The sequence below is a fragment of the Onychomys torridus genome, chromosome 13, assembly GCF_903995425.1.
Source record: "Onychomys torridus chromosome 13, mOncTor1.1, whole genome shotgun sequence".
In the NCBI taxonomy this organism is placed as follows: Eukaryota; Metazoa; Chordata; class Mammalia; order Rodentia; family Cricetidae; genus Onychomys; species Onychomys torridus.
In genome coordinates this window covers 65,493,581-65,606,212 of record NC_050455.1, presented here as the reverse complement: position 1 = coordinate 65,606,212, position 112,632 = coordinate 65,493,581, and the positions used below count along the sequence as shown (strand labels likewise).

At 46.0% G+C, this 112,632-nt stretch overlaps 1 protein-coding gene across 5 annotated transcripts; it reads right to left on the bottom strand.

Annotated features, from left to right (window-relative positions):
* Positions 1-8,153: 8,153 nt before the first annotated feature.
* St8sia5 (ST8 alpha-N-acetyl-neuraminide alpha-2,8-sialyltransferase 5) lies at positions 8,154-77,244 on the bottom strand. 5 transcript variants are annotated; one of them, XM_036204590.1, is made up of 8 exons: positions 77,111-77,244; positions 55,180-55,287; positions 37,465-37,557; positions 24,580-24,666; positions 20,442-20,589; positions 17,723-17,835; positions 13,209-13,301; positions 8,154-9,407 (listed from the first exon to the last, which is right to left on the bottom strand). In XM_036204590.1, the coding sequence occupies exons 1-8, from the start codon at positions 77,239-77,241 to the stop codon at positions 8,939-8,941; spliced, it is 1,242 nt and encodes a 413-aa protein (XP_036060483.1). In that variant the 5' UTR covers positions 77,242-77,244; the 3' UTR covers positions 8,154-8,938. The 5 variants fall into 5 exon arrangements, with proteins under 5 accessions (XP_036060483.1, XP_036060484.1, XP_036060485.1 ...); XM_036204591.1 differs by having other exon boundaries at positions 20,442-20,586; XM_036204592.1 differs by lacking the exon at positions 37,465-37,557.
* Between the last annotated feature and the right edge of the window lie 35,388 nt (positions 77,245-112,632).

The following is a 112,632-nucleotide window of genomic DNA, read 5'->3' as shown; positions in this document are numbered from 1 at the left end:
TGGCAGGAGCCACACAACCTTCCCCCAGGGTCCTAAACTCTCTCCCCAGCCAGGTGCAGAATTACAGTCTCCTACTGAAGCTACTATGAGAGCTCTCCATGGTACTGCCTGCAGGGGCCCTGCAGGGCTCAGAGCTCCTTTATAACACCCTCCGAATTCCAAAAGCGTTAAGGAGTCTGGCCCATCGCTCAGAAAATATTTGTTGAATGAACGACATAACAAACAGCATGCATTTCATAAATGATATTAAACAAATAAATGAAATACGACCACCTCCATCCACCCCTAGGGCATTCACATATTCATTTATTCAAAGGTTTTATAGAAATCCTGTATTACCATTTGAACACTTGTTCTTCTTCAGCTGGAGGGCTATTTTGGTAGTCCGTGGAATCTTTAGGAAGTGAGGTCTAGCTGTCAGAAGTATGTCACTGGAAGTGGACCTGATATTCAGCACCTGGCTCCACCACAGGAGCCTGTTGCCATGGCCTGGGCTACTCCTCAATGCATAATGCTGATAATTCACTCTCTGCTAGAATGGGCTGAAAGCCTCTGAACCTGTGAGCTAACATGACTCTCCCCCTTTCAAAACTGTTTCTGTTGGCTGTTGTGGTAACTAACACACCCTCTTGTTTGTTTGTTTGTTCATTTTTCTTTATTAAGAAATTTTCTACTCACTCCACATACTATCCACAGATACTCCCTCCTCCCTCATCCCATCCCCCAGCCCTCTCTCCCAAGCCACCCTGCATCCCCACATCCCCCAAATCAAAGTCTCCCATGGGGAGTCAGCAGAGCCCAGCACACTGAGCCTAGGCAGGTCCAAGCCCCTTCCCACTGCACCAAGGCACACACTCTCTTCTTATAGAAGAGCAAATGTACTTGCCTTCCTTCAGTGTATTAAAAGACATTGCCTAGGTCTCAGTGGGGACCTTGTTGGGAGGCAGATTGATCCAAGGCTTTCTCAGAGGCCCTGGTGAGAGGACAAAGGGAGTGTTCATTCTGTGTCCTTGCTCAGGAGTGGACTGGGGCAAGGTCTAGCCTGGAGGCTGGAGCAAGGGCCTCGAAAGAGTTAAGATTCAGTTTCTGGGAACCCAGCTTTCCTCACTAAAGGGCTGAGGTTATCAATCCCAAGGCAGCTGTGTCTGAGGTATCCCATGTTCTCTTTGCCAACATTGTCAGATTTAGCTCTCTGCTGATCTTGGCCCGTTCTACCCTTGCAACAGTAAATAAGGTGTTGTACTTCTTAATAAGCTTGCTTGGCATAAGACGTCAGCTTATGCAAGATCTCCCAGGCCCAGCTATCTGTCTTCTTCATTTCTCATCTCCAGTCTCACCTTTGACACCTCATCACTGGGGACCTACATTCCTCAGAGAGCATCCTTTGGGTCTATAATGCTTGGAGTGTTTAACATTTTACAAGTGTCATAAAGAAACACTTAAATGTCTGTTGCCAACAGCTGTCACCAACTTCGCCAGAGAGAGAATAGGGTCTTCCTACTTGGAAGGTGGAAGCTGGCAAGTGATTTGTGACTCATGCTCAGCAAAGACCAGGCTTAAGCAGCTGCACAGAGGAAATGGTAGCAATGTGTTCTCCTGTTGACCATGAGCTAGGGAGATGAAGAGCTAGAGAAGGATGGGTGAGAAAGGTAAGGAGTGCCCGTGTGGGAAGGTCACCCAATGGCTGCACAGTCAGCATAGGAGACTGCCCATGTGGAAGTGATTTCCGTCCCTCCCCCATTATCTCTCACCCGGGAGCCCCTGGTATGATGCAACCATCAGATACCATGGAAAGGACTATGTCCAACGCGGGATAATCAACACCTATAAAACAGCTGGAATCTGAAGACAGAGGAACATGAAACATATGAGCCCTTGGAAGCTTTCACAGGGAAAGCATCCATTCCCAGGGCCAATCTGAGGGATGGAGGCCATCCTACCTACATCTCACCAGGCAAGCAGACCCTGGCTTATATGAATCCCAGACACATCTTTATGTAGTTCTTTTGGAGATGCATTCAAGAAACTGGTGCTGAAAGTAGTTTTGTTTTCATTATTTTATGAAGGTAGCCAGTGTTCCAAGAGCTCTGACTGATACAGCCTCCAACCTTGACGGTGGGACTTGTCTTAAAGAATGGCAGAGCTGTAAGTTTGGTCCTATAGCAGGGACTTGAGGTTGCCCTTGATAAAACACCACCTCTCCACTTGGACCTGCAGATGCCCCAGTGTGTAATTGAAAGCAGGGAGAGAGCTTGGCATCTCTGCCTTTCCTTTATGTCTGTCTCCTTTGGATCAGATTCCTGCTCAGCTCTAGGTAGCCATGTTCACCACTTAAGGAGCACCTGTCAATAGCCATAGCAACAGTTAGCCCTCTATCTGACCTAGCTCATGCCCGTTTAGGACTGAAGGCATCAATACAAGTATGATAAAGAAGTTGCTACCAACTTTTAAAACATCTTGTTCCAGATCCCTGGAATGGCACCTGAAAGTTCCCATTAATTGCCCTAAATCTGTGGTCTCCTTGGATTTCAGGGACAGTGACCCTGCTCAGAAATCAGCAGGAGCATGAGATGGCTAGCTTTGGGGAGGCTGGCGGGAGCTGCCACTGGGACCCACAGACTCCTCTGCATGGCCACAGCTTGAGGGCTGGCAGTGCTGGACCCATGTCCGTTCCGTCTACACTCCTGTTTCATTCAGGCCTGTGGCCTTCATGACTGTCCTCGTGGTCAGCTGCTTCCTCTCTTCCCACTGAGAACAGCCACTCAGGCAGTGGTTCTAGTGTTCCGGACTTGCTCTTTGGACTGGAATGAACACCACAGCAGCTTCTACACAGATGCTGGACAAGGGTAAAGGCCAGGCCTGGATCAGACACCAGATCATCAGGATTTCCCCCCAGCAAGTAGAAGAACACCATAGGAGCTAAAAAAAAAAGGCCACTGGCCACCTCCACCTGCTCCAGTGCCTTCTGCCTTGGGAAAGTGTAGGTATCCAACAGGAATCTTTCATCACCAATGACCTGGGATTTGTCCTAGGTCCTTCCCAGGGTATAGGCAGGGTCAATGAGAAAATAGATGGTGATATATGTAGAAAATGAAAAGGTTCAGCTGTGGAGAAGAGCAGTCTTATGCTTAAGTCCAGAAAATAACCCAGTATCTGGGGTGTGGCTTAGTGGGAGAAGGTTTACCTAGCATGCATGAGGTCCTGGGTTCGGTCTGTTGCACAAGAAAGAGAAGGTGGGGGAAAAAGGAGAAATCAACAAAGACCAAGAGTCACCAAGCTGGGTTCCAGGTGATGCACCGTTGGCTGAATGACAAGAAAGCCATGAGCAGAGTAGATGTCTCAGCAAGAGAATGTGCTGGCCCCACTCACAGGCATGGGGCAATGTCTCTTTGAGGTTGGACAAAGAGGAAGGAACGTGTTCTCTCTCTCTCTCTCTCTCTCTCTCTCTCTCTCTCTCTCTCTCTCTCTCTCTCTCTCTTCCTGAAAAGGGGTGGGGGAAGTAGCAAGAGGAAATATCAAGTCAGAGGAAAAATCCAAACAGGGGAGTTCGCTTATCTCAGAAAATGAAAACTTCACATACAGGAATTTCAAGAAACCTAAGGAGCGATGTCCTTAAGCACCAAGATTTCTACATATTGAGTCTCTGGGGATGAAAAAAACCTGAAGTACGATGCCTCTTTGCTTTATTAAAGATGGTGGGTGAGCACTGCTTGGAGGTTTTCCTGTCTCCTTATGTTTACATCTGGGATGGAGGGACTTACCCTTGGACTTATTACAACACACCTAATTGCCCCTTCACCAGGAGGCTTCATGTCACCTGATGACTTCTGAGTCTTGTACATTTGGTCTTTGCTGGTAGACTGTTAGCTGCTACTTCTTCCTTTACCCAGAACCTGCTACCATCCTTAATCTATTAGAAACCAGACCCGTGCTTACGAGAGCCGAATGTAAGATTAAAGCAGAGGTCATGCATGACTTGCCTTCTGCAAAATGGGCTTTGAGATGTGATTTACAGCATCTATTTCTATGGCTCAAAACTCATTCTTCATCCATCACCCCAATCCTTGGCTACTAAGGGCCAAGGGACCATTCTGGGAAGTAGTCAGGGCAAGTGAGGTAAGTGTCAATGAAATAGCAACCATTCCCTCCATTAGTGAGATTTCAGGATCTCCAGGGCTTTGTGAACTTTGTGGCTGAGTGTGGATTTCTATGTTACCATGGGAACACCATCACAGGGAGCAACAGGGTCCCATCTGATCAGAATGAGCAGTTGAGGCAAATCTCAGTTCTACCAAACTGGTTCCAACTCAGGCCTTTTCCAAACGCAGAGGAAACAGATGAGTATAAGAAGGGGGATGCTGTAGCTTTCATTGTTGAGGCATGACTTCTGGGTACCATCTTCCATGTTTGTTCCAGACAACTAGGGTAAGTGGGCAGAAGCATGGGCTTGAATCAGAAGGCCAGGTCCTCATCCAGGTGGACTTGCTGTGTGGCCCAGACTAGACTCAAACTCCTGGTCATCCTGCCTCTGATTCCTGAGTGCTGCAATTACAGGTCCCAGGATCACAAGCACCCAGTCATGGATGTTCTTAACACTACTCTGAGACTTTGCATCAGTGCCAGGGGCACAAAGATGAGCTTGGTTCCAAGCTTTCCCCTGGAGAAAACACAAACCATCCACTGGGGGACTGGGGACACTTAGTTGTGTGCTCTGAGGATATCCTTATGGAAGTCAGTGCTAGTTGCCACGGAAGCAAGAGTGTGTGTCCTACTCCACACAGGGGATGTAGCAGGACTCACAACCTGACATCATTTACGGACGTGAGCAGATAAGAACCAGCAGCAATGGGTCTCACAAAAAGTACTTTGAGATGCCAGTTCTCAGAATACACAAGGATCTCTCAAAAGGGCCTGAGTTATGACAGTGGCAGAGGCAAGTACAGGAAGGGAGTGAACTCAAGGGATATTTGTGCTGAAATATCTTTTTACTGGGAACCAGTAAAAAGCGTGAAGAAGGAAGATGTCTGAGCAGAGAGAACCCGGGTTCTCTGTCTGTGCTGATACTGTACCAAGGATTGCACAATACCATGTCACTTAATCCTGGAAACACCAATGACCTGAAGATCTTGTCTCTTTTAGATGATGAATCAGAGCCTCTAGGGGCTTCAGGGACTCCCCAAGATCACAAATCTACTAAACGGTGGAAGAGACTCTGAGTCCAGACTTTTCTACCTACATCAGTAGAGAACGGACAGGCTGACAGGTCTGTCTGAAATGCCATGCAAAGGCAGATGCTCAGAAGGCCCCAATGGACATGCTTCTGATGCTCCTGGGGAGGGCTCGCCTGTAGGCGAGGACAGAAAGGATTGGTGGCTCGCAGGAGATGCAGTTTCAGCAGGAGTGCTCCTGTTAAGAAAGCCCTGAGGAAGGGTCACAGAGGATGAGAGACGGAGAACCTGCAGAGAGACGAGAGGCTGGGCCACATCAGGAGGAAGCAGAGCAGGAAAGAACATGAGGACCTGGAGCCAAGCTTGTCAAATATTACATGGCTGTCAGGCAGGATGAGACCGAAGGCAGAGCACCTTCTTGGGCAATGGCTATGCTGCTAACCTTCAGGATTCCATTTGACCTGTCTGTCCTTCCCTCCTTCCCCTCCCGCTCCACTCCCTGATAACTGGGAACCTGGTCTTGAGAGCTCTCCACACACTGAACGCCTGTGAGTGTATGAGAAGGGCTTTTTTTCAGCATCAGTGCACTCACATAATGGCGAGTACCAGAAGGGCATCTTCAACCACCACGTAACCCCCAGCACAAGGAGCATGCAGTGATACATGGCTGCAGTCGGTAGGATGCAGCCTCTGCTTACTTCTCAGACTCAGCGATATCTAGGGTTGGTTGTTCCATGCTTCTCCGAGACTGGGCAGAGATGCGGTAGCAGCAGCATCAGAAGGTTCCAGAAGCCAGCCTGACCTTGAGCCTCCTCCCTTTCTGCCTGCCTAAGCACTGAGTCACCTACTTGCTGCTGCTGCTGCTGCTGCTGCTGCTGCTGCTGCTGCCACCTTTCAAGTCTGGAAATGCATTCCAGCACAGAGGAAGAAATGGTAGCTGCTTGGTCCATGGGGAATTGATGTCCTTAATTTAACTGGTAGTCTGCACTGTGTGATGAATGGGGCAGAGAGGTCCCAGAATCAACGTCGTCCGGGACTCTTTGGGATAAATGTTACACATACTGACTACCGCGGAAAGCATGTGGTCTGAAAGTCAGGAGACTGGGTGAGTCTCAGGTGAGCCTCTAGCTGGTCACATGCCCTGGGGCAAGTCACTCATGTTATCACTTAACATGGACCATCTTCAGGTGTCTCTCCTTGCTCTAAAATGTAGAGATGGCCTTAGTTCTCCTCCAGGGCAACAGTGCACCAGGCAGCAAAACTGTCACAGAGGTCAGGGCTGGAGAGAGGCTCCCGAGAGCGGAGGCTGGCTGCCTCCTGGGCCCCTGGTTTGGAGTGCAGTCTGCAGAGCTCTGCAGAGCCCTCTCCTGGAGGCTCGGCCATGAGCAGGTCCCTGAGTCACTAAGCCTCAGCCTTCACCTGTACCATTCTAGACTCTTTACCTGAATGGTCTTGTAGTGATGATGGGGAAAGTGGTCGGGTGTAGAGCTACCAGAGGAGAGCACCACGACACAGCAATTTTAATAGTAAATACTATTTATAGCTTAGATCCACACATCATGGATGTCCCTCAGCAGTCACTGTAGAGACCCTACAAGTCCTTTCTAAGCCTCTACTTGAAGAGGTAAGGAAGCTGACCCTCTGAAGGACAGGAGGAATTCATAGGCAGAAGGACGTCCTAACCCCCTCATACATGGGCATGAGATGGATCTGGGTGTGCCACCCACAGCTCCTGTGAGGGCTCTAGCTAGGGTAGGTTCTAAGCACCATCAATTAGGGAGACCCTGCTGTCTGGCCAGACTGTTGCCCACCTGCAGTACACCTATTCCCCAGGCTTTGTCCCTGGCAGACACTCAGTCTGACCACTGAAGTCTCTTCTTTACTCTAGGTCTGTCTCCTTAAGTGGGACAGAAGGTCTTGGAAACCTTCTAGCTCTGACATTCCATGGTTTTAAGAACTGGACTCAGTTAGGTGTGGACTTTTGCTATAAACCTCAGTTAACTTGTATCATTCTCAGAACTTCTTCCTTGGCAGAAACAGCCAGAAAAGTCATAAGCACACCTGCCCTTGTGTGGTGGCTCCTGGTTTACCAGTGTGTGCTGCCCCATGTACTTCTTCAGCTGCTCCATGACCTCACATCCCTGCAGACTAAGGTTTGGGGTCTCCGGGGGGGGGGGGAGCTGGAAGTCAGTTGGAACTTAGCATCCAGACAGCTGGGTGTGGAATGAGCTCCAGGCACCTGCAGGCCAGAGCCCAGAGGAAGCAGGCTCAGAAAATAGTAAGATGAGGGAGTTCCAGCTGGCCAGAAGCCTCAGGGCCAGCTCTCTCCTCAGCTGGGCCTGTTCTGGTACCTACAAAGTGAGGTCAGGTGGAGGGCCTGCGTGGGGGTTTCTCATAGCTGCTCCTCTGAGTGGCATGCCAGGCTGAAGTGCAGATGTGGTCTGTCTTCTCCTCTGCAGAAGATAGGGATGACACCTCTGTCAGGGAGTCATCCCCAACCCAAACACAGACCAGACCAACAACAGGCTTTCTCGAAATGTCTAAAGGGAGGGAATAAAGGAAGGAGGAGAGAGGAAGAAGATGGAGAGGGAAAAAGACAAAGGAAGGGCATTCGGGCTAAAGTCTTCCCCACACAATCCACAGTTCCACAAGGCAATCCACCAACAGTGACCATGCTCACCATCACACTTTGGATGGAAATACAGAGGAGGAAGCAACTGGAAGGAATTTCAGATGTGGATGGCGTAAGGACCTGTCAGCCTAGGCACAGCTGGGTTCCTTAACCCCAGGCTTGATGAATCCCTGTGTCTGAAGACAGCAGGCATGCGCCCCGTGTGTACCACCTTCACAATCGAAACAGCAGGGATATTGTGTCAAAGCCCCAGCCAGCTGCCATCCACCAAGCTCACGTGACAAGGAGCTTTCCAGCTGACGATTTCCTATTCAGGAACACAGTTTAACAAGATTCTGCAGTATTCAGGGACATAAAGAGGAACAGATCTTTATAAATAACTCCTGATTAAAATGGAGCTGAAAATAGGGAGACAGAACAGGAAGCAAATTGCTAAGCACTTATTGAGTCGATAACATCGGCTTGGAGATCTTAGTGCAAATGGCTGGTCTGGTTTATTTCCTTCTTGTCAAAAGGTTAAATGCTGGAACCTAGAGGCACCAAGGCTGTGTGTGTCCAAGGACTCTTTAAAGGGGACATGGCTCTCAGCTACTAGAGTCCTAGGGTGATGCTAACACAGACCTGGATTAGATATCCCTGAAGTCTTTTGAGCCCAGCCAGATAGACCAGGACACTTGGCCACTTTTAGTTCCCTAGAAGGGTTAGCCTCCGAGCCCTGAGATTCTAGATGGTGATTCATGGCTGAGTCCTTGGTATGAAACGTGGGCAGCCAAATGTCTGAATGAGACCTGGACTGTGCTCTCTCCTGCTAAGTGGATGTCTCACCTGCTGGTCTGGTCTATTCTCAGCAAGGCCTGACTTTGCTGCAAGCCAGCCACCACAGTTCATGTTCTCTGGGAAGTTGAAACTGAGTGGAAATGTGCTTATGAGGCCCCTGACCTTGGAGAGTGGCTCAGCAGCTAAATGGAGACACGGGATGGAGCCTCAGGACAGAGCTGACTTTGCATGGGTTCTGTCCCTGACTCCCTCCCCAGGCCCCAAACACAAACCCTAAATCCTTCGGGAGCAACAATGGCAGGGCCGGGGAACCCCGAAGGGAAGCTGATGGGAGCTGAGATGCCCGTCATGGGCCTGTTTGTCAGCCATAATTGCAGGTGCCTGTGTGCACATGGAGGATGCCCCGGCTGTGCAGGTGAAGGAAGGTGAAGATCTCAGAGGGCATGGCGTGGAAGCCGGGCTTGGGCTTGACGTTGTCGTAGTAGTGGTGCATGATGTGGAAGCCGGAGGGGTTCATGGGGAAGGCCCAGAAGCCGAACAGATGCACCTCCTCACAGAGCTCCAGGGCGGCGGTGACCAGGATGAGGCCGGTGCTGATGCGCTTTGCACGCACACCCAGGCTGAGCCAGTAGCGAGACATGCTTGACAGATACTGCGGGTGGAAGAAGTAGACCTGCTGCTGTGACCCGAAGTCATCCAGCAGGTACTTGACCCGGAAGGACACGAGGGTGTTGCGAACATTGTAGAACGCGGGCAGCAGCACTGAGGCATTCTTGTACATCTGCAGCACTCTGAAAAAGGGCCGCCGCCATTTCTCCAGCTTGTGGAACCTGCAGAGTAGCAGAGTGAGCAGCAGCAAGCCCTGTGCATCCTCACAGCCCAGACTCCCCACTTCATCCCCCCCCCCCCCCCCTCACCTCACCCGAACACCCTCCTCCCTCACACCTCACCTCCCACCTTTCACCCTCTTCCCCTCCGGGCTCACAGGGCTGCCTAGCATCCCCTCTTCTGCCTCCCTTTCCTACCTTTACATATTTATTGTTTGTTTATTCATGGAGAGGGCACATGCCACAGAGCCTGCGTGTGGAGGTCAGAGGACAACCTGCCAGAATTGGTTCTCTCTTTCCATCATGTGGGCCCTTTGTACACTGTGAAGATGTATCACTCAGATTGGTTTAATAAAAAACTGAATGGCCAATAGCTCAGCAGGATTTCCAGGCACAGAGGATGCTGGGAAGAGGAAGGGCAGAGTCATGAGGAGGTACAGAGGAAGCATGACATGTAGGAGATGAGGTAACAAGCCATGAGTCCCAGGGCAGTGCATAGATTAATAGAAATGGGTTAATTTAAGTTATAAGAGCTAATTAAAAACAAGCCTAAGCTATTAGCCCAGCTTCGTAATTAATAATAAGTCTCTCTGTCATGATTTAGGAGCTAGCTGTCAGGACAGAGAAAAATTCACTACAAATGCTGCCTAACATGGGGCACATATTTCTGCATAAGACCTAAGAAAGCTTAAAAAAGGTTCCAAACACTCAAAAACAGAGCCAAACATGGCTTTGTAGTCCTGTAGTCTCTCACATGGGCCATGGTATAGAGATGCATCTTCCAGCTGCTGCCTACAGGTTCCAGCTGCCAGGGCACCATGTGTGGTGGTTTAAGTTTAGCTCATGCAGACAGAAAAGGTTACAGATATGCAGTAAAGCAGATCCAGACAGGAAAAATCCTCTAAACAAGTTACAGGGTGTTTAAAAATGTGAGTAGGCTTAAAAAAGAAAAGGAAATGGGTATAGACAGTCATAGAAAAAAAAGCTTATAAATAAGATAAAGTCTTTTAAAAAGATAACATAAAATGGACAGCCATGTAAAGATGAAAAATATACAGAGTCTGGATCCTGTATGGTGTTGTACTGACTTTAAAATTTTTGATTGCCAATGGGAAAACAACAGCTGCTGAGAGACACTGGCTTATAAAAACTACTAAATTAAACAAACATTTTTAAAATGTCTTAACTTCAAAAAAATATGTTTTTTGAAGTAAAAAAAAATATGTTAAGTTGGGGAAGAGGTTATGCTTTTGTTTCCACAGACAATGAAAGGCTATAGATCCATTCAAGGTTGATAGAGATCAGGTTTGAAAATCCTGGCTACAGACATAAAGAAATAAACCTAGAAAAACTACAAGACAGGTGGCGTATATTTTACCTGTTCGAACATAAAACAAAAAATCATCTTTGGCTGGCTTGTGTACAACACACAGTCCATACTTGTGTTAATGCAGATACGTGTGTTACCTTTTAAAGTTTATGTGTTTTCAGAGCAAGGGGACCAGGCACCTATGACAGCAGGTGGCCCTTTGATCCAGCCTCTCAGAGCGCCTCTGTTGCAGTTTCCTCAGAGTTCTGCATGCAGAACAGCTTCAAGGCTGCTGGCTGAGATGGTCCAGCCTCACAGACTCTTCTAGCCAGAACTGCAGATAAGCCTTACACTTTGTCTTTGCACAGAGAGTGGACAAAAATGGTATAACTACTTTTCCCACAATTTGACCATTATCTCAATTTTCTCAGGTTCCCTAAAGATGCTTTCATCCACAGACATCAGGAAGTAATCTAGAGAACACAACACCCATATTCCCAAGAGATGGGGTAGGTGGCTTTTGGTTATTCCATGGGTTATAGATGTTTATTGTTTAGGGGCAGCAGTTACCTCAACTGCTGACAGTATGCTGTCCAAACTGGGCAAGCAGGACACACACACAAAGGCGATTGTCAAACTTTGCCAAGACAAGGTAGGTTAGTCCTTCAAAATTCCTGCTTCACAGAAAAGTCTGTCAGATATTCTAAGCCTGTAGGCTAAAGATGTATGCCCCAATGTTACAGAGGAACTTTGGGTTCAGGCAGTCAGTGACCTTTGCCATTTTGGAAGTAGCTTGCACTGCACTTCCTGTTTACTCAGGTAATATATCCTTCTGGGGTCTTTGATGGATTGAAGACTAGATAGTTATAATTTTCCTTCATTATGATAGAAGATTAATTAGGTGCCAAATTTTAGACTCCATCAAGAGAGGATAAATAATGGAGTACTTTCTCTAAATTTGCCAAATACAAATGGACTGGACATTGTAAATGTAATTCTTACTTGATAAATGTTCTTATTGTATATGGTTTCATTTGTTAAAACTAATACTTTTCCCTTCCTATTTAGAAACACCTGATAATTGCTCTTATTGTATATAGTTTTATTATGTTAGAGTTAAAACCCGTCCTTTTTATTTAGACAAAAGGGGGAAATGTTGTGGAATAATCTTTTTGTACACTGTGAAGAAGTGTCACTCTGCTTGGTTTAATAAAAAGCTAAATGGCCAATGGCAAGGCAGCATTTCCAGGTACAGAGGATGCTAGGAAGAAGAAAGGCAGAGTCATGAGGAGACATGGAGGAAGCATGACATGTAGAAGATGAGTTAACAAGCCATGAGCCTCAGGGCAACACATAGATTAATAGAAATTTAAGTTATAAGAGCTGGCTAAAAACAAGCCTAAGCTATCGGCCAAGCTTTCATAATTAATAATAAGTCTTTGTATAGTGATTCAGGAACTGGCTGGTGGGACAGAGAAAGACCTGCTACAGGCCCTGGAGATTGAACTCAGGTTGTCAAAATGAGCACCAAGAGCGTTTACCCTCTGAGGCATCTCACAGCTCCCAGGAGTATGGCTTTTCTTGAATGGCTTTTCTTGAATGGCTTTTCTTGAAGATGTTTTTTGTTTTTTTGTTTTTTTTTTTTAAATGGGCATAAGAAAGGAGATGACATGGGCTGAAAAACTAGTGTGGGGCTATGGGGAGACAGCAATGTTCAACTTAAAGGACCAAGGCAGACAGGGAAGGCACAGAGGCTGTGGAGCCTCACATTACTTCCCTGCTGTTTCCCCTAAGATTGGGAGTGACCATCTGACCCAGCTTTCTGGACTGGCTAGGCCTCTCCTTGATATCTTGACTTCTGCCTGCATGTCCTTTCCAGTGACCATCCATCCCTCTGCAGCAATCTCTGCTCTCTGAAGGCTCCTGGCTATTGGCATCTGATGTAATTTAGCAACCCTTCCCCTGCTCTCATCCCTCTTTCCCACACTTTAGCCAGGCTGACTATGTGCAGCATTGGGGTTTCAACCCACTAGCTCCTGCAGACCTCTCAAGCAGACCCACAGAGGGCAGCCAAGTGAGAACTGAGATCTTTGCATGATCATACCCCCATACCTGGATATGGCCTGCCCCCAGCCCACCTGAAGTGTCCCTGACCACCCGAAGTAACAGCTGCTCAGACCTGCACTGCCCAAAAGAAACATGATGCAGACCCCGCGAATGGAATTAACAAGAAATCAGGGAAGTTATTAAAAATAATTTTCATATTTTATTTAACCAAATATAAAAATACTATCATTTTAGCATGTGATTAATGTAGAAATCAATAAGATGTGTTAAGCCCCTTTGTATGTATTAAATCTTTGATGCCCAATGAATGCCTCATGTAGATAGTTGGCACGTCTCAATCAGGACAAACCATTTTCCCAGTGCCCAATGGTTGTAGGTGACTAGTGGCCACCAAAAAAGAACACAGGTCTAGAAAAAGGACCACTGACCTGTCAATGATGATGCTGGGGTTCACAGTGACTACATCTGTCTTCTCCCCCACATCTATGGTATACTGCCCTGAGATGGGGGGCAGGTTGCACCTGCAGAGAGATAGCCTCACATAGTTAGGTGTTCAGTTATCTTCAGGTGGCTGGGAGTGGGGGAGGAAAGGATATGGTTACAGGTCAGAGAGAGGCTGAGGCCACCAGCTGGGCAGGACATCTATGGCCGGTTAAAGCAAAGGTCCTTCTGCCCTTTATCAGAAACAGAACAGCAAAAAACCTCCAAACCTTGGTCTCACTGAAGTTACAACCATAGAAATGTTGAAACTATCACCAAAAACATGTCCTTGAAAGCTGTGGTCATCTCTGCATCTCTGGAATGGTATGGCATTGAGCAGGGAGATATAAGAGCATCCCCAGCTCCCCTTGTCTGGGGGACTCAGGGCTTCTCTGAGGAAGCAATGCTTGAGCTAAGGGCAAAAATTAGCAAGTCAGCTGGCAGAAGGACCAAATACCTGTACAACATTCAGAGACACCCCAACACCCTTTGGAAGTACAACACTGAGGTACAAAGTTGCACAAGTGTGTGCAGTGTGAACTGTAGAAAGCCCCTGAGGTAGGAATGTGAGGTCGCCAAGGCAACAACACCCTAACCTCCAAAACTGGGTAACATGCACCTTAATTGGCAGAAGGGGCACTATAGCTGAGAACACACTGAGGATCCTGAAATGAGAAGGCAATTCTGGATTGTCCAGGTGGGTCTAGGGAAATCACAAGAGCCATTACAAAGAGAATGTGATATTACAAGAAAGGTGTTTTAGTCTGCTAGTCAGGGTTCTCTAGAGGAACATATTAGATAGATAGATTAGATGGATGGATGGATGGATGGATGGATGGATGGATGGATGGATAGACAGGTAAGTAGGTAGGTAGGTAGGTAGGTAGATGGATGGTTGGATAGACCTAAGAAAGAGCCCAAGAAACACTGTGGCAACTTCTTCATGTAACCATGTTTCTTGGGGTCTTCCCAAATTAGCATAAATTCAGAACCAGTATCCCATAGACCCTAGACCCTAGAAAAATCGAATTGTTTCCTTTATCCTTTGTAAAAGGCCATAGATGCCTCTGGGGAAGGACAGGAGAAAGGCTGACATAAAACTCTTAGATATTTAATGAAGGTCTTTCCTCAGGGGAACCTGGCCTTCCTTCATTCAAGAGCTTCTGAGTCCGCAAACGGGCTTACATCTGGAGACTGGCTCACATCTGGAGACTGGTTTAGGGGCCTAGACTGCCTTTTGCCATCAATGTAGCCTTTCTTTCATTTGTTTGAGAATATTTCCACTTATACAGATCAAATGGAAATGCAGTAGGCTTCTTATCTATTTCATGTACGGAAACACCATGCATGGTTGATTAGCCAGTACCAAAGGCCCGTATGAGTCATTTCACCATAAAAAATCACCGCTATGGGCTAGGCCATTATGGACATTGTTTTGTGTGCGCTGCCTGTAGAGATAACTAGGATCACCTTGCTTTTAGGGATTCAGTGCTGCCAGCTGCCCCTGCTACTTTGCAGCCCAGTCGGACCCACTGCATTAATGCAGCCAGCTGAGCAGCAGCATCTGCAACCCTAAGGTCTGACACAAGGAAAAGGGCCGCAACAAAGTTCTTCAAATGAGCTGCTGCCTCTCTCACCAGTTTGCCTCTCACAGGATTAGTGGGGGACATGTCTTCTGGGCCTTCCCATTGTGGAGGATGTGGTTTTACACAGCATACTCACTGTAGTATTCCAATTTCTCTGAGCCTTACAAACCCTTCATCAACACTAAACCAAGGTATACCAGGTATCTCCAACTCCTTTTCAGTAGACCATCTTTTGACAAATGCGTCAACCAACCATTCAAACAAACTTTTCACACCCCCTTTTTTTTTTTTACTATGCCAATTTCCATGTTAAACCTAGAATCTTCATTCACTGGGCCCATGTCAATAAACTCAGCCTGACTCAGTTTTATGTTCCTTCCACCATTATCCCACACCCTTAAAATTCATTTCCACGCATTTCCCAGACGTCTGCTTGAATGAATTAGCAAACTCATTAAGTTCTTCAGTAGTATGGACCACACTTTCTATCTCTCTTCTAGGCCTGCTTAGCCTTAAGTCTGGTTATAGGTCTAAAGGCAACTTTTGGTGGGCCTGAGGGGCATCAGTATGATCTTGCCTGGCATCTCCTTCAGAGAATGTCACTGCCAGTGTAGCAGACCATGGAGGGTTAATTTCCTCAGTCAAAGGTGGAAAAGGCAATATAATATTTCAGGGGATAGAGGTAGGAACACATCTTCTGCCGAGGTGGAGAGACTCCTTCCTCAGTTGAGATTAAACCCTTGAGAATCTGAGGGTTCAAAGTTCTCAGTTTCAGGAAGATTCTCTCACACATTTACGTCCCAAGTCCCAGGACCCCATTCTTTATCAATTAATGTCATTCCTTTAACCACTGACACCTTCAGAAGAGGGGACTTGAGTTTTCACTGTTATGTACCCAACCTTATGGTGAGGGCTTCAGATTGATTTTCCACAACTTGAGCTCTGCAGCTGCTAGAGAGAAGATTCTCTACTAGAAACCTTTAGACTATGTATGTGCATCCAGACCCTGTCAATTTCATTAGCATCGTTGTTGTCCTTCCCATATTCTGAGGTGCTACAAGTTGGTTAATTTTATCACAGAGCTCATTCTTTTCCTTTGTCAGTTCATCCAGAGGTGCTGGGGCAACCATGCAGCAGCATCCTTGTCCTTTTTTTCCAAAAAATTATCAAAAATTTTACATGCAGAGTCACTAAATCTGTTGTCTCTCACAATTGGTGAATCAGAATAATCAAATACATGTCTCCTTAAATTTATAAAATAAACTTTTTTTAAAAGTTTTTTTTTAAAGTTCACACCATGGGCTTTTAGTACTCCCCAAGCTTCCAGAAGAGGCTTCAGTAACTGTGGGTGTTGGCCATATTCTAGATACTTAAAATTTTCATCCTTGGATTGCTCTAGAACCACTTCTGGTACCAAAATCTGTATTAGTCAGGTTCATATACATATTTATGAGAGTCACATATAAGTTTATGGAATTTATTAGAATGGCTTACAGACTGTGGTCCAGTTAGTCCAACAATGGCTGTCTACCAAAGGAAGGTCCAAGAACCCAGTAGTTGTTCAGTCCATGAGGCTGATGTCTCAGCTGCTCTTCAGTCTACACCAGAATCCTCAAGAAGTAGGCTCTAATGCCAGTGGAGGAGTGGACTTTCCAGCAGACAAGGAGAGCAAGCTTCCTTCTTCCATGTCCTTTAAAAGCTGCCAGCAGAAGGTGTGGCCCAGACTGAAGGTGGATCTTCCCGTCTCAAAAGATCCTTATGAAAAGTGGGTCTTCCTGCTTCAAATAACTTCATTTAAAAAAAAAATTCTCACAGGTGCTCAGTTGTTTGGGTTTTAGTTAGTTCCAGATGAAGTCAAGTTGACAACCAAGAATAGATATCCCAAAAGGAGAGAGGAAGCATGTAAAGTGGGTATGGTGGCACATGATGGCAATCCTAGCATGCAGGAGGCTGGGCAACAAGATGGCAGTTTGAAGCCAGCCTGGGCTACTCAGTGAGTACTCGTTTCAAAAACAGGAAGCAAGAGAGGGAGGAAGGAAAGATGGGGTGGGGCCAGCAATAGAACCAGAGAGAGAGAGAGAGAGCCACATCTCAACCCCAGAGCGGAAGACTGTAAACCCTGTCTGTTTCGAGCCACTGGCTTCCTGGTGATTTGTCATAGTAGCAGGAAGAAGTTCCTACAGACCCAAATAAGGCAAACTGAACAATAGAGTGTCTATGGTTCCAGTCCCCATAAGACAGACGACCTAGCTGACAGGTGTCAAATGTCCCCTGAGAGTGACACCAGGTTCTTTAGGAGCCTGGTGAAGGGTGTAGGTGAGGGCATCCAGGGAGAGGGTGGTGGAAGAGCAGCCAGTGCTCTTACCTGGTGAGCCGTCTCTCCAGCCCTGGGAGCTTTCATTTTCAATTCATTCTCCCTGCCTGGGCCAACGAGGAGAGGAGGGATCCCCACATGAAAAGAGGGCCATGCCCCACAAGGAAGGAGGAATGCAAAGACCCCTCTCTGGCCCATTTAGAGCCTGGGTGAAGTCACAGGTGTTCCTCTTCCCACCAGGGCTTGCAGCGGGGCCAACCCATGTAGGGAGTGGGGGCTTTGGGTTCACTGTCAGCTCTACAGGGATGTTAGTTGTAGGGTCTCCCATCCAGAACGCCATTAGCCTTTTACATACCCCACCCTCCATTTTGGAAAGTGGAAACTAGGACCCCAGAGTCCAACAACCTGTTTAAAGGAATAGGGCTAGAGGCATAAGAGGTCCCTGCATCATGAAGGTGTGCTTACGGTGGCAGCAGAGCACAGGGATGGGGACAATGTGGAGGAAGGGCTCAGAGAGGAGGGCCATGGAGGCAGCAGATGCACCTCCAGGCAGCTCCCTTACCGGAAGACAAAGTCGGCACTGTTGATCTCCTTCCCGCAGCCGCTGTTCTTCAAGATGCCTCCGTTGCCCACCACAGCACACTTCTTAAATTGAGATCGGTAGTAGGGCATTTCCTAGAGAGGTACATGCATGGTGTCACAGCCCGCGCCACCCCACCTTCACCTGAGGCTTCACCTCTGCCCCCCAAATATCCCCCTCTATGAGCTCTACCCAATGAGGCAGCCTTGACCTGAATGTGAGAGAAGAGGAAACCCAATGTACAGATGAGAAGGGGGAAGAAGAGACTTGCTGTATTAGGTGACTCCTTCCATTTCTGACACCAAGGAGTCTGCAGGCCTGCTTTGCCCCCAGCACCCACCAGCCAACCAATTGCTGAGGGTCCCACACTGTACCAGGTATTAGGCTCAATCAAAGTAGCTGTCACGGCCCTCTGCGACCCTATGGGGGGACAGGTCCAGGGTGCCAGGACAGGGAGAGTACTTTGGTCTCAAAGGCAATAGGGGGAGAAACAGAATGAGCCACTGTAATCCTAGGAAAAGTCATTGGGGGTTTCTTGTGTTAACCACAAGTGTGTCCTAAGCATGCAAATCAAGAACTATTTGGAAACAGCCATTTCTAGGCTCCATCTAATAGCCACAGAATCAGAATCTCTGGATGAGCAAAAGGCTGGAATGCTGACCCTCTCTCTAAAGCCCCAGAGACACCGCTATGCTAAGGAAAGCTGCTGTGTGCCATGACTCAGGGGCTAGAAAACCATGGCCATGGGCCACATCTGCTCTACCACCTTTTTTTGTATGGCCAGTAAGCTGAGACTAACATTTATAGTTTTAAGTGGTCTGAAGCCACTCAAATAAGACGTGTGAGTTGTGAACATTACACAAACTTTCTGATGTCTGCGCCACTGAGACAAAGCCTCCTTCTTTAGTTTACTCATGACCATGGCCATTTTCATGAGGGGACCATGATGGCAAGTGGTGGTGGTGGTGGTGACAATGCTGTTACTATCTGGTCCTTCCCAGAGAAAGGTGCGGAGAGACCCTGCTGTGTCTCCTGACCTCAGCAATTCATGCCCTGGCTCTCCAAGGACTCCTAGGCCGGCCCCGGCTATGTCACATGCCACTGTGACCAGCTTAAGATGAAAGCTTATTTGCTGTCCACCTCAAAAGCTCACTCAGTGAAGGTGGTTCAACACTAGCACTATGCTATACCTTTGGCTCATTCCCTGAGCCCAAATCTTGCCAGATCACTCTGGTATCAGCAATGGGACATACATAGAGATTCTGGTTTTATCTTGTTAGCACCTCCCCTGACCCGCTAAAACATGCAGGGCATCCTGTAGCTCACCTTCCAGAACATAGCCATGAACACACTCTTGCCACCTGCCTCTCTGCCAAAGCCATACCACCCCAACGCCATAGGACCATCCAAACCAGCCAAAAGCACAATTTCTTTATCTTTTTCCCCAAGAGTCCAGAACCTGGAGCTGTGCCAGCTGTCAGCTCAGTGATCTGAATGGGTCATGGATATGGACCCCCGCCCTCACTCTGTAGCCCATGGGCAGATGAGCCCACTGAAATAGTAGTGGCTACAACTAACCATGTTCTAACTGGAACTGAGTCCCACAGCACAGAAGAGAATTTGCATCTGATACCACTACCTGGTCAAAAGCTCATAGCTGGGGAGGTCTTAAGGCCCAGTGAGGAATCTGCAGCTGTTGACATACTAAATGGACATGATGTGCCCATCAAATAGCCATCTAAGAATTGCATGTGTCCCTAAGTATCACTGCCAGCTTTGTTCAGAAAAGTTTGCAGTGGGCAGTATATGTCATCATAGATATTAATAACTAGACAAAGTGCCAAGAATAAGTGATCATTTATGGCCAACCATAAGTGGGACATCCAGATCACCTTCTCCAAATCCCAGGGAACATTGTGGAAAGGAGGAAGGGCACTGTGGAAGAGAGCCATAGGACAGGGTGGAGTCTGGCAGAATGCCGTCTTCTGGGCATCTGGTCAAGGCTTAATAGTGGCACTCTTGAATTCACAGTAGCTGTGATTACCACATGAGACTAGACCAGTCAACATGATGTTATGGAATGGGGATGGACTTATGAGCTCCAGCCCTCCCTGAGGATCTACAGGTAGTTAATGGTTGCTGGGGAGGGAGAGACATTTTCTTCAGCAATGTGCTCATGGGAAAATTGCCCATGCTCCTGTATGCAACCCCAATAAAGCCCATTGAATTACTGAAGAAAAAAGGATGAGAGGAGAATAATTGGGAAGGGAGGAGCATGGGAAGGGAACAGGAGAAGGTGGTGGTGGAAATGGCAGGAATATGACCAAAATACATCGTAGCCATGTATGAAAATGGCATAATAAAACCAATCATTATGTATGACCAATAAATGCTAAGAAAAGGCGTTCTTGCACAGCGACCCCAAGGTTATCTGAGGTGGCTGACATTCAGGCCTGGCTCTGTCCTGGGCCTGGGCCTGCCTTCTGGTGCTCGCATGCTTCCTGTGTGTTTTTTTCTTGTGCCTGACTCAGGATCAAGCTACAGTTCATCCCTCTTCTAGATAGCTGTGAAATGTCCTCAGCACGAATTTTACAATTTTAATTAGGCAGAATTTTAACCTCTTTTTGCCACAAATTATACACCCACAGCTAGTTGGCATTGACCACCAGCTCCTTCCCAGACCACCATGTTGGGGGCGCACCTTGGGAAACATTTGGAAGATCTCCTGATTGATGTGATAGAAGCCACTGGACTCCACTTCATACCTGAGATTCGTCTCAATGGGAGTGTTCTTCTGGGTGGTGAAGAGAAAGCCAGGGGCGTTGCAGCACCTGGACAAGGTGGACCTGCTGGGCATGAAGACAGGTGACACTTGGTTGGCAGAGCTTGGGGGGGGGGGGAGCTTGCTTTCCATCCCGTTCCCATACTCACTTCCTCCCCACCCCCTCAGCACCCTCCTGCACCTGGGCCTCTCTGTCTCTCTAGGACCCAGGTTAGCTGCCTATGGGAAGGCTCTGGCTGCCATGATGGCTCTTGTCTTTGAAGACTCTGGCACAGACGAATCACATGCTAATCACCTGCAGTTAGTTGTCGCTGCAGCTGCAGCAGCAGCCTGCCTCACTGCCAAGACAGTTACATCATCACCTGTCACAGGTGCCTTTCTACCACCAGCTATGCAACATGTGCATCCCTTAAAAGTATCCACCAGGCACAACTCGATCTCTTGTCTCTCTTCTTCCTCGTCTCTTCCCTGTTCTCTCTCTGTCTGCCTGTCTGCCTCTCTCATGTCCCCACTCCAAACCAGCCTTTCACTCTCTCCCTCCCACCTCCCCCAATCTACCTTTTGCACTAACTCCGTTGTGCATGGCATGTTTACTTAGTGGCATACCTTGGCAGGGCCCACTGAAAGGTACCCACTTCACCTTTCTTTCTTCTTCTTTTTTTTTTTTTTATCATTACACCTGCCTTCTCAGGCTGGGAGGAAAGCCGGATACCAGGTCCTACACCTCTCTAAACCTCATAGCACTCAGCACAGGCTTGTTCAAAACCACCCTGTGACAGTCACGCCAGCCAGGCCTTGACCAATGCCCACTCAGTGACAGCAAGACTCCCCCTCAGAGTTCACTGCTCTGGGACATGCTCTTCAGCCCCTCCTGTCCACTCATCCATCAACCTGAAGCCAGAGCTCTTCAGAGTCTCAGCCCCCATGGCCAACACTCAACAAAGATCTCCCCTTATCACACAAAACCAAGGCCTGTATGGTCACCCAAAGTGTCACATCCAGACAGTCAGAAGCTGGCTTAGAGAAAAGGCAGGGCCAGAATGGGGACACTGGGTTGGTACCAGATGCCTTCCTCAGAAAGTGGAACATGGCTCCTGAAAAATGTTTCAGGAATTCAGCATAGAAAGAAAGGGAGGGAGGGAGGGAGGGAGGGAGGGAGGGAGGGAGGGAGGGAGGGAAGGAAACACTCAGAAACTCTCAAAGCTGAGCTGAAGACAACAGATTTTAAATAAAATAAATTATAAAATAAAAAGCCTGAGGGAAATGGGACTGTTGGAGCAACCTGTTTTTCTCTCTTCTTCAGGACTTTCTAAGAATGCTCTTGAAAGGGTTAACTCTTGGCCAACCTTGTCCATGCCTGGAAACTTAATGAAAGTTATGGCCGTGGGCACAGACCACTGCCTCCTTGAGTTACACTGGAGTACATACAGCTCCAAGCTCAGTCCCCTGCAGTGTCCAGGGAGCCCTGGGAGAATGGACCTCCCCCACAGAGCCCTGTGATGACCCCCCACAAAGCCCTGTAATCACGCACCCACGCACACCATCTTCCCTCACACACACACCCCAAGCAGGCCTAGGAGGTCTGGAGTACACACAGCTCCAGGCCCAATGCCCCCTGGGTCCAGGTGGCTCTTATAATGATCACTGGCAGGTCAGGAGGATGTCTGGAGTGTTCTCAGGAGCTCTGGAGTGGAAATATGAGTTGGCACTTAGCATCCAGAGGCCTGGACTCTTTTTCTCTCTGGCCTGAAGCTGTGGGCCCCAAGCAGGTGTCTTTCGATTCTAGGCCTCAGTTTCTTCATGTATAAAATGCAGGGGTGGCCCTTCTGTTTCTGACCCTCTATAATTCTGTGACTCCAGCTTGTCCAAGCCAAAAGGTTAAATGTAAAGGTTAAATGACCTTTTTTATGATTTCACATCTTGCTGAGAAATCTGCTGGGAAACCAGCTGGCTGCTAGTCATGGAGTAGTCTTTCTGTGGAGAATTGGATTTTAGAATGTGACTAAGGCTTCTGAGGAGCCACGGGTCAGCGTAACAAACCATCATCTGGATCCTTCAACTTTGTAAATGCAGAAACAGTCTTGTCTGCCAACTAGAGGACATCCTCATATGAAGCAAGCTGGCACGTGGCTAGTGTGTGAATCAGATGGCAAGTTTGCAGACAGCAGGATGGAGGACAGCTCTCCTGCACCTAGAATGCCAGCACCTCACTCCTGCACTGCACCAGGTTCCCACCAACTTGGATGGAGGAGCATTCCATTTTCCAGAAGTTTGAAGTGAGAGCAAACAGAGGCAACTGATGGTCCTGAGGGCTTTCTGTTTGGAACACAAAAGGTCTGATGACACCTTCTTTCCCCACACCTAAGTCCACTCCACATCCTTAACCCAAGGGTCTATGCTCCGCACAGCCTCATCCCACAGGGCTCTCTGCTCCCCACAGGGCTCTCTGCTCCCCACAGGGCTCTCTGCTCCCAATAGCCTCTCCCCCATAGCCTCACCTCACAGAGCTGGCTCACAAACAGAGCTCTGCATTTCTATTGATACATCTTGTCCTGTCATGCTAGCATTGTTTTAGATGGGAGTCCCCAGTATGAGACCTCTGTCCCAAGTCAGCCTGACCCACATCCTTGCACACCTCACTGGCTCATTCTGTCCATGCTATTAATCAGCATCTACGTGTTCAAACCTCCCTGCCCTGGGGACATCTAGAGGGAAGAGCATGAAGGCATACTTCGGGGGTAGATCCTGGGTCTGTTTGGCATGCTCTGACCCTTTGCCAGGCCCACTAGAACTTTCAGGGCAGGTGGATCTCCTCAAACCAGGGCTAGAATTCTGCAGCTTCTTTGAGGCTTCTGGTACCTGCTCACTGGGGCTCATGATATCAAATAGTTCTATTTCTAAAAGCATGCTGCTTTATACTCCTATCCCTACACACCTGTAATCTCGGCACTCGGCACTGGGGCAGGATCAGGGGGTTTGAAGCCATGTAGGCTGCACAATTAGACCCTGTCCAGACAGAGAAAGAGAGGAAGGTAAGCGGAGAGGGGAGGAGAAGAAGAGGAGGGAGTTGGGAGAAGAACCAAGCAAACTTCCTGGCCTGGAATCACCACAGACGGAAGAAAGCCTTGATAAAGAAAATACAAATGTTTGGTGACACCCACTCTCGACAGCCTCCTTTACAGGGCTCCTTCACATCAGTAGCTTCTCAGGACATTGCAACTTGAACCTGAGTGGCTGGAACCCAGTGTAGACACCAGTCGCCAGAACCACATCAGTTTCCTAGTGTAAGGTCTACCTGCCCTGGAATGATACCTCAGGTTGGCAGCAGGCTAGCAATGGAGAAAACTCCAAAGCTCATCATTAACGAACAAGCAGTTTTGCGTGTCTCTTGTCTGTTTGGCTCCCGTGGGAGCCTGGAAATACAGCTACTGCCTCTTCTGGAGCTTACTATCTGTTCATTGCAGTCAGAGAGCAATTTAAAAAATCAGCAGCCAGCTGGGCGGTGGTGGTGCACGCCTGTAATCCCAGCAGCTCGGGAGGCAGAGCCAGGTGGATCTCTGTGAGTTCGAGGCCAGCCTGGGCTACCAAGTGACTTCTAGGAAAGGCGCAAAGCTACACAGGGAAACCCTGTCTTGAAAAACCAAAAAAGAAAAAAAAAATCAACAGCCAGGCTCAGACATCAGGCAGAAGCATGATGAACATGGGGCTCCTGTCCTAGGTAGAGCCGCTGTCCTAGGATGGGAAGGTGAGGGCAGTGAGTCTGCAAGGGCTATGGAGAGATCTTAAGTGAGTACCTCACTTCTAGGAGCCTTAGTGTACACCAGCCTGAGCTAGATGTGATAGGCCCAACCTTGTAAGGCCACGCATGGCAAGGACCACAGCAAAGCATGAGGGCCGTTGGCTGGGCGGGTGCTGGCCTTGCTCATATTCCTAAGGCCCTTGGGGCCAGCTCCAGGTGGATGCCCCCTGAGAACCAGGTGTTACAGATGATGGCTATTTGAAGAGGTGGCGGAGGGGACCCACGCCATGAGGTAGGCAGGCTGACGACAATGCATACTTGAACAGGTTGGCTTCAGCGGTGTCCATTGCCCACTTGCATATCTGGAGGCTCTTCCACCTGTCCATCAGTTCAGACTGCTTCACCCTGTGGGAGGGAGCAGTGGGCGGAGATGAGAAGGTCAGGTCACACCATTTGTTTCCAGAGGCCCTCCCCTCCCTCACCCCTGTACGCCATATCAGCGGCTGGCCGGTAGGGTAGGCTGCTCTCCTTATCCTTGATGTGAGGTTCATTCCCGAGGGAAGCGCAGAAACGCAAGAGCTGCCCTTCATGTGCAAACTGTGCAGAGGCAGCCATCCCTCAGCCAGCCACTGCCCCCTACCTTAATCTTGCCTGGATTAGGCATCAGACCTGAGCCTTAGAGCCAGCCCCAGTTATTCAAGATGGCTGATCCTAAGCCTACCTCCCGAAGACTTCACCCAGCCTTGCCCCTCACTCTTGCCTCTGGTGGGCCTGGAACTCCACCCTACCCCACCTGGTGTGGCCCCACACGGGTGGTGTGTTTCCTGTTTCTAGGACTCTCCCGTGTCCAGCTCTGGCAATGAACACCTCTAACCCCAACGCTCAGGAGACAGGGGCAGGAAGACTATGCATTCAAAGCCAGCAGGAGCTACACAGTGAGTTTGAGGCCAGCCTCAGCAAACGGGACCCTGTAACAACAACAAAAACAAAAACCCCACACTCCCACACACACTCACTAAAAACCTACACTTAGTCACTCCACATCTTAACCACTCTCACCTCAAGCAAGTAGACCTTTCCTATGTGCTTCCCCACAAGAGCAGCACCATCTTCCTAGAAACTACAGTCTATAAGTGAAACAAGACCACTTCTTCCAAATCGGACATCTGCCCAAACCATGCAGTGCGCAGAGCACAGGCTCATGACCGTAGCACCCCCTTTTCAAGTGTAGGTCAGGAGGAGAAGAGAGACAAGCCTCTCTGAACACCTCCAGGTCTTACGATGCTGGCTGTTCCCAAGCACCCTCAGGAAAGGGAACAACGTCGAAATTGAGGTGATTCTCCCTTGCACTGAAATCCACGAGAGAATTAGTATGTAAATCATAAATTTATTAGTACACATTTATAATAGTACATTCTGATAAAGTTTTGGTACTGGCAAATGTAGATACTTGATAAATGTGGTTGGTTTGTTGAATGAATGAATGAATAAATAAACAAAATCAAAACCAAAAATGATGGAACTGAGTGTTGTGGTTACACATGCTTGCTACCTCAGCACTTGGAAGGCTACTATAAGGGGACTTCAGGTTTGAGGCAAAGCAAGATCCTGTCTCAAAAAGACTAAAAAGGAAATCCTATGGAACCTGAGGGCTGCTTCTGTGGAGAAATGTTCTGTGTTGGGGTGGGGGGGTGCACGCATGCATGCGCACGTGCAAGCATCAGAGGATAACCTGGGCATTATTCCATCATTCCTCGGGTGCTATATATCTTTTGTGTGTGCATATGAGACAGGGTGTCTCCTTGACCTAGAACTCATTGATTAGGCTAACGTAGCTGCCAGCAAGCTCCAGGGATATTCTGTCTCTGCCTCTGTGGCATTGGGATTGCAAATGTGTGCCACCAAATCTGCTTTAGATGCTAGTGCTTGCAAGGCAGGCACTTTGTTGACAAGCCATTCCTCAACCCGGACATCAGGTCTTAGAGCATCAAGTTTTATAATATTCTGTCCCAGACTCCCTTGAGACAGCATCTAGAAGTTGCCAGGTACTACCTTAAATCTGCAATCACCTTGGATTCCAGAAATAGCAGAGTCTTGGAAGTGAATCTCCTTAGGAGGGGAACTGGGGCTGTCCCCCTAAACAGTATCAGTCATCTGAAAGACACCAGGCCGCTCCCACAATCCATGACAAGCAGGGCCAGAACTGAGGTAATGATCAGACTGCTTAATCATCCAAACCTCTCAACTGACCTCAGCTCTTCCTCTGTTTAAACCCATGTGAGAGCTCCAAAGATATGCTGAGATGCTGATGCCTTCCATTTCCCCAGTACAATTAACCTGGGCCATATTTATTAAACTTCCTTCCTGTCTTTCCAATATTACTTTGTTGGATTTTTAGAGGAAATGGTTGGACCCAATCTGTTGAGAGCCCCTCCCATAAGTCAGGACCACGTCCTGGGATGTCAGTACCACTCGAATGCATGTGCTGGTTAGTTTCTGTCAAGTTGACACAAGTTAGGGTCATCTGGGAGGAGGGAACCTCAACTGAGAAAACCCCTCCGTCAGACTGACATGTAGGCAAGTCTGCGAGGTATTTTCTTCATTGGTGACTGAGGTGGGAGGGCCCAGCTCACTGTGGGTGGTGCCGCTCCGGGGCAAGTAGTACTGGATGGTATCAGAAAGTGGGCTGAGCAAGACAAGGAGAGCAAGCAGGTAAGCAGCACTCCTCCATGGCCTCTGCATCAGCTCCTGCCTCCAGGTTCCTGCTTGAGTTCCTGCCTTGCTTTCCCACAATGGCGAACCATTACCTGGAACTGTAAGATGAAGTAAACCCTCTCCTCCCCACGCTGCTTCTGTCCGGTCTTTCTCACAGCAATCGGCAATAAAGTGGGTTGATGCGCCAACACCAACCGTCACCACCTCCTTTCCCACCTCTCCATTTTAGACAGGGTCTAACCTCGAAGGCCATGCACTGCTCCAAGCCCTCCATCCCACCCACGTGCTTCCGTGTCTCTACCACCTTCCATTCCTCTTAGTTTTTTCTTCCCATTGCAGCCAAGATGGTCCCTGTTCCCAGGCTGTGCCACTAGGGACAAGTCACTCCGAGTTCCTGTGTCTGCACGTGTGGAGTGACCTATCCCAGCCCTTGTCACCTCCTAAGAGATTCTCATTACTATAATCAGGTGATCACAGTTCCTCACAGTGTTAGCTGTGGGGCGTTTACCCACCAACCCCACAGCTCCCAGAGCTTTCTTGACTGAGAGCAGCAGGAAATATTAGAGAGAAGGATTTAGAGTGTGGAGATAAACAGATAGAAAATACAGGACAGCCTCAGAGGGCCTGGAACCTATTCCAACAGGGCCCAACTGTCTCTGCTCTAAGGTATTTATAGAAATGCCAAGTGGTGGAGCAAAAGACCTCCTCCCCCAGCACAGCCCAGTGCAGACCATTTCAGACACCTGTACTCAGGCCTGTGGTCCAATCATCCTCTATGCAGACCTGCTGGGTAAAGCCACGAGGAACCCGAAAACAGGCTCCCACAGTTAGCCCTTTGTGAATGGGGCACCCAAAGCAGACTAAACAAGAGGAAATATGTACAAGGGGACCTGCTTCCCAAAGTGTGTCCTGTGGAACTCTAGCACAGCTTAAAAATGTTTTTAAACCCAGATATATTTATGGCCAAATGTATTTGGAGAAGCTGTGTTAAAGTCTAACACTTTCTTTTACTCTGAGACGTCTCGGCTCATCTAATATGTTCTCCAATATTGTTTCTTTTCAAGACAGGAATATAGTACACAGAGACACTGGACCATGGGAGCCTTATTTCTGCTGAAATCCCATAGGCACTGGGGACACAGGACAGAGTGTAGATTGCCTGTCCTCTGGCACAGGCATGGCCACGACTTCTCTTTCCTAGGGTAAGCAATGTGCCTCTGCTCAGTGTCCTGGCTGGGGGCCTTTAGTTACCCACAGGTCCAGGGCTCTTAGGGGGTCCCTTAAGGAGGTTGCTCCAGCCCCACCATGGGTGGGAAGTGACTAGCCCCCAGGAGCAGAGGGTTCACCTCTTCCTTTAACCGGAACTAGTAATATTTGTCCCCAAACATGGCCAACCACTCACTGCCTACAAGGAGGACACATGGCAGATGGAGGAAGGGTAAGTACAGGACAAATAAATGATGGAATCCAAGGAATTTGGTCTGAGGTGAAGATCAGACACTTCCTAACCACAGGATGCAGAGTCAGGTTTTAACTTTCTGAGCCTCGGTTTTTTGTTTTTTTGTTTGTTTGTTTTTTTGTTTGTTTGTTTGTTTGTTTGTTTTGGTTTGGTTTGGTGTTTTTTTTTTTTTTTTTTTGGTCCATGAAATGGGCTTCATAGATTTTTTTAAAATAATTTATTTTTATTTTAGATGTATGAGTGTTTTGCCTACATATATGTTTATGCACTACATGCTGGCCTGGCCAGAAAAGGGCGTTGGAATTCTTGGAACTGGAGTTAAGGACCATTGTAAGCCTCCATGTGGATGCTGGTAACTAAACCCAGGTCCTCTCTGCAAGAGCAGCCAGTGCTCTTAACCATCTCTCCAGCCCCTTGTAGACTGTAAAAGTTATTAACTAAGATAACACAATCACAAACTGGGCAGGGGCATGGCACACAGGAACTGGGCATAGGTTGTTGTTATTGTTGAACCAATTTGACTAGATTCCCCCCTAGCCCCTGTACTTTTTGTAAAGCCTACACTCTCTCTTATTATATCCTTGACCTTTCTCCCTATATGATAAATACTACAGGGCAGGAATCAGCCTGAGTTCCTCCCTGACTCTGCACTGAGACGTATAGTAAGTATTGGACAGAATGTGTTGAGTATAGTAACAGACTAATGAGTTCCCTGTCGAGTCTGAGTTCAAATCCACTCTACTTATGGTACACCTCTATATGACCAGACATACAAATACAGCAGCAAGCACAGCATCTCCCTACTTGTGTGGAGATTCCAGAACAACAACAAAGACATGTTGGAAAGAAATATAGACTGCCTTGTATGGAGCAGTAAACATGAAGAGAAGTAGAGCAAAGAACTAGGGAAGTGGCTGCCACATGGTTAGTCAGAGCCTTCTTGAGGAGGGATGCCTTACACAGAATCTTGAAATAATGTAGAGGCACATGACTATCTGGAGAAAGTGTAGCTCAGTCAGAGTGAGTACCAAGGCCCTGAGGCAGGAGCATGCTTGGTAATTAAGGAAAGGAGCCCCCTCCTCCTGCCAAAAGCAAGCCTTTCTTGCAGCTTTCCCAAACCTCCCTGCCCCCTCAGCCCTCAGGACATCAGAGAAAAGGTGCTATCACCCAGCAGCACCCTGGCTCACCCACTGCTCCCCTGCCCTTACCTCCTGCAATTCACAGCCCCCTAGAGCACGACCCACTACTGACTCATACACTTCAGAGAAATGCAGTTCTGTCAACACTCCAGGCCAGGGGCCCAACATTTGACTGTTCTGAGCATCCAGACCTTATTCCGGATGTTTCCTATGTCCTTGTCACATCCTGGACCAAGGTTAGGGCTGGACACCCAGCCTTGAATTCTGGCTCCATCCTCAACTCACAATGTGACCTGAGTAATGACCTGGGTAAGTCATTTAATCTCTCCGGAGACTCAGCTGCTTCATCTGTCAGATGGCTCTTGCACCCTGGGCCCTACCCATCTCAAAGGTTGTTCGGGAGAGCAAATGGAGTCATGTGTATAAAAATGCACTGTAGGTTGCTTTACTGATTCAGAGCCATCTTCACCTTAGAGATGAAGGGCCGACCCAAACTGTCTCTCCTTTCTCTCATGGCCTCACCAACATTCCAGAAAAGAAACAAAACCATTCAAACTTACCAGGATAAATGGAGAGACAGAGAGGGTGTCTCTGTGGAAGAGAATTCTCAACAGGCCCACAGAAAAAAGAGGGGCTGAGTCAAGGACAGGATGACAAGGTCCCTTCCAAAAATTCTAAAACCAGGAGTAGTGGGCAGGGGCATGGCCCTAAAGACGAGAATCAGTTGTAAGTGACCATGAGCCATCAAGGCATGGCTGGAGATCAATGTTAGAGTACAGGCCTAGCCTGCATGAGGTCTCGGGGTAGACCGACCCCCCCTTCTCCTCCCCACCCCCCGCCAGGATTGAAGAGAAAGAAAAACAAAACAAAACAAAAAAAACCATCCAGTCCGATCCACAACTTGCAGCTCCCCCAACCAAATATTTGGTGTCAGACGAAGGGAGCAAAGTAGGGACATCAGACAGTCCTTCCTTCTAAATCCCATAGCGCCCCCAGTTAAAAACAGGAGCACCTGCAGCACCGTCTCCAACATCTTCAGGCACAGAACCCCTACCAGCTTTTAAATGTTTTCAGTGTGAACATGAACATGCAGTCAAGGGTGACTAAACCTGTCAGGCAAAATGGCCACAGAGAAAACTACTGCAAAACAAGACGCCAAAAAGACATCCTTGATGTCCCCAAAGGTATCCAGGACAATGCCACATCCTTGACAGTGAGGCAAGAGTGCAATGAGAACAAAACCCAGGCTCTGGGCAGAGAGCACACTAAAGGGACTGGGAGATGACTTTAAGGAATTTTACCAGGATGGAGAAGCAAAGGGTGAGAAGAGAAATGATGAAATTAAAAGATGCACAGAGCCCCTGTCTCAAAGAGATAGGGCGCGGGGCGGGGGAGCAATTGAAGAAGACATCAGACGTCCATCCCACATGCAGAGAAAGAACTAGAAAGTGAGACTGGGGAGGAGGGAGGGAGGGAGGGAGGGAGAGCTATCATTTAGACAGGGGTGGACCCGAATCTTCCCCTCTCACCCACTGCTTTCTGGGACTTGACTTGAGGACAGGCAGGAGTAAGGAGAAAAATGTGAATCATTGCTGGGTCCTAAACAGAGGTTATTCCAACCTTAAATGGCAGAGGGGATCTTAACAGTCTTGTCTTTTTGTGGTGCAGGGTCTGGAGACACTGTCTATAGTTGATCAAAGAAACAGATCACTTAGGGAACCTGTCCATGGAAGAGCTAGAGCAAAACAGTGTAGCTTGGATTAGTTTGTTTTCTGTCATTAAAACAAAATAGTTGAGGCTGGGTACTTAAAAAGGAAAAGATCTATTTAGTTCATAGTTTCAGACATTGAAAGTTCCAGATCAGATGACCCCATCAGCTTAGCCTCTGAAGAGGGGATCAAACGCTGTCACGGGACAAGGCAGAAAGCTTAAGAGAGTTAAGAGGCAGATTTAATCTTTCATAGCAAAGTAATATTCAGACACACAGGCATATGTATGTGTGGAAACCAGAAGTCAGCTGTCTTCTTCAGTCACACTCCACCTCATTTTTGGGGACAGGGTCTCTCACTGGACCTGGAGCTCACCAATTCAGATAGGCTAGTCAGTTCAAGGAGATATGGGGAGCTTGCTGACCTGCCCCTCCAGCACTGGGGTTACAGGTGCACACCACCACACCTAGCTTTTGTGGGTGCTGGATATGTGAACTAAGCCTTCATGCTTGTGTGGTGTTACCAACTGAGCCATCTCTCCAGCCCTGCAACCTAGTCTTGAGGAAAGTCACTCATTCTGTGAGGCCATCTTCAATCTCTTCTAAGAGTAATGTCCCCAATTATCTAATTGCCTCCCTCTAAGCCTCACTTCTTAAAGATTCACCACCTCAAGTCTCTAGCACATAAACCCTTGGGGGCAAACCACATCCAAACCACAGCACCCTTAAGCTGGGGAAATATGAAGAAGTGTTTGGGCCTGGGGGAAGGAGGTGGCATCCTCACCTACCAAAGTCAAAGCTCCATGAACATGGTTGGGGGGGGAATTATCCCTCCCAACATGCATACATTACTGAGAAGGGTAGTGGTACAACACAGAAGAAACAGCTGAGAATCCAAGGGAATGGTGTAACACAAATTGCTAAACAGTCTCATAAATAGAAAACCCAGGGCCAGATACTGGAGTGAAAGCTGAAAGGTCAGAGAAGCAGAACAGCCAGCCACTAGCTTACCTCTATGAAACCTTCAAACTCAAGAGAGAGACTTCCTACTTAGTCACGCCTTATATACCTTTCTGTGCCCCGCCATCTTACTTACTTCCTAGTCCTAGGATTAAAGGCGTGTGTCACCATGCCTGGCTCTGTTCCCAGTGTGGCCTTGAATTCACAGAGATCCAAATGGATCTCTGCCTCCAGAATGCTAGGATTAAAGGCATGTGCTACCACTGCCTGACTTCTGTGTTTAATATAGTGGCTGGCTTTGTCCTCTGATTCCCAGGCAAGTTTTATTGGGTACACAATATATCACCACAGAATGGAGCTAGAGTGAGAAGGCTGGGTTGGCCCTGGATTTTTAGTACTATAAGCTTTTGTGATTTACCTCATCACAATGATAGTCTCGCGGCCCTCCCTTAGTTCCTCCTTGTCTTTCGGGGCTTATTGCTGCGTTTGCTAACTGTGTTAGCACTCCGTTCTCATCGGCTTTCTCCAGCCACTTGCTCATTGCACAAGTACATGCTGAGTCCACACAGTGTCCGGGATCCCTGAGTTCAGGGCCTGGCTTCACTGAACCTTGACCTGGCAGAACACACAGGCTTTTGAAAACCTTCTGGGCCTGAGCTTTGAGAGGCATGAAGGACTTCCTAGTTCAGAGAGTGGGGCTTTCTGCCAGGTGCCATGGCTCCACGCCACTCTCTCTGTTTGGCCTCATTGCTGGACTCTGCATCAAGTCCAGCTCAGTAGGGTAGGGAAGGAAGCCAGAGAGGCTGGCACAGGACTTCTCAAGCAAAACCCCTATGTGGGTGTGAACATGGCAGCAACCAAAGGCATAACTTTGGAAACAGAGGTGCTCAAATGACTGGAATCAAACATAAATAATTTGAACAAGGATCAAGCAACATGACATTGTCATGGCAATCAGAATGATTCCCTATATTTTAGACACTGTCAGGAAGCAGGGCACTTTCCCTGTGGGGGTTTTCTGGCTGGCTGATTTTTACCATTGATTTGAGAGATTTTTGGATCAAAATTACTCCTACAGGAATCACACATCTCCTTGTGTCCTCAGACAAAATGCCCGCTGACACTCTGTGTGCCTAAAGGGATATGTATGTGTACATCCACCCAGCTGCCTCCACCCACAGATGGGATTTGACCTTTCCCTATTATTTAGGTCAGTCCTGCTGTGATGCAAGTTGTGGGATGAGGCTGGAGCTCAGCAATGTCCAAGGGGGCCCAGATAGCATCAGGACCACCTGGACTTAGAAGCCAGCCTCTGAGCTCTCTGGTATCTCCCATAGAGGACCCACAAACCCTCAGTTTGGGAATTCAGGAAGGGAGGCATTGGACTTGCTCTTCCCTGACACACCACAGACTGACACAATCAATACCCTGTAAATGACTTCTTAGTCTTGTCTTTCCTCCTTGTTATACTTCCACAACTCAAGTCCCCGACAGGACAGCTGTCATGGAAAGGACAGTCTAAGCAAGACTGACTAGCCTGAGACTGCTGGGATTGCTGTTCATACCAGGGTTCCATCCTGAGGAACGAGACAGGCATCTGCAAGACAGAGAACTAATATAACTGTGGAAAGACGAAAACACCACCAAAAAAGAGCCCAAGACCAGCAACAAGTATGGTCACAGGCACAGGGAAATCTGAGATTGATCTTCACATCCCCAAAAATATTTGTCTGTAGGTTCAAAAGCAAAGTGTCTTGGTAATTTCTCATCCAGTATCTAAATATCAGCTTTAACAGGAACTCTCATCGGCTGAATTGTGTCTCCCCAAAATTCATATGTGGAAGTCTTGACCTCAGTGAGACTGTATTTGGAGAAGGGGTCTTTAGAGTCAAAACTAGGTGGGAATGAAGTCACTGGGGTGGGCCCTGGTCCAGTACAACGTGTTCTTGTAAGAAGAGAGTGAGACACAAGACACAGACTGTCACTGTGAAAGGATAACCTTGAGCAAGCCAGGAAGGGAGGCCCTATGACTCCTGTTCTTCATCTTCCTGCCTCCGAAACAAGGAGGAAAAAATTGACTCATCTGGGGCTGACGAGGTGGCCTGGCAGTATAAGTGCTTCCCATTCAAGTGTGAAGAGTGGAGTTCAGATCCCCAGAATTCACTTTAAATGCTGGGTAGGCATGGTGGCCTACCTATACTTCTAGCCTCAGAAGGCTAAGACAGAGGATTCCTACCGCACGCAGGCTAGCAAGACTAGCCATTTCATTGAGTTCTGGATTTGACTGAGAGACCCTTGCCTCAATTAATAAGATGGAAAAGCAATGGAGGATGATTCTTGACATCAGCACCTAGCCTCCAATGCACGTATACACACACACACACACACACACACACACACACACACACACACACGAAAAGAAAAGTAAAGAAAAGAAACTAAATGACTTGATAATGGAATTTTGTGGTGATGGCCTCAGAAAACTGATGTAGGAATCAACAACATCATACAGAAAATTAGGTAGAAGGATGGGAAGTTATGAAGACAGCCAGGTTATGTGCTTCCTCTGCACTTCCTGTCTAGGCCTTGAAGCAATCCATGGAGAAATTTTATCTTTTCTAATTTAAAAGTTAACTGTCTTCCCTTAGAAAACTCTGAGAAACAAGAGTTCTCTAGGATCCCAGTCAAACATGTAAAGGCCTCAAATATTTTAATTCTGAGAAAAGATAAGCAAGGGCCTTCTACTTCTGAATTTAGCTGCCAACTGAGGTTTGGGTAGGCGTTGTCATGTAACTCCTAGGAAGCATTCCAAAACATCTATCAGGCCATACTCCTATGTACTGCCTAAAATCCTGTCCACAGGGTCTCATGGTCCTGAGAAAAAGACATAGGTGCACCATGACTTCTCTGGTGCCACAGCTTCCGTTTTCCCCTCACATGCTGACCCACAAGCTGCTCTAGTCCTGCAGAGCCAGGGTCCAGCAGGGTCCAGCAGGGTCCAGCAGGGTCCTTCCTGTCTCAAGGCCTCATACCAGCTGTTCCATCTGGGATCTTCTTGGTCTAGTTAACAACTATCACCCCACAGACCAGAACTGTCTCCGCCCTTCTTCAGCAAACCCTTGGTTGGCATCACCCACCCTAGGTCAAGTTCCCTGTTACCCTAAGTGTTTGTCTCCTAAGAATTACTCATGTCAGATTCCCCCCCCCAGGCTGTGGACTCCCTGAGAGCTGGCACCACAGTGGTGTGTGCCCAGCCCGGGGCAAAGCAGACAACAGGAGATAGTCTTTATCCATCTCTAGAAAGGACACAGTTATCTGATCACTATGGGGCCATAACCCATATAGATAATCCAGCTGGGCTATCTCAAGGCCTCACTCTTAGGACTTCCAGCAGCTGCATATGGGATCTGCTAGTTTGGATCTTACATGTCTCCTAAAGGCCTATGTGTTGAAGGCTGTTTCTCATGGTGATGCTATTGTGGGATATTTTGGAGGTAAGGCCATGTGGGAGGTCTCAAAGTCATTGGGACTAGCCCTTGAAGGTGCTGGTGGGAACCTGGTCTCTTTCTTCCCCCTCCTGCTCCCCTGGGATGGCAGGTTGCCTCAACACAGCACCAAAATAATGGGCCCACTCACCTCCAAGTTATTACCTCATGCACACTATAGTGGTGGAAAGCTCACTGACACAGAGTCTGTGTGTAACTCAGAAAAACTGCTGTTGCCATAGAAAAAGAAATGGAAGGAAGAGAGTGGAGTGCTGGGGAATAATCCTCTTGTACACTGTAAAGATTTGTCACTCGAATTGGTTTAACAAAATGTGGATAGGCCAGTAGCCAGGCAGGAAATATAGGTGGGTCAAATAAACTAAGAATGCTGGGAAGAGGAAGGGCAGAGTCAGATGTCACCAGCCAGACACAGAGGAAGCAAGATGAGAATGCCATACTGAGAAAAGGTACCAAGCCACGTAGATAAGAATTATGGGTTAATTTAAAAGTAAGAGCTAGTTAATAATAAGCCTGAGCTACTAGCCAAACATTTATAATTAATATTAAGTCTCTGAGTGGTTATTTGGGAATTGGCGGGCAGGAGAGAAACGTCTGGCTATGGTGGAATACTCATACCTACTGAGGGCCAGTGCCACTCCCAACCCCCTAGTTGATGCATGCTATCTATTTTATAAACTATTTCCGCTAGTCGGCAGCAATGCCTAAGAAGTAGGTAATGCTGCCTCCATTTTATAAGTTAGGAAAGGCTCAGAGAAATTAAGTAATTTGCCTGGTAATTAGAGCTGGGCAAGACCCGGAATCAGCTTTCAGTCCCAGGTCTGCATGAACCCAAAGCTTATACTTTCTCCTGGGTTCTGGCTGCTAGCCATGGTCAGAGTCCTTGGAATCATGTCAGGAGGCCATGAGTCCATAGAAGCATCCAACATTACCTCTGTATAAATTTTATTTTGTCCATGTCCAGATATAATCGTTTCTAAATAAACTCAGACCCTGACATTCTATCATCCAGATCCCTCTAGGTAGGTCTGCTGGATTCCTGGGAGTCATAACAAGAGAGAGAAGACTCAAGGGAATATCCAGCTATGAGGCTCAGGCCTTCCTTCCACTGGCTGTAGGAGCACCGTGGGTGATGGGCTGTGGAATGAGATGGAGTAGGGGGTGCCCTTTTGCCATTTCTATAAAGGTGTGTTGAAGGAATCTCCACACAGAGAGGTTGTTATGCACTGATGATCTGGAAGGATACACTGGGCTTTCAGGAATTAGAACTTGATGTCTCTGAGAGAGAGATCACCACATACCATTGGCAAAATTTGGATTTTGTATCACTTAAATAACTGACAAATCAAAACTTTCAAAGAAATTAAAATTGTAAATGACCACATCAAGTGGACAAGGCTTAACCCAACAGTACAAAATCTGAATTTCAGGCCAGGCACTCCTGGGCCTCTTGGATTTCTACTCAACAGGAGCCCTGCAATGATAATTGAGGAGGCTGGTAACTGAGCTGAGGACTTTCACACCCAGTCAGCAGAGGCAACCTTGCAAACCTGGTCATTGTTATAAAACAGCTTCCAGGGCTTTCTAACGCCAGCGAAAGATCTAATTCCCAGGTTATGACTTCTACCTGTGTTTCTTGTTTCCTTTGGTTCTGCTGTCTACCCACCCACCCCACCTCCACATGCCAAGTGTACCCACTCCTAGCCCAGGCACACTCACATGGACAGCACCTTCACCTCCAGGATCTCCTGCCTCAGCTCCAGGCATCTCGTGGAGTTAAATTCTAAAGGCCCCTTGTAAAATTCAAAGTACCTGAGAACCAACAGAGACAAAAATTATACAGAGAAACAGACCAGAGTTTCTAGAACCTGCCAAGGGTCCTTCTGAGAGGAGCGCGTGCCAGTCCAACAAACAAAGCGAACCTCCCCACCCCATCACAGGACCCAGTAGGAGGCTGGCTCTAGGTAGGAGCAACCACACTGCACTGTCAGCATGTGCAGGAACAAAGCCCACTTTAGCCAACATTGAAAGGCAGACACAGGTTTCGTTGCAAGGCTGTGAGGGAGGAGACAGGGGCAGGCTCTGTGCACCCTGACCAGACAGAGCGGGAGATTGGCAGCACCCAGAAGCCAATTGGGAGGCAGGCAGTGAGGTGTCCCATCCTTTCCCGTCCCTTCTGCCTTTTTCTCACCCTTAGGACAATGTCCCACAACACAGCCATGGGCATAGTTGAGACTGCCACAGATCTTTCCGTTGACAAAGCGTTTCCCTTCCCATCTGCTCCCTTAGTGCTCGTGCTCATACTGTGCTGTCTCTGAGACATAGCTGCTCTTGCCCCGTCTGCTTACCAGAACAGCTGGTGTACCCACAGCTCTGGAGTAGGGTGTCACTTTCCTGGGCCAAAGCCGGGTGATCCTTTCCTAACGGGCCTCTCCCACCCCCAAGGTGGTTCTGCAGCTGGGGCATATAGACCCAGGAGTGTGGGATCCCAAGACTGCCTCGGTCATGGATCAAGAAGACTGTAGGGCCTGCACACTAACCGTGGGGTCAGTGGTCTCTAGACAAGTAACCCTCCAGAGCCAGAAGTGGAAGAGGCACCGAGAGCCATCACAGAGCCAGAACCAGTGCTGGGAATGTGGGATCTTGTCTCAGCAGCGGTCATCACACAGGCACCTCACTGCCAAGCCAAGGCTACAGACATGAGGGTGCTGATTTAAAAATCATAAAACACGGGCTGGAGAGTAGAGTGCTTGCCTAACATGCTCAAGGCCACAAAAATAAACAAAAAATGTTCTGTACAATCAATCATCTTCTATTTCCAAAATCAATAGATTCTCTATCTTTATGTCACAAAAGAATTAGGCAGCGTTCCTAAGAACTGGGAATTGAGGATCTATATAATATCACACTCACTCTCCCTCTGTTTCCCTCTTGTTTCTGATCTCCTTTCTCTGTCCCTCTCACTCAGCAAACCCAGTTTCAGAACCTAGGTCAAAGGCCTACATCTTTGGGAGATCTCATTTGGTCCCTACCCCTGGGCTCTACACTCTGTATCTTAATTAGAACAAATAATATTATATTATCATAATCTGCCCCTTGTCTATGGCCCTTCCAAATGGGGAGCATCTCAAATGCAGGGATTATGTCCTTGTTATTTCTCTACCATCTGAACTACAGAAACAGGCATGCTAAAGACTACATTTCCCAGACTCCTTTGAGGCTAAGGCTCTGGAAACAATTTAGGTCCAACCAATCAGAAACACATTCACGAGATCAATTCCAAACTGCTCCTTGAAAATCATGAAAAGGAACATGTGGCAGACAGAGGTGGCATGATTCTCAAAAACCATGGTCATGGCAACAGCTTGTGTGATGGCATTTCACAATGCCATTGCTCAGTGGAGTAGCAGGAATCTTAAAATGTCTTATTAATAAAGTCAAACCTGAGGCCAGTTATTGGGGTGAATGCTGGAAGATCAGAGAAGCAGAACAAGCCACAGCTTCCTCACCTCGCCAGTCCCTCAGCTGATCCTGTTTCCTCAGACTGGAAGCTTCTGTGTCCTCATCCAAATGAATCGCAGCTGAACTGTGCTGCTCAAAGCCTAAAAGCTTAACCAGCCAAATGCTTCTAGTTTCTGGTCCTCACGCCTTATATATCTTTCTGCTTTCTGCCATCACTCACTTCTTGGGATTAAAGGCGTGAGTCACCATGTCTAGCTGTTCCCAATGTGGCCTTGAACTCACAGAGATCCCGAGGGATTTCTGCCTCTGGAATGTTACGATTAAAGGTGTGAGTGCCACCATTTTCTAGCCTCTGTATCTAGTGACTGTTCTGTTCTCTGACCCCAGATAAGTTTATTAGGGTGCACAATACTTTGGGGAACACAATACCACCACAAGCTGCCCTGGTCATAGGGCCTCTCCAAAGCAATAAAACAGTGACTGAGACAGAAATTGGAACCAGGAGTGGGGTATTGCTGTGACAGGCCTGACCATGACGTTTGTTGTAGGAATGTGGAAGATTTGGATGACTGGAGTAGAAAAGCTATTGAACACTTGAAGTGGGGTTTACTGGGCCATCCTTGTAGGAGCATGGATGATGGTGGTGTTGAGAGTGATATAGATTATGATGGTTGGGCTCAAGAGGTTTCAGAGAAGAATATTAGTAAATTTCCTAGAAACTGTTCTTGTGGTATTTTGGAGAAGAATGTGGCTGCTTTCTGCCCGTATCCAAAAATATCTGCCTGAGGTTAAATTGAAGAGTTCGGGATTAGTGGAAGTGGCAAAGTAGATTTCCAGGTAGTCTAGTACTGACTGTGTTGTGTAGTTATTGGTCATCACTCTTCTGCAGGTCTATAATGAAAAGTAGCAAGCCAGCAAGAAGCGCCCCTCCATGGCCTCTGCATCAGCTCCTGCCTCCAGGTTCCTGCCGTGCTTGAGTTCCTGTCCTGACTTCCTTCAGTGATGAACTACAATGTAGAAGTATAAACCAAATAAATCATTTCCTCCCCAATTTGCTTTTGGTCATGGTGTTCTCTATCTATCTATCTATCTATCTATCTATCTATCTATCTATCTCTATCTCTATCTCTTCCTTCCTTTCTTTCTTTTGGTTTTGTTTTATTTTGTTTTTGTTTGCTTTGGTTTTTTTTATGAAACAGGGTTTCTCTGTGTCCTGGAACTCACCCTATTGACCAAGCTGGCCTTGAACTCAGAGATCTGCCTGTCTCTGCCTCCTGAGTGCTGGGATTTAAGGCACCACCACCCAGCACTTGGTGTTTCACCATAGCAATGGTAACCCTAACTAGGACCTGGTATATGCATCTAGGAAAGGGCGTGGAAGAAAGGATCTTTTCATCTCTGCCTGCTTGCCCTTACTCTCACAGGCAGTCCGTTCCTTCACTAGGCTTGGAGCCCACTTCTTCAACATTCTGATGTACACTGAAGAGCAGCTAAGACGTCCAGTCTCATGGACTGAACAATTACTAGATTCTTGGATTGTTCATCGGTAGACAGTCATTGTTGGACTAGTTGGACCACAGCTTGTAAGCCACTCTAAGAAATCCCCTTTTTAATTTTCTGTATATTCATTTTCCACTATACTCATTCTGTATTTCATTGTTCTACTAGATAACCCTGACTAACATAGCCACTTACTCGTTTTTTCTCAAAGATTCTGAGCTGGGAGCACCCTTAAGAAACCCCTTTCTCCTGTAGGTACCTGACTGGCAACCATTCTGTTATCTGCAACTAAGAACAAGGGGTCAGCCTGGGGCCACCAGACAAGCCCATGACCTTGGCTCTGACTCACATAGTTTTCCAGTCACAGTGGAAAGTGAGGTCTGGTGTCTTGCAACAAACAGTCTCATTTGCAACCAGACCCTGCGGGTGTCGACTAAGTCGTTGGAGCCGAGGGTTGAATGAAGTCGCACGCCTAGACTGCCGCTAAGAAAAACTCCAGACACAAATGTTGTCAAGATAATTAAGTCGAGAACAGCAGTTCTCAACCTGTGGGCGATGACTCCTTTGGGGGTCCAGTATCAGATTATCAGATACCCTGCATATCAGATTATTTACATTATGATTCTTAACAGCAGTAAAATTACAGTTATGAGGTAGTAACAAAAATAATTTTATGGTTGGGGGGTCATCACAACATGAAGACCCATATTAAAGGGTGACAGCATTGGGAAGGTTGGAAGCCACTGGTCTAGAGTCTTCAGGGAGCTGGAGACTTGTAGACAGGACTCCTGTGTTTACAAACCACTGGGAAACTTCCCCTTTCTGTCTCTTTTCTCTTCTAGTTTGAACTAAGGCAGCATCTTACATCTGACCAGCCAGCCTCCCCTCTCCTCCACCCACCATCCTTCCTTTTCCACTTTCTCCTGAATCTCCAAAATCACTCACATAGGCAACCAAGCAATTCTAAGTGATCTTGTGCCATGTGTCTAGGGGTTCTTAGGTTGAGAGGTTTTCAGAGCTGGCTCACATCCCTTATTAGCCACTGCTATAATCTGAGTGCTTGTGGCCTTCCAGAATCCATACACTGAAATCCCAAACCCTGAGATGAAGGGATTAGGAGGCAATAGGATCAGATGAGTTGTTTTTTCCACCCTATTTTTATAAGGCAGAGCTCTTGTAAAATTCCTTATAAAACAGAACTGAGAAGACGCTTTGTCCCCTCTAGCATGAGAACATGGGGAGAAGGCATGACTATGAACCAGGAAGCAGATCTTCCTTTGAAATCTGGACTCTCAGTCAAATCTCTAGAAATAAACCTCCATTGTTTATAAGCACCCCAGTCTCTGTATTCTCTTTCAGTAGTGTGAATGAACCAAGATAGCCATTTTAGCCATGTCATTTCCAGCCTTAGCCTCCAGACTATAAAGGCTGAATGCTATGGGAGCCGCAACCGTGACACTGTTGACATTTCCAGGAAAGCATAACACACAGGAAGTGGGAGAAGTGCTTGTCCCCACTGCCCTGCCATTGAAGGGTAAGTGCTGCCAGCAGATGCCACAGGGGGACCCAGGGAGTGTGACACTTGCTTCTCTCCGCTCAGCTGGTTGATAGCAGAGCTGAGTCAGGGATGAATAACGCAGAAGTTTCTCTACCATCTGTTCTAGTGACGCTGCCTTCTGCTGAGCTTACTAAACCTCCTTCCGCCTCCCTATGGCTACAGCCCATGCCAAGTCCTGCCTGGGTGTTAGATGTCCTTGATCACCCTGCCTCAGCTAAGCACTACAGGTATGAAGACTGTGTTGCTGTTGGGCATGGCAGCACACCCCTCTAATCCTAGCATATGGGAGGCAGAGGGAGGCTGATCTCTGTGAGTTCCAGGCCAGCCAGGGCTACAGAGTGAGATCCTATCTCAAAAACCAAAAATAATGTTTCTGAGGCCTTGACCCCTGGGCCCTGCCCACCTATAGGGAGTGTCCCTTTCATGATTCCTATAGACACTGACAGACTAGCCTAGGAGTGCCTCTGCCATGGCACTCAACCAAAACAGCCGTTCTCAGATCCTTCCTCCTCCAGCTTCCACACTCGGTGCTGTCATTCCTTGCCCTAACCTTGACCAGTCCCTATACCATAGAACCTGAAGAAAACATTCAAGCAGGCTAATTCTAAAACTGGATACCCTGTCTTGCCAGTTCCTGCCCTCAGGCCACTTGTCCACACTGCCACCATGTTTCTGCTGCCTCATAACTGGCCTGGAGCTTATTCAGTGTGGTGAGCTGCACTGTGTTTCCAGGAACTAGTGAGTATAAAACCCCTTCCCTCCTGACAGGCATTTGCATATTTATATCTTACCATTTCCAATAAACACAAATCCTAGGTCCCTGAAACACCCTTGGCCAAGTCATCCAAGCTGCTTGCCGACTGTATCTGAAGCCGCAGCTTTGCAGTCAGGAAAAGGAAATCGGCAACTCCTGCTTCTTTCTCCCACCCATGCTGGGCTCTCTTCTTCTCTGGGTGTGCACTTTTCCTGCCTGACCTCTACCAATGACACGTTTGATGACACAGCATTTCAGAGAGCACTGCTACACTGGGAACCCCAAGATTCTGCCTGTGATGGGAAGTCTGAAAGGTGCATCTGGAGGAAGCTGTGCAAACTGGGAGTACTCTGAATCCATGAAAGGGATGCTCACACCCTTTTATGTGTGGGAAGAAGCCCACGTGAGAGTGACAGGTATAACATGCAAGAACACACTGTGACCTGCACTGTGACTGACACTGAGTGCCTAGGGGAGGGATGGCCTGTGATGAGATGTCACTGAGACCTCTCAGAGTCATGGGATGGAGATAACTTTTAAATTGCCTTTTCTATGTTGTTTCCTGCAATGGATTATTTTGCTATTGAAAATTGCTGATGTATGTTCTTTGCTTTTAAGTTACATACCTCCCTATAAATACCTCCAACTTCACGTGTGCGTGGGGAATCTGACCAAAGCGTCCCTCCACCTTCTCAAAGTCCCCAGGCTTTGTAAGCAAGTGAGTCACCGGCTCTTCTTTCCATTCCGGAAACACTATCTCTACTCAGCTCAAAGGAGAGGGACCTGGCACGGCAATTGGCATCTACAGGTATAAATAGCCTAAGAGCCATGTCAGAAGCCTAGCTCCTCTCCAACACCATTTGATTTCCAAAAGTCAGATCCAAAGCTGGCTCCAGGCTGCGTCCATCCTGTCTCTGTCCCTGTGCCCTCAGGGACCTTGTGGGATGTCAGCTCTAACTGCCTGGTCATCAGGTGACAATCTCTGTTATAAGAAGATGACCAAAGGCTGGAGGGTCCTGGTGGCTGGGTGTGGCTTCCCTTCTCTCACCCACAGGAGGGCTCCAGCTTTGCGTGCTGAGGGCCCTCTCAGCAGGTGGGAGCTGGCCAGCTGAGAGTCCACGCGGGGCCACTAATCTGCACCACCCAGCTTTTCCTTATGAGCCCATCCACAAAGGCTCCCTTGATTATTTCCTCCTCAGTCTGTCCAGGGCTGCATCCCCTTCCCAGGGTGTCAGGATGGTCACAAAACTCTAGGCCCAGGTAACCAATGGTTACGTGTGAGATGGGGGCCACAGCATTCTCTTTGTAATCACGCGCCACTCAGCTGCAGATGCGAATGGTATCTAAGAACCCAGAACCCACAGGAGGTTCCCTGTGCCATATAAGAATGCAGTTGGTGGGGGCAGGGGCAGGGGGAAGGGAAGCTGCCATAGATGATCAGTCGGGACCCTTTGCTTCTGCCATGCCTGAGGCATTCTAAGAGAACTGCACTGTGATTCAACCTATTAGAAACACTACTAGTCCGTGTGGCACCTCTGTGCAAACAAAATTAGAAAGCCCTCCAACCCCATTAATTAAGCCACATGCCAGCAACATGGCTCACTGGAGTGATGGTGGGCTGGGTTTCAGCCCCACCTGATTTCCATCCTGCCCAGCTGTGTGAGGCAGCCAGCTCCTAGACCCTTAAACTGTCTTGCTTCATTCTCTTAGCAGGTCAATGAGATGTGCTTGAAATTCAGGCTTCAATCAGTGAGGCCATTTTCCCAAGGTCATCTGGCTGGTCAGAAAAAAAAACAAAAACAAACAAACGAACAAAAAAACCTCAGGCTTCTGGGCACCCAAGGTCTTCATCACTTCAGCACATTCCTTTTCCCAATTCTGACAGTCATGGCTCCCCGGGGGCTTTGTCAGTAAGCAGCCCCCTTCTCTCCCAAAGGCGACAGCCCCTTCAGCAAGATCTGTGCTGTTTCTAGCACAAGAACAGCTGCTGTCTGGAGCCAGCACACACCCCATCAGCAAACGGGCAGGAAGCAGTCGGAAGGATGCAGCTTGATGAGCACCGGGGCTCTAAGTGTCTTCCCGGACAGGTGCAGAGGGACACAGAGCTCCCTACTACCAGCCACCAAACGCCGCAGCTGCCAGGAGGGGTCATTGTAGAGGCCCTCCATGTCTGCTCAGCAATCTTGGACTTAACTTGCTCTCTATGGGACGTGATTTCCCTTTGCCAAGGATCACCAGAGCTAAAAAAAAAAAAAAAAAAAAAAAAAAGGTCTCAAGGCTAAAAAGCAGCAGGCCAGGTGATGTGGCTCTGGTGGTAAGGACTTATAAATCCAACCACCAGGGAGGCTGAAGCAGGAAGATCACAAGTTCAAGGCCAACCTAGGAAACTTAGGAAGATTCTATCTTAAAATTAAAAAAAAAAAAAGATAAAAGTCTGTGAATATAGTTGAGCGATTGAGGATTAGCCAGCCTTACCTGTGCAAAGCCCTAAATTCAACTTCTAATACTGCAAAATAATAAATAGCAAGTTAAGAAGTTAATGAAATAAAAGCTTGCAATTCTAAATGCAGCTCTGGATAGTCCTGTGGTCAGTCTGCCCTACCACACTCTCCCCAAAGTCTGGACTGTCATTTCTGCCATTGGCTGGGATCTGGGTAGGCCAATACCTCCCCAGGAGCAATACCAAATTCAGAGACTTCACCCTCACATGCCCAGCTGCAGGGCCTCAGTCTGGTGGCCAGCACACTCCCTGCAAAGTGACCCTTTCTACACCAGCCCAGGGAACCCAGAAAGCACCCTGGCAAAGTCCAGCTTAGCCCTGAGTGCTCAGCATGCCCACCCAGCACTGGTTGGGGACTCACTGACCCTACTGGGCTTTGGCCACCACCTCTGGTGCTAAGCCCAGAGCTGCACCCCAGTCACCTCCTCCTTCTTCATCTCCCTTCAAATCTCTGCCTCGGTAGTGGTCCCGGTCTCTACCTCAGCATAAGCTGTGATTTGTTCTGCCTGCCTCACTGATGCCCGACTCTGGGTCAGGACTGCTCTTCTCCTTTATGTCTTCCTAGTTACTTCTAGCACAGGTCTACCTGGTCAGCATTCCCAGGCCACCTTCGTGCCATCCCTTCTTTGTACCAACATCCCCTGGGCACACCCCCACCTGCCCTAGACAATGACTTCCACATGATTCCTCATGGCCTGCCTGTGCCCCTCAGTGCTGGGGAGGGCTTTTCTCTTCCATTAACTGGAGGTTTGTTGAGCCTCCATGGTGTGCCAGGCGATCTCACCCCTACCAGTGAGCAGCTAACCAGGCAGAGTCCCCTCCCTCATGGAAAGTCTCAACACAGTGGCAACTAAGGCTGAGTGCTACAAACACAAAGCAGGTTTGAGACTGGAGGGAATCTGAAAAGAGTGGGCCGGTGAAAGCCTCTCCAGACAGGGATACTGTGGGATGTTCTGTATGCTGTAAAAATGTATTGCTAGGATTGATTGATAAACAAAATGCTGATTGGCCAGTAGCCAGGCAGGAAGTATAGGCAGGACAAACAGAGGAGAATGCTGGGAAGAGGAAGGCTGAGGCAGGGAGACACTGCCAGCCGCCGCAATGAGGAGCAGGATGTAAAGTACCAGTAAGTCACGAACCCCATGGCAACTTATAGATTAATAGAAATGGGTTAATTTAAGATAGAAGAACTAGATAGCAAGAAGCCTAAGCCATTAGGCCAAACAGTTTAAATAATATAAGAGTCTGTGTGCTTATTTTATAAGTGGGCTGCGGAACTGCCGGGGCTTGGCGAGACCTGGAGAGAAACTCTCCAGCTACACAGGGAACATGGTGAGGGTGCAGCCCTGGCTAGGCACACGTACAGCCAGCAAGAGCTGGGCCAGCTGCTGGCATAGCAGCAGCCGAGGGACTGGGACAGGGTGGTAGCATCAGAAAGGCTGGGTCATGGGCCACTCTGCTGGACAGAAGCTTGAAAAGCATGTAAGCAGGGACCAACACAATCGGACTTAAACGTTCATGCTGGCTGCCGAGGGGGCTCTGAAAGGAGAAGAGGCTGCCGTGTAAGGAGACAGTGAATGGCACCAAGAGGCTGCAATTGAGGGAGGAGAGGCAAACCCAAGCAGCAGTGCAGAATGTGCTGGTGGTGAAGAGTCAGCACTTGAAAGAGTAAAATCTACAGTAACTGCTGGGCCTTCCTCTTCTCCTAGGAGTTGTGAGCCGTAAAATGACACGGGAGAATGGGTTTGGGTGTGAATGGCAAGGTGAGCGGCCGTGGAATGCTTGCTGTGACCTTCTGCCATCAAAGGGAGCTAACAGGTAAGAGTCAGCCACAGATGTGACACACAGAGCAGAGGACAAACCACATGCTCCAGAATCAAAGGACAAGGAGACTCCATGAGCCCTTAGAGAGAACAGGAATGGGGGACAGGCCTGTGGTTAGTCCTGTTCAGATGGTAGCAGAATGAGAAGAAAGGCGTGTGAGAAAAAAAGAAAACCAGGACATAGAGCCCAGGGACCAAGAGCCTTTCCAGGGCACAAGGAGCAGCTCCACCCAGTGCTAATGGGGTCAAGTAAGAAGAGAAAGTGCCACTGAACTGGCCACTCGGAGGTCACCAGTGACCTTGACAATAGCAGATAACACTTTGTGGGCATGGGTTAAGGCGAGACTGGAGGTGGGTGGTGTTGGCAATGGTGACTATGAAGTCTTGATGAGAAGTGGAACTGGGGGATGTCAAAGACTGGGTTCCAGGGCAGGGGGAAGAAGAAATGAGATGCTTTCCAACACACTGGGGGCAGCTGGAGGACGGATGGATGGACATTGGTGTTCTGTGAAGTGCAGAGAAGCACCCCCAAGATCCAGCTGAGCACCCGGGAAAGGTTTCCACTCAGTGTGAGGAGGTGCTTCCAACAAGGATGCCCTCGGTGGAGGATGGCCTTTGGCCAGTTTTGTGAGCCCATCACTTACTCTCCAAGGACAGTCTTGGTGCCCATCAAATTAGGAGAGTGTGCAGCTTCTAGGTGAGGCTATAACTTTAACTTTCGCCTCCCGATTTTGATGATCAAGTAGACACTGGCTTCCAGGCTCAACCCCAGCCCCCTCTTCTTTTCAGTCTCCACTTTCTTTCTGTCCTCCTGCCTTTGCCAAGTCCTGGTGTGAAGTTCTCAGAGACACTGGAGAGGCAAGAAGTGCAAAACCACGAGGGAGGAGAGAGGGTGGAGGAGGAGGAGGAGGAGGAACACGGTGCCTGGGCGCCGCCTGGTGCAGTGAAGAGCCACTTCAGAAGGAGGAGTTGTTACTGAACCAGTCCTGTTTTGCCTGTACAGAATAAGATGATCACTGACATTATGAGTTGTGTGACAGAGTTTATTCACAAGGTGGCCGTGGGGAAATGTGAAGATGGGGAACAAGTGTCAAGCTGGCCTCCCCAACGGTCGGGTTTGGGGATACCTGTGGGATAAACAGGAGGGTGGTCAGAGGTGAGGGGAGAGGAGAGACGAATCCGCACATGTGTGATCTAGCTTCATGGCCTTTCATAGGACGGATGTCAGGAAACAGTGGTTTTCCCTGATCTCTGGCTTTCTGACACCAAGAAATCACCCACTGGGCACCTGGATGGGCTGCAGTGGAAAGCCGGATTTTGTGTTGACAAAAGCAATTTACAAGACCCACATGTCATGGGCATCCGGTCCAGCAGAGCCAGCGGGAGACTGATGGCATATGCTTGGCTCCACAACCTCCAAAATTCATGAGTTTTGAAGTCAACCAAAAGCCCGTGAAGAAAGAGGATTCACTCAGGCTTTTCTTCCATTTTAAGGAGACACAACCTCTCCAAGATAATGCCCTGGATCAAGGGCGATGCTGGGATCAGACCCTGCCAGGAACATCCATGCACGGGACCTCAGCAATGTGTGCATGAGGCAGAGCAAGCTATGATGACCTTACCTGTGTGAGGCATTTTAACCTTGGAGCCCTTGGCCTGCTTCTGAGCAGGTGACTGACCTCCTTTCTATCAACTGAACAGTTGAATTAATGCCCTAGTTTACAGGAACAGAAATTGAGGCACAAAAAGTTCATGGAAGTGAACTCATGAGTGTAGAAGTCTCATAAGTCTAGGAGACTCTACTGAGATTCAGTTATGGTCCCCAAATCTAGGAGGCTGAAAACCCATAAAGCAATCCCATTGAAGGTGCCACCTGGCATAGCCCCCACTTCTACCAACAGCCTCCTCTGCCTGCAGCCTGATCCTGTCAGGCTGTGGGAGGCCTACATCAGGTACGTGGGAGGACAGGGGGAAGACACCATATTTGCTTTGCTTGTGTGTTTCCCCAGCACCCAGCCAAGCACATGCTGCCAAACCCGGATCTCCAAATTCTTCTCATTTAGATGGAGCCCAAGAGCTCTTTCTCCCTTTTGTGCCCCCTTTGCTCTTCTAAATAAGTGAAAATTCACCAGGAAGGTTCACACAAAGCCAGCCTGCACCTCAAGCTACCTCATGGGGCGGGCACGTCTTACAGCAGGCAGAAGTGAAGGACAGTCGTGGGAGCCAGGCTATCAGGAGGACTGCAGATCAATGTAAGGCCTCCTCACTGCTATGCCTGAAGTTCCACTGAGGAAGCGGGATTATTTGGAAATGCAGACACCCGCCCTCAGGTGCAGATGGAGACAAGCATTTTCCATAAAAATCGGGAAAATGCTAAACTCAGAGGTCGGGGAATGATGGGGGAAAAAAACCTTCTTAATAATGGAGAGGACAGAAGACAAAGCCGGGGGGATGGGGAGGGAGGGAACGAGCCAGAAGAGTATTGTAGCGGAAGCCAGCAACACAGCTTTCCCAAGGAGACATGGAGACAGGCAGCCTACTTAAATCCTTACGACCTTTTTAGTTTGGCCCAACAGTCCAGGGCAGAAATAGACGGTATGGATGGCCATAAGTGGCACTCCCTGTCATGAGTGATCTGCCCACAGTCCTGTTGCGCCTCCCACCAGAGCTGGGGCTCCAGCGTCAGCACTGCCCCTCCACCACTCACCGCCCAGAGGTGACTCAGTCTCCTCACCTGTGACGTGGGATAGGAAGTGTCCAGTGCAAAGGTGTAAGGGTGAGAACTGCTGGCGGTGGTTTACAGAATGTGCTCAGCGAATGCCTGGCATACAACCATACCCTGGTGATGGCAGGCTACAGGCAGGGTCCTCCAGACCCAAGCTGATTCTTACCCACTCAGAAAGTCCCTCTGACTCTCACACTAAGCTCCAGTGCACTTACCATCTGCATCTCACAGTTTAGCGCCTGATTATGCGTTGTCTTGGAACAATTATGGAAGAAGTCACATAATAAAGTATAGAACTGAATTCTGTCAAGTTCCTTCCAGCCATGAAATATGACAGTTCCACTGCCACGCTCCACAGGACTTACTAGACACACATGGCTGATCTCAACCTTGGCTCCTGACCCTCAGTTGGTTCTCTCAGACCTTTGACTTCACCTCTCTTGTCTGGAGACGCCCCTCCATTTTCCAGCCTAGAAGCTACTAAGCCAGGGAGAGCAGGGTCTAGCCACAGGCAGCTTGGTGGTGGCAGTTGGACCAGCTTGGCTTTAGGCCCCAGGTTGTTTTTCTTGGGTCACTTCTCATTTCCTCCTCTGGCCATCTTGTTAGAGTGGGGGGCCAAGGTTGGTGTGGAAGCTGGGAGGCACCAATGAAGTCAAAGTTGTGCCTGGAGCTCAAGGGTCCAGAGGGTCCCAAGATGCTGCATACATGCCAGCCCACATCTCCATGGTGAGAAGCTCTTTAGGATTTGGGGTGTCTGAGAAAGCTCAAAAGCATATACGTGTACTTTCCTGGAAAGTCCATGTGTGCAATGGTAGAAACTGCCTCCAGGGCAGGCGTATCTTACAAAAGGTAGAATTGGGTGGAAGTCAGGTGAGCTGGGCTATCAGAGAGACCAAAGGCAGAGTAGGGAGAACAGAATCGCCAGGCAGACATGTAGAAGAGGGTCCAGCCACAACACTGAGGGAAGCCCTTGTGCCGTAGCTCTAGGCTAGGTCGTCAGCCATGGGTGACAAACAGCTCCTGGAGTGGGGGAGGGGGTTTTCTCCTGCCTTAGCTAACACAGCACCCTATGACTTGGGATATCTTCACCTGAGATAGCATGAGGAAGTGGGTGCAATGTTGCCCAGCCTGTAGACAAAGTGGGCCACCACCAAGGAGACAGCTACCTCCCCAAAGAAGCTGCTAAGCAGGCAGACAGACAGGTCGGACCAGAGGAGTCAAGGCATCCTGCAAAAAAGGCAAGGACTCTGCCTTACCTCCCAGAATTGCCTTATCTGCTGCCAGGAATGGTGGTATTTGGGAGGGTTTCTCAGTCAGTTACCACAGGTATATATAGCCCACCTTCACTGACTCTTCTCTGTTTTTTACACACCCCTCCCCAACTTTCAGTCTCCCCTTTTCTACCCAGGATCCCAGAACCCTCAAGTCACTCATCCATCTCTCTTCTTAAAAGAGAATCTTGGGTAGTTCCAACCTTTCTAAAGAGCATGAGGAGATGGCAAGGGTGAATGCAGAAGCCAGATCTGGAAACAGAGAAACTAGAGTTTCAGTCTCTCTTACCATTAGCCTCTATTTCCCACTCAGCTCAGCCTCTCATGCTGTCCCCATGTATTGAGTCTCTGCTACAGCAGGTGCCTCTGTGTGCTGAGACAGTAAGAGGGCTCCCAACCACTGCCTAGCTGAGGAGACAGAAATGTGAACTCCTACTCTGAACACAGGAACTGTCCTCAAAGACTCTCCTAAACACTCACTTAACATTTGTTGGTTAACAATTACTCCATTCTGTTCATTGAAGCTGTTCCCCTAAGGATGCTTACTGGGCAAAATTTCACAGACTTGACTGGAATTCCATGAAGCTGTACGCCAATGTATATTGTATAACACAGTTTCCAGCTCAGCCCAAGTTCTGATATGTGTGTACCATGTCTGACCATAGCCTCAATGAGCATTATCAGCCAGGATTTTCTTGAAGGTTCTGTTTGGAGTTTTTCAGGCTGGATCCTTCTCTTCATGGTTCCTGCTTGAACAGAGACTAGAAATCATTTGCTGGTGTACTCCTCCTCATCCTCTGGTTATATTTGGTGTCTCCTGACTTCCTTTCCAACCCTGTTAATAATAAAATGCTAACAGGCTGCATCACACTTCCACATACCACACAACTATAAGGAGTAAAATATGGCAAGCACTGAATTATTCAGTAGGTGAATAATACCATGAAGATATTTGATATCCCAGAAACAAAGTTGTTGGCTGGGATGACATATATGACATCTATCCTTGTTAAGTTCTCCCTGGAGACTGCAAATCTGCTGTAGGAGCTGCCCAGCCCATCTTAAAGAAGGCACAAGCTGATCTTTCATCCAGGTGAAAAAAATCTCCGATATGTGGCCTTTTCCGATTATGTTAATCATTCCCCCCACACAAGAGAACCACACACGCTGCATGAAGTCTTTCACACATGGGGCCAGCAGTGATCCAGCTGCTGTGCACAGGCCAGATGTCACAGCTAGCTCCTCCCGATTCCTGCCCTCCTGGTTAGGAGACGTCATTGCTCCAACTGGCACAAAGCAGCGGCTGTGTGATTTAGTTCAAGTCATTTTGTGTCCATACTTGTCACCAGTTTCTATCAGCAAAATCAACACCTGGCACACACACACACACACACACACACACACACACACACACACACACACGTGTGTGTGGTAAGAAACTCAAAAGCAGAACCACTACTATGTGAGCAGAGGCACCTCACCAGCCTCTGGCTGAAGGAAAGTCTGCTAGTAGCCATGTGTGGCTCACAGCTATTCTTGAAAACCAGCTCTCTAGAGAGACAGGCCTTACAAATGGCCTCAGCTTGGCATCGTGTCCTGTATTAAAAGAAAATTCAAGTGGTACGACCGGCTTATGCTTTCTAAATAAACTTTCTTTTAGGAAAAGAAGAAAGTTGAGACTTGAAATTGGAATTGTTCCAGAAAATTCTGGGGTGTGTGGTCAAGGCACTGATTCTGTGAACAAGGGTCCAATGGCAGCGCTCCAAAGGGACCTCGGTTGAGGGGATAATGTTTGCTGGATAAAAAGCCTCTGAATTCCAAAAGGAAACAGACTCTAGCAGTGTCTCCACGCCTGAGGAGTCCCAGATGGTGGGGAAGGGAGGCTCTGATTATAAAGTGGAAGAGAGAAGAATAAAGAAAAGGGAGATGAGAAAAGGGAAGGAGAACGAAATGTGGGCCGAGAAAGGAGACAGGAAACAAGAGAAAGGCAGGTGGCTTCATAGGAGGGGGAGGGGAAGAGGGGAAGAGGGGAGAGGAACAGTACTGAGGACAGGGCAGGAGAAGGTGCTGGTGGTTGGGAAGTATAGGGACAGGTCTCATGCTTTTGTTCACAGCTTTGGCAGAGAAAAGACACGGTGACAGTGTCAGAAACCAAGTGGGCAGGTGTTGTGAGGTAGACAGGGAGGTTTGGGTAGGGTAGCATGGCTACACATCATGGTCAGGCCTCAAGGGTCTGATGCTGTCCTCTTGGGACCACAGGTCTTCCTGTGTAAGCACAGCAGGAGCCATGGGCCCCTGGGATGCCAGAGTATGGTAAGCAGCTAGTCTTTGGTTGTTAAGATGGTATTGTTATGATTCTTTGAGAATTTCATACATGGTGTACAATGTATTTGGCCATATTCACTCTTTGTTCTTCCCAAGTCTTCTTCCTACCCACTGCCATCTCACTCCCCGCCCTTTTAAAATTTATCTCCCACTGGGTCCAAGTAGTGTTGCCATGTATGCATGGGCATGTACCATCCACTGGAAAGTAGTAGACCTGCAGGGACCACACTCTTGAGGAAAACTGACTCTCTCTCTCCTAGGGAAGTCATCGACTGCTAATAGTTACTCCGCTAGAGGTGGGGGCTCATGAGCCTTCTCCTCTCCATGTTGGAATGTTGACTTGCTTGACCATGCCCAGGTTTTTCTTTCCCAGGCAACCACAGCTGCTGTGAGCTCATGTGTACAGCAGTCCCGTAATATCGCAGAGACACTGTTTCATCCTGGTCTTCTCTGACCTCCAACTCTTACAATCCTTCCATCCCTGTCTTCTTTAATGGTCTCTGAGGGGTGAGTGTGTGATACCCCATCTATGGCTAAGTACTCCACAGACACTTCTCTGCACTCTAAAGAGTTGTGAGTTTCTGTATTGACCACCATTCACTGCACAGAGAAGTTCTCCAAAGAGAGCTGAGAGCCACACTGCTCTATGGATATATACCTTGTTAGATTCAATGTTTAGGGTCAAGATTAACTCAAAGAAAGCTCAGGCCTTTTTCTCAGGGAAGAAGATCTAACAGTTAGTTCATACTTAGAAACTGAAAAAAAAAAAAATCTAAGTACCAAACAGCTTAATCAGCCCCTGGAAACTGTTACTTGGCGGGTGCCTGCCATGCACAGCTCCAAATACAGAAAACATCCGGCCTCGTCCATACAATTTCTCCTTGCAAAGAATGTGTTCACTTAAGAATATTCCACTTTTATGCATTCAACAAACATTGTGGCACTCTTCCCATGTAGGCAGAAAGCCCTTAGTTACTGACTTTAGCTTTAAATATTGCAACAGATCAAGAGAAAATGAACAGGAGAAGGTGGAATGAGTGTCCCAGCACTGTGCTGTCTTGAAAGAAGTGACTCTGTCCCAGCCCTGGGAAACCTCTATATCCAGACAGTAAACTTGAAAGCATTAGGGAACCCTTTCCCAATATCCACTCCCTGATGCTGCCACGCCCTCCTCCACATACAAGCAGTTGCCAACTCAAGTCTGAAACCTCTGCTGTGTAGACACAGCTCTGGTTTCCACCTACGATTGGGGCCTGAAGCTCAGAGCTCCCATCCTACCCTACTCAGAAGACAAGACCAGTGTCTCCACAGTCTTGCGGGGAGGTCCTATCCCTCATCTCGCATATCCATTCACCCCTCAAGTAAAGGATACAGGAGGACCTCAAATACAAAGAGCTGTGGAAAAGAAGACCAAGGCACCCCTCCCCTGAGGCAGCTCTAGGGACAGGCAATGGGATAAGTGTCATCCAGGTGGGCCTCCCACTCCCCCACCCCCGCCAGTCACCGGGGTCTGTACCTGGATCTGAAGTCACTGATGCTCTGCTCTGTTGAGCTGTCGCTGTCATTAAAGAGCCCAGTCCAATTGGCCTGCTGGTCGCCCCTCTGCCAACCAAACTGGAAGCCTCTGGCAAGAAAATGAGGCAATCGCTATACACACTTATATGTTAGGTTAGGCCTGTCTAAAAGCTACATTCTGTCATTATAACCATGTGACACAATTCCTTGATTATACACCAGGAGGACAAGATGGTGATAATTCCAACTACAGGGATAATGGTGGCCGGCCTCTGTGTCATCTTTACTCCCCTGCATCCTTCCCTCAATTCCATCTTCTCCAGAGCAAAGCACACAGTTTACAGACAGGAAAACTGAGGCTTACTGAGACTAAAGTCACAGGGCTCTTCCGCCTCCTATCTGTGCCCTCCCTCAACTCCTGTTTCTAGAGACTTAACAACAAGAATTCTATCATCAGTTCTGTGCCAGACATAACTTCAAAGACTTTAATCCACCACACAAGGATCCCACTTCTGGTTGAAGAGGATGGACTTTACACATTTCTATCCACTCCCTCCCAAACCTGAGGATGAGGGCAGCAAAGCAATGAGCAAGAACATGAGCATGGAGAGGAGGAAAGAGAAGGGACCAGAAACCATACTGGAAGACAGCAAGCAGATGGGCAACTGACTCAGGCCAGAGAGAACAGCATCCTGATAGGCTTCATAACTCCAGAAGGATCAGGAATGCAGAGGGCCAGGGCATACAGGTGGGCATGCAAGATGGTACCCAAAGCTGGAAGACTGGGTTGAGTTCATAGAAGGAGCAGTTAAGTACCCTCCCCTACATGTGTGTACACACAAACCCTCACATACCAGGTCCCCTTCCCACATATCCCACAGACAGCAGTAGACCTGCTTCTGGGGAAGCTGACTCATGGAGGGGTACTGTAACCAAAGCTGCCAGTGCCCAAGAGCCTGCCCTGGTGCTCTAGAACCCTGGTGGAGCACTGCCCAATCTGAACCTCTGGTGTGGTGAGGAGTGTGGGTCTCATGAGGGGAAACTGATCAGCTTCAAAAATGGCTAAGAAGAAAAGGGGGTGCCCTCTTAAGTACCTTGGGACAAGCTTCCTCCATCTAGTACTGGGAACACCTGGGGCTGGAGAACCCTTTGTTGTGGGACTGTCCTGTGCTGCAGACGGTGTTGAATGATGTCCCCAAGTCTGTCAGCTGCATTTGGCCACCAACTCTCCTGTTATGATTATCAAAGTATCTCCAGATGTCAAATGGCTCCTGGGAGTAGAATCACCCCTACTGGAATGACTGCTATACAATAATGCATAGAATTTCCAAAACCCTCTAGTAACTGCCTAGCCCTTACATATGAGGAAACTAGTGACCACTTCTGGTGAAGAAAGTTTGAACTTCAAAGTCAGAATAGAGCTAAGAAGGAAGGAAAATGGGAACTCCAGGCAGGGGGAGGAGGAGAGAGATGAAAAGGCTGGGGAAACTAGTTAATAAAAGTATTCATAAGCAGCCTCTTCGCCAAGGAATGAGGGCAGCAGTTTTTGGAGCTGTCCCATTCATACCCCTCCAATTGGCTGATGCCCTCAGTCAATTCTCTGCACTTCTTCTGGTCTCTGTCCCCATATTTCAAATGAATAAACAGTCTAGGATGTCTCTGGAGTCCTTGAGTGAAAGTGTCATGGAAGCAAGCCATCTGCTCTTGTCACCAGTCAGCTGGCTGAGGTCATGTTTGCTCTTCTCAGAATCACAGAGACAAAGAAGAGTGTTTCAGAATTGGGAGGCCTGGCCCATTGAGCCCCAAAGGCTTAGGAGCCTGGGATGACAGATTCAGAGGCTGTAGACTAGAGGCTTGTGGTTCCAGGCTGTAGCAGACAGCGGCTTATGGTTCTCGGTGCTCCAGTTGCTTGCTGATCTGGGCTGTGACTAGCAGCATCTAAGCACATGGCAGTAGCATCTGTTGGGTTAGTAGCAGCTGCAGTAAAAGCACTCAGCACTCACCTAAGCCACAGTCCCCAAGGGTGCTGGAATCCTTGGCCCTCAACAGCACCTGTAAAGCTCTCAAGCCTTGTGCGTCAAGACCCTTGGGCCTTGGAAGTTCTCTGGAATCGTCCAGTGACTGGAACCCAGAGTTTGCTATAAAGCCTTCATAGCCTTCTGCTTGCTTCTCCTTCTTCTCTGTCTCTGAACCTTCCCCATCACTTGATACCCTGGCTCCCTGCAGGAACTGCTCCAACTCACGCTTAAACCTCTTCAGCTGCCTTCTTGCTTCCATCGCTACTGCCAAAGCTGCTGCTGCAACTGCCATTGTTGCCATAGCCACGGCCACTGCCACCTACTCATGTTATCAATTCAGCCTGTCCTACCCAGGACAAAGACTACAAGCAAGCAAGAAAAGACCACTTAGGAGACGTTTTTTATTAGAACTAATAGTGCAACACAAGAAGGCAGAACAGAGAAGACTCCCACACTGACTCAAAGTACAGGGTACAGCCCAGTCATGCATGCTGCCACACTCAGAAGGGGTGAGGCATGCAAGTATAGGATTCTATTTTGCACCAATAATAACACACCTACCAGTTTCCCTCAACCAATTACAATCCTTCCTAAGAACTAGTCACATGTATAAGTACAGCTGGTGTCTGCCAACCCCAAGCTTTGCGCTGAGTCATTGGGGGTATACTATTCCTCATTCTACCCATTGAAGGTAGGACAGGACTCCACAGCTGCAAGCTTGGTCATCTAGAAATCACTGAGGCCTGGAATGACCAGAGTGATGTTTTGCCGGTACTGGCATAGTCTGGAGTTGTTATAACTGGAACAAGTTTTCCTAAACAGCCGCAGCTGCCAGCCATGGTTGAAAGTGTTGCTTGTAGCAGGAGAGGAGTTTCTTCAAAGTGTCCATAAAGTAGTTAAAGCCACCAGGCTGCCATATGACGACCCAGTTGGTCACCTAGAGAAGAGCTTCTGAGCTGACTGCTCCCTGCTCAAGGTAACAGAGCATAAAGGAAGCCATGGAGAACAAGTGTCTTAGTTAAGGTTTCTATTGCTGGGATGAAATATTATGACCAGCAAGGTGGGGGTGGGGGTGGGGAAGGGCTTATTTGGCTTATAGTTCCACATTGTTATCCATTACTGAAGGACATCAGGACAGGAACTCAAACAAGTCAGGAGCCTGGAGGCAGGAGCTAATGTAGAGGCCATGGAGGAGTGTGGCTTACTGGCTTGTTCCTCATGGCTTGCTCAACCTGCTTTCTAATAGAACCCAGGACCACCAACCCACAGATGGCACCAACCCTACCAACCACTAATTAAGAAAATGCCCTGCAGCTGGATTATGGAGGCATTTTCTCAACTGAGGTCCCCTCCTTTCAGATGACTCTAGCTTGTATCAAGTTGACAGAAAACTAGCCTGGACAATTGATCACTTGTCAACTTGACCCACAAACACATCACTGTTAAAGTTATAACCTTTCATTCCTTGTTCATCCCTAAGATCACACATTAAAATCAACATCACAATATAAAAACATTTTACAAACTTCAAAAGTTCCACAGTCTCTACAAATTCAAACACTTTAAACAAATTCAAACACTTTAAAATTCAGTCTATTTAAAAATGCAAAGTCTTTTTTAAAACCTAAAATCTATTTAAAAATTCAGTCCCTCTACTGGGGGCTCCTGTAAAATAAAATTTTAAAAAAATAAGTTAAATACTTTCTTGCTTCAAGAGGGAAGAGCCAGAGCACAGTCACAATCTGAACAAAGTGAAACCAAACTCCAAAAGTAACTAAACGTTCAATGATCTGAGAGTCACTCATGAGCCTCTGGGCTCCTCCAAGGGCCTTGGGTCACGTCTCCAGCTCTGCCCTCTGCAGACACACAGCTTGTTTTCTGGGCTCGGGCTGGCTCCACTCCCAAACAGCTGCTGTTCTTGGTGGTCGTTCCATGGTAGTGGCATCTCCAAAATGCTGGGGTCTTTGCTGCAACTGGGCTGCACTGTTACCAATAGTTTCTCTTGGGTCCTTTTCCTGGGGCCAAGCCTCAACTACCCCTCCAATCATTGGCCTTCAATCGCCACTGAATTTGCATGTGCACCAAAGTCAAACCTCAGCTGCTCTTCGTGGTCCCTTCATGACTTCAAAACCAGCAACACCTGGTGACTCTTATGCCACAATGTTCTGCTGCCAGCATAAGGTACACCTCTGGAACACAGTTTCTGTGTGATGACTCTCAGGAAATACTTCCCAGGGGATTTCACCTCAAGGATGCTGGTCTCTTCCTAATCACCTCTAATTTCTTAGCCCCATCTGACCAACACCAGTTATACCAAAGGTAACGCAAAGGTTTTACTTTGGTGTTTCTGGGTCTCTTGTTTATCATAGTAATTCTTCAGATCCAGCCAACCAGACACCATACAGTCTTCACATAAAAGGCCTGGTAGAGTCTTTGCTTCCATCTGAAACTTCACAAACCAAGGCCTCCATCATCTGCACTGCTCTCAACATTCTTACCTTCCAAGCTCCCATGAAAGCTCTCACCAAGCTTTAAACACTTATTGACTTTTCCTGTCCAAAGTTCCAAAGTTCTTCCATAATCCTCCACAAAACAACATGGCCAGGTCTGTCACAGCAATACCCCTTGATCCTGGTACCAATTTCTGTCTTAGTTAGGGATTCTGTTGCTGTGATGAAACACCTTGACCAAAAGCAAGTTGGGGAGGAGAGAGTTTATTTGGCTTACACTTCCAAACTGTAGTCCCTCACTGAAGGAAGTCAGGACAGGAACTCAAACAGGGAGGAACCTGGAGGCAGGACCTGATACAGAATCCATGGAGGGATGCTGCTTACTGGCTTGCTTCCCCTGGCTATGTTCAGCTTTCTTTCTTGTAGACCCAGGACTGCTTGCCCAGGGATAGCACCACCCACCATGGGCTGGGTCCTCCTGATCAATCACTAATTCAGAAAATGCCTTACATTTGATCTTATAGAGGCATTTTCTCAATTGAGCTTTCCTCCTTTCAGATGACTCTACCTTGTGTCAAGTTGACATAAAACTAGCCAGAACAGCAGGCTAGCAAGCAATGTACCTCCATGGCCTCTGCTTCGGTCCCTGCCTCTGGGTTTCTACTTGAGTTCTTATCCTGACATCTCTTGATGATGGAGTGTGATGTGGAAGTTTAACCCAAATAAACCCTTCCTCCCCCTCTTCCTTTTGGTTATGGTCTTTATTACAGCAGTAAAAAGCTAACTAGGACACTGGTTTACAAGTCGATTTAAATAGTATGGCAAGGAAAGCTTTCCCACAGACTGCTCAAAAGGTCAGCTAACCACACTGTCACCTTCACACCCACAGAAGACAGCCTCTCCCAGTTATACAAAGTCATATAGTCACTAAGTGCAAGGTCCAAGCAGCAGAGGAGGTGCTTGCTATGTTAAATTAAAGGGACAAAAGCAGGCTACCAAAGAGGGTGTGTGTCTCAGGGTTTCTAGTGCTGTGAAGAGAAAGCATGACCATGGCAACTCTTATAAAGGAACCCACTTAATTGGGGCTGGCTTACAACGTCCATTATCATCATGACAGGTGGCATTCAAGCAGATATGGTGATGGAGAAGAGGCTGAGAGGTCTACGTCGTGATCTTCAGGCAACAGGAAGTGAACTGTGTGCCACATTGAACATTGCTTGAGCATAGGAGACCTCAAAGCCTGCCCCCCTCCCCAGTGACACACTTCCTCCAACAAGGCCATATCTACTCCAACAAAGCCATACCTCCTAATAAAGCCACTCCCTGTGGGGGCCATTTTCTTTCAAACTACCACAGTGTGGCATGTCCCACTTTTACAAGGTTTTCAACTACAAAGCTCATTATCTTTGTAAGTGGCACTAAAGTTTGTCCTGTTAGGCTAATAATATTTTTTGATTTATCTAAAAATTTGAATATACTATTTCCAAAGCCAATTGTTACATAATTTAAATTTCATTCCTGAGCTAGGTATAGGAACTGTCTTTACTACTCAATTCAAGCGTCATGAGAAATGTGGGAAAGGTTTACTTAACTGGATAACACAGGTAAGAGAAGTTTCCTTCACTCCTCCTATAAGTAGCAAACATTTCTGAAGCCTCCACTGTGTTCCAGAAAGGCTAGGCACTGGGGTGACTAATGGAGAGCATGTTCTTGTGCTTGGAACACTTATCTTGAAGGTGAGGTGGCAAAACTAATCCATATGAAAATCTCAAAATCAGAAAAATAATACACACAATGACTAAGGTACCACATATGGAAACTCAAGCACTGATAAGTTTATGGTGCCCCTAACTGCCCACAGCTGCTTCTAGATACATGCCTGACAAAATAGTTTGGGTCATGATTTCCCAGTTATGAAATAAGAGACAGATCCACGGAGGCTCAGCTTTCTACTGTTGTGGGAGTTGCTGATGACAAGCACCAGGTTCAGCAAGGACCCCAGTGCATGACCTTCAGACAGAGGATTGAATCCTCTGCTCTCAAAATGAACCCATAGTCATCTGAGGGTAGGGGGAGCCACCTAGGCTTGATGGCTACCAAGGAAACTTCGGGGGAAAGGGAAAAATCACTTCTCAGAGAATTCAAAACAGGAAGAATTGCCCACTAGCATTTAATTGACTCCACTGATACTATCCTTCAAAAACTGTGAGGTGTTATCTTATTTAAAATTTACTAGTGGGTCTGAAAAAACTTATATGCTGCCCCTTTTCTGTTTTGTATACAGCATGGGGTGAACTTTATCCTCTGCCACACTCCCACTGCCATTATGTCCTGCCCAGTAAGCCCCTTAGAAAGGATAGCAAGTATTGGGAGGAGAAGTGGACACAAACCCCCATCCCTAACCCAGAAGCTGTCTCCAATTGATAACCACTTGCAAATGGAAAGAATTGGTTTTCTCCAACAAAGTCTCACTGGGTATACAAATCACTCTGAAGAGCAAGAGCCACACTCAGCAGTAGATGGCCAACACAAAATAAACAATGGCATCTTTGGAGGGTCCTTGTCTCATAGCATTTTGTCAGAGTATTATTTTATTTTTTTTAATTTTTATTTTATACCTTACATTTCCTTTGCATTATATATTTTGGCTTACAGTTTTGTGGCTTAATGGGATTCCTGTATGTGCCAATGTGTCTCTGCATCTATGTTTCTCCTGTGTGTGCCAGTGTGTCTCTGCAGCTATGTGTTTCTCATGTGTGTGTCATGTGTGTGCCAGTGTGTCTCTGCAGCTATGTGTTTCTCATGTGTGTGTCATGTGTGTGCCAGTGTGTCTCTGCAGCTATGTGTTTCTCATGTGTGTGTCATGTGTGTGCCAGTGTGTCTCTGCAGCTATGTGTTTCTTGTTCTTTTTCTTTGGCTTTTTCTTCTGTTTGTTTTTTCCTGCTCTGATTTGTTTCCTTTTTTAAATCTCATTTTATTTTATTGAATTATTATTAGTGAGGTGCCAGTTTGCTCTCTAAGGAGAGACAAAGTGTGGATCAGGATGGGAGGGGAAACATCAGAATATAGTGGATAAAAAAAAATATATTTTCAATAAAGGAAAAATAGGAGAGAGAGAGAGACCCAAAGAGAGTGCTGGGCTTCAGAAGTTTCCAGAAAGCAAAAGGCAGACCAGATGAGAACACTGTGGTTCAGGAAGTCCCCCAAAGGTCTCATTCCACACAAGACCTCCAAGGTCTTCACATGACCTCATGGGTAGAGAGAAGGAACCTCCACAGTGATAAACTTCCTGAGGTTGTGGTGCCTCGAACCTGGGATCTTGGCACTTGGGAGACTGAAGCAGGAAGATGTTGAGTTTGAAATCTTGTCTCAAAGTTAATTAATTAACTAATTCCCACCAGTGGCAAATAAGGTTCAATAATACTTTTAATTAAATAATTTTAAATGATCCATTTTTTCTCAATAAGCCAAGCTTGTGAAATGAAAGATATAACAGTCTCAGTTATTAATCATCAAATATTTAGCATTGTGCATCACAGGTGACCGGGAGCACACTTTTTAGCCATTTATTCTATTTTTGTTACATTATGTCACATATATTCTATCATATCATTCTATACTCATCACAAAGCCATGAGTCTGGGTGCCAAGGTTCAGTAGGAGTCCTGACCCAAGTGCTGAATTCCAGCCAGAGCAGTTGTTCTCAACCTGTGGGTCCTGACCCCTTTGGGGAGTCAAATGATCCTTTCACAGGGGCCAACTAAGACCATCAGAAAACACAGATATTTACATTATGATTCATTAAGACAGCAAAATTATAGTTATGAAGTAGCAACAAAAATAATTTTGTGGGGGTTGGAGATTTAGCTCAGTGGTAGAGTGCTTGCCTAGCAAGCACAAGGCCCTGGGTTCGATCCTCAGCTCCACAATCAATCAATCAATCAATCAATCAATCAATAAAAATTTATGGTTGGAGGTCACCACAACATGAGGAACTGTATTAAAGGTTCGCAGCATTAGGAAGGCTGAAAACCACTGAGCTAGAGGGAGCTGGACACCAAGACAATAAATAACCTGCTGACCAAAGACTGTGCCAGAGGTGAAAGGCATGATGGGAAAAATAACCAATAGAAAGAGGGCACAGGGCTTGGTGTGTGTGTGTGGTGGGGGTGCTCTGTGAGCAGGGACTTCTGGAAATGAACGCTCAGCAAGGATGGGCAGCAAAGACCTGAAGCATATGGGCTGGGAAGCCAGGGGCAGGGTGGCAGCTGGTGAAGACTCGGTTGCTGGAAGTGATGCCACCTGGCTCTGCTCCCTTGAAGCTTTCTCCAGGAAGGTGGCCCAATTTCAGAAAAGTCCCAGAGTTTCTGGGGAATTAATAGTGTAATCAGAAGGCTCCTCTCTATGGCTGTCCTGCCCCCCACTGCTGATGGATGTATGATTTTCTCTCAACACTCCAAGATAACTTTACTAGAAAAACATGGGGCAGGGGTGGGGAGTGGGGGGTACCGTTCATTCTCTCATGGTTTGTCCACCGGGCATGATCGTCGGGCTGGCCCCCAACTCTCCCTACTCTCAGAAAGGGAAGGAGGAGATTGGCTGGCTGGTGGCAGAATAGAGCAGATGAGGGCTCTGAGTGGATAAGGAGCAGCTCCTTGAGTCCCTCCTGGGGAGCAGCTGGGCCAGGAACAGTCTAAAGCCCTGGAGCCTTTTGAAGGGTGTAAGACCCACAGCAAAGAAGACAGAAAAAAGGAGGAATTCCTGGTGTCATCCAGCCAAAGATGGGTTTAGGGGAGGAACACAGAGCAAGCTCCAGGCTGGGCTCTCTGGGCATTGGATTGAGGCTGCCTCCAGGCCCAGCACTGCTATTCTTGACGTTTGGCTGGAATTCAGAACTTCTACTGCACACCCCATCCTCTCCCTGCCCAGCTCCCACAGGACACCTCCAGGTGATGCACACACTTGGGACATCCAATAATGACACATCCTTCCCAACCGATCTTTGTTAACTACCTGCCCAACACTGATTTCAAGGAGGGGCTGCTTACAGGAAGTAACAGTTAGGGTTGGGGAGAAGGAAAAAGAGTACGTGCCAGTCTTGGGTACATTCACAACGCATAAAATGCCCCGTGAGGTTTCATCTCTTGAAGATGCCAAGCTGAAGACCAAGCCCTTACCTAGGAACCCTCTGGGGATCATTCCAGATCCAAATTATAACACTTCCAAATCCAGTCTCTGGAACGTGGCTGTTCTTAGAAGCCACGGTCTCCATCATCTCTCACTGTATGGAGCTGAGTTGGTGTTTAATGAACAATCGTTAGGAAAAGGAGTTTCTGATTTCTTTCGAGTGCATCCAATCACTTGATGCCTAATGGGAATTCCTGTGCTGGGTCCTGAGAAATGAGAGGAAGAAAGCACCTCTTACCCAGGACCTTACAGGCTGTGGGCCTTCACATAGGTTCCTCTATGCGGTAGGTCGGGTCCTCAATGTCCTACAAAGACCCTCCTGTAGAAGGTCACCAGCCTGAGGTGTTATTGAAAGACTGTAGAATCTTTAGGGGTGGGTCTTAGATACTGTTCTGTTGCTGAGAAGAGATACTGTGAGCACAGTAACTCTTACAAAGGAAAGCATGTAACCAGGGGCTTGCTTACAGCTTCAGAAAGTTAGTCCATTGTCATCATGGCAGGAAACATGGTGGCATGCAGGCATGAGGCTGAGATCTACATACTGATCCACAGGGCAACTGGCAGAGAGAGACAGAGACAGAGACAGACTGGGCTTTGACTGAGCTTTTGAAACCTCAAAGACCATCCTCAATGACACATCTTCCAACAAGGCCACGCCTCCTAATCTTTCCTTAACAGTTTACCAACTGAGGACTAAGCATGTAAATATTTGAGCCTATGGGGGCCATTCTCATTCAAAGCTCCACAGGTGGGGTCTGGAGGAAGGAGGTTGGGTAATTGGGAGTGTGCCTTTAAGGGTATACTGAATTCCAACCACTTCTCTCTCTAGTGCTCCCTGGCTATCATGAGGTGAGCATCCTCTCCCCTACCGGCTTCCACCAAGACTTACTATCTCACCATAGGCCAAAGCAACAACATACTCAACCATGCACTGAGCTCCCAAATCTGCAAGTCTCAGGACCGCTGTCCCCATGGCAGCTGAACAGGACATTTACCATCTGTGCACGAGGGTGAAAGAGAGAAGGCTGTGTCTGTTGAACGGGGCTGAAGCATGGGGTAAATAGTGTACCCTCACTTTAAAGTTAGAGCCTGGCACATGGCTCTTCATCAATATTTACAGTAATAAATATCACCTGATGAGCCCTTCTCCTGGTGGGTGTTCAGTAGGATAATCATCAGGGTTAAAAGCTACGTGGGGAAATTTTTCGGTGAGAGGTAAATGAACTTGAATAAAGAGGAGAAGCTAAAACTTTCCCCCAAAAGAACATGGTTCAAAGAGGCCTGGAGAGAGATAGGCAAGAAAGAAGACATGGAATACAGGAGTGCATGGGGGATATCACCACAGCCCTGAAGGACACTGGAGAAAGAACAGAAACTCCAATTCCCCTTTGTTCAGAGCACATAGCAGGGCACAGCACCATGCCAGAGGAAGCCCTCCACTCAGGCTCATGCAAGAAGAGGCCTGATACAGAGGGCAGGCTCTCCACATACTTTGTTCACTGGCTCCTCTCTAGCCCCACTCTCAGCCCTATAGCAGATGCTCACAACCAGCTGGTCTGACCAACCAAGCGGTAAAGCCAACAGCATAGCTCTTGCCCCAGACCACAGTCTGCTCACTCCCCTTTCTCCTTTTTAGGACATCCCACCCCACAAGAGCCACACTCTGGGTAGACAGATCCACCCGCCATGGCCCCAACCTTTTGGGATGCGTCTGTTTCTTTGGGAAACGGAACATCGAGCTTTGTCGCTGAGACAGAATGGGGGGCGGGGGGCCTGGCTCCATAATAAGAGCCTCAAAATACACGCGAAGGCTGGGCCCAGAGGCGGGCTGTCCTTTTCCTTGACCCAGTTTCCTAACCTCAAGTCTCAGGTGTGCACCAGCCACATGGTGCAGCCTAGATTTGTACCCTGGAGGCACCAGAAAAAAAGGAGGCTGGGCCGTATATACGAGTCCTCTACACTTGGCACCATCAGAAGAGATCTCGGGTCTATTCACTATACAGACACAGAAAGCCACAGCACACTACTGGGCATAGCGCTGAGTACAGCCAGCACGCATGTGTGCAAGGAATCCAGGGGACCAAGGAACACTGTGGGCTGAGAATGGAAGGAGTGGGAGGACTTAGGTGGCCAGGCAGCTAGCTGGGAACAGGAGCCTTGGGCACAGCATGAGCTAGGGCAGATGTCTCCTGCATGCGAAAGACGCTTGGCTGAGAACAGAGACACTAGGCTTCAGGCTGACTTCCAGCACAAGCTGACCATCAGGAGGGAGACTTCCATAGGGGTGTATGGGGTGGGCAACAAAGTCATTCAAAGAGTTCAGTTCCCAACAAAACTGTGAATACACTGCCTGGCGGTGCCGTGGTGTGCCTTCCACCCACAGGAATTAAGGCCCCTTCCTCATCTGCAGGGCATACCATCAGCCCTCAGCTCTCAGCACCCCTATCCCACCTTGGAAATGTCTTAGATAAGTCTCCTTCCCCAAGACTGGGTCCTGTTCCAGGGACAGCCCTGAGCCAATAACTGATCCACAGAGCCAAAAGACCTACCCTCTCACTCCAAATCTGGGCAAATGTGAAGCCCCACCCCGTGTTCGGCTGAGGCTGCCTCTGTTTCCCCCTCTTTCTCCTCTTCTTTGGTCTTGACTCCCAAAGCTCTCCTCAGTAGACATCCTGCATGCTGACGTCTGGCACAGAGCCTGCTTTTCAGAGAGCCCAGCTCCATCTGCTGTACCCTTCTACACAGATACTAAGACAACGATGAAAACATCCCTAAGTGTCTTCTTAAGCACATGCAGATGACAAGGAAAGAAGTGAGGGTGAGTCTGAAGACAGAGCTACCCAGGGGACATCAGCCAATTCCAGGAACCCGTGGGACCCACACAAGAGTACCAAAGTGTCCTACCTAAGGTCAAGCTAGAAACTTCTGCCTAAAGTCAAGAACACTACTCAGAAGGCAAGAATGAGATTGGGAGAAGAAGGATATGGGAAACACAACAAGATGGCAGAAATTAATCCTTAGTTGTCAGTAATCACAGCAAATACACATGTGTTAAGCTATCTAAGTAAAAAGCGAAGATTATGAAAATGGACACACCAACTGTGACTGCACCCTGGTTGCAACAGGCATAAAATAAAACATGCAAACGTTGAAGAGAGGTGGCCAGCATCACGAGTACCATCTTCTCCCGACACATTTTGAGCCAATACAATTTTTAAAAGAAATCCAATGAGTTGTATAGACTTTGGGTCTGGCTTATTTTGTGTGTGGTATTTTTATTTATTTGCAAAGGCTTTTTGGCTTTTGGTTTTTGGTTTTGGTTTTGATTTTTTGAGACAGTGTTTCTCACAGCCTTGGCTGTCCTGGAACTCACTCTATAGGCTAGGCTGGCCTTGAACTTAAAGATTCTCCTGCCTCTGCCTCCTGAGCGCTGGGATTAAAGGCATGAACCACCACCTGGCTTTTTTTTTTTTAATTTGCAAAGTTTTATAATAAAATTTATTTGAAGTTTTTTTTTTAAGAAGGTAAAAGAAGCCAGGCATAGTGGCGCACACCTTTAATCTCAGCACTCAGAAGGCAGAGGCAGGTGAACCTCTGTGAGTTCAAGGGCAACCTGCTCTACATAGTGAGTTCCAGGACAACTTAGGCTATTTTGAGACCCTGTCTCAAAAAACAAAAAACAACAACAAAAAAAGGAGGAGGAGGCTAGAGGAGGAGGGTAAAGGGAAGGGGAACAGGAAGAGAAGGGTAGAAAAATAGGAGGAGGAGGAGGGAAAAAGAAAAAATGGGAAATTCCAAACATTTCTAAATGCATAGATACCAGTGGTAGGAGCTATATGTCTTTAAACACATTTTAAAAATCTCATTGTGCCTCAGTTTCCCCATCTACAAAATGAGCATATAGTCGTTGGTATTGCCATCATCCCCCAGCTGAAGAGGTATAGTTGAAGAAGTACTTTCCTACCTTAATGGCTTATATAGATAGTAAGAAAGACTGACTACTAAATAGATAAGTATCCAACATAGGAAGTTAGAAAAGTACATGACAGAACACAACCAACGCATAATCACAAATGAAACAGTAAATGCTCAAGAGAAAATCAACACAGGAAAAATCGCATCATTTACACAGATTAGCAAAACCATATAAAAAGCAGATGGAAAGCTAGCTCAACAGTTGAGAGCGCATCCTATTCTTGCAGAGGACCCATTTCCTAGCACCCACATCAGGCCTGTTACTCTAACTCCGAGGAATCCAAAGCACTCTGCTAGCCTCCTTGGGTGCTGCAATCACATGCACAAACACACACTCATACACATATTTAAAAATAAACCCAAGGATCTGGAGAGATGGTTTAGCTGTTAATTGCACTTACTGCTCTTTCAGAGAACCTAGGTTAAGTCCTCAGCATCCACACAGTGACTCATAATCATCCATAACTCCAATCCAGGGGATCTGACCCCTCTTCTGGCCTGTGGGGGCACTACATGCATGTGGTGCACATGAATACATGAGGCAAAACATTTATACACATAAAATAAAAATAAGTAAGTCAATCCTGGGGCTGGAGAGATGGCTCTGCAGTTAAGAGCACTCGCTGTTCTTCCAGAGGTCCTGAGTTCAATTCTCAGCAACCACACATGGTGGCTCACAACCATCTGTAATTCCAGTCTCAGGGGATCTGACTCGTTTTGGCCTCTGAGGGTACCAGGTACAATATGGTGCACAGACATACATGAAGGCAAAACACCCATACACATAACAATAAATGACTTAATAAAATTTTAAAGTAAATAAAATGGAAAGGATAGTTCATAGAATGAGAGAAATGCCTTGTCAATGTCTTAGTTAGGGTTTCTATTGCTGTGAAGAAACACCATGACCAAAAAGCAAGTTGGAGAGGAAAGGGTTTATTTGACTTACACTTCAGCATTGTTGTTCATCACTGAAGGAAGTCAGAACAGGAACTCAAGCAGGGCAGGATCCTGGAGGCAGGAGCTGTTGCAGAGACCATGGAGGGGTGCTGCTTACTGGCTTGCTTCTCATGGCTTGCTCTGCCTACCTTTGCATAGAACCCAGGACCGACAGCCCAGAAGGTTCACACATGGCCCAGTGTGGAATGGTGCAGCTACTTTGGAAACATCTACAACTCCTCCCATGGTGCACACCAGCTACCCCAGATCAGTAACTCCACTCAGACACAAAGCCTGGAGGAACAAAAACACCACCCCCACAGAAAACCTGCACACCAACTAGACATCACAGCAAACATACAGAAACAGCATCAAGACCTGTAACTTGAAGGATAGATAAGCAGCCCCCCACCCTCACCCCGTCCCCCCGCATCTCACCAGCCTCCAATCCCAGAGGCAGCTCCTTTCTACTCATGAGTGCGGGCATTTGTTCCTCAAGGAGCCCTTTGTGCTCAGCCCACTGTCACTCTGTTCCCTTCTGTTCCATCCAGCTCTGTCACACTGATCAGAGAAGGGACCGTGGTGAGGTCCTAACCCAGGGCCTTGCAAACGCCAGGACCTTTGCACACACCAGCTCTACCACTCAGCTACACCCATAGTCCTAAAGACCAGTATTTTTCTAACTAAAGGTGTACTCCCAATAAAACCAAATTTAATGGATTATTCTCAGATTTAAGAAACAAACAAACAAACAACCCCCCCCCCATTTTTTTTACTATGGTACAATACACAGCCTGGGGCCAGCAAGATGGCTCAGCATATAAGGTTCCCTGTGGCCACACCTGACAGCTGGAGTTTGTTCTCTAGGATCCACACAGTAGAAGGAAAGAATTGACCTCCAACAAGTTGTCCTCTGACCTGCACACTTATGCCATGGCACCTGCACACATACACAGGCAATAAATAAATAAGTGTAAGAAAAATTAAGTAATCTGAACTTGGCCATTTTATTTTTATTTTTATTTTTTTGGTTTTTCAAAACAGGGTTTCTCTGTGTAGCTTTGAGCCTTTCCTGGAACTCACTTGGTAGCCCAAGCTGGCCTTGAACTCACAGAGATTCGCCTGGCTCTGCCTCCCGAGTGCTGGGATTAAAGGCATGCGCCACCAATGCCTGGCTTTTTTTATTTTTATTATTTATTTTTTTTTTTTGGTTTGAACTTGGCCGTTTTACCCAGTTATGAGTGCACAGCCAGGAACAGGAAGCTTATCCATTTTGTTTTTTTCTTCTTCCCCAACAGAATTTTTTTGCCTATTAAGTGATGACTAATATCTCATTCTCCTCAAAGCATTCAGCAACCACCTTTCTACTTCCTGTCTGTGTTTGACAATTCCAAATACCTCATCAAAGTGGAGTCATACAGCACCTGGCTCTTTTGTCTGTCTCGTTTCATTTAGCATAATAGTTTCAAGGTTTATCCATGTTGCAGTCTGTGTTAAAACCTTCTTCTTCTTAAGGCTAAATAATAGTTACTTATATATGGGGAGAGAAAGAGAGAGAATATGACTGTAACCCCAGCTGGCCTGGAACTTTCTGGGATTAAAGGTGTATGTCTCTGCTTCCATTACATATACATTTAATGAAATGGAAAAGTGGGTGTTGGAGATTGATTGGATCCAGGGCCTCATGCTATGCAGGACACCATTACTGTTGAGTTACATCCCTGTCCCTAGAAAGTTCTTCTAGAGACTTTTTTATTATTTTCATTTTATGTGTATGTGTTTGCTTGCGTGTGTGTAAAGTGTACCATGTTTGTGCAATGCCCACAGAGGCCAGGAGGAGATGTTTGATCCTCTGGAACTGGAACTACAGATGGCTGTGAGCCATCATGTTGGTGCTGGGAACTAAACCCTGGTCCTCTGCAAGAGGCTGCTGAGACCATCTCTCCAGCTCCCCTACAAAGTTTTGTTTTAATGAAATTGTGTCAGAGCACATTTCTCACAGTAAATCCAGCTATTCCTTCACAGAATGTTTGCCATCCCCAAGGAGAACATATTTTCTTACTACGCATCACAACCACGGAAGTTGAGAACACACTGACTGGATGGCGAGGGACTCTTAAATCCTCATTGCTAGCCTAGCTCTTCCCCTTGGTCATTTCAGAGCTCCTTTCCAAAGGGTGTCTGGCTTGCTCCAGACAGACTTCCTTTCATGTCCAAGGAAATACAAACTCAAACTCCCAGTTCTCCATTCTCCGACACACTCCTTCTCACACTCACCCCGACTGTGTTCTCCACACTCTGTCTATCTCCCTGCTGGACAACGCAGCTTTGCTCTGCTCTGTGTGGACTGCTCAGTCTCCCTGCTCTTCCTCACCCTTTGCTCATGCTGGGTTTCTGAACCTCCCTCCCACCTCCACCTGGGCCCAAGGATCATTCCTCTTTCTTCAAGACTGCTTCCAGTGTCCTCTTTAAGCCAAATAAACCCTTTCCTGAAGCAGCTCCCTCCTTGCCCCAAGGGTCCCTTGTCCATGACTCCATACAAGCCCTTCTGTGTTCCTCACAGCCCCTGAGTTACTTCCCTTTCTCCACACCCGGGGCCTTGCACACACTATCCTCAGCACTTCCAGTGGTACTCAGTGTACAGCAAGTACTCAGCAAGCACTTGGTGTACAGTAAGTGCTCAGTGTACAGCAACTACTCAGTGTACAGTAAGTACTCCGTGTATAGCAACTACTCAGTGTACAGTAAGTACTCCGTGTATAGCAACTACTCCATGTACAGTAAGTACTCCGTGTACAGCAACTACTCAGTGTACAGTAAGCACTCCGTGTATAGCAACTGCTCCATGTACAGTAAGTACTCAATCTATAGTAAGCACTCAGTGTACAATAAGTACTTAGTGTACAGCAAGTAGTCAGTGTTTAGCAAGTACTTAGGGTACAGAAAGTACTCAGTGTACTGTTGCTGGAGAGCTTTTCTCCAGGTCCCACTGAGCCCTAGCAGTCCGGTAGCCCACTTATAAAATGAACACACAGACGCTTATATTATTTAAATTGCTTGGCCATTAGCTCAGGCCCACCATTGTCTAGCTCTTACTCTTGTATTCAGCCCATTTCTATTAATCTACACTTTGCCAAGTAGCTCGTGGCTTACCTGTACCTTACATCTCGCTTGTCATGGAGGCGGCTGGCAGGTCTCTCTCCGCCTTCATCTTCCACTTCCCAGAATTCTCTTCTCTGCTTGTCCCACCTATACTTCCTGCCTGGCTACTGGTCAATCAGCATTTTATTTTAACCAATCAGAACAACACATTTGACATACTTGAACATCCCACAGCAGTTTCCCTTTTCTTTTTTTCAAAAAGCAAGGTTTTAACTTTTATACAGTAAAATTACAGATAACGAAACTAGCAGTTATAGTTACAACTTTATATATACCTTAGATATAATATATTAAGTATTAGACTCAGGTTCTTTAGGATAGGACACCTTTTGGAATGATCTTTGTAACATGCCACCTACCCACGCTCTAGACTTCCCTGGATTTTAGTATGTGTTTTTTGCTTGATATTGTTTGCATTGATTGTAGTTCCATCTTACCTAGGTCATTATCCCTCATTACTCCTGGACAATATTTGATAACCATTTCTTTATATATAGTCTTGTATTAGTTTAGAACCTTCTTATTTAGACAAAGGGGGGAGATGTAGTGGGTAGCCATTCCAGCCTTGGCCTGGAAGTTCCAACCCCCATTGAGGCTTCGGTAATGGTCACGCCCACAAGGTGGGACTGACAGAGGACGCTGAAGACCCAGGATCAAAAGGAGAGGCTTCTCTTGGTTCCAGGACCCTGGACACTGGAGGGAGACCAAGCAGAGTTCTCCAGAGAACACCGCCGGACTGTGCCATACCTTTCCCAGACCCTGCAACCTATTCCTTCATTTGTAAGTTACCCCACAAAATAAACCTCCCTTTTAACTATGTGGAGTAGCCTTAATAATTTCACCAATAGTGTACAGCAAGTACTCAGTGTACAGTAAGTACTCAGTGTACAGAAAGTACTCAGTATACAGAAAGTACTTGGTGTATAGTAAGTACTCAGTGTTTAGCAAGGACTCAGTATACAGTAAGTACTCAGTATATGGTAAGTCTGAAGCAGACATGGGAAGCAAACACATCACAACTTTGCTCCTTCTGGTCATTTCCTCCCAATCCATGGTATATGTCTTCTGCTCCACAGAGATGGCACTCACGAGGCCATCACACTGCTCCTTTTGTCTCCCACTCAGGTTCGTTCCTAGAATTTTAGTGGCTTATGATGGACCTTGTCAAAAGGTTCCATTGCACATCCCAGGGAAAGACTGAGGGTTCAAAATTAATAAGTAGACAAATAAATAAAACACATCAGCCCACATCACCTACTTCCTTCTGTAGCAACTTCACAGCACTAGACGAGCTTGCCATCCTTCTGCCTCTAACGTGGTCTTCAGGGTCCCCTGAGCTGTGTCCTCCCTCTGGAGTGCCTGTGTCTCTCCTTCTCCAAGCCTCCCCGTACAACACCCAAATAACCTTCCTTTCTGGGCACTTCTATCAAGTTACTGCCCTACTCAAGGACCACATGTGCCCCCCCATGACCTATGACCCAAGCTCAATCTGTCCTCAACCTTCAGAGTGCTTCACTGAAGCCACTAACCACTGCTATCTGACGTGTTCTGATATGCCCGTTACATCATGGGATCCATCTTTTCATTGTGTCCCTACACCTAAGTGTACACCCATGCACGCACACCTACCCCTATCTTCAACCATCTGTTTATTATCCATACTTACTCATGACTTCTTATGACCAAACACAGATGTGACCCGTGCATCCTAAAGCAAACTGTAATCCCCACCTCACAGATTCTGGCCTACTGCAGCTTTCAGAACCACTGACATTTGGGGCTGAGACGTCTTGGTTGTTTGTGGCAGACAACTTGGGCCTTGAGGATTTTTCAGACATCTCCCTTGGCTTCATCCTCAATGACAGGAGCATCTCCTCTGCCCCTGTGACAGCCAAGGAAGGGCCTACTCTAATGTCTGAGGGCAAAACTGACCTGACAGAGACCTACTGGCCTACAGCATCAAGTAGGGCTTGCTATTAGTCCCTCGTGGGGTCTGCTAGAGAGGCGGGGTTCCAGATGACAACCTAGAAGGGAGTTCAATCCAAGGGCCCAGGAATCTGCATCTCAGGGCCTTCTCAGGGAGCTCCATTGCAGGCTTTTGCTGTTTCTGGATAGACACAAACAACACTCCCCTGGAGCCAACTCATAGCAACTATAATGTGTAACGAAATAGGACACATAAGCAAATGAGTCAGTCACGAGACACAGGACCAGGGAAGCCTGATGACAGACCAGAAATGGAGCCAAGTATGACAGTGCAGGTGAGATCAGGTGAGGGAGAGGTGGGAGGGGACAGTGCCATGCCTGGATCCTATGCTGGTGCACATCCTCTCCTCCATCCAGATCTTACCTGCTTTCAAGGCCCATGAGAGCTCCACCTCCCCAGCCAGGCTTCCCCAGCTTCTGCAGCCCATCAGACACTCTCCTCAGCCAGGCACGTCTTATCTCACTTGTGGCCATTTCTTTCCCCAGATAGACTTAATCCCACTGAGCACTGAGACCACACCATTCACTTCTTTATAGCATCCCTTCCTTGGTTCCCTTCAAGGATGGAACATATACCAGTCTTGACTGCTTGGTTGCATTAAGTAGAATTCCTGGAGGGAGGCCTGCAAGATTTTACCTGCTGTCTCTGAGTCTCTGAGAGATGGGGAATGGGAAGCAATCAATACACCTGCTGGGCTCTGGGCAAACAGTCCATCCATCCAAACTCAGGTAGGGTTTGCCAGAACAATTGAGCAATAGTGTGATTGGTACCTACTCTGACCTGATGTCCCTTTGCTGTCCCACTGGAAGCTCTATGGCCCCAACAATTCTGGGTAGTTACCAGCAGGGGGCAGAAACCAAGAGCTGCCCCACTGAGAAGTGGGTGCCAAGATCCAGCAAGGCTGCACAGCAGACAGTTCAGAAACCATCTTAGTGGGCCCAACCAAATCCAGCAAGTCAGGAGACTAGAAATTGTTTTTAAAGACTCCAGTGCCACACAGAGTACGTGAGCCAGTGCCAACTAGCAGAGAAAGTTGTCTGGGGAAGTCTGGAGCAGTGGGTGGCTGGAAATGAATGTATGAGGCAAGGGGCCACATATCCCCCAGTTCTAGGGAGTTACAAGGAAGAACAGCCAGAGTGCTTAGCTCTCCCACTGGGAGCAGATCACTAGCAGCCATGCTCACCCTCCCACTCTTTGGGCAGCCCAGACTGGGAGCATATGTGACCAACACAGACCCCAGGACTGAGAAGAGAACAACAGCGTTTAATTATTGGGGCACTTCTGAGATGGGTTGTGTGTTTGTCTAGACATTTTCATTCCTCTGCACTTGAACGGAAGGCAGTGAGTTAGACAGGCACTAGAATGAGGGAGGGGCTCTTTCCACAAGAGACTTTGGCAGAGGAGCGTCCAGAGCAGAGCTCCCACCTCCAATCTGGCAGGTAGGCGGCAGCAGCTCAGCTCTACCAGGCATCAGAGCCACAGGAACCTGGCATGTCAGTGTATCTTCCACACACTGAGACTGAGACTGTTCCTGAATTTTTGATTGGCATCTTCTGCCCTTTCTCTTCAAGGAGTTTGGCTGTGGATGGAGAAGGGATGAGAGAGCCCAACCTCTGTGGCTGCTCTGTCCTTCCGTGCTAAGGATTCGAAAGAATCCTCTACTTGGGAGGTCATCATCTTGTCTCACAAATCTAGAACTCACTGTCCCTGTGCATGACCACAAAGCAGCCACTACCACCCCACCTAATGCAGGGTTCCTGGGGAGAAAGAAGCCTTTACCTCCAAGGTCCCCTACAAAAATTTATGACTTGACAAAACTATGAAGAAGAAAAAGAAGCCTTTGACCCTCTGGTTGCAGCCAAATGGCCAGGGAAATGTAGGTTTGGGGAACAGAGCAGCTCTGGGCATGCACATGCATTTGTGGTCAGCTTAGCTGCTTGGCATTCCAAGGTGCTGCCCACGTTCACAACAGAACAAAGTTCACACACACACACACACACACACACACACACACACACACACACGTCCCCATAACCCCACCACTACAGGCACAAGGCTGGCGCTGTCCTCTGGCTGGCAGCAGAGATGCCATGAGGCACACCATGGAGGTACTCCGGCCAAGGGCAGACCTCCTGTCACCTGCTCGGGGAACGATACCGCTGGCCTTTTGGCTACCTTTAGGCTGGGTGTATTCTACCCCTCAGACTTTCTTACCTCTTGATGTAGCTCCTGCTATACAGAATCTGCTGCAGCAAGGTCACCAAGGCAAAGGCGCAGATGAAAATGAAGAGCAAAGTTCGGTTCCCCAACAAATCCCGGTTGGCCGAGGGGTCTGCGTAGCGCATCTTGGCGGCCCGGCGCTGCGGACGCACCGTGCGGGGCGGCGTGGCAATCTCGCTCGCTGTGCGGGGCCCCGGGGGGCGTTAGGTGAACTGTCACGGTGTGACCAGGAGGGCAGAGGACTTCGCGGGGTAAAGTTTCCCGCGGGCACAACTGGGGCCGCGGTGGAGAAAGGACAGGGCTAGCCGCGAGGAGATCCGCCGAGCCCCAGGCCTGCCCTCGCGTGCTGCTGTCTCTGGACACCGATGTCCCGCAGCCGCTGATCTGCCCGTGGAGGGGCGACGGCAGGTGCGCGAGCTGGGTCGCCCTCCCGCCGAGGTGACGACCAATAAGGAGCAGGGCCGGCCAGGCGGGGCTGAGACTCTGCGCGGCGCACCGCCCCCTCCGTGCTAGCTGGGGATCCGGGGCACCGGACGCTTGGGGCCGGCCGGGGGACAGCGCATCTGATCCCCCGCGCCCGCAGCCAGGTTGCCCTTCGGTGCTGCGGAGGCGAGGTGGGCGACGCAACCTGAGGACGCGGGGCTGTGGGGAGGAGGAAGGGAGCGGCGGAAAGGGCCGAGTTGGAATCGTGGGGTTCGGAGGAGCGCGGGGACAGGAGCAGACTGCAGAGCCAGCCTCGTCGGGAGATGAGCATTTGCATGCGGCGCGTAGGGCACTGAGTCACCGCCGCGGCCGCGTCCTCGCGCGCTGTTGGAGAATCCGCGGTGAAAGCAGAGCAAGGTCAGCCGGGCAGCCCTTCAAGGACGGCGTGCGCGGCCCCTGCATGCTAATTGCCCGAGGGGCTGTCCCCAGGGCCTCCACTCCGGACTCCTGCTGAGCAGAAAGTCGGGGTCTACCCGCCGCCCCTTGCCCCGCCCGCCAGGGGCCTCTACCCTCTCACCATCTGCAGCTCGCGGCCTTTCGTCAATAACCCTGTTGTCACCCAGACACTGGGACTTTGTCTCATCCTTGGAACTATTCATAGACCGGAGGTCAGCAGCCGGTCACCTTCGGGTACTACGGTTCCCCAAAGCTCTAAGAAGTCACTAGGTCCAACAGTGAGCACTCCGTGCTTCAGTGTAAGCTGGGGAAAATTATTCCAGAGATGCAACGGGAAAGCGGTGGTATCTCAGAAATCCTTACCCCCGAAGAATACCACCCCTAACCGGTTCCAGGCTCGCGACAGCCCTTCCATCCCGACACCGCATAGGCTTGGGAGTCAGTCACGTGCCCGAAGCATCCACTACTCAACTCATTCTGTATGCTAGGGCGCCCTTCCCAGGACCTTCTAAACACTCCCGAGATTCCTGCTTTGCGCTCAAAATTTGACAAAAACTCAAATCGCAGCAAGAAAAAGAATTTTGGGGAGAAATACCCAGACTCCAACTCCTTCAGCCTGTGCATTTAGCAATTTCCTTTTTGACCAGAAAGACCAAGGCATGCACACTAAGCTTCTATGATTAGGGAGCCAGCAATAACTGCAATTTTGTGTTCATTCACAGGACTGAAATATTGAGTATTATCTTTGAAGAATGTGTGTAATTTTCTATTCCCTGCACCTATCTGTGCATAGGCTTTTTAGCCAATTAGTGGGATAATCTAGAAATCTGGAGGGCTCATCATCGTCTGATTAGCATCCAATCCGTTGATGTTTTACACCTCAACCTATAATCGCTCTCACATATGCTAATGAATTTTCACCTTCTATCTTCTATCAGGGTCTACAGTTGAATGGGCCAAGTGCAAGTTACCTAGCCAGGTTTACCTAGCAAGGAGTCCTTGAACTTCAGATTTTCTGTACATGCTGGGAATGGGGGCCTATCAGTGTACCCCAACAACAGCACTCACTGACTTAGTGCTTCTCTCCTGCTTTCTTCAATTCTTGCTGTTTCTTTTCACAGGCTTTTGTTCTGTAGCCCAGACTGGCCTCCAACTTGAGATCATTTTCAATGCTGGGGTTAAGGTGTGTGCCACCATAGTACGCTCAGCTGTCTCCAAACTTTTTAACAGGGGTCTCTGCATACCACTTTCCACTGGGTCCTCCACACCCAAGTTCCAAGCTGACAGAGCAGGGATTTTTCACCTTTTTACTACTGACAGTCAAGCTGGTTACTTTATGCCAACCTCACGAAAGGTTAGAGAGGACAGACATAGAATGGGTCACTTGATGACAATATAAGCTTCCTATTCAGCTCTGGAGGGGAGCTCTAGTCTAGAAATTAGAGTCCACTGTCTGCTTCTAAACTGGTATAGTCAAAGAGCAGAGCAGGGAAGGGAAAGAAGGATTAAAAAGTTAACATTTTTGGCACATGGCTGGTCCTCTGTATGCGTAACCAGGGAGCAATGCATTAAAGAATGCCAGATGGCAGATATGCATCTCTTCGGCACATTACTGGGACCAATAGGGCAGGATGAACAAACAGAGAGTCGGGTTACTTTAGTTCTGGGAAACTAATTCTATTTTCAGATCTGTCACTGTTCAACTATATGGAGGATATATACAAAATAGGGTGGCTAGCCCTCCCTGCAGCCCTGGCACCTTGTTTCCTTTCTCACCCTGCTCATCCTCCCTCCCCATTCTGAGAATTGCCTTTGCATGCAAGCTTCCCTGTAGAAACAAAACAAATCCATTTTACAGCAATGAATCCAAGTGATCCCAAGAACCTTTTCATTGAAGTATAATACATTTACCAAAACAGCATGAACCATCAATGTATAGCTCACTGAATTTTCATAAGCTGTGCACAGTGATGTAACCATAATACAAACCAGAGAAGTCCTCCCCACCCACCAGGATCTCCTAAAGCTCCAATATGGCTACTATGTGCTCAGGTGTTCCAAGGATCAAACTCTAGGCATCAGGCTTCCACAGCCAGTGCTTTTACCCACTAAGTCACGTCACAGAGCCAGCTCTGACTCCTAATGCCAAGTTAATATATTTCCTGTTCATGCAGTTTCTGTAAATGGAATATTGTTTTTATGTCTGGCTTCTGTGGCTCACTGTCAATTGTGAAATCCATCCATGTCATTGTCTACGTATAGGTGTATGTAAGTGCACGTACACCCTCTTGTGCACACACCTTTACCAGTCATTCAGCCAAATGTTAACACAGGTGCCGCTGGGCAGAGGGTTTTCATATGGCATCAGCCTAAAGTCAGCTGGTTTGAGATCAGTAAGTTGCTCTCGATGGGCCCTGATCACAGAGTCCTTGAAGCAAACTGGGCTCTTCTATGGAGGTGATTTGAATCATTCGAGGGATTGATTTGAGAGAGCACTCAACTGATGACTTTGAAGATAGAGGAGACCTCTTAGCAAGGTACTCAAATGCCCTCTTGGAGCAGAGACTGGCTGCTGGCCAATAGCTAACAACCACAAAAAAAAAAGACTGAATTCTTCCAACAACATGAAGAGAATTCGAAGACGGTCCTGGGCTCCAGCTGCCCTGACCTTGAAACTCATCAAAAATAGACCTCCAGCTCCACAACTTGAAGCTCATCTGTGTGCTCCTCACAATCTAATTATGTGATCCTTTTACAACAGGACAAAACTGTTATCTAGTGTGAAGTTGGAGTTCGTGCAATCTTCCTGCTATATAGTACTGTAGCACACCTGTTTATCTTTCTTTTGCTTTGTTTTTAGGGCCTCAGACTGAACTCAGTGACTTGTACATGCTAGGCAAGCATTATACCACCATACTACTTACTACATGCTCAGCACTATCATTTCTACTGTGGATGGACATCTGGCAGCTGTTGCCATGAAGCTTCCAAAGACTGCTCTTTGATGGATGGATGCATGCATATCTATTGGGCACCTGTATTTGGAAGAGAATTTTTCAGTCAGTGTGTGTATGCTCAGCTTTAGTGAATACTGCCAAATGGTTTTCCAAAAGGAAATATTGTTTTTAAATAGATGTTTATTTTGTCTTGCCATCACCAAATGAGGTGGTGAGCATTAACCTTCTAACCTAATAAGGAAAAAAGAGCGCCAAAATTATTGAGGGACAGTAGCTGCTCCAGCGGTCCTTACTCTCTGTAACTTGCATGGATTTGCAGGGAATAAGATTGATGCAGGTGTTGGATACAGTTGGGATTTTGTGGCAACACCTATGGGGTGGATCTCCATCACTTGATACTCTGCAAATGGCCAGCAATAATCTAGTACATCTCTGCTGACACTGCTCATCTAGCCCAATGGCATTTGAAATCTGATTTCTTCAGATCAAACCAAAGAGTTATATTTAACTCACCCACAAATGTCTTGCAAGTCTAGTGGAATCAGAGAACTAAGGTCATGAAATGAACAAGTTTGAAATCTTTGATACTACTAGCAATGTGAGTCAGACTCTACCTTAGGCCAAGTTCATTCTCTGATTGTAGAATTGCAACAAACACTCAGAAGGACTTACAAACAAAAGAGTAAACACATGGCCAAGTGATCACAGTGCCAGATTCAGTGAACACCATTTTTATATTGTAATGGCCAGGAATGGGGACAGCTGCATCATTGTTTAAAACATACACTCACACACAATTAAGCCAAGAACAAATGTCAACACTGGCACAATCTGCTAAATTACTGATAACTGATGGGTATTACTCATGCTGTGAGCATTGTCTCCAATACAAAATAGAAGAGCTTTTAAAAAAAGGAAGGAATTTAGCAGTTTCTGTGGGCTTTTATTTCATGCAGCCCAACTGCAGCGTGCAATTATGTAAGTGACATTCCACGATTGTGCTCAAGGAGTGTGTGATAAAGGTGTGCCATTCTTGTGCCTCTTTACATTTGTGTTAATGAGTCAGGCCTTTAAGGGGCTGCTCTTGGCTTTGGGACAATGTTTGTGATAAAAAGCATCTGTTGCCATGTGAGCAAATTGCTCTGGTTACAGCCTCATAATCTACAGAGCTGGGCTAACCACCACAGAGTTTACTGCAGGTGCTAGGTTTTACCTCATCCATCTTGATTTTCAGTCACTTAGTGTTGTGTTCTGGAGCTATAATTTCTACTCCTTATTTACTTCTATTAATGAAGTATGGGTTGTGTTCCAGGTAATGTATAAGTCATTTGTAATCCTAAACCTTCCTGCCATGGCATCTTGAACCCCAGAAGCTCCTCCTTCTCACCTTCCAGCAGTCAACCCCTACATCAGAGAGCAGAAAGGTTCTGGCCCACCTCAAGTTTTCCATGCTCCCATAGCTAGCCAGGCACACCTCTTTGTGGGACAAGGTCATTTGGGTCCTACTTAGATGACATGGTAGCTTAACTGAATGTGAAACCTCCCTCTCTTATCCTAAAGGCTGTGTCCTGGGAAAGAAACATGAAATCCAGTTCTACTCTTTTGAGAAAGACCACTAGTGAATGGAGCTGAGAGAATAAATAGTTTGGGTGCTTATCAAGTTTAGTGCTCCTTTAGTACCTAGAAAGGGACAAGTGTCCCTCTATGATCATCCACTTATAAAGACTAATGAACACCCCCAGTCCTCATACCTGGCTACAGCAAGGTGTCAGTGTCATTTAACCATCACCCTAAGTTCTAAAGCTCCATGCATTCCATAGACATGGCGGGCATGACCCCATCATACAGGAATTGGTTTGTGCCTTCACAGGAGATTGAAGTCTAGTGAGGAAGTCAGATGGACAATCCTTGTAAGTAACTGGGACTAGGAAGGGCGGTTGGTGGGATGGACCACAAGGAAGGTGTCTAGAGGAGGTGTTTGGGGGCTGCAGTGAGATGAAAAAGGACCATCAACCAGGTGAAGAAGACAATGGGACTAGGTGTTCTAGGTAGAGAGTGCAATGTGAGCAAAGGCTCCAGTGGGAGCTGGGGCTCCATGGCTCTTAGAGATGAAGGTGGGCCAGAGGCAGAGCCTTGCAAGTTGGGACTCCATCCGTGGACTACTGCAGTACTGCATTGCAGCTAATCAGTCTGCAAGCTGATGGAGCAACACTGAGGGAGCACTGCTTCTGAGGCATAAGCCTTCTGCTCACTACAGACAGCAGACCTCACTCCCTGGCGTCCATTCCCTCACCCTATCAGTCCTGCCCAGCATAAGACTTCATTCTTTGCCTTTGTCCATGGAAGCAGGAGTAGTGAAATGAGATCAGTGCTTTGGAAAAGCTGTCACCATATTAAGTGACTCATCATTCAATTCATTTGAGATTCTTCGAAGTGGGTTAAGCATGTCTAGGGATGGCCCACTGAGAAATTATGCAGTTGCTAGAGCTCGTGTCTGGTATGCACTGTCCCTCCTGGGGCCCTCTGTCCTCCAGTCTCCTTGTAAAGGTCATGCTCCTCTCTGCTTACTCAGTCTCGCCTCCTGGGAGAGGCTTTGAGGACTTCCATCTAAACCCTCGATGGAGGGATTACCTGTAGTATCATCTGAAAATGTAGTCGATATTGTAATCCTTTCAAACTGTGCTCCCAGCACTGCAAAAGAAATATACAAACAAATGACATTTTAATCACGTCCTCAATCATTTTCAATTCAGTCTACTAGGGCTGGTTTTCCGAAGGAACATATACTTGATTTTCTAACAGAATTAATGGGAATAGGATTTGTTGTGTGGAATTTTCTTCCTCCTACTAGCCAATACTTAAGACTGATGTGCTCTGCCTGAGAACCGGAGAAGAGATCACTGTCCACAACACACACAGTCATCAATTTGACAATCTGGCTTTGCTATGATACGTGTTCGGCCTGATTGTCATTCTCACAGTCCAAATGTACAATGAAGAATACCAGCAACCAACAAGATTTCAGAAACACCACTTAACTGTCACACGTTTCATGAAACATAGTTTCTGGCGCCAGTGCTCCACTAAGTTGCTGTAATGTGAAAGCATAGCCAACCCACAACCCACATAGCCGGCCCACAGGCTGTGTTGCTGACTCCACTCCATACTGGTATATGTAGAACCTATGCATATAGTCCCAGCCCACTGACCTGAATAACACAAAAGACCTTCCCTCGTGTTTAGACACTGTCTCCATAAAGGCTTGATAACTTATAACATATGAGCCTACTATCCACTGCCAACACATTGGATTTATTTACCCTTGAATTGAACCTGGAACTCACAGTGTGACATAAATGTGTATCAATGAGTCTGACGGTAACCTACAGTCTCATACATACTTGTCTCTGGTCACTATGGGTTCAATAGGTGGTTTGATATGACTCCACCTTTCTGCCTGGAGACAATAGATTCTTAGGTCTTTAAGGCCAGTGTCAATTAGCAGAGCAGGAGTCACAGAAAATTAATTAGCATATCAGCTGTGGTGTACACACTTGTGATTCTCTACTGGGGAAGTAGACTGCGAGGGTGCTAAGAGAGAAACTGGGAGATCCTCACATGCATGGTCATCATCATCAAGCTCACAGTGAAGTAAGGAGTCAGTCAGGTCAGCCTCCTTCCGAGGGTGGAATCAGATTCTTTGTTGTGACTGAATGCCTTGATGTTTGATTGTAAAGGCTGTGACAAGGCTGAAGGAAGCGGCTGGTGTGTCCCAGAGTTGGGGAAGCATTGAGTACTGAGGTATTGGGATACAAGTGTTTGTTAGGATAAATGAACAACTCTAAGAGTGCTTTGTGAGTGGGGACTCTTTTCTGGTGAGGCAGTCTTTACTGTGACCTTAGATGGGGAAGTCATCTCAAAGTGCAGATGCGCGACACTAGTCAGGTGACCTCATTGCTCTTCTCTGACCCGTCAGTCTCACATTCAAGCTCCCAGAAGTCTCACTCATCAATGTCCTCACTCTAGCCTAAACCACAGCTGCTTCTCTGCCTCCAAAATGTTGTTGCTGTGAGTCTTGCCATCCCATCTCCTCAGCCAGGCCAGAAGCCAGCCACAGGCATGGGTGTCGGGAGGACGCAGGCCTAAGATCCAGGTCTAGCTCTGCCACTGACTGACTGGCTGAATGACAGTTAGTTAACTGTCATTGGATTTAAGGAACTTTGGAATTTTACCTAAATGTCTTTAGATTCTTACCAGATATCATTTGCATAGATGCAAATGAGAGCTACATAGCTGAGTGTAAACTTTAAAATATGTTAGGACTCAGTAATTGGATGCTATACAAATTCTTTTCTCTGTAACCTTTGTAAAAAGTAGGGCATGTGCTCCAAAGAGCACATCAACCATAGAGCACAGCTCTCTGTGAATAATCACAACATGAAGATGGCCATGTAAGAAAAAAAAAAAAAATCAATGAAGGAAAGAAGGATCAGGTGCCATAGTGAACCCTGTCATCTTCATTTCCCAGCTCCTTCTCCCCAGAGGTGTACCTCATGGGATCCTGGGCCATCTCTAGACTACCACAGTGGAAAGAGCATGTGCTGTGGAGCCTGCCTCCACAAGCATCTCTCACCTGCACCACTCACTAGGTTTGCAGATCTGGTAAGACATTCTATCTCCCTAATAGTGTCTGAGCACTGTCCTGGGGACCCAATGTGCTGTCCATTTCCCACAGGACAGGATGGTAGGGCTGGTGCTCAGCATGCAGCCACAAAAGTTTCACATACATGGTATCTGTGGGCCTCTACAGCCCTGTGCGGGAAGTCACTGTGTCTGGTTCACAGGTTGCCTCCGTGATTCTCATGAGAGATGACTACTCCAGTAGCATGCCCCAGTTGTGGCAGATTGGAAGCTGTTTGTTGGCTCAGAGACTGGCCAGTGTGACCCAGAGGTGATGAGACTTGGTAGGGGATTCAAACTTACCCACAGTCCCATGGACATCTGAATGCAAGTTTGGGCTAGAGTGCTGGTCCTTTTAAGCGATTATCTTTACTAATATTCATCAGCCTTGCCAGAATGTTTCCTAAACAGACACATAAATGCCAGCCTTATGACACTTGCTAATAAAAACCAAATCCTTTGGCTTGACTGGGTTGCAGTGGTGCCTAATAATAGCTACAGAGGCAGATGAGGCTTAGCTGGCCATGCAAAGAATATGTGGGACATTCAGAACCAAGAGACTGTAGAGCAGTCAGAGCCAATGACACCATCAACAGTCAGGGCAAGGGCCAGCCTGGCCTATGTTTGCAAGCAGCATTAGCAGTGGGTAGTGGGGATCAGGAAACCAGTCAGCCCCATCCTGGCCGCATCAGCAAAACTAGGGAAGGTCATGCTGTCACACAATAAATACACTGGACAACTCTGAAACAGACACATACAGGTGTTTGCTGAGGGTTCAAAGAAACTTCCTTACCCCTTCCCCAGATGTTCAGATATTTGTTCAGATGGGGATCAAGTCCCTTGTGTTGGAAACACAAACCAACAATGTATTAACTCCATGCAGAGGCCTGAGGAATGCATCCAGGACCACAAGTCTCTATGCTGTCTTTATGGGTGGCTGGTTAAGGGAGGGGAGGCACAGCCTGAGTCTGCTTGTCCACTCTGCAGCCTTTATTCAGCTGCCACAGCATCTTTGCCCCATGAGCTGTGAAGCATTTGCCACAGAGTCCAGGTTTCCCTCCCTAGGTGCAGGGAATGGCTGAGCAGTCCCTGGGTGAATCTATTTAGTCATCATAATCTGCTGAACAAAGAGCTGGGACTGTGGCTGACACATAAAGACACCAGTGTCACCTCCTGGCCTAGGACTCTGACACAGCCACACAATGGAGGAAAGAGGAAGAAGAGCACAAAGGGGAGCTCCCCCTACCAGTCTTCCCTCCTGTTCAAGAGCCTCTCATCCAGTGTCTTCCTTCCATCTCACCCTAGAGTTCAGGCACATGGCCACACCCTGATTTTGCTCACTTTCTGACCCATACTAATGAAAAAAAAAAAAAAAAGAGCAGAAGATGCTCTGAGCCCTGAACTGGCATGTCGGTCTGCATCCAGGATGACTTCACCATGAGCTCACTCCTGTCTCTATCCCCAGCTAGAGACAGACAACCCCACAGCTCTCCAGCAAGCGTGAACCAGGCCCTCATCACTCTTTGAATGTTACATAGCTATCTGTCCATGTATCCCATCATTTTCCTGCCTTATTGTTCTGGGGAGGCCAGGAGTTTTGCTTCTTTCCCTCCCTGCCTCCAGCCTTGGACTTCCCTTTCATCTACTGAAGCTCCATCCCTGCTACAGTGAGCAAAAGCAGGCCTGAGAGCTAAGACACTCCTAACAACAGCTTCATACATTCTCATGAACACCAGATTCTAGCCAGAGCCTTCTCTAGGGGAACTCAAGATCCCAGCCAAGAAAGCATTCTGCCACTCTAGCAGCCCCCCCCCCACCTTTCCTCAGATGGCTTCTGAACAAAGCTCAGGACCTCATCATTCCATCAGCTCAGCACACTTTAGTGACAGGCCAGTCACCATGTTTAGTCCCTAGGGTTGCAGGAGCGCCATGCCAGTAAACAGTCCACTTCTAATGAGAATTACTCTGGAGAATGTCAATACTTCTTGAGCTGAGAGGACAGCATCTGCATTCTTACTTGGATATTCCCTTGCATTCCTGGCTGTTGCCTAGATCTGCAGGTTCTGGACTGAGGTAGGAAGGTGATTAATAAGTACAGGAGTAGAGAGAAGAGTGGGCATTCAAAGTCCACCCAAGCCTTCTGCAGAGTCTCTGGCACTGCCATACCAGGAGTATGTCCACCCTGGCCCCCAGGCCTAGAATTTTGTCCCCCTTGCTCCCACTGGAGCTAATGAGTCCCTGGGTCAGGAAATCACTGAGAGCTTTGTGTGAAAAATCAGACTAGAAGGTTGCTATAAAAAGGAGTGAAATAGCAATGTGCCTTTTCATCTCTCTTTTGCTCCATCTCATTCAGCACACACTTCTTGTAACAGCTACTCTCTCACATTTACAGCCACTTCCTCCCTCCAAGGTGCTTGATTAAAATAACTCTTCTCAGGGTCAGCCTTGCAGCCACATGAAGAGGGTAACTGCTCCAGGACTAGGAATGAGCTCAGACAACGCATCAAGGTTGGTTCCTATCATGTCCTGCCCACTCTCAAGAAGTCAAAAGTAACAGAGTGAAGAGACCTGGGAACCCCATCTGAGTGATGATGGAAACACCTGAGGACAAGCTGAGCTATGAGAGCAAGAGAAAATGCATGGAGAGAGCCCCTGACCAGAGACAGCACCTAGATTCTGTTGGGCAAGTTGTCAGGGTGCTGTGTAGCATGGAAAGTTGCTTTCCCTCTCTGAGCCTCAGGTCCCTCATCTACAAAGTAGGATATTTGAGGGCCTTTCCAGTGCTGGGTCCACAGCTAAGCCTCTTCCACATTCATCACTATCCTAAATCGCCTTTCTTTGCCTCCTACAGTAACTTAACTTTGCTTACCCTTGACTTAGTTCGATGTCTATCAGGCTTATGTCTGGCCTCATCTAAGAACTCTGGACTTCTTCCACCCTCCTGGGCCAATACCTGCCCAGAAGTTTGTTCTCTATCCTGCCCCCAAGATCTCAATGCCAATCTCATGTCCTGTTAAATTCTCTCAGAATTTGAGTTCTGTTCCCAGCACCCATTCCAGCAGCTCATAACCACTTTTAACTCCAGCTGCAAGGGATCCAAGGGTCTCTTCTGGATTCCCCAGTAGCTGCACTTACATGTGCACACACGAAACACTCCCCAACCCCCCCCACACATACCTCTACCTATTCATTCTATTTGAGAACCCTAACACACTGAATAATTCAGCTTCCTCATTTACTTGATTCAGTGGCTGAAGAATCCATGAGAATGAGGACATGAATTAGAGAGCATTTGCATATGTTCATCAGTCTTTCTTGAGTTTTCCCTTGTGAAAAGTCTGTTTTAAGTAGTTTGTCCACCTCATGATGCCACCATTTATCTTTTATTACTGATTTGTAGTTGTGGATAGATGACAGATGATAAAAAGATGGATATATAGACAAATACTTTATAGATGACAAATACAGATAGGTAACAGATCACTGAAACCTGATCAATGATCTGGACCTTTTTGCCAAATTTATGGGACTTATAAAATTTCCCCGCAGAATTTGGTTCGGTTTCATTTTTATTGTGTTTTATTATCCAATTTTTTTCATTTTGATAGTCAAGTCAGTCTCTCTCTCTCTCTCTCTCTCTCTCTCTCTCTCTCTCTCTCTATTTTTCCTTGGGATTTTTGTGTCCTAAGAAATCTCCTACAAAATTGCAAATACATCACCCAGTATTTTCTTTGATAAGCTTTACAGACTTACCTTTCATAGAGACATGATGCAGCTAAAGTTATATTCATAAATGGTGTGGGGAAGGGGTTGGATCTCACTTGTCCCTTAAGAATTTCCACCTTGTTTCAACATCATTTACTACAAAAACATTCTTCCCACACTAAATTGGTACTTTCATTAAAAACCAAGTTGCTACATATCTGGGTTTATTTCTGAATTTGATGTATTATTCCATTTGTCTACTTAACTATAGATATGTAATAACAATTTCTCAGCATAGCTTTCTAGTATGTCTTGAAATATGGAAGTATACATCCTCCAACTTTAGTCTTTAAGATTATTTTGGAATTACATTATTTGTACAGTCTGATAAAATGCTAAGAATATCATTTAACAATGTCAAATTTTATCCATATTAAATCTTCAAAACTATGGACTTAGAATGTATCTATCTATCTATGCACCTACCTATCTATCATCTTCTATTTATCTATTTATTTATTCACATATTCTTTAGTTTCTCTCAAATAGTGGCTTATTTATTCATTCACCTGTAGACTGGGTTTTATGTATCTTGGATGGCTTCAAACTTGATATGTAAGTGAAGGCAATCTTGAATTTCTGATTCTTCTGCTTCAATCTCCCAAGTACTGATATTTTCACAACCACAGCCAATTTGTGTTCCCCACAGGACTGGGGATAAACCCAGGACTTCATGGATGCTGTGTAAGCACTCTACCAACTGACCTACATCCCTGGTCCAATTTTTTGAACACTTTTATATTTAAAAAATATTGAGAGTGTAGGGAGTTCCCACATATTCCATATTCAGTTTTCCTATCACAAACAACTTGCATCCATATGCAAGCCTGGAGGAGCACTGGGCAGGAAATTTTGCAGAATGTCTTTCACTGAAGACTACTCTGGTGCTTTTATCATGGTTCTGCAGTGTTGCTGGCTCTGCAGCTGGAGTCCTGCTATCTCTGATTCTGGGGGCAGGGATCAGCAGACAGAGTCAACAACACAGACTCTGGGAGGTTTGCAAGCAATCTCTCCTTTATTAAACAAAGGGCTGAAGTTTTTATGTGTGGGTTTTTTTTTTGGGGGGGGGGGAGACAGGCTTTGCTCCTAGCTACTGTGGTGTTTCTTGGTTGGCTCTGGGACTGCACATCATCCTTTCCAACATGGAGTTTATGGGTCAAGTTTCCTCTGGCCAGAGCACTCTCTGTGCATGTCACAGCTCTTTGTTTGCTTGAGGCATAGCCCAGTGCTTTTCGACCTTACCTGCCTCATATAACCTTTTTTATTTTATTTTGTGGCTGCTAGTAGGAATGAGAGTTCTTTGTTCTAATCGTGTCGCCCCCACTTCAGGGATACCCCAACATGGTGACTGTGCCTGTCTTAGGTTGGGCTGCATAACAGGCTCTTACCTGTCTCTGACCACCAGCCCTCAAAGGGTGGTTGCCCTGGAAAGTGTCTAATGCAAGAGCATTGGACACAGGCATCAGACAGAGGCATTACAAATTTCTGTGAACCAGATGGGGAGATGATCAGGGCATTCCAGAGCCATTAGCAATTGCAGGGTCATTTTGTTGACATGGCACTGTTGGGAAACATTCTGTAGGAAACACTTAAACAATAGAATTATTAAGAATACCATTCCCAGCTGGGTGGTGGTGGTGCACACCTGTAATCCCAGCACTTGGGAGGCAGAGGCAGGTGGATCTCTGTGAGTTCGTGGCCAGCCTGGTCTACAGAGCTAGTCCAGGACAGGCTCCAAAGCTACAGAGAAACCCTGTCTTGAAAAACCAAAAGGGGGGGGGGCTGGAGAGATGGCTCAGTGGTTAGGAGCACAGACTGCTCTTCCAGAGGTCCTGAGTTCAATTCCCAGCAACCACATGGTGGCTCACAACCACTTGTAATGAGATCTGGTGCCCTCTTCTGGCCTGTAGGGACACATGCAGGCAGAATACTGTGTACATAATAAATAAATGAATAAATCTTTAAAAAAAAAAAAAAAAAGGAATACCATTCCCCATGCTATAATTTTTGAAGGGTCAAGGATTGATTTTATGTGATCTCAAATTTGATCTAAGAATGTTGTAGACATTCCAGTGGTTTCACACACGTAGAGTTCAGGCTTAAGATTTCATTAGAGAGTTATACCATAAGGTTTAAGAATTCTTTGTTCCATGTTCCCAATATGATTTCCCTTAACCGACTTCTGGCTTGTGTTATTTTCAAAACTGGATAAGGGGTTTGAAAAAGGAGGAAAATTATGGATTGCAGTTTCCTCTTACAAGCCATTTTATGTCAGGATTTCTTCATCCAATAAATATAGTTGTTGCTGTAAATTGAGTATAGCTGACTGGAAATGGGAATTAATCAGCTGTTGAGTGCTAAATGCTAGGGATGATTCTTCTGTGACCATATTAAGTGTAAAGGTAGTGGCTCCCATTTGAACCAGGGAGGATGTGGCTGCTGCCCCAACCTGCCACAGCAAGCAGAATAGTGGCCATTATAGCTGCCATTATTCCATGCACAGCCTTGTCCAGCTCATGGACATGGGGTTTTCTAGGATGCCACAGAGGCCCTGAGGGCCTCAAACAATGACCTCAATGTGATCACAACTTCCTGCTGCAGCAATGACATTCAGCCCAGCTGTTAAAGGACAGTAGTGTGTCTCTGCCACCACATCAACCCAAGAACCACACAGACTCTTCAACATGGATGATCTGGAGAGAAGGAGGTGAAGGCAGGAGGCAGTCCACTGTGAGCAAAATCAGTTATAGAAGGAATTGGTCATTTCCTGTAAGCAAATTGCACCTGTTGTGTTCTGCAAAATGAACAATGTCACAAATGTATGCTATATTTACAATAATGTTTTATGTGGTTTTGTGGATAGAGCCCGAGGACACCTGAGGTTGATCCCTAGCTTTCCAGTGCCCACATGCACATGTGCAACCACACAAACACATGCCTACACACACAGAGAGATACTTTTTTGAATTAAGGAACAAGTTCTATTGCACCCCAAATTCCATGTGGCCTTTTATAGACCCTTTGCTCCCCCTATCCTCTTGGCCACTGCTAGTTTTCCTGACTGTCATTACTTATTAGGAGTTTTTTGAAGGTAGCTTCTTTCATGTAATGCCCTTGAGATTGACCCATATTACTGTGCATATACACACTATTTCTTATTCATTTCTGTTTCCTAGAATACATATGTACTTCTGCTCACTTATCCATTCTCTGTTTCCAGTTGGGGGGGGCAGTAATTAATAAAAATCCTATAAATGAGTGAGTACATGTTTTGATGGAAATGCTCCTTTCTTAGCAGTAAACTCCTAGGATGGGATTACTATCCTACTATAAGTGCATTATAAGCTGGTGGTAGTCCACACCACACCTGAAATCCCAGCATTCAAGAGACTGAAGCAGAACTATGCCTGAAGAGTAACACCCTGTCTCCAAACATCAGATTTAGATCCTTTAAAAATATTTATTTTTAGGTGCGTGTGTGTGTGTGTGTGTGTGTGTGTGTGTGTGTGTGTGCGCACTTGAGTGTGTGTCTGTGCACAATGTGCCTGGTGCCATGGAGGTCAGAAATGCCATTGGATCCCCTGGAACTAGATTAAAGATGGTTTTGAACTACTGTGTATGGTTTAAGAACTAAACCTGCGTCCTTTGCAGTAGTGAATGCTCTTAACTGCTGAGCCACCTCTCCAAGCCCACCAAAAAGATTCAAATACCACAAAATAACACAACTCTTACCTGTTCTGTTTTCAAGGTTGTGGTACCACTTCACATCTGTCCCAGGAATACCCAAGAGTTGCAGCTGACCGCCCTACTGCTGTTGGGTTACCCTTAGCTATCTCAACAGGCTAGTAGCTATATACAGATGTAGCTCTCATTGTAATGTTGTTGTTTTTAAGGTTTTGAACATTTTAAATTAATTCATATATTTTTATGGTGCTGGGAATTGGATTCAAGGCCTCATGCATGCTAGGCAAGCCTTTTACCAGTGAGCAATAGCCATAGTTCCTCAATGTAGTTTTAATTTGCATTTGCCTAATGAGTAACAGTGTTAGACATACTTTTTTGGAGCAAACAAGTGAAATTTATTATACAGAATGTATACAGAAGTCTATTAAGATATCACAGAATTTAAAATAATAAAATAGAAACATACAATATTTGCTTAATTTTTTTTTTGGTGGATGAGGTTAATTAAATACCCAACTTCTTTATAAATGTTCTTATAAATATACTACCTTTTTGTTCCTAGAAGTTAACATTCTTGATTTATATTGGTGAACATTACATGTAATGCAAAGAACACAGGTCAGCAGAAATTATAAAGCAGTAAGATAAAACATAATAGAATGTTAAAAAAGAAATTAGGTGTTTAAAATAGAGTGGAGAGAACAGAGGAAACTCCTGTCATTAGGTCACTGTATTCTAAAAGTTAAACAACTCTGTGTTCTCACTTGGTCACATACAACCTAAGTTAAAGGCATCTTTACTACTTACAAGTGATGGTACATGTCTATAATCCAGTGCTTGAGAGGTGGAGATAGGAGATTTAAAAGTTCAAGTTCACCCTCAGCTACACAGTAAATGCGAGGTGGGCTCCAAGAGACCCTAATCTTTAAAAAACAAATAAGCTGGGCGGTGGTGGCACACACCTGTAATCCTAGCACTCAGGAGGCAGAGGCAGGCAGATCTCTCTGAGTTCGAGGCCAGCCTGGTCTACAAAGTGAGTTCCAGGAAAGACACAAAGCTACACAGAGAAACCCTGTCTCAAAAATAAACAAACAAATAAATAAACAAACAAACAAATAAATAAAATGTTAGATGTAGATCATACCTGTAGTCCATCAGTCAGAAGACTGAAGCAGGAGAACTGAAAGTTTGAGGCCAGCCTGGGCTATATCATGAGTTGCAGTTCAGTCTGAGCTACAATGAAACCCCATTTCAAAACTGGCATGAACAAGAGGTATTGCCATAAAATTTCATAACCTTATAGGTTAATGCATCTCTTAATCCTAATCAGAGAAAATTTGATTTGCAGTAGGTAGTGATTAACAGAGACACTCAGAATTAGCCAAATGCAGAAAATGTGAATATGGAATGCTCAGCCCTAACTGGAACACGCAAAACATACATATAACACACACTCTCTCTCTCTCTCTCTCTCTCTCTCTCTCTCTCTCTCTCTCTCTCTCTCTCATCCTCCCAAGGCTTGGGGATCATGTGGAATAGGGAACAAAAGAGTGTAAGAATCCGGCCATGGATGACTATTAGGAAACAGCATCTTCTAGACACAAAAGGAGAGCAGCACATAAGACTTCAGAGGTTGTGACAGCATGTAAAGACCCAGGCAAGCCCAACACAGACCCAATCTTAGCATGGAGGGCAGAGCTGAGGATGAAGTCCTGGTCCTAAATAAGGAGCTATCTGCAACTGATAGCTGCTGGAAGGGATAATCAATGTTCTTTAAGAGTGTACCTCCCTAGTGAATTGACCTCACACCAGTGGAAGGCCACATACCCAAGAATGTTTGGGCAGCACAAACTGGTCTTGATGGGTTTAAAAAGAAAGAAAATAAAGTTGGGTGGGTAAGAAAAAGGGTGGTGGATTTGAGAAGAGTTAGGGGGAATATTATTAAAACACATTCTACAAAATTCCCAAAGAACCAATAAAATATTTTAAAAAATGAATCACTCTTCTGATTTTCAAGTCACAGCTTCACACTGGAAAACTGTTCTGGGCAGCTTGTAGGCTCAGTCACTGCAGTAGGCATAGGTTTTGAAAGGATATGTAGGCAACAGAGTGTTTTGTCCCACAAGGTTTGGCAAATGTGCATTGACAGAAAAGCCTGCACTGGCCAAGTTTTCATACTCAAAAAGATAGTGCTCTTTGAGTAAAGTTGGCTGGGGTGTTATTCTTTTTTAACTTTTCTTTGCCAGTTTCTCCTTTTCCCTTGGAGTACCCAGTTTGAAGTTTAGCTTTTGTTTTTCCCTGATATCTAATCTTGTCCTCAGCGGCTTGCTGCGCTGTTGTCAATGTCAAACACACTTCTAAGACATCAACTTTCTGAGTGCTGCATATAACTTCATATGATTATTCTCTTTTCCATTGAAACTGGGCCTGTTGTTCCGGGCTCTTCTTGCCTTGCTCCACACTGAGAGCCATTCTCTTTGTATATTCTAGTAGCTCCTCCAGAAGAGTCCAAGACTGGGCTCTGTTTAACTGTATATTTTTTCCCCTTTGCCTTATCAGTTCTTGTGGACCAGTTTTCTATTTTTTTTTTCCTAACCCACAATGTTTTGGGTTTTGTTTGTTTGTTTTGTTTGTTTGTTTCCGCTAGTGCTATTTCTCTAGAACGAATATTTCAGGTACTCTCAGCTTGTGTTCTCCCCAGCTCTAAACATGAAATCTTTCCTTGAAGAGTTTAAGGTTAAAATAAACATTGGCTCACTTGGGTCATTAAGCATCCGAAGAGTTGGTTTCTAAGTTCACAAGGTGGCAACTCCCAAGATGACTCACCTGGAGGCTTCAGATAGTTTCCAGTTATACTGCACATGAATTCAGAATCTATTTTTTTTGGGTGAGAGGAGTGAATCCAAGTGTGATAGTGAATCCTTACAGAAAATTAATGTCTGAAAAGAAAATGTAGGAGCTGGTGCCAGGACACTCTTAGTCCTGAATATATATGGGTTTGGTTAGTTTTTGTTTTTGTTTGAGACAGGGTCTCACCTTGTAGTCCTAGCCAACAAGCTTTGGAGACAAGGCTGGCCTATCTGCTTCTGCATTCCGAATGCTAAGATTAAAGACATGAACCACTACACTCAGCCTCTTTTATACCTACCCACATGTTGTGTTTTATATATTTTTTGGAGAAAAATACGACTTTCATAAATATTTACTCCCAATTTCTAGCTCATCTTTTCATTTTTCTCAAATATCAATTAAAATAGGACTTTAAGAGCTCAGTATACCTGCTTAAATATTTAAGGCATCGATCTAAAAAAATCTTTCTGCTTAATAACAAAATCATGTAGATACTCCCTGCTTTGTTTTACTTCTATGCATTTCATGATTCTAGGTATTACATTTAGGTCCATGATCCATTTTTTCTTAATAGTTTCCTCCAGTCATCTGACAGCTGACATGTCTCAGCCCATTTTTAAGTGGGTGAAGTTTAAACTGTTTACTTCGGTACCCTACCTTTTTGTCTAATAAACCTTTTAGAACAGTTTTACAGTCCACATATAAGCAAGTTTCCATCACTGTCAATACTATACCAAATGCTGTGTAGTTTACAATCTATGACATCACATCACCCAGAGTTCATAGTTTACATTAGGGTTCACTCATTGTATTACACTTCAATGGCCTTTGACAAATGTATAATGTCATATATGTTCTATCACAGTACCACACAAAATAGTTTCACTGTCTTCAAAACCCTCTATTGCTGTGGATTATGCTCACTTTAATAACAAAGCTGATTGACTGATAGCAGGGCAAGAAAAGATTGAGCTCAAGAGCCAGGCTAGAAATTTGTGGAGGAAGGACAGAGTTGTGGCAGATGCCAGCCAGCCTCCAAGGAAGCAAGACATGTAGAATATGAGGTAACAAGCCATGAACCACATGGAAAAGCATAGATAAGAAGTATGGGTTAAATTAAATGTAAAAACTAGCTAGTAATAAGCCCGAGCCATTGGCCAAGTATTTATAATTAATATAAACCTCTGAGTGAATATTTAAAAGCAGCTTCAGGACAGGGCAGGACAGAGAAAAGCCTCCAATTACACTCTATGCCCTGCTTCTTCATCCCCCCCCCCAACCCTGGCCACCACTCACGTGTTCACTCTGTAAAGTTTTGCCTTCTTCAGTTTGTCATATAGATAGACCCATATGATATGCAGATTTTAAAGACTGGCTTAATATTTCATGTCTCTTAAATTACATTTAAAAAACAGTGCACATGGGGACGAGGGGAAGCAAACAGCATATCTTGTTGCACATACAGGAGTTAGGACAACTTGAAGTGGGTCGAGGGGTCAGGCTTCAGTCATCTGGCTTGGTGGCAGTCCACCTTATTTTTGTCTTCATTTTGTGTGATCCTGTGCATGTGCCCAGAAGGCAGAGGAGGATGTTGTTCTCCTCTATTACTGCCTACACCAGTGGTTCCTAACCTTCCTAATGCTACAATCCTTTAATATAAATTCCCTGTGTTATGGCGAACCTCCAGCCATAAAATGTTGTCATTACTTCATTATTCATTGTGAACTATAATGTAAGTATCTCATGTACAGGACATCTGATATTCAACCTCAAAGAGGTAGAGACCTACAGATTAAGAACCACTTATATACACTATTCCTTTGAGGCAGGGGCTGTCTTTGGGAGCTCACATTTTATTTTTTGGCTAGGCTGGCAGTGTCTCGGTGCTCTAGACCACTGGTGTGATAGGTGTGCAGGAGACCAAGCCCAGCTTATTACCTGGGTTCTGGGATCCAAACTCAGGTCCACATGGTTGAACAGCAAAAATAATACTTAGCTATTTTTCCAGACACTGATGATAATTTTTGCTTGTTTTTTTGGCTGAATGATACTGCACTATCCAGATGCACTTTACTTACCCATTCACCTACTGAAGGATGTCTTGGTTACTTGCTTTCAAGTTTTCAGTTTCTAACAGAGCTTCTATAAACTTCCATATGCAGACTTCTGAAAGATGTACATTTGACATTCATTTGGGTAAATTCATTCACTAAGGAGCATGGTGGCTCTATCATACGGTAAGAGTATGCTCAGTTATTGAAGAAACTATCAAACCAAAGTGGCTTTCCCATCAGGGAGTGAGAGTTCCTGTTGGGCTACAGCCCTCCTGCTTTCAGGAGAGACAGAGAGAGGAGGAAAGGGAAGGAGAAAGGCTGGAATGTTTGCATAGTAAGAAGAGACATTAAATGAGCAGTGTGTATGCCGGCTGTATTAATTGCAGTCACTGAGAAAACTTGACATTTTAGCAAATTATCATGCAACAAGATACTAAGCCCAGAATTCTGATTTTTAGACTTGTTTTCAGCCACAGGGCAAGTTCTAGGCCCTTTACATGGGTCATTCCTGTATGTGCTTCTAAGGTCTTGCTTGAAATAACAAGGGTCACCTGAGACAAGGGCAAAGAACTGGAAGCAGGAGCAAAATGGAAAGGAATTTGCAGCTACTGACAGTGGAGTCTCAGTAAATTTGTTGCAATTTTATTTGGTTAATTTATAAACCCAATCTTTGAAAAACAGAGACAGAGGTAACAGCTACACCATATTGTAGAACTGTCAGCAGCACTGAAGAGCCATAACCCAAGACTCCTTTCCCTTTTGGGGACCTCCACCCAGGTAAAGCCAGATGCTGGCTATACAGAAGAAAAGAATTCCAGGATGAACCATAAGGAAGGACAGTCAGCAGTCTATTAGGACATGCTAACACATGGCTTAGATTCAAGTGCAGGCGTTAGAAAAAGAGTCACCACTAGGTGTCTCCACATTGGTTACACACGATTCTGGCTTTCTAAGCTACCACCCTGAAAGACTCAATTTATAGGGTTTAAAGATTAAGCAAAGTTTAAATATTAACTAAAGTTTTAAAAATTAAGGGGAAGGGTACATATTAATTTGCTTTTCTCATCTTACCATTTTTATTAAAATTGCAGCTCTTGGCCATATTTCAGTGTAAAGAGTTTCTTTCCCTTTACATGCATGTTAGTTTAATTTTTTCCTATCTTGCTTGAAAACCATGATAAAAATGAGTATGGTGGTGAAATGTGAACTGCATTGACTACTAATAGAATAAAATACACACACAAAGATCAACTGTACATGAATTTATTTCAAATAAACAAAGATAGTTTATGAATGGTTGAATTCTCTGGGTCTGAGGGCTTTCCAATTTGAGATTTATTTACTTATATATTTATTTGGTAAAACTATTCAATTTATCTGAAACATTTAATCATTCTGAGACTTTTTTTTGATGAAGTAAATTATCCATAAATAACAATTACCAGGTTTAACTCAAGAAAGAGTAGGGAGTCTAACAGAACTAAAAATCCTAAAAGAAACTAAACTCTCAGTAATGTCAAACACCTGGCGTGAGTCTGGACCTTTAACTGACTCAGCAATAATGGAATGCAACCATCACTTTCTTAGCCGGAGGTACAGCCCAGTTTTCACACCTAAGGCTCACATTATTCTGGGCTGTCTTAGGGTTTCCATTGCTGTGAAGAGACACCATGACCAGAGCAACTCTTACAAAGGAAGACATTTAATTGGGGCTGACTCACAGTCCAGAGGTTTATAATTGTCATGGTGAGAAGCATGGCAGCAAGCAGGCAGACATGGTACTAAAGCAGTAGCTGAGAGTTCTACATCCGGATCTACAGGAAATGAGTAACACTGGGCCTGGCTTCAATATTTGAAAGCCCAAAGCCCACCCCCAGTGCCACTTCCTTCAACAAGGCCATGCCTCCTAATGCCACCCCCTGGCAACCAAACATTCAAATAAGAGTCTATGAGGGCCATTTATATTTGAACCACCACATGAGCAGAAGGCGGTTTTTATGCCCACCTCTATGAAATCCCAATGGGCAAAGACTGGAGGCACCAGACTCTATTTGCCTGCATGCCCATTATGCCGCTTCTTGCCAGTATAACTTTTGCCTCAAGTCTGGTTGTTGAAAGCTCTCCTCTGGACCGTTTGGTTCTTTTTCCAGGCAGCTCCATCCAAGAACCAAAGTGATTCTTGGTTCTCCCAGAGAGCACAGGCTAGTGCCAGTCTTTGAACAGACATCTTTTCTTTTCTGTCTTAAGAATACTTGGCTGCTCACATTGACTCACAGGTCACCCTTTCTACTGTAATTTTCTATATACTGTGTATTTTCACTGACTTAAGCCTGTTTTATATGTACTTAGTTCAGCCTTTTTCTCCTGTAATGTTGCACTTTCTTTGGCTCATATTGGTTTGTTGTTTCTGAGATGGGCTTGTTCTATAGCCCAGCTGTCCTTTGAGCTCATGGCAGTACTCCTGCCTCCATTGCTTAAGTACTAGGATTACAGGTTAAAGACACTATGCCCAACTGACGTTACGTATTTGTTTTAAAACCATGAATTCAGGCTGGAGATATGGGTCAGAGGTTAAGAGCACCAACTGCTCTTGAAGAGGTCCTGAGTTCAATTCCCAGCACTCACACGGTGGCTTACAACCATCTGTAACGAGATCTGGCGTCCTCTTCCATATACATAATAAACAAACAAACAAACAAATAAATCTTTAAAAAAAACCCCAACAAACCATGCATTGAGGTAGCTATGGTAGCAAGTATCTGTAATCCTAGCACTGGGGAGGTATAGGAAGTAGGATCACAAATTCAAGGCCATCCTGGGCTACCTAAAGAAATCTTGTCTCAAAAAGAAAAATGAATATACTACTCTAAGCTATATACTACAGGTTCTAAAATGATACATCTTCATTATCACCCAAAATATCTTCTAATTTACTATATGATTTCATTGCTCTTTTTCACACTTACTTTTAAAAATAATTTTAGATGAGTATTTTGCTTACATATATGTATATGTACTATCAGAATGCTTGGTGTCCAGAAGCCAGGAGGAGATGTTAGATACCTTGGAACTGGAATTATATAGTCGTGAGCCTACATGTGGGTGCAGGTAACCAAACTTGAGCCCTGTAACAGCAGTAAATGCTCTTACCCAATGAGCTATCTCTCTGGCCACCATGGGATTTCATTTTCAATCCATGGAATTAGAACTATAGTACGTAAGTTTTAAATAGCTAGGGACTTTACAGTTCTTTTTCCTAACTTGATCCCACTGTAGAAAGAGGATATTTTATTTTTGTTTTGTTTTGTTACTGGTACAGCTGTGATCAATTCTGGCAAGTACTACAAGTATAATAAAAAAGAAATTCAAGCTGGGGAGAGAACTCAGTCAGGAAAGCGCTTGCTACAAAAGCATGAAGCCCTGAATTTGAATCCCCAGCACGCATATAAAAAGTAAGGAATGGTGACTTGTGCCTATAATCCCTGAGCTGGTGAGGCAGAGACAGGAAGATCCTTGGGGCTTGCTGGCCAGCTGCATCCATAAGCTCCAGGTTCAATGACAAACTGTCACCAAAAAAAAAAAAAAAAAAGGGGGTGGAAAGCAACTGAGGACTCCCTAGACTTCTGACTACCACATGCATACCCACATATGTGAACATTACACAAAAGAGGTATATTGAGGAATAAGGGAACAGTGTTCGGCCAGGCATGGTGGCATAAACCTAACATCTCAGCACTTGGTATAGGCAGGAGGATCAGGAGTTCAAGGGTAGCATCAGCTACATAATGAGTTCAAGACCAGTTTGGGTTACATGTGATTCTGTTTAAAGCGGGAAAGGAGCAAGAGACAGCCCAGTGGTTAAGAGCACTTGCTGCTTGTGCAGCGGCCTAGGGTCAGTTCTTAACACCCACAATAGCTACAACCATCTGTAACTCCAGTTCCAGGGGATATGAAACCCTTTTATGGCTTCCTCAGTCAACAGACACACCAGCAGTATACAAACACATAAGAAAAATTCATAAAGAACATACACACATGCACACACGTATGCAGGAACAGTGTTATTTAACTAGGTTGAATGATAATTGATCCAATTTTATGTTTATCTGCTCTAGAAATAAATGGTTAAAATATTTTCACCAAATTACATTCTACAAGGTATCAGTAGAAAAAAAGGCATTTTATGTTTGTTTTTATTCATTGGTTCACATATCAACTGTTAAGAGTTAGCATACCAGCCTTTATTCAACTATTCACTGAATCCTATAAAAAATCTCATTTAAGTAAATTTTGTATGAACACTTCATTTAATTTTAAAAAGTTAGAGCAACTTAAGAAAGGGAGGGTTTATTTTGGTTTTCAGTTCCAGGAAATATGTGCCATCATTAGCAGGGCAGGTAGGGAGGCAAACTGGATGGTTGATCACACTGCAACCACAATCAGGAAACACAGTGATGAGTGCCTGTCCTCAGGCAGCTTTTCCCTCTTTAGTCAGTCTTGGATCCCAGCTCACAGAATGAATTAGCTAAATAATCCCTTAGAAATGCCCCTAGCCCTGAGATTTGTTTCCATGGTGATTCTAAATCACTTCTGACAATTAGGACTAGACACAATACCTGCACCTGCTTCAGAGTTTCTAATACTTTCAGCATTACGCTCTGAAAAATGGAGCATATTAGTATGGAAAAGCAATTGGTGGGGATAATGCCAAGTTACTAAAGCAATCAAAATAGAACCTGGTTAAAATAAAAGTTAGGGCCGGGTGGTGGTGGTGCACGCCTTTAATCCCAGCACTCGGGAGGCAGAGGCAGGCAGATCTCTGTGAGTTCGAGGCCAGCCTGGTCTCCAAAGCCAGTTCCAGGAAAGGCGCAAAGCTACACAGAGAAACCCTGTCTAAAAAAAAAAAAAAAAAAAAAAGTTAGTAAAATATAGTAATATAGTAAGTTTATTTCATGAAAAACCTATCCGGATACTGTGTTAGATTATGAGCAGTTTAAACCCAGGTTGCTCTTAAACTCAATCTGTGAATACAACTGGCATATACTTTCATACATTTGGTATGCTGGCTTTATCAGCTTTCAATGCCTCAGTCCTGTGATACTTCAGATGTACTCATGGTCCTCCTGAAAGGTAGGAAATACTATTTGGGGTAAATTGAGGGCCTGGAAAATTAGGGCCATTTATTACAACCCAGACCTTAATAATCCATGTTAGCCACCTATGCAAGAAAACAGCTCTAAATAGATGCTGAGTACTAACTTAGTAACTTTACAAGTTTCCATTCTCAAGAATGACAATCCCTCTGTGCTGGATAGTTGTATCTCAACTTGACACAGGCTAAAGTCATTTTCAACGAGGGAACCTCAATTGAGAAAATGCCTCCATAAGATCCTGCTGTAGGCAAGCCTGTAAGGCTTTTTCTTAAATTAGTGATTGATGAGGGAAGGCCCAGTCCATTGTAGATAGTGCCATTCCTGGGCTGGTAGTCCTGGGTTCTGTAAGAAAGCAGGCTGGCAAGCCACGAGGAACAGACCAGTAAACAACACCCCTCCATGGCCTTTGCTGCAGCTCCTAACTCCAGGTTCCTGCTCTGCTTGAGTTCCTGTCCTGACTTCTTTGGATGATGAACTGTGATGTGGATGTGTTAAGTCAAATAAACTTTCCTTCCCAAATTGCTTTGGTCACGGTGTTTCATCACAGCAATAGGAACCCCAACTAAACACCCCCCTCAAAGAATTCCATGAACCCAATCTTATGCAAAGAATCCGGATGATAATGCAATTAAATAACTTTGCCAAAATCTAAATAGCAGAGGCATCGTTCAAACCAGACAGGCTAGCACAAAGTACAATGCAACCAATACCATATATTTTGAGCTACAAAACAGGCTTTCAACTTAATATGTTTATAGGACTCCTTAATGTGTTAATGAGTGGGTATCTAATTCTTGTACCTGCTCTTGGAGCTCTTTTCCTTCTGTTGGGTTACCTTGTCCAGACTCAATGGTGTTTTTATTTTCTAAAAAAGATTTATTTATTATGTATACAGTATTCTGTCTGCATGTATCCCTGCAGGTCAGAGGAGGGCACCCAATGCTGTAATAGATGGTTGTGAGCCACCATGTGGTTGCTGGGAATTGAACTAAGGACCTCTGGAAGACCAGCTTGTGCTTTTAACCTGAGTTATCTCTCCAGCCCCTGGATTTTTAAAAAATTTATTTAATTTTATGTGCATTGGTGTGAGGGTGTCAGATTCCCTAGAACTGAGTCACAGACAGGTATGAGATGCCATGTGGGTGCTGTGTCCTCTGGGAAGGCAGCCAATGCTCTTAATCACTGGGCCATCTCTCCAGCCCATGGGATGGCTTTTTTGTTATATTACATTATATATTGTCATGTTCTGTTATCTCCTAGAAACCTGTACTTTTCTAATCAGAGACAGAAAAGAAGTGGATCCTGAGGGGAGGAACTAGAAGGAGTAGGGGAACTGTGATCAAGATATATTGTATGAGAAAAGAATCTATTATCAATAAATGAAAAAAAAAAAGTTCAAAAAAGGAATTAACTATAATAGATCAGTTGTAAATATGTTAAAATTATAAAATTCTTCCAAGACGACCAGTGGTGATGCATACCTTTAATCCCAGCACTCAGGAGGCAGAGGCAAGCAGACCTCTGAGTTCAAAGACAGCCTGGTCTACAGAGCAAGTTCCAAGACAGCCAGAGTTACACAAAGAAACCCTGTCTCAAAAAACAAAAAGTATCTTACAATAAACACAAATAAGTTCATTACTATATTAGTTAGGATTTCTATTGCTTTAATAAAACACCATGATCAACAGCAATTTGGAAAAGGGTTTATTTTAGCTTATAGTACCAGGTAACAACCCATCACTGAGGGAAGTCAGGACAGGAAATCAAGGCAGGAACCTGAAGGCAGGAACTGAAGTAGAATCCATGGAGGAATGCTGGCTTGCTATCCAGTTTGCTCGGCTTTCTTCTTCTTTTTGGAGACAGGGTCTCTCTATACAGCCCTGGCTGTCCTGGAACTCACTCTGTAGACCAGGCTAGACTCAAACTCAGAGATTTGCCTGCCTCTGCCTCCAGATAGCTAAGATTAAAGGCATGCACCACTGTTAAACTCAGCTTGCTTATGGAAACCACAACTACCTGTCCAGGAGTGGCACTGCTCATTATAGGAGGGATGGACCACAATTATCAATCAAGAAAATTTTTGACAGACATGCCCATAGGACAATTATAAGGAGGCATTTTCTTGATTAAGATTCCTTCTTCCCAGACATCTCTACCTTGTGTCAAGATGACATAAAAGTTAGCCAGCAAAACTACCTTGGATTTGGTAATGGAGTTTTAACCACAGAACCAAAAACATAAGCAGCATGGAAAAGAAATAAATTGGAGAACATAAAAATTTAAAACATGTCCTTAGCCAGGCAGTGGTGGCATATGCCTTTAATCCCAGCACTCAGGAGGCAGAGGCAGGCGGATCTCAGAGTTCCAGGCCAGCCTGGGCTACCAAGTAAGTTCCAGGAAAGGCGCAAAGCAACACAGAGAAACCCTGTCTCGAGAAGAAAAAACAAAAAACAAAACAAAACAAAACAACAATATGTCCTTGAAGTGGCAGTATCAAGTGCAAAGACACTCCTCAGACAGAAGAAAGTATATGTAAATTAGCCAAATAAAGACTTGTATCAACAAACAACAGAATTCTTAACAACTAAGTAAGACAAACTAGTGAAAATGTGACAAAGGATCTGAATAGGTTTCCCCCAAAGAATACATACAAGAGACTATCAGACACAGAAAAAGACAGCAAGTTCAATAATCGTAGAGAAACACAAGTTAGAACTACTCTAACAGTCTCAAGCACTAAGATGGCTACAAAGTAGTGTAGGTGAGTATTTGAAGAAACAGTACTTTCATAATTTCTGGTGGGAATTTAAAATGGTATGCTTTGGAAAAGTTTGGCAGCTCCTCAAAGAGCTGAATACAGTTACTAAATGACCCAGCAAACCATACTCCTAAAGAATAATTAAGAACATATTCATAGGCGAGGGAGAGAGCTCAACTGGAAAAATGCTTCCTATGCAACCATTAGATCCAAGTTCAATTCTGAGTACCCATGTAAAAAGCCAGGCATCGTAGTATGTGCTTGTAATTCCAGCACTGAAGAGGTGGTAGAGACACAGGCAGTTTCTTTAAACTTGCTGCCCAGCTGGTTTTGCCCAATCCAGGAGCCCCAAGTCCAGTGGGAGCCCTTGTATCAGAAAAAAAAAAAAAAAAAAGGAACAAGGTGCACTGCTCCTAGAACACCTGAGATTCTCCTCTGAACTCCACACACATATACATACATACCTACCCACCCAAACACAAATGTGTATACAAATGTGTATATGAACAAGCCTAACATTATTCGTAACAGAAAGCACATGGGGATAGCTAAGATGTCTATAATAAAATAGGCAAGAAAATGCATATATACTCAACAGGAACAAGTCACTTGCACTTATTACAGCATGAGTGATCCTTGAAGACCTAGGCCAAATTAAAACTGTTATCACAAAGACCATATATTCTGATTCAATGCACAAAAAGTATTGAATCAGGTACATAAAACAGAAAGTTGATTAGTGGTTGCCTAGAGCTGGGTGGAGGTGTGTGTAGTATGATGGACAGAGATAGAAAAGTAGTTGCTATTGTGAATGGGGTCCCTTCAGGCTGTTGTAGTATATGCTTATATCTTGTCTAGTATCTAGGGTCATTAGGTTAATTTATTCTTGTACTATTTAAAATTCTGAGTCCAATAGTGGGTCAGTTTGCCAGTCTCAAAACTAAAAATGAAGTACATTTACATATGCTACCTTCCTTCCAAATACCCACATCTATTACTCACTCTAAACATGTTCCTCCTTTTGCTTTCTTCTGGTAAATGCCTGCTACTAATGATTTTCAAAAGGTATTAAATTTCCATATTCAACTTGGCAAGCCAAATGCAAATGGCTATCATTGTTTCATTAACAAATACTTAATGGAATATTCACCATGCATGACATACCATGTTACAGTGGGATACAAGCAAAACTACTCTGCCCTCATGGAGCTTACAATCTAGCAGAGGCAGATTGTAATACATAAAGTACAAGGCATAAAGTCATCAACATTAGCAGGATATAAACAGGATGGGATGACAGAAGATACTTACTTATGAACACTTAGTTATGATCAGGAAATGGGGGTATAGCTCAGTTCAGTATAGAGCAAATGTTCAGAGGCCCTAGGGTCTAAGCTTCTGCATCAAAACTGGTAAGAAAAAGAAAAAAACAAAACAAAACAAAACAAACCACAATCATCTAGCAAAGCCTCTGAACCGATGGCTAAAAATTGACTCAGTACTTACGTGTATGATCTTGGACATGCCATTTTGACTTATTCCCCTATTCGTAATACAGCAATAATGGTATGAATTTTACAAACTGAAGAAATGTCTCCTATAGGCTCATCTACTTGAACATTTGTTCCTCTGCTGTTGGTGCTGATTGGGAAGGTTACAGAAACCTTGAGGTGGTATACCATTGCTGGAGGAAGTACATTCATTCATTGACAGCTTTGAGGTTTCATAGCCTGGCCCCCTTTCTGTTCTTTCTGCTCCCCATGCTCAGATGAAATGTGATCAGTCAACTTCTTGACTGCCATGATGGACTGTATCTCTTCTGGAACTTTAAAGCAAAATAACTCTTAACTTGCCTACTGTTGGAGTATTTTAACAAAGCAACATAAAGTTAACTAATCCACTATTCATCAGGAAGCTTCCCAATGCTGTTTCACAAAGCCACTCAAGTTCTCCCTCCTGCAGGCAATCTTTTTAAAGACCAAAGGGGCAGCAACTCCCTCTTGAGTAAGCAGAATATGAATCACTAGTGAATAAGCTATGGGGGAGCAGGGCCCTAGGTCATAGTGCTTGTTACCATGAAGCAGTAAAGTGATTCCAGGAAACCAATGAGATGGTGGTTAAGGAGGGAATGGGCAACTGTGAGTAGAAAGTACACATTACAAAGAAAAGGCAAAAATGGGTGACAAGGCAGGAACACCAGGGAAGGGCCTAACATTTCTTCTTAAATATCTCATGTCTAAACTGTCTCCCTAGATGACTTGCCATTGTGCCTATCAACAGCAGCATAACCCTCCCAGTGACAAGAGTAAGAGAAAAACCTGCATATACTCCTTCAATTACTGTCATCATCATCTGAAACCAGTCCTTAAAATTGCCGGTTTCCACTCTGGTCTCCTAAATACCACAAATTAGTGTCACCTTAACTGAGGCCAAGTGAGGAAGAGGTGGCTTGTTTTGCTTCTCTGATCTTCCAGCATTCACACCAATAACTGGCCTCAGGTTTGTTTTTATTAATAAGTACCTTTAAGATTCATGCTACATCTGGCATCTACGTTTGTGGTACAAATTCACGAAAAAGCCTCTTGCCTGTGGCCTTGCGGGCCCCAGCTCAGATCCAAGCTACCCTCAGCCAGCTGGGGTGGAGCACACTGGTTGGATTTACTGAAGGCAGAGGCAGGAGGATCCCGAGTTTGAGGCCAACCTAGGAGAAGCCTCGGCCGAGCCACAAACAGTGGTGGGACCATGGAGGCAGTGGCTGCTGCTCCGAGTTGCTGGCTTCTTCTCATTGTGTTGGTGACTGTAATGATGCCGCTACCTGGGGCAATGGGTTTACTACTGCTTGTTCAGAGAATTGCCAGGATCATCATGTTACAAGAAAGCATCGGCAAAGGTCAGTTTGGAAAAGTCTGGCAAGACAAATAGTGGGGAGAAATTGCTGTGAAGATATTCTCTTCTAGGGAAGAACGTTCATGGTTCCAAGAGACAGACATTTATCAGACTGTGTTTGCTCCAAACTACAAAGGCGACACCAAAAAAAAAAAAAAAAAGTCTGCAGGGAACCATAACCACGCCTATCAGTGACTTTGAAATCTTCAAACAGATGACAGGATCCCACACTGATGATTCCACATGGACTTATGATAAAGCTATTAAGCTGATTAACACCACAGAAAGATCAGCTTTGGACTACAAACTGCTCAGGACAATTTGAGATGGCTAGCTGAGATTATCCGTCCTGACAGACTACTCAAACAAGGACTTGTGACAAGCCCTGAACTTTCCCATTATGCGAAGACTGGACAAATGATACAAGACTTGACAATTAACTCAAATTTCTTTTCAGGATTCCCCTAAAGATGTCTTCACCTCCAGAAAGCAGGAAGTAATTTTAAGAAAATGACGCCCATATTCCCAAGAGATGGAGGGGGTGTGTTTTGATCATTCAATGGCTTATGGATAATGTTATTGTTTATGATGGTTGGTTACAAGTTGTTAATTTTTAATGGTCAGGAAAAAAGCTGAACAAGATTATATTTACAAGTTTTGTTTAAAAGAAAAGAAAAAATATAGATATAAAGTAGATATGAATCTACTCTGAGAAAAAAGATAAATAGGATAAATGGGTAGATCACTGAAACTACTGTAAAAAAAAAAGGGAAAGATATAAAGTGACAAAAGGTAGACTACTGAATCTATTATGAAAAGAAAAAAGATATAAGATAAAAAGGTCAATTATTGAATCTACATTTAAAAAGGAACTACTTGTTTTAAATAGGTTAAATAATGAAAATTTTTTGTCTGAATTTATCAGATGTTACTAGACTGGACATTGTTATATATTAATGGAGTTTTTATCTGAATCTGTCAAATGTTAATGGACTAGACATCATTAAATTATTGACTATATATTGTATATACATATTGAACAGTTTTTCTTGTATTAATTGTGTTTTTAATTTTAGACAAACAGCCACAATATTAAACACAGATAGGCAGTGGTAGCACAGCCTTTAATCCCAGGGAGTGATAGTAGAAAGCAAAGATATGTAAGGCATGAAGACCAGAAACAAGCAGCATTTGGCTGGTTAAGCTTTCAGGCTTCTAGCAGCAGTTCAGCTGAGAGCCATTGGGATAAGGACACAGAAGCATCCAGTCTGAGGAAATAGGATCAACTGAGAAACTGTCCAGGTGAGGAAGCTGTGGCTTGTTTTGCTTCTCTGATCTTCCAGCATTATCCCCAAAAACTGGCCTCAGGTTTGTTTTTATTAATAAGTACCTTTAAGATTCCTGCTACAGCCAAGGATATTTCTTTCAGTTGGTTTGGGTCAGACTCCTTAGGTCAGTACTCCCCTTTGTGTCAGGAAAAAGACTGCAATCTGTTTCGTCAAGGAATGAGATACTAGTTGAAGTTCCCAGCACAATTACTGTTCCTAAGAATTCTTGATCTTTCAAAACTGGACTATAAACCCCTTCAAGCCTGAGACTAGTCTCTGGTACTTGATGCCAAGAACACTCTATGATGACCAAAATAAAAGGAGTGTTTTATTCTAACAGTACTTTTAAGAGTTCAGTTTTAGGAACACAGAAGCTATATGTCATTCACCAAAAAAATAAAAGAAAATAAACAAAAACAAGAAGCCCAAAATAGCAGTCTGATAAATACAGTGCTATGCCCATCAAAATGCTGTACAGTAATTCACTTGTTTTTAGTTTTCCTATGTAGTTCCAGGCTGGCCTCAAACTGGAGCTCCACCAGCCTTTGCCTGTAGTTTTAGAATTAAAGACACATACCACATTAGGTCAACACTATTTTCTCTTCCCCATAGAGGCTGTTGGTCTTCTACTGGGATATGATTGGCAACAAAAGAACACATTCAGAGCTCACCAGATAAAGATGTTTGCCACCCAATCTGACAACCTGAGTTTGGTTCCTGGCACTGAACTGGTGGCAAAATTGACTCCTGTAGGTTGTCCTCTGACCTTGACACACCTGTTGTGGTGCATGTACACACATACACACACTGAAAGATTAAAAACATTAGAAAAGAATGCAAAGTGTAAGGCAGTTGGTTCTGTCTTAGCTTTACCACCTTTCCAATTTATGTTGGATTGCTTGTCTCAGGCATTAGGAATTCAGAAAGGTGAATGGACCCTAAAGAGGAGGAGTTCACTGTTTAAGGGTTGTCCTTAGGCACAAATGGTTTAGAACAAAATTCAGTCTTACAGGGTTGATGATGTCTTCATAGTGCTAAGAAAGACCATGTGAAAAGTCACTTGGGTATCCACACACAGTACCTTCAGGAACAAAGTGTAGTCAACTCTCCATATCCATCCATCCATCTTTGATCTATGGATCCAATCATCTGCAGAGTTCTACTGCCAAAGGAAGGACTGAAACTAAACTTAGAGAACAGACTTCTTCTATTCCCTAAATAGTACAGAGTAACACCTATTTACATTAAATCCAAGATGATTCAAATGATTTTTATGAAACTACTATGCCATTTTATGAAACTCTGGCATTTGTGGATTTTTGTACTGGAGGATTCTGAAACCAATCTCTTACACATGAGGCAAGTCTTCATGTTTAAAACTGAAAGGGTGGGGGCTAGAAAGATGGCTCAGAGGTTAAGAGCAATACTGCTTTACCAGAGGAACTGAGATCAGTTCCCAACACCAACATCAGGTGGTTCACAAATGCTTTGTAGCCACCAGCTCCAGAGGATCCAAGGCTCTCACTAGTCCTTACACATAATGTACATAACGACACAAAGACACAGACATGGTTTTTTAAAAAAAAATTTTTTTAACTTCAGGAAGCTTAGGAAATTATCATCCAGCTATTGCCTCATGGATCACTTCACTGGGGTCAGGGGATCTTAATGCAAATCCCTGCAAAGACAAACGTGTTCTAGGAAAAAAGTAGCTATACAATCTTTTCATACTACCTGCTGGTGTGTATAAATAACTAAATTGAAACTTCCCTCCCTTGGAGATACTATGGGAGGCTGTAACTTTTCTTTGGTTTTCTCCTTTGTCTCAATTCTCTGCAAAGGGCATATACTATGGACAAATAAGAAAACAAAAACATTACTCAACAAGGCAGGCAGTGAAGAACAATGGGCAGAAATTCTGATTTAGCTTTATTTGCTGTAAATTATGATGTGGCTCCTAACAAAAGACAAAGCAGTCATTTACCAAGAACATCAGTCTCAAAAAAGAAAAATCCGTCAAATCTTTCCAACACATTTCTCCATAATATAGGAACTGTTGAAGGAAAGATGTTCAGTCAGGGTCACCCATCAATCACCCTCCAAAAGGCAACTCCAAAGTACCACACTACCTGGACCCAGAGCTACTAAAACCAATGTCAGACTCAGATTAAATGTATGCTAATTTTTCTTTTTTTAAGATGAAGAAAGATGGGACATTAATTATGATTTTCCACAGAAGTAAAGATAAACTTTCAGGGAAAAATGTTTTTTAAAAAGTATTTTTTTCTTTTAAATAATCAAGCAAAGGTAACTGAAAAAGCATACCTGAGAATTAAAAAAAAATTATGAAAATCAACTTTACTTAAAAACATAAATGCAACTAAATGAGTGTCTTTATTGGCAGAAGACAAAAGTGAGTGCTCAGGACTGATTGAAGACACATTAAAGTAAAAAAAAAAAAAAAAAATACTCTTTCAACTCCATTCAACAAGACTTTAAAATTCAGCATGTTCCATTCAAAT

Bases quoted from the DNA above. Each gene is read 5' to 3' on its own strand.
- St8sia5 (XM_036204590.1), bottom strand. From the start codon at position 77,241: ATGCGCTACGCAGACCCCTCGGCCAACCGGGATTTGTTGGGGAACCGA. The intron at 37,558-55,179 runs GTACAGACCCCG...GTTGGTTCTCAG, and splicing joins ATCAGTGACTTCAGATCCAG to GTACTTTGAATTTTACAAGG. The intron at 9,408-13,208 runs GTCAGTGGTCCT...GCTACTCTGCAG, and splicing joins CCCAGCATCATCATTGACAG to GTTCCACAAGCTGGAGAAAT.